This window comes from Phocoena sinus, chromosome 2 (assembly GCF_008692025.1).
Source record: "Phocoena sinus isolate mPhoSin1 chromosome 2, mPhoSin1.pri, whole genome shotgun sequence".
Taxonomy (NCBI): Eukaryota; Metazoa; Chordata; class Mammalia; order Artiodactyla; family Phocoenidae; genus Phocoena; species Phocoena sinus.
In genome coordinates this window covers 176,331,691-176,475,869 of record NC_045764.1, presented here as the reverse complement: position 1 = coordinate 176,475,869, position 144,179 = coordinate 176,331,691, and the positions used below count along the sequence as shown (strand labels likewise).

Here is a 144,179-nt window from a genome sequence, read left to right as displayed (position 1 = left end):
AGGGTCTGCACGTGGCCCCGCGCCACTGCCACAGCACTTCCGGCTCCGGCCTGGGGCGCGGCGCCCGCCGATGACGTCATGGCGTACCGCCCCTCGCGCGCGGGCTCCCGGGAACCACGGGCCGTCCATCTCGGCCACCGGAGCGCGCCTCGTGCTCGGACTCTCTGCTTTATATCTACTTGTGCAAAAAACAAACTGAAAGTCCCACTGTCCCGCCGCCGAGCTGCTGCAGTCCTTCCAGACTCTTCCTACGGGCGCTGTTGATAAAGGCTGGGAACAGGGCAGGGCCCCGTTCCGCAGGCTTTTGACAGCCCCGGAGTCCCCGGAAGGGCCGCCCAGGCGAGCTGCGCAGTCCCCTACGAGGACACTTTGCCATGGACATTTTGTCATTGCGAACCGCTCTGGGAACACCTCTGACGGGCCCCAGGATAAATTCCAGAAAATGGAATCGCCGATGAGAGGGTCGACCCAGAAGGCTTTGGCTAGGGTCAACCAGAGGAGCAGGAGATGGTGGCCTGGAAGGGTCTGCAGAAGTGGCCTTAGCCCAGGCCTTGCCTCTTCTTGGCCTGCCTCCTCTTCAGGGGCACAGTCTCCGGAGTGCAGGAGCTGCTTCAAGGAGGGAGGGGGTCCTGTGTCCCCTCCGGGAACCCAAGGTGCAATGAGCATTGGGTGAACTGTGCTCCCTTTGGGGTCGGTCAGTGAGGACAGGGCCAGTGGCCTGAGCAGGGGACAGGGGGAGGGGCAGCTGGAGGACGGGGCCAGAAAAGGGAAGCAGCAGCTCTGCTCTGTCTCAGCAGAGCTGATTCAGAACCGGTTCCTCTGGAGAGTGTGGTGGGGGGAGGGGGACAGGGGACATGGACTATTTTCCTCCAGCACACAGGTCCCTGTGGGCCAGGGCTTATCCTGTTAGCCTGGGGGACTGGAGAGGGATAGAGACCCCAGCCCACCCAGCCACCCTGAGGCCTGAGCCCTAACCCAGGGCCAGCTAGCAATGACTCTAGGCCACGCTTACCAGGCCCAGGCTGCTCCATCCTGGGCAAATGGGAGTAGCCAGGCCCTTCAGAGCCAGTCCCTTCCCAGAGCCCTGCCAACCTGTGAGGCACTCTGAACTCTCCCTCCTCTGGGGCCAGGACTGGCGAGGGTGTCTGTGGACCACAGCGCCCATGATGGAGACCCAGGTGCCTAGCTTCAGCCCCTCCATGCCCCTGCCCTGACTGGGCCTGGGTCTTGGCGCCCCAGAGGAAGAAGGTGAGGGGCCTTTGGTGGCCTCCCATTCTCTGTGGGTTCTTGTCCCTGTGGGGCCAGTGCTCTGGCCACCAGCTGCCTGTGTGGCTGTATCACTGTCCCCTTGCCTCTTGCTCTCGACACTGAGACAACCCAGCTCCATCCACGGCTCACCAACCTTTGTTCCAGGTGACTTTGCACCAGCCTGAATCACCCCCTAATTGCTCTCCTGGTAGATCTCAACTTTCCACTTCTCATGGGGGTTCCTTTTCCCCAGGCTTGCAGCTGCTCAGCGGCTGGGTGCCTACTAAGAGCCTAAATTAGGACTCCCGACTTCCCACTCGCCTCTCTGTGACTGGCTGGCCAGCTCCTCCATTGCCCCCTCCTCCAAGCAGCCTTCCCAGGGCTGTCCATCTGAGCATGCCCCACCAGCCTAAGTCCTCAAGCACCAACTGATTAGCCAGGTCAGGTGGGTACTTTGCCCAGGGCAGAGTTTATATATTATATATTGGGGCTCCCCCTAAAAAGAACTGATACTGTATGAGCCCAGCTAAGTGCCATCACATTGCGTCTTCCCCACAATCCTGTGAGAGAGGGACCACCACTTTACAGATGGGGAAACTGAGCCTCAGGGAGGTCAAGTAACTTGCGTAAGATCACACAGCCAACGTGGCCAAAGTGGGATTGGGATTTAAAGCCAGTAAACTTGGCTTCAGAGAACTAGTGGCAGATTTGAAGAAAGCTGGAAACTGGCAGGAAGTAGGCCCTGGAGGAAAGGGAGACCCTGAGGATGCCCACAGGGGGAGGCTGCTCTGCTCTCGTCTCAGGCAGGGATCAGGTGACCCAAGGTCTCCTCTTCCCTGAGCAGCTCAGTCTCCTGCACCAGCATGCTCTGTGACCACAAGGCAGCCCCCGCTCCTTTTCTGATCCTAACTAACTTCCCCTTTGGGTTTGGCGGAGCTCAGGGACAGGGCACCAGGAGGAAGCAATGCCCACCCTGGCCGCAGTCTGAGCACAGACTCTGAGGATGGCCTCGCGTCCCCTGCTTGGATCCCGGCCCTGCCCTCCTACCTGGCTCACCTCCACCTGCCCAGCTCTGTGCCTGCCCTGCTGAGCAGGGTCATGTTCTGTGGATGAAAGGCCAGGGACTCCTTTGAGGCTCCCCACCCCCTCCAGGGCCAGGTGGTTAATGTATAACCAGGTGTGATTTCCAAGAAACCTGGACCATAAATGGGCCTGGTGATGTCACCCAGCTTCTTGCCCAGACGCGGCCAAACCGGCTCCTGTGGGCCCTAAGGAAAGTGGAGGGTCCACAGACGAGGGCAAGTGTAGCTGGGGGCAGTGTTCTTCCTGCTGAGGTGGAGGCCGGTACCCTCCTGGCCCCCTTCCTGCTCCCCTGCTTGGGACCACCCAGGCTCCCAAGCAGCCCCTGCCTGGTGGGGGGCCTCGCCCTGACTTTTGGGTCCAAAGGCCTCAAAGGCCCTCTCCCCACTTCCCCCATCACAGCTGCTGACCATGTGTACTATCAGACTGAGTCCAGCCCAGGCTTGGCCAGCCGGGGGTCCTCAGGGTGGGCCCCAGTTCAGGTTAGCACAGGACCGCTGAGGGACTGCCAGACCTCCAACCCGGTCCCCCATCACGCACCTTCTGATCTTCCCTTTGCTCATCTCCAAAGGCCGAGGATTGCTGGAGCCCCAGGCGGGAGCATCCCTAGGGCCTGACCCTGCACAAGACCCCAAGCCTCTGGACTTCACCTCTCCAGTGTGGACCTTGCTTGTGGAGAGAAAGGGGAGCAGGGGTCCTTTCCTGCCCCCATTCTCCCAAGTTGGTCAGGCCCTTGGTGGCCTGAGGGTAGGGTAGGGGGGCCTTCTGGGAAGCTGCAGAGGCCACAGACAAAGAGGAAGCCCTGAGTACCACCCCTCCACCCGCTGGGGTCTGAAAGCCAAATAGGCCTCCAGGAGCAGCAGCTCTGTTTCTAGAAACAGAAACGTGAGCCCATCAGGCCTTTGCGGTGGAGACTTGGGAAAGGCAGCTGCAGATATTTCTAAAATTAGGGGAAGGGGCTGCAGGGGGCACAGAATGCAGGAATTTCAGGCTTAAGGGACACCTGCTGTCTGGCCAGTCCAGACCCATTTGCCTTTTTGCCTTGGCTTGTTTCATGGGTCTAAAAAATGCTGACTGCGAGCAGGTCAAAACACGCCAAGGTGAGCAAGAGAAGAGGCAGGAGTCTCTCTGCAGTAACATCGGGGGACAGAACACAGAGGCAGAGCAAAGGGACCTGCTCGCCCTTTGCTCCAGTGCCCATTCCTCAGAGGCACCAGACACGCTGGAATGCCCGCTCTGCCCCAGCCTCGGCAGAACCCATCTCCTCCCATCTCTGGATGATATTTTGTTCACTTCCTGCAGCAGCAGCAGTGTTCGCCTTGCTGCCCACAGAGCACACTGTGGAGTCCTGGAGGGATTTTGTTAAATATACACATAGATAAGGCTCTTCCCCCTTCCTTGCTTCATTCACAAAGCAACGTATGATGGACATCAACCACACAAGCTCCAATCCACGCTTTTTAATAGCTGTATAATATTCCACACTGGGGAGATTCCTTCCCTACCCTCGGCCAGTCCCCAAGTGATGGGCATCGAGTTACATCCGGGTTTGTTTGTGTTTCTTTCTCCTACTACACATCTCTTGGCCTATCTGCAAAGAGAAATGAGACTGTCTATAGGCTGGACTCCTAGAAGTGTGATTGCTGGGTCATGGAGTATGAACATTTTAAATTTTAATAGATACTGCCAAATTACTTTCCTAAAAAGATGTAGCAATTCACAGTTGCAGGCAGCGTGTGCATGCCTGTCTCCCCACATTCCAACCCACAGCCAACACTGGCTGGTATCAATCTTCTTTTTTTGCTAGTCTGGGTGTGCTGGGGCTAGTGGAAGGCATAGTCATTATTTTAACTTGCGTGATTCTGATTTTTAGTGTCTTTTCTTTTCTTTTTTTTTAAATCTCACATGTGCTTATTGTTTGTTAGCATTTCCTCCAGTCTTTGCCAAAAGTCTCTGAGGACTGCCTTTGGGGGTGGGGTGGGGAGGTGAACCTGTCCCCTGCAGAGAGGGCACAGGCCTGGGGTCTGGGGACTCTGAGACTGTGCACTCCCCAGCAGAGCCAGAGTATTTCCGCATCAACCAGGAGGGGCTGGGCTCGGGGGTCTCTGGCTCAGACGCCCCAAAGCCCGGGGACTTGCCCAAGGTCAAGGCACCAAGGGTGCCGCCGGGCTGGGCCGCAGCCAGGCTGCGCCTCCGGAGCGCCTTCGCTCTGCACCAAGACCGCCCGGGAGATGCCTGCGGGCACCTTGGAGAAGGTCGGCGGCTCGGGGCCAGCTCGGACGGGGCAGGAGAAGGAGGGGCGGCGCGGGTTTGGCAGTACCTGCTGTGGAAGCCCTGGACGCCCTCGCCTGGCCCCTCGCCGCGACCACCGCGGGGACTGGCAAGACGAGGGAGGGCAGGAGCCATGGTGCAGACAAGCCCAAGCGTCCTCAAGTGCCTGGTGGCCCTCCTGCCTCGGTTTCCCGCTAGGAGGCAGGCGGGGTGGGGGTGGAGGTGGGGATCCAGAATGTCCAAGGGCCTGAGGTTCCGGCTTCGGGATCCTGGGCGGGCGTGGGGTGGGGTGGGCGGGCTGCGCGGGGTCCCGGCGAGGGGATAGTCGGGGTGGGCTGCCTGGGGTGGGGGGGCTCTGGGGGGCTGCGGGCGGCGGACAAAGCGACGGCACCACCCCGTAGCGCGGCCCAATGGAATGAATGGGCTATAAATACCGGCCAATGGGAGGCCCGCGTCGTGCCCCTTAAGAGCCGCGGGAGCGCGGAGCGGCCGCTGTTCGCCTGCGCCGCGCCCTGAGCTGCCGACCGACCGAGAACCCCCGCCCCCGCCCGGCTGCTCAGTGAGTGGGCCCGAGGGCGGGGGTGTGGGGGTGGGTCGCGGGGCACCGGGGCAGGGGCGCTGCGCATGGAGAGGGCTCGGGGGCCGCGGCGTCGCGCGCTCCCGGCACGCCGGGGCCCGCCGCCTGGAGCGGGCGCGCCAGCCAGGCCGGGGGTCCTGGGCGATGTGGTAGCCCCCTGCGCGCAGTGCCGACCCCGCTGACCTTGGCCGCGTCCCGGGCGACCGGTGCCCGGGTCCCTGGGTGGTTAGCAGGTCCCCAGGAGGCCCGGAGCCTCGGGTGCCCGCTGACCCCCGCGTCTCCCCGCAGCCCGCCGCCGCCATGCCCTTCTCCAACAGCCACAACACGCTGAAGCTGCGCTTCCCGGCCGAGGACGAGTACCCCGACCTCAGTGGCCACAACAATCACATGGCCAAGGTACTGACCCCCGAGCTGTACGCCGAGCTGCGCGCTAAGAGCACGCCGAGCGGCTTCACGCTGGACGACGTCATCCAGACTGGCGTGGACAACCCAGGTACGCGCACACCAGTCCCGGGGTCAGGGTGCCAGCGCCGTATCCGCGGGACAACCCGCGGCTAGGGCCCGGAGCCCGCCCCCCCATGCCAGTCCCCCTCGGGCCCAAGTCCGGGCGCCCTCTTCCCGCGCACAGCCGCGGGGTCCTCGGCGGCTCGCTGAGGCCTGGCAGTGACGTCACTGTCCCCACTCCGCGGCCCCCCCACAGGCCACCCCTATATCATGACCGTGGGCTGCGTGGCTGGCGACGAGGAGTCGTACGACGTGTTCAAGGAGCTCTTTGACCCCATCATTGAGGATCGGCACGGCGGCTATAAGCCCACAGACGAGCACAAGACCGACCTCAACCCCGACAACCTGCAGGTGCCGGGCGGCCCGGGGCGGCGGGTCGGCCTGGGGAGGGGTCTCCCGGAGCTCACCTCTGCTTGGCCCCCAGGGCGGCGACGACCTGGACCCCAACTACGTGCTGAGCTCGCGGGTGCGCACGGGCCGCAGCATCCGCGGCTTCTGCCTCCCCCCGCACTGCAGCCGCGGGGAACGCCGCGCCATCGAGAAGCTTGCCATCGAAGGTAAGGGTCGGGCCGGCCGGCCGGGCCACGGTCCCGGTCCCGGTCCCGGCCCCTGCCGGCTTGTTTACTAGTCACCCGAGCCGCCGCCGACGCCGCGCTCTTATCTGCGCTCTGGCTCCGGTTTCCCGGAGGGACCGAGGCCCAGCCCCGCGCCTACAGCGTCCTGGGGCCCGGCGAGGGTCGGCTTGGGCCGGGTCACCGGCTCGGCCCGCCGCCCAGACCGAGAGGACTGGACTCCAGCCAAGCCGAGCGGGCACGGGGAGGTGGGGCGGATCCGTGTCGCTAGGGGTGGTGGCGGTGTGGGACAGGAGCCCACCCGCTTGTCCTCCTGAGCGCGCCCCTCCGCAGCCCTGTCGAGCCTGGACGGTGACCTGGCGGGGAGGTACTATGCGCTCAAAAGCATGACCGAGGCGGAACAGCAGCAGCTCATCGACGACCACTTCCTTTTCGATAAGCCCGTGTCGCCCCTGCTGCTGGCCTCAGGCATGGCCCGCGACTGGCCGGATGCCCGCGGCATCTGGTGCGTACTCCCCAACCCCCTCCCGCGGGTCCCCACTCCCCCACTTCGTCCTCTCCCTGGCGAGGCCGAGAAGGAAGAGGGAGGGGCCGCGCTCCTGGGATGGGTTTGGTGCCACCCAGGCCTCCTTGCAGGTGACCTCACCTCGCAGGTAAGTGAAGGACCCCGGCTAGTAGAGGCCTCAGCCTCTCAGGATCTTAGAGGTGGGGGGAGCAGTCGTGTTGGCTTTCCTCCTCCACCCCCCTCTGGGGAGCTGGAGCTGCTTGTTTTCTCTCCTTTCCCACCCGCTTCCCCGCGGGGAGTCAGTCAGGTGCTGGGTGACGCAGACACTTCCTGGAGTGGGCCGTGGGGGAGGAGGGCTTACAAGCTCCTGTTCACACAGTGCGTGTATCGTGGGGCTTCCGCGCCCAGCTACAGCGCATCCCCCTGTAGGGGGCTGTGCTGGCTGCCTCTGCCCCTTATCCCCTTGGTGGGCACCACACAGTACCTGATGGGCAAGCTGGGGAAGCAGCTCAGGCCTCTCTTTCTGTCCCTTCTCTGAGCTGTCCTGGCCTCCCTCCGTGCCCCCAGGCTGTTGACGGGGCTGGAGTCCGGGCAGCGGCCCCCGCTCCTGGGTACAGCTGGGATGAGCACACCAGGGACCTGGGAAGTGCCTCCGGCCTGGGGACCCCCTAGAGTTTGTTTTCTGGATGTGCCCTGAGACCACAGTCCAGGGAGGAGGCTTGACTGTGCCCCTCCCCCAGGCACAATGACAATAAGACCTTCCTGGTGTGGATCAACGAGGAGGACCACCTGCGGGTCATCTCCATGCAGAAGGGAGGCAACATGAAGGAGGTGTTCACCCGCTTCTGCAATGGCCTCACCCAGGTCAGGCCTGGCCCCCGCCACCGGGGCTGGCACGGTGGGGGCTGGGTGCCAGGGAGGGGGCAGGGCCAGGACCCCCCGGTTCAGGCAGAGATGTAGGTGCCCCATTAACCTCCTGGGGAGTCCAGGTCTCAGTTGCCTCAGGGTCCTGCCGGGGAGCTCCCTGGTCTCAGCCGGTTCCCTGGGGCATGTCTCAGCCAGGCCTCCCCTCTCACACCTCCACCTCCAGATTGAAACACTCTTCAAGTCTAAGAACTACGAATTCATGTGGAACCCTCACCTGGGCTACATCCTCACCTGCCCGTCTAACCTGGGCACAGGGCTGCGGGCAGGGGTGCACATCAAGTTGCCCCACCTGGGCAAGCACGAGAAGTTCCCGGAGGTGCTCAAGCGGCTGCGGCTTCAGAAGCGAGGCACAGGTGAGTGGGGTGGAGCGCCTGCGGACACCCCTCTCTGCCGGAGCAGCCCACCCCCCCCCCCCCCCCCCCCCCCCACCCAGGCCTGCTGACCTGGCTGTCTCTCCAGGCGGTGTGGACACGGCTGCCGTGGGCGGGATCTTTGACGTCTCCAACGCAGACCGCTTGGGCTTCTCGGAGGTGGAGCTGGTGCAGATGGTGGTGGACGGCGTGAAGCTGCTCATCGAGATGGAGCAGCGGCTGGAGCAGGGCCAGGCCATCGATGACCTCGTGCCTGCCCAGAAGTGAAGCCCTGGCCTGCATCTGCCGCCACCTCCAGCCCTGCTGCTTCCTAACTTATTGTCCGGGCAGTGCCCACCATGCACCCCTGAGGCTCGCCGTTTGGCGGCTGAGCCCTTAGCCTTGCTGTAGAGACTTCTGTCGCCCTTGGTAGAGTTTATTTTTGTGATGGCTGAGATGTTGCTGATGCTGAAATAAACTAGGGTTTTGGCCTGCCCTAAGTCTGAGTGGTGCCTCCCCTTTCCAGGGGCAGCCCGGCTCTGAGGCCTGAGTCTTGGGTCTGCCCTTTGCGCTTCAATGTAAGCTGGGACAGTAAGTAATCAGGAGGCAGGCACCCTGCTGTACCCACCTAGTCCTGTTCCATGAGCCTCTCCGCCATCCCGTCTACTTGGCTTCCCTGCAGGCCTGGGGTGGGCTGGTGGGGGAGGGACAAGAAGGGGGAGGAGCTCCAGGGTGGCAGAGCCCCAGCCTGAGCATCGAAAGGATTTGGGGGCCTGGCACTTTGCTTAGCCCCATCCTGTAGCCTGGGGGAGCTGTGGACGCTGGGGGGAGGGCAGGAGCCCAGAAACTTGATACCTTTTCCCCCCAAACCCTCTTCCTCTTCTTCTTGCAGGCAGCTGCTCCCTCTCCCACCTCAACACCTACTCCATCTCCTAAATAATGTCTCTCCTCCCCTTCCTTCCCTCCCAGCCTCCCATTAGGCTGAACTGTCCCCTCGCCCGCCCCTAGCCTAGCCCTCCAGCCCCTTCCAGGAAGCCCCAGGGCCCTGTCAGTCCCCCTCCTCCCTGCAGCCTCCTCTCCAGAACCCTCAGGTGCCCCAGTCCCTGGGCCCCCCATGGCAGGCCCCCACCAGAGGGTCCCCAAGCAGGAGGGAGGTTGGGGCTGTTCAGGACATGGCTTTCTGGTCTGTTTTCCGGCCACCTCCTGGCTGCTGCTGTCCCCATCTGGTCTCACTCGGGGGTCCCCACCATGGGTGGGCACCCTAGGTGGGACGGGTGAGCCAGCCGGGGTCCTGGGCCCGGCTTCCTTCGCCAGCTCCTCAGCTCTGCGGACGGTCTGTGCTGCCCCCTGCTGGCCAGGGCGGCCTCTGTCCTTCCGTTCCTCAACCCCATCGGGGTCTGCGATGCCCAGCTCCCCATGCATCAGCCACACCGTCCTCCTGAGGTTATCCTGCACCTGGGAGAAGCCAGGCATGGCCTCCACGCCCTGGACTGGGCAGTCTTGCCCACTGAGGATTGGGGGCTCTCACGTCCCAGGGGCAGCTTGTCAACCCGGACCCCGAGGCCCAGGACAAGCAGGTTGGTGGGGCGGCAGTGGAGGAGGAGGTGCGCCCTGGCATCTGCCTCGGTGGCCAGGCTTGGTCTGAGGGGCCCATCCAGGCAGTGTCCAGGCTGGGGAGGGCTCTCAGGAGCCTTTGCCAGGGAAGGGGGCATGGGCCCAGAGGCTGGGTGAGTGAACACCTGGATAGGCTGGGCATAAGAGGTGCAGAAGATTGGCAGGGAAGGGGTCTCTGCACCTACTCTTGGGGTCCCTGACTGGCCTGGGGGCCAGAGGCCAGTTCTGGGCTGGCCCTGTTGCCATGAAGTTCCAGGTCAGGGGCGCACATCAGGCAGGGGGCCCCTTTTCTCAGCTTCCTCCTCCAGCCACTGTCCCCCTCCCGCCAGTGTGGGCTGGGCCAGGCCATACAGTGCTTAGTAGAGTCTGGAGACTCAGGGTAAAAAGGGCTGTGACGGGCACAGGAGGTGTGCCCCTCCTCTGTGAAGGCGTCGCCCTGCAGAGAGGGGAGGCTGAGGGCAGCTCAGGAGAGAGCGGGAACAGTGGGAGGCCTCCCCCAGCTGGTCCAGGAGCTGCCCAGTCCGGCTGTGTCGCTACCATCCGAGGGGTCAGCAGGGTTCCTGGCCTGTCTGCCTGCGCCCACCCCGGGGCCCTTGCCTGTGCTCCCTCCAGCTGAAGGACCTCCTGCTTGCTCAGGCCCCCTCACCGCCGCCTGGACTGAGCCCGGGGGCGCAGGCTCAGGAATGACTGTCCCGAAGCCACCCTCCCGTGTGCATGGGCACCTGAGGTCCCTGGTCAGGCAGGCGTGTCAGGGCTTGGCGCAGGGGAAGCCAACTCCCTCTGAGTGGCCTAAGCCTCGCCCTCTTGCCCTCGCCTGCAGCTGGGGTGGGGCACACACAGCACCTGGGCTCTCGGAAACCTGGTCGAGCGAGCAGGGCGGGCACAGCTCCCTGGGACCCTGGGGGGAAGCGTCTTCCACAGGCTCAGAGCTATGCCATCTCAAACCCACTGCTGCTTCCCTAGGCCGCTCGTTTTCCTCTCCACCGTTTTCCCTTTGCCTCACTTTTACTTCTCGCTTTCTCGTTTATTTTACCTGGCTGTACTGAATGCACGCTTGTAAGCTGTAAGCTGCATTAATTCTCTTTTAGGACAAGACAGAGCTGACTGTACACTCAGCAAGGGCACCTCTGTTCAGCAGTCCATAGACCCTTCAGCCACGATCCCTACAACCTCTCCCCCTTTCCTCTGGATTCAAGAGACCTCTGAACAGGGTGGTTTTAATTTTCCTGAAACCAGTCAAACACGGAAGGTCTAAGAAATGCCCCACCACGTGATGACACACACTGGATTTGCTCCGATCAGCACCAGTGAGAGCATCACACCTGTGTCACAGCCAGGGCCCAGCCAAGAAACTTCTCCACCGACAGCCGGCTGGCGGGAGGATGGGGGGCGGTCCCCGGGTACTGCCGGGCGCTCAGCACTATCACCAGCCTCCAACCTCTAGATGCCAGCAGTATCACCCACCCCGATTGCCACAATGGAAAGAAAATGTCTCTAGGCATTGCCAAATGTCCCCGGTGGGGGGGGGGGGGGCGGCAAATTGGCCCTCAGCTGCTTCGAGAACCATTGCCCTACAGAGATAACGAAGAGATGCAGTCACTTAGGACAGGGAACAGCTGGTCAGGCCTCCAACAATAAAGCGTTGTTAAAAAACCAGGCCACCTCCCTCCCTCGATGTGGCGCCACGCGGGCCTCGACAGCAACGTGGAGAGCTCAGTGAGACGGTGACATGACTAAAAAAAGCAGAAGTGTAAAAGCAGGTTATAAAACAGCTTGTACTCTTGGGATCCCACACAGAACACGTATGGAAAAATCCTGAACAACAGTAGTCAGCTGTGGGTGGTGGGGTAACAGGTGATTTCCTTCTTTATACTTTATCTTCCAAATTTCCTACAGTGAACACATATTACTTATATAAATAGCTGAAACAAATTCTTTTTTTGAGTGGTTTAAAAAAAACCACTCTAATGCGTCCCAGTTGGTGGGAGACCACTGAGGCTGCAGGGCTTCACCGCCACCACCCCTGTTTGCTCTGGGTGAGCCTCTCCCCCCACCTGGGGTGGAAATGGTGAACTGGCTCAGGCGTCAGCACCAGTGAGCCCACCCAGTTCCACGTCCTGGGCTCTTTTCACTGCTCTGACTTTTCAGAATATCTTAGACCTCCAGTGTGCAGGACCCGCTGCTCTTATCGGTAGCTGAACTGGTGGCAGTTGCCTGGAAGGTCCTTCATCCCGCATTTCTACTTGGAGCTGCGTGGTGCCTACACCAAAGCCCCATAAAGTACCCTTGGGGGCACACATGTACTCACTTCACAGGTAACAAAGAAAACGATCTTTTCATTGGCAAGAAGTCATCTTGCTGCCTGTGAGGTTTCCAATGAACAGGGGACAGAATTTCAGCTTGGAGAAGCAAGGCTTTTTGACCCTGCTGAGGGTTGAGGCTTTTCACATGTGAACTGGATGACAAAAATCCCAGTTCCCAAGTCTGGCTAGAGGCTTTCTGCAGGGATCCATTCCCAGCATCTGGACTCTCTCTCCCTTTCTCCCCAAATCTGTGAAGATGTTCTGTTTGGTTTCAGAAGTTCTAACTTTCACACCTTTCCCAGAGTTGGGGTCTTGTCAAAATCTAAGGCTCAACCTAAATAATTAAGCTTAACACCCAGAAAAGTTAAGAGTACTCCTTCCAGCCCCTCCTGTTGCCAATAAATCTCTGTGCACGCTCCCCTTCTGCCTTCGCAGCAAAACCCTGGCTTTGAGCCTGGCATGCCACTGCCCAGCTAGAGGAGCCCATTTCCAAGACGCTCTTGCAGCATCCGTGGCTGCAGAGAAAATGCTTCAGAGGCCACCTCAGACAAGGGGCACCCAAGCCCGGCAGGTGGCACACCCTCAAGTGTCGAACCTGGTGCACACAGGTGACAGCCAGTATCACTCCTGGCCTGGCAGTGGGGACTGGGGCCGGGTCCTGCCTGGCCACACACTCACCCCACTGCAATGTCAGGCCTGGCTTGGCGCCTGCTGGTCCAGGAATTTAGCTGGAACTGGGACCAATGGCTCTAGAAACAGCCTGGCTTTGGGCCCCTCCCAGCCAGCATGCACTCAGTCAGGATGGGACACACGTGACCAGAGACTGACGGCAGTGGCACCAACACCCCCGGACTTGTTCCCATCTGCCATCTCGGTGCAACCCGGGGCTCCCTTCTGCACGCCTGCACTCTGCCTGCTCTGCACCTTGCTAGTCCCACTCAGTATTCTCCTTATTTCAACCCCCTCGTCGACTGATACCAAGCTGGGCGTCATGCTCCCTCTCAAGGGTCACATCTCGTGGGGAGCCCAGACACCCCTGAGCGGAAGTGTGGGAGAGCACTTCTCTCGTGGGGTTCACAGGCGGACTTCGTCAATCCCTGAGCAGAGGTAGCGGGCGAGCACAGCACGTTTCTCAGCGGGCTTACGAATCTCTCTTAGGAAGTGTCGTGGCCGCACACCTTCCCTCCTATCCTGGATTCCTCTTATATCCTCCTCTCCTGACTTCTTGGACTGTCTATTGGTCCTTGAGCCTCCTTGGAGGCCCCTGGCTCTATTTGTTTCTCTTTCTTTTGTTTCAGTGATAAAGTTAATGTTTAGTTGGCTCAGGGCCTAGGTCTCCTCCCTCCATCTCTGAAGGATTGAGGCCCTGGGACTCTTGTTCCTTTCCTTGACTAATCCAAGGGGCATTCTCAGGCTAACCAACCTGGCAGATTTCAGGTTGGCTGGTGGCTCTCAGGGACCCCACTGTTGACACTGGGAGAATGCCAGGACAAATGACTACCATCTGGCCAGGATCAATCAGACCCCCGTCATGTCAAGACATCCCAATAAGAAATGGGGGCGACTACAAGCATCCTGAAGGACTCTCTGCTAGGATGCATATTAGCTAATTGGGGAAAACTTAGGATGGTTTAAGAAAAAAAGAAATTAATTTTCTTTTGCAATACTGCATGGCCCCAGTACGAACTAGGGGACCAAGAGATCTGGCAAAAAAAATTGGGCCATTAAATTATAATCCATCTTGCAGCTGGACTTATTTTGCAAAAGGAAAGGGGCTTCCCTGGTGGCGCAGTGGTTAAGAATCTGCCTGCCAGTGCAGGGAACACAGGGAAGATTCCACATGCTGCGGAGCAACTAAGCCCGTGCGCCACAACTACTGAGCCTGAGCTCTAGAGCCTGCAAGCCGCAGGTACTGAAGCCCGTGCGCCTAGAGCCCGAGCTCCGCAACAAGACAAGCCACTGCAATGAGAAGCCCCGCGCACTGCAACGAAGAGTAGCACCCGCTCACCACAACTAGAGAAAAGCCCGCACGCAGCAACGAAGACCCAACGCAGCCAAAAATAATAAATAAAATAAAAATTTATTAAAAAAAAAAAGGTAACTGGAGGGGAAGTCCCATCCATCCAAATGTTCATGACCCTATTCCATAATCCAGGTCTAAAGAACTCCTGCCGGGTGTGCCTGGCTCACACCCCTTTCCAAGTGCCTTCTTCCCCCACGGGAGCCCGATGTTTTAGATGACCCTTTATGAGTCCACTTCCCTGGGGTCCACAACCAGGAACTCCTACCTCCTCCAATTCTGAGGGGCCACAGTCCTCCAGACCATTTACCCCTAATGCCCCGTCTGGGGAGCTGGAGATCCCAGACCCCCATAAATCAGCTCATGGATTTGGTGTTTGGAATATTTAACAATACAGATAGGGTTGAAGAGACAAAAAGGATTCAGGTATAACAGCAAAAAGCACAGTTACTGGCAGAGGCCCTAACCCCTGCACCATCTCAGGGTTTCCCACCCTTGCAAAGACCCATGGTGAGGACAGGATCCAGGAAGCCTAGATCAGAGCCACTGTCTCACTGAGAAAGGATCTGTTTTAAGTGTGGATAACAGGGCCACTGGAAGAACGAATGCTCCCTGTATGGGAAAAGTCCACCAGGACCCTGCACAATAGATCAAGAGGGCCACTGGAAGTGGACTGCCCCCAGTCCCGAAGGGGACTCGGGGCTCTCAAACCAATGATGGCTGAGAGGACCAAAGACTGACAGGGCCGGGGACCCAGGACCCTCCCCAACTCCCCAGTGACACATGGTCACTTCCCTGGAGGAGCTTTGGGTAACCCTTGACGTGGCAGGTAGGAAAGGTATTTTCTTATTAGATATGGAGACTGCCTACTCTGTGCTGATTTCCCTGGACCCCTGTCCTCCTAATCCTCTAAGGTAACGGGGATTGATGGAAAGCCCCAAACCAAGTGCTGCCCATGCCTGAGTGCCCCATTCCCTTGTTGGGAAATGGACTTGCTCACTAAATTCCAGGCATCAACCAAGAAAAACAATTACTCTTGGCCAGGGGAGCATGCTTCAGTCCCAAGTGAGAGGAGGTCTCCATTCAACCCCATCTAAGTTTTAAAACTATGGGCTGTTAAACTGGTTCACAGTGCTAGAACTAAAGGTTGCTTTCTTCTGCATTCCCCAGCTCCCAGACTCCCAATATCACTTTTCCTTTGAGTGGGCAAATCCGGACACTCTAACGCCATGAATGCCTCCACTGTGTGTGCTTATAAAATTCAAGCCGAGGGTGCCTACAGAATAGGAATGGAATGACTGAAAAAATTGGGCTAAAAATTGTCCAGCTATCTGTAAAAATGGGATCACATGAGGTTATAGGAAAGCCTCCTCAAAGGCCGGACTGAGGGCCATAATTTAAAAATTTCTTAAACCCAGGGAGGATCGCCCAAATTGTGTGTAAATAGATTACCAAAATGTGAGGCCACTGGTCTGACTAAACTAATCATACCTGATAGGAATTTTGGGCGAGGGCTTCTCCCCTAAGCTAAATAAGGAAAAGTAAAACATTCCAACATAGGTGAATGGGTATATCAGTCCTTCAGTATCACTGAGGTAGCCACCCAATTCTTTAAAAGAGCAAGCAAAAAACTGTCCTTGTCTTACAAATCAAGTCTTTACAGGAACAGAGGTGTGGCTCCAAAAATAATCCAAAGCCCATCAATCCTTTTACCACTCCCCAAACCTTCCCTATTTATCTTAAGAGTTTTGTAAGTATTAAACAAAGGGGAAACCTAGGAGGAACTTGCCTATGCCTGTGAGATGCAAATGTCCTACCAGCAACTCTTGTCTCTGCCATCTTTTTTTTTTAAGGAGTTTTTTTTGTTTGTTCGTTCTTTTTGCGGTACGCGGGCCTCTCACTGTTGTGGCCTCTCCCGTTGCGGAGCACAGGCTCCGGACGCGCAGGCTCAGCGGCCATGGCTCACGGGCCCAGCCGCTCCGCGGCATGTGGGATCTTCCCGGACCGGGGCGCGAACCCGTGTGCCCTGCATCGGCAGGCGGACTCTCGACCACTGCGCCACCAGGGAAGCCCCAAGGAGTTTTTGATGTGGACCATTTTTAAAGTCTTTATTGAATTTGTTACAATATCGCTTCTGTTTCTTCTGTTTTCATGTTTTGGCCGCAAGGCATATGGGATCCTAGCTCCCCGACCAGGGATCGAACCTGCACCCCCTGCGTTGGAAGGCAAAGTCATAACCACTGGACCGCCAGGGAAGTCCCTCTGCCATCTTTTTAAAATGCAAATTTTGAAAAGGGGCATAATTTGGAACTTGCCAAGGACAAATAAAAATCTTAGACACCTTCCATAAATATTAGTAGAAAGGGTTTAGCCATCTAGATAAGTGAGCTTGATTTGTTCCATCTGCCAGAAACCCAATTTTAATCCAACCTCTTCTGTAGACCGATGGATTTTACATTGCTGTACCTGACTCATGGCTCAAATTCTGGAATGGGAACTACGAGGCCTCTGAGTTTGTTTGTGTGTTCATTTGTATCTATATGTGTGTTGTAGATGTATAGTATTGCCAAAAATTAATTCGTAAAAGAGCTCTATTGAATTGACTTAAAGGAAATTAAGCATATATATAAATGCTCAGAAAACAGAAAATAATCTGGCCAGAATGAATTCCAGGTTCATGTCATCTGGTATTGAAGGTGGCTTAAGCTTGTTGGTTTAATATAGACATGTCTTTAGTGTCATCAACGTTAAGTATAATACTTCCGTTGAACCTCGGTTTACTAGACCTTATATCTATTGCAAATTTGTCAGCAAGAAAAATAACTCAATGTGGAAAAAACAAAAGTTAAGATACGTGTTTTCAGTAAAAGGTGTGAGGAATGAAAAAAAATACTGAAAAGAGTTATATGCACGATCAGGGTTTTCTAAGATTGGATTGAATTTAGTTGCGTAAATGGATTTTGTTGGGAGTAAGCTAAGACTTGGATTTGGTTTTTCTTTCTGTTAAGAGAACAAAGTTTTCTTGGAATGTTGTTTTTGGTAACAGATTGTCTTTAAGTGATCTGTATTTGTTTTTGAGATCTCTTGTAACTTTGGTTAAGAAATTAGTATTGTCTCACAGAGACCGATGATCTTACCTGATCAAGTGTTTTAATTAAAACTTTTTGACAAACTTCCCAAGTTCAAATTTTAATCAAAGTTCTTTTGACTTTCAGCTAACTTTGGGATGCTTTAGAGGGCTCCTGAGGCATCGCAGAGAGAAATATTTAACTAGGATTATTTATTTTACTTTCAAAAAAATATTGATTGATTTGGCTGCGTCGGGTCTTAGTTGAGGTACGTGGGATCTTTCGTTGTAGCGCAGGCTTCTTTCTAGTTGTGTTGGGTGGGCTCCAGGGTGCACAGGCCCAGTAGGTGCAATGCGCAGGCTTAGTTGCCCCGCGGCATGTGGGATCTTAGTTCCCGACCAGGGATCGAGCCCATGTCCCTTGCGTTGGAAGGCAGAGTCTTAACCTCTGGATTACCAGGGAAGTCCCAAACTAGTACTAGTTAGTATGCTGAATTACATAGAAAGCATTATCACACGAGCCATAAAGCTACTTAAAAATATACTGTATGGATGAATGTTATTAATATAGACATTCTAAAAATTGTATAAAGTTTCTAAAATGTTGGTATGTCCTGGTATAAGGCTATAGAGTTCTAGTTGTTACCTTAAAATGTTATGTCACAACAATAACCAAGCCTCTTTATCAATTACACTGTAACCAGATGTTTATGCCTTTTAAGTCTTTTGTTGTTGCTGTTGTTAATATTTATTTATTTATTTGGTTGAGCCGGGTCTTTGTTGTGTCAGGTGGGCTCCTTAGTTGCGGCATGTGTGTGGGATGTAGTTCCCTGACCAGGGATCGAACGTGGGCCCCCTGCACTGGGAGCACGGAGTCTTAACCACTGTGTCACCAGGGAAGTCCCGCCTTTTAAGTCTTTTGTCGTTTACAGACAGTTACTATACCTTGATGCTGTTACAAAAGTGCTTCAGCTTCAAGAAGATTCATAGAAAGGCTGGGGAAGCAGTTACAACAGTTCCACATCAAGATGATGGCTATGCGAGGATTCCAGCCCATACCAACTCAAAGCAAGAAGCTTCCCCCTGTCCCCCCACCCCTGGGACCCCCTAGATCAGGCATCTAGAGATTTTTACTCCCTGACAGGCAGGGTCAATGACCCTACTCAGCCCTGAAGCAGCTACAGAAGGCAGACCATCGCCCATCTGCTTCCCATAAGATTATGGGAGTAAAATCTCTGAGGGGGGAATGAGACAGGAAGGGGGCCAGACACAACCTTTAAAAGAATGACGCAGCCCGAGGACACGACATAAACCGATTAGAACCAAACTGGCCCAAGATGGCGGAAGAGTCAATTTCCACTAGACCCTGAGCTTCCGTATACAACTCATTGAAACACATCAGGAAGGTAAATGACACACCTACAGGTGCCATGACAGTTCCATAGAGGTAAAAAAGTGGGCAGTGGCCCAATTCCTGGAAATCCCCACCCCCTCCTAAAATAGCTGGAATACTCCTCCCACTCGTTGACCTGTGAAATCACCCACCACTATAAAAACTGATGGCCCGGTACCCTGGTGCCTCTTTCACCTTTCGAGATGGCCCACACTCTGTCTGTGGAGTACTTATCTCCCTGAATAAACCTCTCCTCTCTTTTAAGCAAACAAGCACAGCCAGGAAGGACCTCAGCCCTCACCCGTCCTTCTCCTTCTCCTTGTCCCCTTCGTGCAATTGTTTCACTGTGAATCTCCAGGGAACACTGGCTGTGGGGTCAGACTTTGGGTTTTTCCCCATTCATCCCACCTCACCCAAACTGGGCTGCTCCTGTTTCTGGTACGTGTGGTCTGTGTTAATATCGATACATGCCCAGGTTACTACAGGAGTACACCATTTAGCAAATAAACAAAACTATCAAATTTTCACTGGAGTGAAAAGTCTAGTTTTGTCAATACTTTTGAACCACCAACTGCCCAACACATTAAGTAGCGTTACAATTTCAAAAAAAAATAAAGGTGCTCCATATTCATCCATACTTGAAATCGTCGACTCTGCTTGACAGGGGCCACCTGGGCTGCGCACCAGCAGTCACGGTACCAGTGCCTGTCTCGGAGAGGAGATGCTGTGAGCAGAGGTCGGGGCCAGAGGTCCCGCCTCCTCCTCCTTCCTCGAGAACAGAAAGGAGGGTCCAGATGCTGATGGCTTTCCTCTATTCCCCAGCATCAAAGACATAGGATAACATGCCTTTGCTTTTCCAGTCCCGTTCCAGTGTTTTGGTTCAATTCATTAATGCTGTGATACTGGGAAACTCAACCCAGCAAAAAGTGCCCTGCACACCGAGTGAGGTCAAGACAAGAGGATGTCCTGCACAGCCTTTCAGGGTAACAGGAACTCCCACCCTCTACCCACAGGCTAAGTCGGTATGTGACAAGCCATGAGACAAGCCCATGCCAAGCCTCCAGAGCTCAAAGAAGGAGGGGAGAGGACCAGAAACACAAAGAGAAGCCAGGTGGGCTGAGGGTGAGAACACTGAAGACTGGGGGCAGCAGGTGACAGCTGAGCTGGGTGCTGAAGGACAAGCAGAGACTGGCCTGGGGACCCGAGCCAAGGAGGGACCAGCAGAGCAGCCCCCAGGCTGCACAGTGCATTCAGGGAAGGGGGTGGTCTGGGGCTGGAGGAGCAGCCCACAGCTCTGGTGTTGGGACACGGCTCTCAGGGGCACCCTCTACCAAAGGACTCCTGCTGCCACGCTAAGGAACACGACCGCATATGCTCCTACCTCCCAGCTTATCTCCACGCAGAACACGCTCGCCTTGAGAAAGGATTCGCACCTCCCCACGCCTGCTGGCAGCTCCCTCCTGAGAGGAAGGGCAAATCAGTGCAGACGTCGCTCTGGAAAGAGCTGGTGAGCCAGGTGTCCCACACTAGGATGCTTCCTCTCTGGTCCCCGGGACCCGGCTTCCCAGGGCAGCAGGGTCTCATTTGGTCTGGCAGAACTCTCCCCCGAAGCCTGCCACGTCACTGCCTAAGGAAGTGTTGGCCCTAAGTCCCCTTAACAGAACAGAGGTGCATTGTCTGAGACGTGCTTTATTGGGATGGAGACAAGAAAGCCTGTCCAGCGGCACGCCGGGCCCACCGCTGCCCTTACACATGTCCCGAGCAGGAGATGGGATGGGCCCTCCGTGCCTGCCTTTGTACACGCTACGCCCTCCCCTTCCCTGAGCAGACTTGGGGGGCTTCAGGCCATACCTGTCATCTCTACATGCCTCCTCCACCCAGACTGGGCTTCCTGCTCGGCCCCGAGCCCTGGTGTTCCTTCAGGCAGCACTGGCCATACCAGGTTTCAAGGCTGTGTCTGTGTACCTCTTCCTGTGAGAACGTGCTTCTAGGGGACACAGGTTTTGCCTTATTTTTGGATCCCCAGAGCTCAGCACAGGGCCCTCCAGAGTAGCTGTCCCACCTTAAACCCCCCCAAGTATGAATGTCAATGAAGGAATATATGAACATAAAAACAATGATAGAAAGTCTTCACATCTTGTCCTGAAACATCTGAAAAGAACTGGGGCAGTTTAACTTAGAGAAGCAAAATTCAGGGAGGGAATACAGTTTTTATCTTCAAATACTTGAGCCTTGACTAGTTAAAGGCTAGTCAAGGAGAGTAGGAGAGACTCCCAGAGTGGTGCAGGAAGCTGCTGTGCATCCGGAATATGCAGAACCAGCCCGAACTCCTCGCAGCCCTCTGGCACTGGCGGCGCCCAGCAGAAGCCAGAGAAGTTCCCGATGAGCAACTGCAGACTTCCCTTCTGCGTGAGGGACGATTCTGGCTTAAAATAACACTCAGAGATGGCTTAAGTGGGTGGGATGTAGAGGGAGCAGGAACATGCAAATGGCACAGGGGAAGAGCCGCGGTATGACCGGTCGTCTCTTTTCTTGGTGACACCCCCAGGAAGGCCTCTACTTATCACCATAACTAGAAACCACAAGAATGAATATCCAGGGAGGTGGGAGAGGATGTGAGAACCTCAGAATGTGCAAGCACTCAGCCCCATCACACAAACCACCACAAAAAACAAAATAAATCAGCAAGGCGACCAAACCAACGCCGATGGCACCAGAAGTGCCCGACACTGCCCCCAGTCTCCCCTGCCCCCACACCAAGAGATCCAGGTCGTCTTGGCAAGCGTGGTCTGGCCTCCACCCCAAGGTGACCCTGCTCTGTGGGAGGCTCCTGCTCATGACAAAGCAGTCAGAGCGGGGGCCACTGTTAACACGCAAGCGAATCTGACGGAGCGCCTGACTGAACACAGCTCACGTGCACTGCCGACCCTCAGGTCGCTACTCTTTCAGCAGTCTGAAATCCAAACGCTCCACTGACCGAGCGCGTCTCTGTGGCGTGGGACAGAGTACGGCGCTAAGCCAAGCATTTCAACTTGCAGTCTCACGTCTGATGGCAGATGTCAGGCGATGCGGGGCCTCCTCCTCTACGTCCCCAGGAACGTGCACGGTCTGAGCCCCACTTGAGCTGAATGACACCACACGGGCATCGGTTATCCAGGCATCTGGGTGAGGAGAATACTCCACCGGTCACCTGGACTGTGGGCTCCATCCTCATCCCACCTCTGGGTCTCGTCTGTAAAACAGGAAAGGCTCGGAGAGCTGCTGGACACCAAGTAGGATGGGCCTTGTACAGACCAAACATGGCTTCCCACAGCTGCTGCCCGTTTCAGCCTGGGCCGTGGGGGAGAGGCAGCTACAGGGGAGACTCACGAACAGCCGCCTCGCGCTTTCCAGATCTCTCCTGCGTGCGCTCCATCATCACCCTGATCGTCATGGCTCAATGAATACTTATTTTGTGCTGTGTACCAGGCACTACTCTAGGTACTTGGGTTACATGAAAAAAAGGGCTTACATTCTAATAAGGGCAGGAGATGAGAGACAGAATAAATCTGTAAATGACGCTGAGGGTCAGGGCGGCGGGAGCAGCAGACTGTGAGAAGACAGGGTTGGGCAAGCAGGCCTGGAGAGGCCAGGGCAGGCCTCGGTGGAGGCGGCGCCATCGGCTTCCTGTCTGCACGCTCACACCAGGCCTGCTGCTTCTCCCTGTCCTCTGGGGACACTGGCAAAGGCTTGGGGCCAGGAAGGTGGTGGCACAGGCCTGTCAAGTTTCCTAAAAGCGGGTTCTGAGCCCAGAACTCTACACTTTAGACACTGGGGGAATGTTCTTATGAAGTCTATGCTGGCAGGGCAGTGTCCCCTCAGAGCCAGAGTGTGCTGTTCAAGGACTTCTGCGCCTTGGGCAAGCCGGGAAGAAAGAATAGAGGACTGGCTGGTGTTCTTCTTTAAAAAGACTTGTGCTTGTGTGCGCTGCTGTCTTCCAGACACCTGCCAGGCGCCCTGCTCTGTACTGGCCGTCTGGTGGACCCTGCCAACAACCCAGAGTGAGATACTCTTACGACATGCTGACTTTCTGAGGAGGAAACCTGAGGTTCAGAAGCTGGAATCTGGACACCAGGCTGCCCAGGTCAAGGGCGTACATCTCTAGGCCACGCTGCCCAATTCACTTTTAAACAGGGCTCTGAGTCTGTCTGGAGGGAATCCCGAGGTCCTGCTTCGGAATCCGCCATGCCCCGGCCTTCCTGGCCGCGCAGGCCCTGCTGCAGCAACTACCAGGGACAGGCTCAGCGCCCCCGCTGTGGCCAGGAGCTCCCCTACTGGCAGAGGACTTTCTTATTTTGAGTTCACAAAGGCCTCCTCGCAATGCCCACCCTGCTATCTGTTCTGGGCCCTAAAGCCACCCCTGAGAGTCTGGCCCAAACACAAAGAAAGGTCTCAGACTCTCCCACCACAACCCATTTTCCACACACATCTCCTCCTCACCAGGTGAGCTCCCTTCCCTGGGGACATAAGTCTGGCCCAGATGTCCTGCTTGTGTTTTTTGTTTTTTTTCCCTGCCGTTGCCACACAGCTTGGGAGATCTTGGTTCCCCAACCAGGGACTGAACCCGGGTCCTCGGCAGTGAGAGTGTGGAGTCCTAACCACTGGACCGCCGGGGAAGCCCCACTTTCTGACTTCTGAGGGTTGCGATGCTGCTCTGTCACATATCCCCCAATCTCACCAGTGGCCCGGCAGCCACACTGGGATGCCACCGCACCACGCGGCGAGCACTGCCTGTGAGGAAGCGTCACCTCCGGCTGGGTTCTGGTCTCTCCACGCGGCAAACCAAGACCAACTCACGAAGCTGTTGGATTCTGGCCTCCTCGATGACTGGCAAGGACACCCGGGGTCTGCGCTCGGGAACAGTCACACCTGGACTCACCCTGTGCACTGTCAGGACACCTGCAAGGCATGTCACCCTCTTTACATCCCTCCCTTCAAAAGCAACCATTTCCCTCCCCATTCAAAAGTGGCTGCTGAGCCGTCTAAAGGATCCTATGGCAAATTAGTAATAAAAAACAAAAAACAGCCCAACAACAAAAACCAAAAAAAGCAAAGTTTGGACCCTCTGATCCAAGCCCTCCCTCATTTCTGCTGCCGCTCTTGCCTGGGCCAGACCCGAAGACACAGCACTTCACAGACACGCCTCCCACGTCCCTGTGATTCCCTGCTGCTGCTCACGGAAGCCGCAATCGCTCCATGGATCCCACGGTCACCAAGCATCACTCACTGAGCAAGAACTGCCGGGAGAGGGTATTCTAGGGACAGTTTCCATGGCAACGGTAACTCGTTCATACCGCACACGGAGGGAGATTTTTCTTTTAAACATCATCGTTCTCTAGACTTTTGGAGAAACATATGCTGTGGAAGTGATCACAGTTGTGCTTCTGAAAGCTAGTCATGTTTCTTAACAGTTTTCTGCATGGGTCTTCACTTTTAGAAACGGAAGGACAGCCTGAGAACAAGGCACGTCATTAAGAAACATTGTCTTGGTTCCTCTGATCTGCATGATCTAGATGAAAGTCGAGCTAACTTGAAGATAAGCCTTATTTTCAAGAGTAAGACAACACTCTGATTGTCAGGTAAATAAAACCAGTAGTACTGCCTCGCCAGGTACCTTACCTCACTTCTGAGGGATTCCAGGGAAGTAAATGAGGAAAAAAGTGTGGCTTTGTCTCAAGTAATCAAAGTACTCTAGAATATTCCCTTTCAAAATTCACCATACGGGACTTCCCTGGTGGTCCAGTGGTTAAGAATCTGCCTTCCAATGCAGGGAACGTGGGTTCGATCCCTGGTTGAGGAACTAAGATCCCACATGCCGTGGGGCAACTAAGCCCACGTGCCACAACTACTGAGCCCATGTGCCTCAAGGAGAGAGCCCACGTGCTCTGGAGCCTGCACGCCACAACTACTGAGCCCGTGAGCTCTGAATCCCGCGGGCCACACTAGACAGCCCATGCTCTGGAGCACGTGTGCAGCTAGAGAGCCCATGTGCCACAACTACTGAGCCTGTGTGGTTTGAAGCCCGTGTGCCACAACTACTGAGCCTGTGTGGTTTGAAGCCCACGTGCCACAAGTGGAGAGAAGCCCACGTGCTGCAAAGAGCCTGTGTGCTGCAACAAAAGATCCCGCGTGCTGCAGCTAAGACCCAACGCAGCCAAATAAATAAAGTAAAAAAAATTCACTGTATGAAGAATAAAAATGCCATATCCTGAGGACGTAGTATCTCAAGGAAGGATGTGGGCCCTCAGTAATGGATGAGATCTCAAGTTTTAACCTCAGTAAAGGTAACGCTACCTATGCTGCCACTAAACTCAAACCTTCATCAATAGTCTTTTACATACAACCAGCTCAGATGACTTCTGCAGGTGAATATTGGTACTACACACACACACAATTTCTCATTGGATCCGTAACATATTAAGATGCAGATATGGCTTATGACAAATAAGCAATCAAAAATAATATGAACATTTGTGTCTGTATAAAGAGTGGCCATTTCATTAGGGCACGTGGTAAACTAATTTCTCCTAAAGGAGTTTAACTTCTAGTATTCCATTTGTCCTTGAAAACAATTTAAAACATGTCCAAGGCAACAGGATCAGAAGAAACTCGGCTGCAGCCACACCTTTGCCGGGCAGAGCTCCGCTTCACCCCCGCAGCTCCTGCAGGGCCATCTTGCACAGGAAGCCCTGCACACTGTGCTCTCGGAGAAGTGCTGAAAGGGGATGGGTCTGGAGGAGAAAGGAGAATGCCTCAAGTGAAAAAATGAGGGGACTTGTTTTTTTCCCCCATAATCACAAAGGTTTGAAAGTACCAGTACGGTGAAAATGACCAGCTCTATTGTTAGGTCAAAGGGTACTGACCCCTCCAGCCTTCCCTGACCCTGGCTGGGGACCACAGGCCTGGCGCTCCTCCCACCGCAAGGCTCTCCCGCCAGGCCCACCTCTTCTCCCCGGCCTCCCCAGGCACTGTCTCTGGGGCTCAGCACTGGTCCTCTCCTCGGCTCTGATGAGCTTCTCTCACTTGCCGAGGGTTCCTGGGGTCTCTCCCCAGTCTCCACCTGTGTGTAAAGGTACCTCAAACTCGATGTGTCCAAACCTGTTCTCCCACCCCCGAACTTTCCCACAACCCGTCCTGTTTCATGGGCAGAAACCCTCTCCTTTCTGCTGCTCTGGCCAAAAACTAGACAGTCATCCTTGGCTTCTTCTCACTTACCCTTTTCTAATCCAGGAGTAAACGCAGTTGACTCTTATTTCAAAACATACCCAGAATCCAACCAGTCTCACCAGGGCAGCATCACCTCTTACCTAATTACGGCCGACAGCCTCCAAATGGCGTTTCTGGCTTCTCCTCATGCCCTGGGATGAATTCACAACACAGCTGCCAGAACACGGGTTTGAAAGCCTGAGGCCACTCTCCATCTTCTGTTTGAACCCCCCAGCTGCTCCCATCTCAGAGTAAAAACACATCTGCATCACCTCTGTGGCCCAGTTGGCACCCTGACCAAATGCCCTCCACTCTGCTCCAGCTCGCTGCTGCGCTCTGGCCTCGGCCAGATACTCTTCCAGGAGACGTGCGTGGATGCCTCCCTCGCAGCCACGCCGCTGCTCAAGCACCCCATCCCCACCCGAGCCCCAGGACCTCTGGAACGCCTGACCCTGCCCTGTGACGTTTTTCATGCCACTTACCGCTTTGTTCCATACTAGATACTGTACTATTGTTTACTGACTGCTCTCCTATTAGGACATATGCTTTAAGAGGCTAAGGATGTATCCCAAATACCCAAAACAGTGCTCTGCCCGTGGTAGACAGGAAGTATTTGTGACTGAGTAACCAGACTTTCATACTTGGACCACCGCCGACAAACCCAGAACCCAAACAGCACACCAATTAATGTGATAATATCCCCGTGAGATTAAAGCATCAAACTGACTGATGAGTTCATTACCCTCTTTATGTAACCATGTAGGTGTTGGGAAACGGCTGTGAGTCTAATTCATGTACTGAATCACAAAGAACAAGAGAGGAAAATTACATACTTCATGGAGAACAAACCCAGAACTGCCAAGGCCTGGCGTTTCTCCACACGGGGGCGCGCCGGGGCTCCCGAGGCTGAGGCTGACGGCCACTCCCAACTCCCATCCTGCTCAGGTCAGCAGGGGGGCCATCTTCTCCCTTTATTGCCTTTGGGGAAAAAAGATGCTAGAAATCACAAAATGTTGGGATCCACGCTAAGGAAAAAGTGGCCCGGCCTTTGCACACTTTCCATTTGCTTTTGTTCAACTTGGTGGTGGAGGCAAAAACACATACTTTTAAGTTACTGCCTTAATCTGAATCTTAAATACAGTATTAGGAGACAATGCAAGATTTTACTCAGAAAAAGTGAATTTTTAATTATCTTGTGAATCTACTTAGAAAAACACACACAAGCAATGTTCACAACTATAAATTTAAACCTTTTGCACTAAAAAAAAACACGAAACAACAAACACAAAACCACAGGCATGAACTGTAAACCTGCATTAATTACCAACTAGTCTTAAAGTTAATTCTTAGTAGTAATTCAGTATTTTCCTCCTTGGCAATTTTAATGTTTTAGCACCAAATAATCTCCCACAGAGGTACTCGTAACAACTCTGGTTGCCAGTGTAAGGAGATGCTTCCGTAGCACTACTTCACACACACACCGTCCACTCTCACACCCGCACAGACAGGAGGCACGTGGAGATGGATGTCACACGCTGACTTTCAGGGCAATGGAAATAAGACAGAGGGCACACGTGTCACACGTCTTTAATGTAGTGCATTCGTAGAAAAAAGGCCAGCTTTCGCTCCCAGGCGTGCTCTCGTCCTTATATTTTAATATCATGATTTAGAAGATGCAGACGTTATTGCCTAAATATTATTCTATACATTTCCATCAGTGTTCAGGAAAACACTTTAAACTGCTACTTAATTTACACCATAATTACTGGGTTACAGCTTTAGCTCATTGGCAATTTTGGAAGCGATATTTTTGAAAGCTATGGACGTCCCTGATATCCGCTTAAACCGGACCCCGTTCAGAGACAGTCTTGGCAGCTTGCACACTTCCATCTCCCACTGCACGAGGCTCTCCGCGTGCCCGTCGCCGTGGACACAGAAGAGTAAGAAGCGCTCTCTCTGCTCGTAGTCACAGTTATTGGCGTCCAGCACTTTGCGGATTTCCCGCATCATGTCATTGGGATCCATGGAACTAGTGGTTTTCATGCTCCAGGTAAAGCGCAGGGAACGAGGTTTTGCTTCTTTGTTTTCCTCCTTTTGCTCAGCAGATACGTTGCGACTGAAAGGCACAGTGCAGGTTTACTCTTAATTGCACAAGAAAACTCACCTTTTCTACTCTACCCAGCTCATGACCACCGTCTTCAATACAGCATAATAAATGACTTCCACGTTTTTCCCGCATAGGCTCATGGTTGGTAGTCTGTTCCTTTGCTAAGAAGTACTCACCTATTTCTCCACAACCCCCTTCCCGTCCCAATCATAAGCCACAGATGTAAAAAATCTACCTGGCCGAAAAATCTCCACCAGTCATCCGGTGAAAATTAAGATAGTAATTTGTTAAACAGAACCCTTGGGAGGAGGCAAAGTGGAGAGCGAACTGAGCACATCTCCAGAGCCCAGCCCTTGCCATCCAGGCTGGCTGCCGGCGGCAAGGTGCCGGCAGGGCCCTTCACAGGCCAGCTCACGGAGGTGGCGGCAGCAGCCCAGCCACCAGGTCTGCTCGGCCTGGCTGCTTCTCCTACCACAATTGTTAAAGATTCAATTCATCATAACCTCCACTGTAACTGTTACTCAGGATAACCAGTGACTCAACACAGTTGAAAATCGCTTTCCCGGCAAACGGCCCCAGATGCTAAGCACAGCTAGGTAAGAGAGTGGGCCATTCTCTCAGTCCCCTACCACCACCTTAGCATTTTTCCTTCTACTGTGCTAATTTAAACTTCCAATTTCACAGTTAAAAAGAATTCTTAGATGACACTACCTTACTACTGAAATAGGAAAATGAAATGTTGAGGCTTACTCGCTGCTGAGCACTGAAATGACCAATTTGAATGCAAACTGTACAGACTCACAAGGTGCAGGCTGTGGTCCCAGGCACGGCTCTCTCAGGAACTCCAACAGGCACCTACCATCTCACCGCTCTGCGGTATTTAATCATTACTGCCACAAGCCGTTACCGACATTCTCGATTAGGAGGGTGAACACCTAACACGCTTGTGCATCAAAAACTCACAGTGTATGTATGTTCAATACACTCAATCCTATGGCAAATTCACCAGAGCTGAGAGTGGACCGTAGGGTTTACTGTGTATGTAACTCTCCCTGTCAGCCACCTGCTAACAGAATATTCAGTTTGGTTCACACCTACCAAAACTGTTTGAAAGCTTCCTAAGTATAAAATGCCACTAAATAGGTTACAAAAAAAAGCAAAAGCTCTCTAAGCTGGGGTCAGGGGGGGAAAGACTAAAACACAAGGAAACAGCAATAGCACAGGTAAGTCACGGGCCGTCAGCTAGAGTCCCAGAGAGGTGGAGCCCGCCTGACGGGAGGACCGAGGACCGCAAGAGAAGGGAGGAGTGGAGCAGAGGGAAAGGCTGGGGGGGGGGGGGGGGGGGGGGGAGGGAGGGGGAGGGGGGGCGGCGGACGACGCGGGGCGGGGCTGGCAATGGCATCTGAGAAGAGCTACAAAGGCACCATGGGATTTCAACATGATGGAGGCGGGAGAAAGTCTGTGTCTAGGGCAGAGGAAATCTCTTAAGTGAAGGCAAGGAGGTATGGAAAGCACAGAATGTGTTGAGGGCAAAATCGAAGGTACCCACGGACTGGAGCTGAGGGCACAGTGTCACCCCCCACAGACAGCCGCTGGCATTTACTGAGCCCTTGATCCTCAGCACACCAAGAGGTGGGTTCTGTTAGTCCCTCCCAACTATGGCTGGGGAGACAAACTCAGGGCAGCTAGACTTGCTCAAGGGCAGGCGGGGGGATGCTGCCTGACTCTCACCCTGAACTTCTGCCTCAACTGAGGGATTTGTGCCTGGGGGAAACTGGGGCTGCTGAGGCCACACAGGGCCTCATATGGACATGGTCGGCCAGGCGATGGGGCCACTGCAGGTTTTCATTCAGGGTAGTCATGATCAGAGCTGTGTTTTAGAAAGACCAGGAAGAGAGGAAATGGGCTAACAAGGACCTGAAACAGCATGGTGGCGACTGGCATAAAAAAGGGCACAAGTGGAAGAAATCTCGAGTCCTGAGCCCATCTGGTGACTCCCCCTGCCGCCAGATCCATGCAATGACAGGTACAGAAAATTTAAAAGCAAAACACTCAACTACATAATCATTCTTTTTTTTTGGCCGCACTGCACGGCTTGTGGGATCTTAGTTCCCCGATCAGGGGCTGAACCTGGGACCTAGTGAAAGTACAGAGTCCTAACCACTTAATTCCCTACATAATCATTCTTAAAAAAAAAAAAAAAAAGACATCTAATTTGAAATATGAAAATTCTCCTAGGGAATTTCCTAGAGGTCCAGTGCTTAGGACTCGGAGCTTTCACTGCCAGGGCAGGGGTACAATCCCTGGTCTGGGAACTAAGATCCCACAAGCCACATGGCGTGGCCAAAAAAGAAAAAAAAAATTCTCCTAAATATTCTGCTTTCATTCCTTGAGACTAGAACTATGCCAGGAGTTCTCACCAGGTCGACAATGCTCCAGACTCCCAGACCTCAACCTCAGGTCAGGAGAGCTCGGGCAGGAGGAATGCGTTTTTTTTTTTTAATTACAAAAGGAAATTTATTTCAAAAGCATAAGGGAACACTTACATTTGAACAAGGGGATATACAGGTGTCTCGCAAAAGAAAACTAATCCATGGCATGAAGTTTTTCGTTCAAATTTTTGAAACAGAAATAACCTAGGTAGTGCACTATTGCCTTAGGAAAGGGAAGGGGAACAATGAGGTGGTAAAGGAAGGAACACAGTCAACTTAATATCAAACCTTAGAAAGTAAAGTCACTTCTGCTCAGCTTTGAGTTTACAAACATTAAAAAGAAAAAGAGGAAAAATTACACTTAATGTTCAAATTTATATAACTGTAGTTCCAAAACAGCATCTATACTTGAAATGGCTTTAGGCCACTGGCTGATCTGCCGCTGAGGTCCAGGCTACCTGGTCACAGTTTTCAAATGGCAATTCCACGTTCCTATGCCTAGGAATGCGTATTTTAACACCCAAACACCAGTGAGAACCCAGGTGGGGCTGGGACCCGAGGCTCCCACCAGCAGGTGGTTGCAGCACTCCAGCGCCCTCACGTGGCTGCCAGGTGCCGGCGGCAGCAGCAATGCTTCCTGACCACATACTGCTGGTGGCACTAAGCAATTCCACTTGGAGCAGGGACAGATGCAGAACGTTCAGAAAAGGGGTGTTGCCTCTGCCGCAGAAATGAGGTAAATACCTATAAAATATTTTAAGTAAAAATCGTTTCCCTCACCTTGAGCCCTCATATCTCCCGTTCCTCTCATATTCAGTTGGAAGCCTCAATGAATAGAATGTAGAAGCACAGAGAAGTGGGAAAGAGAAAAGATATCTTACACACCAGTACACGAGCAACCCAAATATAAACACAGACATTATAAAATGAACAAATCCAAAGCACTTTTTGGTCACCAGCTGAGCTTATTAAAACTCCTACTCTTGTAGGTGTGACTCTGCCAGAGGCCATCCCCATGTGTTCATGAAGGCCGTGCAGGAGGCTGGCTACACACCTGCTTCACATACACAACAGGTATTCCTGCCCAGCTCTGGAATCTGCGCACATTCACGGCCTTCAACTGGAGGTATTCTTTTTAATCACTACCCAAAGTATAGTGGGTTTCCAATTAAATAATCATGGAGTGGAGTTTCCCACAGGAAGAAAGCACTCTTCCCACGGTTTCTGATAAAGAGCTCACGTGAACAAAGACTCTCCATGACCCACTGGTGGCCTCCACATAAAAACCCATAACCTGGCCCGCTGGTGAGCTGAGAGGAGCAGGCACGATGTGGCTGCAGTGGCAGCTTTTCCCTCAAGGGTGTGTGCATCCCGAGACAGTGAGCAACGCTTCTGGTCTTTTGAGTGTCATCATCAAAAAACTATCTACCTAGTTAAGAATAACATTTACTACAGTGCTTTAAGTAAAAATGAGACATACTTTCTTCAGAGGGTGGTGGAAAGTGCCTTTTAGATACAATACTATTCACTCTTCAACTCTTGGAAAATATTAAAATATTTCTGCTATACAGTTGCCCACGTCTTAATTTCTGAAAAACCCCAACAAATGAGGTTGTAGGTGTGAGTTTTACATTTATTTCCAGTATCAGGATATTAGCTGATTTATCTGTCATTTTAAAGCCTTTTGCTAATGCAATCCTTCATGAAATAAAAAACGACAGCTAGCACAATTACCACTTACCGTTTGCACGCTTGGGGCTAATCACGAATGGCACATTGTTACTGAACATCTCACTCTTCAAACAGAAGCATGCTAAGTGTTATTAGTATGAAGACAGAATTATTTGGATGCTAAATAATTCTACCAAAGGAAGAAAATGTACAGAGCATGCGTAGGCCTCTTGTTACATGGGTGCCACAGTCCCTTTAAAAATGCCTGACAGAGTTAATCTCTTTCTTTCCAGCTTCCTTTCAAAGAAGTATTTAGTTCTCAGCAGAAAGTTTAGTGTTTAAGGAAAAAAAACAAGGCTAGAAAGCCAAACCTGATGTTAATTGCAGGAGCCATTTCAGGGTGAGGATTGAAAAAAAAATGTGTATATATAAATCCTACCTTTTGATAAACCTGAATGACATGTTTCTAAAAGAAATTAAGCCAAAAAAAAAAAAAAAATTAACAAAAATGAGTCGCACAAGTTAAATAGTCAATTACAGCTAGAACAAAAAACAGCAAGTAAAACAGGGCTCCTCTCCTGTCCAATGAACAATGAAACAGCGACATTTGATGAAAAAGTAAAACTATCACAAATAATTGAGTATGTGATCTTTTAAACAGAAATATAAAAAATCTGTACTTGTAAGAAAAAACTTAGCAGTAAATATTGACATTAACTATAACTAAATGTTTTAAGGTTCTTCAGATGGGTATACCTTAAGATAATAAAATTCAACATTTTGTGTTAAAGTCATTTGCAATGTACTAGAAATAAAATAACATTCCTCAACTTTCTTCAGAATATCTGATGAACAAAAATACCACCTTATACAGAAACCTTAAAAATTTCATTATAAAAATATTTATCCATGAAGAGAATCGTTACTTACTTCAGGAAGATGATTTAGACATTAACAGAATGTCTGTTACAGTGGTTTCGTATAAATCACTTTTTAAGGAAAAAAGTCGTTGGAGGTGAGGTTTTTCCCTTCCAGTTCTGATATAACTGACATACAGCACTGTAATAAGTTACTGGGAGTTTAAAATGAAGCAGACCTTTTAGAGCTTTAGATATCAAAATGAATGAAAATTAAATGACAAGACAACAGTGGGGGGTTCATTTTTATGTTTTACGTAATAAACGGAAAGAGCTGTATTTAAAAGAAGTGACTCTGCTCATTAAAAAGAAATTTAAGGAGATGCTTGGGCTGTGCTGAACAGAATTTGACAAAAGAAATTTCAAACTGGCTCAGGCTTGTATGACCATGCAATAAGCATTCCTGGGTGAGTGTGAGCTGGGCTTGTCAAGCTATTTCTAAATCTCAGTTCTGAGACAGAGCACAGGAGGCACTCAAATGTATCTGAGGACTGACTGAATTAATAACTTCCTTCGTTGTTTTTTTTCCTAATTTGGGATGACTTTTGCATTGCTTCAGATACCTACCAATTTTAAAAGTATCTAACTACTGGAGATAACCGCCCACCACTCCATAATCAGATCAAAAGTAGTATACAGCAGGATTACACACAGCAAGGAAAGATCATGCATGTGAAAACTGATTAAAAGGCCTTTAAAACGTATTTTCATTTCCGAATTTTCTACCTGAGAAAAGTCAAGGGGACTGCTCAGGTACCATAGGACTGATTTTCTTAACTTTTCCTCCCTTAAATCCCTTGAGGTATAAAGAGGAGGAAGCTGCAGGACTAAGGCTCTCACACTCCGCCCGGGACCACGTGGATGGCTCCCAGGAGCACAGAGGCACCTGCGCTTGTGCCCGGGCTGTCCTGCCTGCAGAGTATGGGTGACTCTGAGTGCCCTGAGCCCACAGCTCTCTAAAGCACCCACAACATCCAGGCCACAGCCAGGAGCAGAGGGCGAGTTTTCTGATGCCAGTCCCACCACGTCACAGCAGGTCTCCTTGCGGCATCTACATGCCAACACGTGAGCCTTTCCTGCACTAGAACTTTAACCCTCACAATTACTGTTAGGAGAGGGTAAGAAGCTGATGCTGCGGCAGCAAGGACTCTGTTTTTAAGAATGAACTGACTACAACTGAAGTACAGCACCAAGGGAGGCTACAGGTCTCAGTCTGCAAACTAACAGAAGACTTTCTGTAAAAATTTTGGGGTGGAAATTATATAATCAGATGACCCCCTCTAGAATATTTTTAACAAGAAGCCTCAGCCTTCAATTTCAATTCAAATACATGAAATAAATTTAATTCTAAAATGTGGGAAAAGGACTCACGTCTGTAACCGTGCTTTACCGTTTTCTGCCAGGGACACTACATAGTGGGTTCAAGGCTCTTCTGGAGCCACGGATCTGACTCAGCACTCTTCTGCTGTAGGATCTTGAACATGTGCCTTAATCTCTCTGAACCTTGCCTCCAGTTTCTTCTATGAAACTGGGACAATGTCTATTCCATGGGGTAGATTATGGAGATCAAATGAGTATGTGAGAGAGAACGCATGTGTGTGCATACACACATACTTATTTATGTATATAAAACGAGTATTCCTGGGCTTCCCAGGTGGCGCAGTGGTTGAGAGTCCGCCTGCCGATGCAGGGGACACGGGATCGTGCCCCGGTCCAGGAAGATCCCACATGCCGCGGAGCGGCTAGGCCCGTGGGCTATGGCCGCTGAGCCTGCGTGTCCGGAGCCTGTGCTCCGCGGCAGGAGAGGCCACAGCAGTAAGAGGCCCGCGTACCACCAAAAAAAAAAAGAGTATTCCTATATCTATAAATCTACAGACATCTCTTTAGCTTAGCACGTAGGAAGCATTCAGTATACTGTGGCTGATGTTATTTTTATCAATGATAGTATTAAGATGACCCCCAAAAACCCACGAAGGAGGCAAACAAATAAATTCAAGGATTTTAATGATGTGCAAGGCCTTATTTAAAGAGCCCATTACTGACCAATGTGTAAGGACACAAAGCTGACTGTCCTGTGACTGGAGCTTAGACAGACCTGACTGCCACACATCCCTTCTGTGCTCGGGGACCAGAGGGCAAAGTATCAGTTGACATTAAGCAGCCTAGGCTCCGAGGAAGGAGCTAAGGCACAGACAGGGAGGCTGGGGACAGCACCTGGGATGACCCTGAAAGGAAGCAATGCGTTATTTTGGGGGTCATCAGACTCTTCTTGAGTTGAACTCATTGTCTCTTGCTGGCCACAAATGGGTGCCCCAAATCTGGCAAGGCCCTTCAGACCATTCTGCTCTTCTGCCCAGCCCGGAATGGGATGTCTCAGCAAAGGGGCTCAGAGAATAATAGGGTAGACCAGAAACTCTGGACTCCTCTGACCTCTAGTCAATGCTATCTAGTGGATATCAGAAGTTCTCCCTAATCTGGTACTTGACATCCTGACAATGAACAGATCATCTGGGGAAAGACAGTTTAATGTGACTTGTCTAAGTTTTAGATGACTGATTTAAAATAAAATTACTAGGGGAGACTGAAAAGTGGTATTTAGCTTACAGGTTAAATCAAGAAGACGGCACGGAACAGATCAGTAGGCTAACGGGCCACAGGGAGTCAGAGAAGAGAGGAGGAGGGCGTGTATCATTTTAGACTCTGGGAAGAGCCCACTGTTGTTCTGTGAAGAAGACACAAGAGATGAACCAGAGGGTCTGTAACAGGCAAAACCTGCAGGACACCTCGGACAGACTAATCCACAGAGAGGCTTAGGTTCAAAGAATTTCCTCTGGGTGTCCTGGAACCGCAGGGGCTCTCAGGTTTCCTGGGTGTGGTCCTGGCTAAAGGTGCCTTTGCTTATAATGCAGAGTGGTATCTTTTCTTTTTCCTCTTACAGTGGCCAATGTTTCTAGGCTTTGCAACCTCTAGATGAAGATTCTGGAAATAAAGTTAAAAGTACCTCAAGGGACCTTTAGAGATTTCCCAAGGCCCCAACTGACAGTCTACTGGACATACAAAAGATTTTATACATGACCAGATACTAGCTTCTTCCTAAGAACAAGGCAAGGATTTTATCTCCAAAACTATTCAATAAAGAATGTTACCTTGTTCTCATTATAACTCAGGCCAACAGAGAGAACAATTTCAAGATTGAAGCTCTAAGAAACTTAGTGCTCCTCAACGACACTGGAATGCAACGAGAGAAGAGGAAATGTCTCTCTCCTCCGTGTCTAGGGACGCTTACACCATACACGTCTTCCTCGGTGGCTACTGATGGGGCGCCAGCCCCCGGACTACACTGGATCTGGGCTTTCGCTAAACTGAAGTGCACATGCCATGTAGAGGGATGTGAGAGTAAAAGGCAAGTAATTAAACAACACCACCTCCCAAGCGCTAGATAATTTTTGGTGTTGTGAAAGGACTCTGAGCTCTATAACTCCTCTTCTGAAAGGTTTTGAAAGTACAGCGTTAGAAAAATGTGAGCTAAAGACAAACTGAAAAGCATCTGGGCAGTGGCTTCACACGAGGGAGACGGCACTTCTCCCTTTGCCCTTGTGTTTGCTCCAACCAACAGCACCACCTAGGCACTTACCTCCTCGTGAGTTTGGAAGTTAATTTACTAAAAAGATTAGTGGAGCCTCGGCTTCGAGTCTGCGACAATGGTGTGGCTTCATGGGACAGGCTGGGTGAAGCAGGCGGGCCGTTATACGTGGCAGTGCGCCGCTCCCGGGGCTGGCCGTGGAAAGTGCTACGACTGGCAGTGCCTCTTGGGAAGCGGGTTCGATCTGGGGTGGTGGCGCTGCTAATACTGTGTGTTGAAGCAACTGGAGCCCTCTGGTCAGGAATAGTGCTTTGAGATCAGAAAATGACAGATTCTTAGATCTCTGTTCACAAAACCCTGGCTTTGTAGCAAACATGGCACACAAACATTTACGATCACAATATACCTTTGATATAGAGTGGAGGAAACCAGTTATATAAATCCAGATCCAAGGGGTATTTTATAGGACTTAGGAGCAAAAGGTAAGTTAAATGGCAAAGGGTACCACAGGAATAGTACATAATCAAACAAAACCTCATGGAGTTTAAGGGAACAGTACACACATATTTTCAAGGACAAGATTAATGCAGGGAAATTCCAGAACAAAGAACAGCTAACTCAAGCTTTTTTTTCCTTTGCTTCCCTCTCAAATTGCTTACATGCAGAGAAACTTGCCAATACAAAAGAAATAAAGGCTATGCAGGTGAAACTGAAGAATAGGCAACTAAAAAGTTTTGGAAGCACAAAAATGGCATAAGTACTGTAAAATTCCACATGCTGAAAGCAGCTTGGAAGAAGGGGGCGTTTCTTACACCCTCTGTAGTATGCAAAGGCATGAAGACACAAAGATGACCAGGGACACCATGAGACAGGATGTGCTTAACTAAAACCACACACAGGAAGGACACTTTGTAGACAACTGGAACAAAATCTTGGACTATAAAATCCACAGCACAAAATTAAGAAGCAGTGGGTACACATTAGTTTCACAAGGAATGTGCATTTTTCTTACATAGCCTTGAAGTTATCTCCTTCACTGTCTATTGGAGGTAACATCATCTTGGGGCGCCCAGAGCCTGACATGGACATCGACTTGTGATGTCGCAGCCGACAGGTGGAAGATGTCTTACAAACAGAGGCAGGGCTAGCTGCGTAAGCGAACATTTCCATCAGGCTGGGAGGGGGTTTGGGTTCAGGCAGAGGCAGAAACAACAGTATGATGGACTAGTGACAAAAAGAGCAACTCTTGTTCAAAGCATATAACCTTCCTCCCCAAACCATCTCATCTTTGTCAAGGAACAAAAATCTCTTAAACCTGTTTTGGGGATTCTGGAGCAACTGCTAATCTGTATCTGCTTTTTTTAAAACAGCAATTTAAAAAGTTTATTAGCTTTAAAGAAAATAAAATAACACCATACATGTTTGAATATTTACGTGAGAGGGACGATCTCTTCCGAGCTATGTATAAAATTAAGCCTACCCTAAAAGAGATGCCTCCATTCATATCAAAGTGAATCTATAATATGAGCCCACTATGCTCTTGACCTGTTCCCAAAGCACACTGTCATATTTTAAATGGACTAGTAAAATCACAGGTATAGCAGTAACTAGTTCTATTTATCAAAGTATCCTATGTTGTTTAAATATCCTATGTTGTTTGTATTTATCAAAGTATCCTATGTTGGGCTTCCCTAGTGGCGCTAGTGGTTAGGAATCTGCCTGCCAATGCAGAGGACACGGGTTCGAGCCCTGGTCCGGGAAGATCCCACATGCCGCGGAGCAACTAAGCCCGTGCGTCACAACTACTGAGCCTGCGCTCTAGAGCCCGCGAGCCACAACTACTGAGCCCCTGCGCCACAAACTACTGAAGCTCAAGCGCCCAGAGCCCGTGCTCTGCAACAAGAGAAGGCACCACAGTGAGAAGCCCACGCACTGCACAAACAAAGAGTAGCCCCTGCTCGCTGCAACTAGAGAAAGCCCGTGCGCAGCAATGAAGACCCAATGCAGCCAAAAATAAAATAAATAAATTTATTTAAAAAAAGTATCCTGTTAAAACCTTCCTACTCAAAGGACTTTCACTTCTTTATAAACAACACTCAGAATTCCTAAGGGGTCAACAGAGCCCCATTTTTCAAGGTGGGAAAACTAATAAGAGCGAATTAACTGTTTATAGACAGAAAAAGAGTAACAGAAGTGGCTACATGTCTGCAGTTTCACCTGGCACAGACAGCTATGGGACAAAACTACCTAAGGGAGTTTCCCCATCCTTAATTCCAGCTCAGTCATCATGTCCTTGGAATTTCAAAGGGGCAGTTTCTTTCCTTCAAAAGATAATCAGGGATTTAGAATTCTGACCATACTCTTTCCGTGACTTTCTACAGAAATCCTTTCAAAGCCTGAAACCTAGAAACATCAGGTTCTTTCCCTCATGCCCCACATCCAGAGCAACTGGGACATCTTGTTGGTGCCAACTTCCTGACAGCACCTCAACGAGCCGGGCCTCCCCACCTCTACTCTGAGGGTCTTCGTGCAGCGCTTCACCTCTCCCTCAGGCCCAATCCTAAGTCATCTGTCTTTACCGGTCTCCAATTTCACACTTTCCAATCTGTCCACCGTACAGCTGTGAACTTTCTAAAGCGCAAGCCTGATGCTGTCACTCATCTGCTTTTAACCATGCAAAAGCACACCGCGTCTTCAGGATGAAGTCCAAACTCCGCTGGCATCCAAGTAGCACCCTCAGGTGCCACAGCTCGGCCCTGCCACCTCGCCAGGCTTGGCCTTTCACTGCTGCCTCCTGGGACTAGACTTCCGGGCCCACCTGATGATGTGCGGTCGCTTGGTCGTGCACCAGGTCAAAGAACTCTTGCGGGAGCTATTCTCCGTGTCTGGAGAGCTGGCATCTTTCTATTTTCATCAAAATTCAACCCAGAGGTCATCCCCTCCGCGAAGGCTCCACCGGTGCCCTCTCCCATCAGGAGTGACTCATTCGCTCTATGTACTCAGTGCAGGCACCTGCTACCGCACACCACACTGTACCGCAGTGACTCCTGTCTGCTCATGCGCCCTGGAAGCACGGCCTGCAATCTCATCGTGTCCCCGGGGTCTCCTAACTGAAAAGGTACATTAATGAAATGAGCCACTGGAATTCTAACAGTCCCAATATGAAGGAGACAGGTCTTTGTAATAAACTGCTCAAGAAGATCTGCTTGTCCCTGCGTTTCTGTTTGACAATCCTGCCCTCTCACTTGGGGGAGTGGCTTATAAAGATTAAACATAGATTCACTTTTGTGTTTTTCACAGTCCTTTCCTTTGGCAAAAACACCTGAATTCTGTTTTGGTAGAAATAGGTTTTTGGTCTCTCGATGTCGTTGACTCCACCCCAGACTTTCCCAGCTACCCTGGCCGGTGACCGATTAAGAGATGGGCACATGGCCAGAGCCAGACCAACAGGGCCCCAGAAGACAGCCCCAGGGCTTCTGCTTGAGCAGAGCTGAGTGTGGGAAGATGTCAGGGCGGATGCTGCTGAGCCCACCAAGGAAATCCTGCAGAAGAAGCAGAACTATGAGATGAACCCTGACTCTATCCCTGGACTTTTTTAAGTTATAGGAATTCATAGATGCCCTTTTTTTTTTTTTTAAAAATTTATTTATTTTATTTATTTATTTTTGGCTGCATTGGATCTCCACTGCTGCATTTGGGCCCCCTCCAGGTGCGACGAGCGCGGGCCCCTCACTGTAGCGGCCCCTCCCATTGCGGAGCACGGGCTGCAGCCGTGCAGGCTTCAGTAGTTGTGGCACGCCAGCTCAGTAGTTGTGGCTCGCGGGCGCTAGAGCACAGGCTCAGTAGTTGTGGCACATGGGCTTAGCTGCTCCGTGGCATATGGGATCTTCCCATACCAGGGCTTGAACCCGTGTCCCCTGCATTGGCAGGCGGATTCTTAACCACTGTGCCACCAGGGAAGTCCCCATAGATGCCCTTTTTAATTTAAACTTGTTTGGACTGGGTTTCTGTCACCTGCAACACAGAGAGTCCTAAGTGATTCAACTATCTGAAGAAATGCTTTGTTGTTTCCAATATGCACGTACAGACATACATACACATAGACACATATAATTTTACTTTAATAAGTTACAGATAAATACAACTGTCTTTTGTGCTCTATTACCTGTTCCGAGCAGGTCAAGAGTCGTCAAACACACTTTATGCCCCTGCCCAGCTGCTGATGTTCTCTTGCCCAAATTAGGAGCTAAGATCAATAGATGCATTAAAAAAAAAAGCAGGGGAAGAAGAGGAGGCAGGGGTTATTTGGCATCTTCCCTGGAGAATATAAATGGTCCCAAAGACTCTGGATAAGGAAATGGCTTTCCTTATCCAGAGCAGGGAGATGCTCAGTCCATCCCCCGTGAGGCCATTGCTCCCTGGCTGGACAGTGAAGGCAAGACTGTGTGGACAGACACTTTACAACAAAAAACTGACCCTCCTTAGAGTCAGAGACCTTCTTAAAAAGGAAGTGTAAATTGATATATTCATTACAAATTATTAAATTTTTACAAAATCTTAAAGGCAATTAAATGAATTATTTCTTTAGAAATTTAATCATGTCACATTACGAGTTCCACAAAGCAAGCAACAAAACAGATGTGGTTTTTTTGACTTCTAAAGTAGGCCTAGCACCTCAATTTAGGAAACTGTAAACTCAATAAATGTTTGCCGAATGTCAAGTCTGTACAAACTCACAAAAATTCTATTTACAACATACAATCCCAACATCACAATGGGCTGCATCAAACTGGACAAAATTTCTCCCCCAGAAAAGTGGCACAAATGATGGTTATAGTTCATAGACCACCCCACAAGAATCTACATAAACAAAACAGTAACTGCGTTATATTTTTAGTAGTTCTGGGTACAAGGAAAAATCATTTTTTAAACCTTAACTTACAGAAATAGTATGATTTCTTAAAATTCAAATCGTGTGACGTTCCTGTTAATCTTCTGGTTTTATATCTATGCCTGATAATTTTTTAAAATTCTAATCCACTTACTGTTATTAAAGGAAAGGTATTGTCAATTTGTTTGATATGACATCTATCCTATATCAGAACATTCTGATATGAAATTGGTTGCTGACTCAAAGCATACTCAGTGATTGGGCAAAAGCAAAATTACAAATATAACCCAAAGATACATGTGTTAAATGTGATAAAACCTTCTTTGCTCATTTAGTTTTCATCAGCCACAATCATTCTCTTGTTGGAATTCTGTAAAAACACTCACATGTATAAGAAAAAAGTCCAACATATTGAAGGCTAAAATGGGAATTAATGTCCTTCTTTCAGAAGTTAACATAGATCCAGGCATCCGGTACCTTACTAGTATTGTAGTCAAGGAATAAGATATATATGGGAGAGGAAAAAGCAACGATCTGCTAAAGAAGTCATCTGCACACAGAGAAGGCTCAGTGCATAATTTATGACTCAAGCATCTATTTTAAGGGTGAGAAAGTTGTCACATTTAATGCCTTCCTTAACTGGAAGTAAAAAATATGACCACCAGTTTGGCACTCAAACCTCCAATATTTTCCCACAATTTTTCAATTCATTTGTAAGACAGAAAAAGAAAATCCAGATATTATGAAAATCATGGGCCCCAGCTTGTGTGGTTGGAGGCTCTGTCTGACTGAATATAAAGACAACACTTTCAGAAGCAAAGCATTTAAAGAGCTGATGCTAACAGATGCCATATGGCCCAGGTTGGTATAAGGAGGAGGCAGCCCCACTGAGGAAGGCGTCTGCAGGTAGAACACAGACAGGTAATGACTCCAAAGAAATCAGAGTATTCCTAAAACTATTTCCAAAGAGTCAACTGAATAACTGTAGGGAAGGAGAATTAGAGGAGTAGATGCACACACAGAAACACAAATCAAGGGAGCAGCAGACCTAGATCTTGGTCTTAACAGCCTTTTAAATAAAAGTCTGACTCTGTACCTCAGAGAATTGTATATTCTAAAGTTCAAAAGGAATCTGATAGAATAATTCAACAATTTAGAAGAATCTGTAAAAATAAAGGTCATGAAACAGCATTTTTCTAGTTCTATAGACTAATATCCATAACATATTAGAAACTTTTGGGAACTCCCTGGCGGTCCAGTGGTTCGGACTCAGCACTTTCACTGTGGGGAACCCAGGTTCAATCCCTGGTCAGGGAACTAAGATCCCATGAGGCCAAAAAAAAAAAAGAAGAAAGAAACTTCTAAGTCTTCTACTGATATCTCCTATTCAATCACTTCAAACTAGAAGAAATTCGATAGATTTGACAAAGTAACGGTAAGAAAAGAAAACTTACCAAAGAATAGACCACTGTTAAAAAATAAATATACCAATCACTAATTTATAAGCTATCTAGCCCAGCTGCTCTACTCAAATTATTAATAGTTCTTAATCATAGGAAAAAGACAATGTTAAAACAAGCACACACATAGGAATCAGAATATCAGGATGTAAATATTTCTAAAAATTCACTGAAAAATGAATGTAATCTCACATAGTAAGCTTTGACCTTCATGTCAATTCAAACATAAGTGGTCTGTGGAAGAGGGGAATGATAAAATAGTCTGGTTTTAAGGATTAAAGAGGATAGAATTTTTGCTTAGGTTGTTACAGAAGTTACTGATCAAACATTTCATTTGACTGATGAGATCTAAAGGAAACAGAAATCTTATAATGCAATTTCAGAAAGTAAATGTCAGAAAAAGAGGAAAAACAATTTTGATGCTACACATGAGAATGTGATATGACCAAGCAATGTTCAGAGAGGCCAGGGGACGACGAAAGATGATGTGAATTTATTTTATGGATTTCTACTCCAGAACTTTATCTGCTCACTTTGGCCATATCTCACCATTTTGAAGTTAGTTTTATACTACTTTTCCAAAAAGAAAGAAGGAAAATCATGCCCATTTGGGAAATTTGTTCTATATACAATATATTTCACTACTCTACCAATCCAACTCCTCCCACCCACTTTTCCCTCTGCCCAAACTTAGCTCTACTCCATGGTTTCTGGATGTACTTAATCCCACTTTTCTGGCTCTATTTCTTATTTTGAAACCCCAAGAAAATTGTTTGCATGACCTAACTCCTTACTGATATATTACTTTGTTAGTATTTTAAATCACGCTTATCCAGTGTATGACTGCCTCTCGACCAGATTAAAATCATTCAGAAGACTGCACTCTGCATTCCTCTGGGATACTCAGTGTGTCTCCTTTAAGGGGAAGACTGTGTTACTGCTTGTCCGCCATGCTCCTCTGACACACTGCTGACCTATGACTGAAGGCTCACCCGCCCCATCAGGTGCTGCACATCTTCCTGAGGCGTGGCTCCCCGTCTCAGGTCCTCACCCTTCCCCCTTCCAGCCCTGGTTCAAGTTATTCATGTGCACAAAATAATCTCCATTTCCCTGTTCATAATTCTACAATTAAACCATAGCTTACCATCTATTTCCTCTGGGAAAGCTCCCTGCTTTAACTCAACCCTTCCAATCATCATACACAGCTGGCCAGGAGGATAAGCTCTGGACAATGAGAGGAATTTGGAATTCTAGGATCTCACTAAAACTCTGCGTTCGAATTTAACTTACCATTAGCGAATACTTACCACTAGTATTTGAATTTTGATTATAAAAACTGAGAAGCAAATATCATTCTTCCATTTCTCTTGGGAAAAACAAATTTTCTTGCAAACAGGTAAAATTTCATACCTGTTTTCTTTGCCATTATGAATTACTGAATGTCTATCAGCTGTAGTTCTTTCACTGCAAACATAAGTATTCCGCCGCGTCATTCCACCAGATGCTGTATTACTCTATTAAAAAAAAGGGCATTTTGGTCTTAAACTATTTAGTAAGTATAGTACAATAGGAAAAAACCCCCACCTAATTTAAATAAACGTGAATACTCTTTAAATAAACCTACACTAAAATATCAACAGTACTGGCCACTAGATCAGAGAAGAGGATGAAGGCAGCAGCCTCCACCCTCCTTCCTAGCCTCCAATGTCTCTGCAATAATGAAAAATGGCTATGGTAAAGTGACTCTGAAAAGCTGGCTATAATAATCTACAGAGTAATAACTCATGGATTATTTAAAACAAAGCAGACAGAGAGATCCACTATTTTTAAAAGGTAATACTTTCAAAGTAAAAAATTAAAAAGCAAGGATTATAAATATAAGGTAAATATACAAATAAAATAAAAATTAGGGTTAAAACTGTAAAACTATTAGAAAAAAACGGGTAAATCTACATGACCTTGGATTTGACGAGAGATTCAGATAAGACACACACACAAAAATATGAGTAACAAAAAGAAAAAAATAAACTGGACTTTATCAAAATTAGAAACTTTTGTGCATCAAAGAACACGATCAAGGATGTGAAAAGAGAACCTACAGAATAGGAGAAAATATTTGCAAATCCTGTATTTGGTAAAGGTTTAATATCCAGAATATATAACGAACCCTTACAACTCAACCACAAGATGACAAACAACCCAATTTAAAAATGGGCAAAGGACTTGAATAGACATTTTTCCAAAGAAGGCATACAAATGGCCAATAAACACATGAAAAGATGCTGAATATCACTGGTCATTTAGGAAACGCAAATCAAAACCACAATGAGGAACCACTTCACACACACCAGGATAGCTATAATTAAAAAAAAACAGAAAATAACAAGTATTGGCAAGGATGTGGAGAAACAGAGACTCAAATACGGCAGGTGCGGTACACAAACTTGTACACAAATGCTTACAGCAACATTATTTATAATAACCAAAAGATAGGAGCAATCTAAATGTCCATGAACGAATAAGAAGGTAAACTGTGGCATATAAAAAGGAGTGAGTTCACCCAACAACTTGGATGAACCATGAAAATATTACGGTGAGTGAAACAAGGCAGACACAAGAGGCTTGTATAAGTCCATTTACATGAAATCTCCAGAATAGGCAAACCTACTGGGAGAGAAAGCAGATTACTGGTTGCCGGGGGCTGGGGAAGAGAGCACTGGAGAGAGTGACTGCTTAACGAGCACAGGGTGTTCTGAACTAGAGACAGGCAGAGGCTGCACAACACTGGGAATGTGCCACACGTGCCACTGAACAGTGCGCTTCAAATGGCTAATTACATGTCATGTGAATTTCACATCAATTTGTAAAAAGCTAATACTTTCAAAATTAAAAAGCAAGGAACAGAAGTCACAAGTAAAAACTTTTATCAGGTAACAATTTTAAAACAAAGATAAAAGCAGCCACCTTTAATACAACATGAGCAGATCATGTATAGGGAAGCAGAAGACAAGTGGGAGAAAATTATAACAACACACTTCTTTCCTTTATAAATAATCATATATGAGTGGCTAATAATGCTTGGGATATACTTTCAAAAGGGGGGTGTGCAGATGAATAGAGTGAAGGAATGGAAGTTATGAAGGCAGGGAACAAAGTCTTTTTCTTCTTCTGGTAACTGTCAACAAAAATTAGAGGCTGCATTTAAATTGCAGGGCTATGGAATGACGATCCAATTTTACTGCATTAGGAAGCCAAATAAAAAACCTTTCCACACAGCGTTTACTCTGATAAAGCACAATGTCAAAGGATGGAACACACAAAACCTTCTGGGTTCCTTTACAAGCCCCTCCCCAAGAAATGGCCAAAGGGAGCAGCACAGATTCCATGTGGGATCCTCAGTTTCGGGTTTCTTTAGGGTAGAGGAAAGGCTTTGTCACCGCTAACTTTTAGGGGAAAATGTGGTTACAGAATATCCTTAAAATTGTTCATTCTCTGAAAATTCTTTTTAAAATTACTTTTTGAGTCTTCCAGTTATAAAATAACTAAGTCCTGGGGATGCAATGTGCAGCATGGTGACTCTAGTGAACAATACTGTAGTGCATATTTGGAAGTTGCCAAGAGGGTAAATCTAAGAAGTTCACATCACAAGAAAAAAATTCTGTAACTGTGTATGGTGACGGATGTTAATTAGAGACCATTTCACAATAAATACAAACATCAAATCATTAAAAAAATTACTTTTGGAGTGCTAAGAATAATAATCACTATGTTAGGTCAGAGAGAACACATTTCAATTCACAAAGAAGTTGTTGAAACTGAATAGATTCAATTTAACAAATACTACCTACTTCCTAGGGAGATTTTGTTCAGGGCAGGGATTAAGAGACGGATTCGGTTTAGCAGTATAATTTTAGACAATTACCTAACTTTTCTTCAATTTCTTCACCTTAACATTTAGCTCATGCATGAAAAAGCATTCAGCATGGTCCCTGGCACATGGTAAGGACTCAGTCAACACTCTGTATCAGTAGAGCCCTTTGAGATGCAGGGCAAACACCAAATCCCTGGCAGTCAGAGCTCACAGTGCCCTGTACAGACTCCATCAGGTTGCTGTTCGCCATCACCTGTCTGCACTGGCCCCATTTGGTCTTATTCATTTCCTCTGTTAGATTATGACGTCTTTCCATATCTCAGCACCTGATACAGTCTGAAGTTTAGCAGATGTTTATGGAATAACTAAAAACAGCCCTTGACCTAAAGGATCTGATCACTCATCCAGTGGGATACGGCTCAACAAGAAACACGCGCAACAGAGCAAGTGCTCCTTACAGGCTGAGACTGTGCCCGGCGGCCCAGTGGGTAGGGCTTTGTAGGCAGATGAACACCCAGGAGCAAAGTGTCTTATCATCTCAGTCCTACAACCCTAGCCTGCCCTAGTCCGACAATACTTACACCAGGGACGGTGGAGCTCTTCTTGCGTTCAGGAATATCTGCCTTGTTGGGATTACTTGCACTCCCAAGCATGGGACTGGCTGGAGCAACTCCCTTTCCTCCAGCAGCACTGCCGCCTGGTTTCCGGGAGGGAACTCCATCTTCTCTGAGGTCGCCGTCTGCAGTGCTGGTCTGACTCCTTTTCGGATACGCCACAACTGAAGGAATAGCTGGTCCAGCTAAAATACAGAGTTCACTTTTTAAAAGTCAGAATATAGTTTTATGTTTTATCCCGTGAAAATGAACACTTTATAAGATGACCCAAGATTTCTATTCATCTAAGAGAATACAAGACAGTAAAAATCTTCTAAGATGCTTCCCATTCATGTATAATGTCTTCCCTATGCAATGAATTCAATTTTATTTTATTTTTTTAAATTACCTAACCACTTTTTAAAAAAAAAAAAAAATTTATTTATTTTTGGCTGTGTTGACTCGTCATTGCTGCACGTGGGCTTTCTCTAGTTGTGGCGAGCGGGGGCTGCTCTTCGTTGCGGTGTGTGGGCTTCTCATTGCGGTGGCTTGTCTTGCTGTGCAGTACGGCCTCTAGGTGCACGGACTTCAGTAGTTGTGGCTCACGAGCTCTGGAGCGCAGGCTCAGTACTTGTGCCGCATGGGCTTAGTTGCTCTGTGGCATGTGGGATCTTCCCAAACCCGTGTCCCCTGCATTGGCAGGCAGATTCTTTTTTGTTGTTGTTGTTGTTTTTGATTCCTTTTTGCAGGCAGATTCTTAACTACTGTACCACCAGGGAAGTCCTGAATTCAATATTAAAATTTCACTTATTAGTCCCTAACATTCTACTTTTTTAAAGTTTTTTTTTTTTTTTTTAACTAATAAGCTTATATAGTTGTCTTTCTGAAACATGTTTATGGGGTGTTACTGGACAGATAAATAATCAAACTAACTTGATGCCTACACATCATGCAAAATGAACTGGTTCACCTGGTATCTATACATCTGAGTGAATTTCATCCTTTTTGTATAAGAGATGCCGTCACCTTTTGGAAAAGAACAGTACAGATTTACAGGCTCTTTCTTTTGAAGTTTTACCTTGCATCTTTTTTAAAGCACTCATAATCTTCTAGGTAAACAGGAATTTGAGTAGACAAGGAGAGGCAGTATAAGCAAAAGAAAGCATGTTTCAAAAAAAAAAAAAAAAAAAAAAAAAAAAGAAAGCATGTTTCTCATGGAAGTGACAGGGAGGACATGGGTGGATGTTCCCGGTCAGACCCCCTCCCAGAAGGAGGATGCCTAGGGACACCCCAGGTGGGCAATTAACTGATGTCCTGCAGTAAATCACCTAGAGACTCTGATGACACAGGACATTCAGAGTTCAAAGAATTATGGAAATGAACGAGATAACTAGTATATTCATTATATATGACGTCCAGTGGTAATCTTAAGGAACAGCACCAAATGCTAATCATTTATGGTAGAAAAGCCTTTATATTTTAGGTCTATTAAAAGATGGATGGGAGGAGGAAGAGGGAAGGGGAGGGAGGGACTGGGAGCTTGGGGTTAGTAGATGCAAACTATTACATATAGAATGGATAAACAACCAGGTCTCACTGTATAGTACAGGGAATTATATTCAATATCCTGAGATAAACCATAATGGAAAAGAATATGAAAAAGAATGTATATATGTGTATAACTGAGTCACTCTGCTGTACAACAGAAATTAAGACAACACTGTAAATCAACTATACTTCAACAGAAAAATAAATTATTAAAAAAAAATGGATGGGGTGGGGTACAGAAAAGCTACTTCTAGGACAAAAATCCAAATGGTAAATCTAGGGAATTCCCTGGTGGTCCAGTCGTTAGGACCCTGTGCTTTCACTGCTGAGGGCCCAGGTTCGATCCCTGGTTGGGGAGCTAAGATCCCACAAGCTGCGTGGTGTGGTAAATAAATAAATAATGGTAATTCTATTTGGAACGGAATTAAAAGTAAACAAAGATTTGATTTATGGGAGAACAATCAAGTTCTCAGTTTGGCAATTTTAACATATAAAACAAAGAATCAACCAAGCATAGCGTGATACTACCCTTAATACTTCTCCTTCCTCTCAATATCATGATACATCTAATGACATTCTGAATCTTTAGGGTTACTACCAATTTGTTCTGAAACATTTATTATTGTTATTTAGAAAATTAAAAGATTTTTTTTCATTTTAGGATTTGAGACTGTGCATGGAACAGCTATTGATACAACCCGCTGACCTCATTCATTCAGACTTCTCCTGTTTTACTTGCACTGTGTGTTATGTGCATGTGTATTCAGCTCTACACACTTTTATCACATGTGCAGATTCATGGGATCACCACCAGTCAAGACGAAGAACAGTTCTATCTCAAGGACCTTGTGGGCGACCCTAACACAGCCACAGCCACCTATCTTCCACCTCAAGTCCCTTCCCTAAATCCTGGCAACCGCCAGTCTGTTCTCATCTCTGTAATTCTGTCATTTCAAGAATGTTATGTGAATGGAGTCAATGTAACCTTTTGAGATTGTCTCCCCCCACTCAGCATAATTCCCTTGAGATCCATCCAAATTGTTGTATTTATCAATAATTTGTTCCTTTTTTTTTTTTTTTTTTTGTGGTACGTGGGCCTCTCACTGCCACGACCTCTCCCGCTGTGGAGCACAGGCTCTGGACGCGCAGGCCCAGCGGCCATGGCCCACGGGCCCAGCCGCTCTGCGGCACACGGCACCCTCCCGGACCGGGGCACGAACCCGCGTCCCCTGTATCGGCAGGCGGACTCTCAACCACTGCGCCACCAGGGAAGCCCAATTTGTTCCTTTTTATTGCTGAGTAGTGCTCCGTAGTGTGGATATATCACGCAAAAATGTGATTCTTCTTCTTCTTTTTTTACTTTTGGGCCATACCGCACAGCTTGCAGGATCTTAGTTCCCTGACCAGGGAGTGAACCCAGGCCACGACAGTGAAAGTGCCTAGAGTCCTAATTAACCACTGGACTGCCGGGGAATTCCCCAAAATATGATTTTTTAAAAAATAATTTTTATTTAATTAATTAATATATTTTGTATTTTATTTTAGGCTGCATTGGGTCTTAGTTGTGGCTCGTGGGATCTTCGTTACAGCATGCAGGATCTTTTGTTGCGGCGTGCGGGCTGCAGAGCACGTTGGCGCGCAGGCACAAGCGCACTCTAGTTGAGGCACGTGGGCTCAGTTGTTGTAGCATGCGGGCTTAGTTGCCCTGCAGCGTGTGGGATCTTAGTTCCCAGACCAGGGATCAAACCCGAGTCCCCTGCACTGGAAGGCAGATTCTTTACTGCTGGACCACCAGGGAAGTCCCAGTTTCTTTTTTTTATATTTACACCTTTATTCCAATTGGAATCCAACCTTGTATAAGATGTGAGAAATGGATGCAAATTTATTTTTTTTTCCTGATCACTACCAACCTCCCCAATACAGAACAGTGATTCTTCACTCTCTTTTCTTTTTCTTTTTTTAAATAAAAGAACCCCTTGAAAATCTGATGAAGATCACCCTTCCTAGAAAAAAATGTACATACATACAGGGGGGTTCATACATGGGACCGAAATTAAGAAACACAAATAAAAATTAAGTTATGATTTTACAGAAGCAGGCAGATAAAAATCATTGGCATCCAGAGGTAGGGAACAAGAGGAGAGATGAGATGGGGTGGGAGGGCAAGCTAAAAGTTCGTTTGTCTACAGGCTTGTCTGCCTTCACTTGGTACCAAGTGGATGTGCTTTACTAGATTTCATTATTTGGAACCTATCTCATTTTCAGCACTTAAATGAGCAGTGCCAGAGGCATAATCAAATCTTTTTTTTTTTGCTGACCACTATCTTCATCCTCAAAGAATGTGGAATTGGGTCAGTGATTTTCTATATACAGAATTTCTGGAAATATTCTTTTGTGAACTTCTTTTTAATATCAGAGGCTCCAAGAAAGAAAGATGATTATTATTATAAAAGCACTACTATAAGAGGTAATGGGCGGGTTAGTGGACACAGCCATAGGACCAGGGGCCAGGAATCCTGGGTCTGTCTCAGGCGTTCCCACTTCTATTTAACCTCAGAAGACCTGGTGAGCTCTCTTGCCCTATTTCCTTATTGCTAATATGGGGGTTTGGTGACCTCTTTTTATCTCTAAAATTTTCTGAGCTGGGGAAAGGGACATGAGAAAACTCCACCACCAGGTTTCTTCCAGGATCTAGGAACAATTCCCTTTAAACTGGCTGATTTAGAGCAACATGTAGGCATTTTGCTAATTGCTCTGCAGTACACGGAAAACCCCTCCTTGTAAGCAACTAATATGAACACGAGAGACAGAGACCCAGATCAACACTTGGTTTACAAATGCCACCTGCACAAATCCTGGCATCAGACAGGTTCTGAGCTCTCAGTTACACCGTAGAAAATAGCAGACATATAGACAGTTTACTGACAGTGTCAGTCCAATGTGCTGCTTTGGCCCAAACTACAGAGAGAGGCAGCAGCAGCAGGGAGAGAAATGGAAACCCAAGTGTCATCACTTTCGGTACAAAACCAAAGCTACAGACACCTGGAATACTCTGCAATTCTAAGTGCCACATCTCAAGGTGAAAGAATGGAGGTGGACAAAGTCCAGAGAAGGGAAATGAACTGAACAAAGAGATGAACGGGTGTTCCATGTGAGGATGTATTTTTAAAAGTTAGGACCAGGCCAACATAAATTCGGTTCCTGCACGCTGGAATTAAAGGAAATAATAATATGTGAATAAGCACACACCTACTAGAGTCTCTGGATTCCAACAAACGGGGCTGGCTTGAAGGTAGAGTAACTGTCAGGTGTGGTAAGCATGTCCTTTAGGGTCTTAAGTCTCATGAATACTCACTCTATGGTGAAAGCTTTAAGAGTGAGGGTGGTTAGACACAACAACAGCTAGAGCGTGGCTGAGAAAGACACAGGTCAAAAATTTAAACCAATTAAGGCAAAACTGGGATACTATACATTTTCCAGAGCTGTGCTGTCCAATGTGGTAGCCACTGGCTGCACAGGGCTTTATAAATTTAACTGAGACAAAACTGAAAATCATTTCCACAGTTCAAGTGCTCAACGGTCACATGTGGCTCAGGCTTCTACCCAGCCAGGCCTTACCCAATAAAAGCCTACTGAGGGGCTTCCCCGGTGGCGCAGTGGTTAAGAGTCCACCTGCCAATGCAGCGGACATGGTTTCTGGAAAGATCCCACATGCTGCGGAGCAACTAAACCCGTGCGCCGTAAGTACTGAGCCTGTGCCCTACAGCCTGCGAGCCACAACTACAGAAGCTCGTGCTCCTAGAGCCCGTGCTCCGCAACAAAGAGAAGCCCCCACTCGATGCAACTAGACAAAGCCCGCGTGCAACAACAAAGACCCAATGCAGCCATAAATAAATTAATTAATTAAAAAAACGAACAACAACAAAAAAAACACAGCTTACTGAGTGTACCAAGGAGATCAGAGCCTTGGGATAAATATGCCAGAACCTGCAGGACTGCTTTGAAAGAAATGTCAAGAAGGGAAATCAAGCAAATCCAACCCCAGTAGTCCATAAGCAAAAGGATGCTTCCCAGTGTTAGGAGGCCTCTTGGTTAATGGGAGACTCTGAGAGAACACACTGGAATGGTCTCAAACTTACCATGGTCGCTGTACCGCCTCTGCTTCTGGCTTGAAGAAACACTTCTCTGGACTTTGTGGTGAGGAGACTGGCCAGTACTGTTGTTGAGGTCACTGCTTGGCCTAACCTTAGCAAGTGAAAGATTGCTGCTAGAACTGGAATCACTAGCATCCAGCTAAGAGAAAATGAGAAAAACAGAGCAAACCACAACACGAGCCCAAATGGTTTATTATGAAACTAAACTTACAATACACAAACCTCTCATAAGTAGTTCACTGAGAGAGAAGAATCAGTGTACCAAGATGACAACCCTAAACTCAGGCAAAAGTATTTTTCTGACTGCTGGAAAAACTCACACGAGGATAAATATTTATGTTCTTCTTTCCAGGCTTTTTCAAAAAACTTAAAACGGTCTATTTATTTCATCTGATACTTTACATTATTTAAAAACTACTAATGACTATAGGTTAACCTAATGGAAGCCAAATTATTAAAGGTTATCTTAAAGTTAAAATAGCATCTCATAATAGTCATAGGACTTAGATAAGTTATTTGAAGGTAAATTAAAAAATATTATCAAATGTTATACACACTAAAAAAAAACTAAGTTTACATGAGCTAATAATTCACAAAAAGGATATTGTAGGTTTTTATCTGATTATTCTTACCTCTGAAGATTTTCTCCCCAACAACAAGTAGGTAGCTGTGATTTCATCATATTTCATCTTACTAAGAGATTCTTGAATTTCGTCTTGTGAATATCCCATTCCCACCATAATATCTAAAAGAAGGGTATAATATAGTTTATGTGTTTCGTTTGGTTAAGAAATCATTATGTTACAGGGTAAAATAATTTCCTTTATTTGACCCAAAAGATCACACATTTTCTAACATAAACGGGCAGTTGGCTTATTTCTGAGTTACTGAGTGCTATTACAGGAAACTGCAGATAAGTTCTAAATATGACAAAACATATAAGCTGATTCATGTAACTTATACTTAACTTCCCATTATCCCCATTTTAGGCATACACATATGAATCAAAACAGAAATATGTTACTTGTACACACACCAACATGCAGGCACAGAATAATTACCTATTCTTTTCTGGTCTGAGATGTCCAGTTCTGGTTCAACAAATGGTTTTAGTTCATCTTCCTCATGCCCTGCATTGATCCACCTGTCCTTCATGATTTGCTGAAAGGTGAACTGTTCATTAGCAGCATAAAATGAAACATTCTGATAATCACAATACTTAGGAAAGTTTATTTTCAACATTTCATCGATTATGGCTCAAAGGATAACTTTTAAAAAATGTCTCAATGTTACTTAAAAAACCCCAGGATAGTATTCAATACGTCATACAAACCAAGCAAAGTTCTAAAAATACTTTAAAGACGCTCCAAAGTTGTTCCTTATTTCCACTTATAAGATTACCTCTAGAGTGCCTCGTTTTATTGGATTTAGCACCAGGAAACGTTTGAGAAGGTTTTCACAGTCTGTGGACATGTAGAAAGGGATTCTGTATTTCCCTCTTAATACTCTCTCTCTCAGTTCCTTTGGGGAGGTAGAGAGGAAAGAAAACTAGTGAGTCAACTTTTAGGTTAAAAAAGAACTCAAAGAACCCCACTGAAACAACAGTAACACATTAACTCTTATCATTTTATAAAATCCTTTTAGCTTTCTGAAGAACGTGGATGCAACCACTTCTTATACCTTTAGGTTCTGTCCATCAAAGGGGAGTGACCCGCTGACTAGAGTGTAAAGAATGACGCCGAGGCTCCACACGTCCACTTCCGGCCCATCGTATTTCTTGCCCTGGAAGAGCTCTGGGGCTGCATACGGAGGACTGCCACAAAACGTATCCAGTTTACTGCCAACAGTAAATTCATTGCTAAAACCAAAGTCAGCTATTTTAATGTTCATATCAGCATCTAACAATAGATTTTCAGCCTAGAGGGAAAACACCAAGACAAAAATGAAATTTAACCAAAATAGAATCAGAACTGTGATAGAATCAGGCATTTCACAAAAGCTTTTTGTAATGATGTAAAGTTAATATATCCTAATGAATAAGAGAACATTCTTTCTAGAGAAAAAAAAATAGGAGCTAAATCAGAATTCCTCATTTTTCAGCATTAATAACCGGTAACAGATATGAGGTGTAGTCATCCCTCAGTCTTCTTAGGGGACTGGTTCTAGGACCCCCTGTGGATACCATAATCCATCATCATACAAAACAGTATAGTACAGCCAGCCCTCCTTAGCCACAGATGCAGAACCCGGGATATGGAGGCCCGACTGTAAAGACTGATTCTAGCACTAATTATATAGCAAATGTCCACGATCAATAAAATCTTTAAAGAGCTTTTTAAGAATAAGGGGCTTTTAAAAAATAGATACTTGCTTTAGGTGGAGAGCCACATTTCATAAACACTGCTAAGTAAGCTGCATAATGGCTATCATTGAGGAGGGAGCATCCTAAACTTCATTCAAGATAGAGATCACAGTCTTTTCCACTTGTTTCAACAAACATTTACCATGTGGCAATTACACACCAGGTGTTGTATTAGTGTCTGGATATATAGACAGACAGGGTCCTGCCCTCAAAAAGCTGACAATTTAGAAAAATAAGCAGCTACACTCTTGGTCCTAACTGCTGTGACAGAGAAGTGGGGAGTCATGGGCCCAGCACTGAAAGGTATGGTACGGCTTCCTAGAGGGGGTGAAACTAAAACCGCTGCCTGGAAGATTAGTTGATAGTAGTGGGCGTGTTAACCGGAGGTATTTCAAGCAGAATAAACAGTGTGAAAACCCTGCTGAGACAGAACACGTTTTCCTCAAGAAACTGAAAGGCAGTGTGTGGTAGAGAGATGCAGAGAGACACAGCTGGGGATGTGGCCATGTCTGAATTACAAAGGGCCAGCCAAGTGACTTGTAGTCAAGAAGTTTGGGTTTGTAACCTAAGGGCAACAGGAAGCCACTGAAAAAGTCATTCAAGCGGGAAATGACAATCCGCGGGCCTCTCACTGTTGTGGCCTCTCCCATTGTGGAGCACAGCCTCCGGACGCGCAGGCTCAGCGGCCTTGGCTCACAGGCCCAGCCGCTCCGCGGCATGTGGGATCTTCCTGGACCGGGGCACGAACCCGTGTGCCCTGCATCGGCAGGCGTACTCTCAACCACTGAGCCACCAGGGAAGCCCGGGAAACGACAATCTTATTTGTGTTTTTAAAGGACCATTCTGGTTACAATGTAGGAAACAGACATGGAAGAAAGAGGCAAAATTGGAAGCAGGGAAGACCAGGCAAGAGGCTAGTGCAGTAATCAGGTACGAGATATGCTGGTGGTCTGGACTAGGAGAGTGTGAGTGGGGACAGAAAAGAGTGAACTCAAGTGATACTCAGGAAACAGCAGCAAAAAGACCTGGGGTCTGAGTGGACGGCAGAGTAACGGAGAGAGAGGCACCTGAAGGACAGTCACCACAATGAGAAATAAAAATTCAAGTTTAGGAAGGAGGAGTTTAGGTGTTGAACTTGCTGAACCCAAGCTACCTGAGGGATGCTGATGTGAAGGTGTCCTTTTGTCAGCTGGACACTAAATCCTAGAAGAGAGCTCTGGCTGCAGGAATGGATCTGGGGGTCATCAGCATATAGGTGGCCACTGCAGCTACTGGAGTGGATGTGAATGCAGCAAGGGTGGGTGAACAGAGAACAAGCAAACTGATAACAGTTATGTGAGGAGAGAGAATAAGTGAATATCAAGTTAAGAGAGAATCTAAACAATGTTTAGAGAAATACAGCTGTGAAGGTGAAGAGGAAAAAAAGGGTGTACCAGGAAGGGGAATCGGGGTGGGGAGGTTTTTTGGTAAAAGAGGGTATAAACTTGAGCATGTTTTTATACATGCTGCTAGTGACACGCCAGCAGAGAGTGAGGGCAGATGAAGAAGGGAGAGATGGGAGGAAAGAGAGTGAAGCAGCCTCTGGAGGGACACAGGACCCAGAACACAGAGGGAGGGACAGCAGAGGCACCCCACTGTCCTGTAACAAGAGGGAAATCCTGAAGGGTTAAGGGTGGATGCAGGTGCAGCTGGGAAAGGAGTCTCTGCCTGGTGTTTCTATTTTCTCTGTGAAATAGGAAACCTTACCCTATGCCAGGAGTGTGGGCAGAGGTGGAGAACCGTGAAGTAGGTCTCATTTAAATAACGCTGCTGTTAACAGGAGAGAATGCTGACTAGAAAAACAGAAAAGGATGCCAGGCAGCACTGAGGACACTGTGCAGGTGAGAGCGTGCATTTCTGGAGGCCCCCATCTGTTTGGTGGTAGGATGATTCTTCTCCAGAGACCAACTATGAGCTGCCTTAACTGAAATGTAAAATATATCTTAGGATTTTTTTTAAAATTTAATAACACAGTCTAATCTATGCCTCCTTTGTGTCATGAGCACTGGGAGAACTGAGCACACACAAGGAAAGTGTACAATAGTAAGGGCACTATGACTCACCTTGAGGTCTCTGTGGACGATCCGCTTTTGGTGGCAGTACTGGACTGCAGACACTATCTGGACAGGAGAGATGCAAGGTTATTAGTCATCGCTGGTGCAGACTACTCAGTGAGCACTCACTTCAATGTCTGTGTGGATCTCTAAATATAATTTTCTCATGCTTTGAACTTTTCAATTTGGAGAGATTGAGAGTGAGTGCAAGAAGAGCTAAGTGAGGCTGTTCTTCTCTTCTTTCTAATTTTAACTAGGAAGTCTCTTCTTGAGCCCTGCCCCGAATCAGAAGGCTCTGGTGCAACTTCTGCATGCCCACGTTGTCAACTCAAAACCAAGCCGGCAGTTACGGACTATCCGTGCTGGGTGTTTATCCAGGTTGGTTCTCCCCAGCCAGTCCCTACGACACTCTCTTCCTTTTGGCTAATGCAGGTTCAAGAACAGCAAAAATGACTTCACTTCTCTGAGGACCAGTTTCCTCTTCCTTAAAATGGAAGGATGAATGTTGTAGTGTATGTGAACTACAAACTATGGAAACTATTATGTGCTTTATCAGTAAGAATCCCTCCTACTCTCAGCAAATGATATGCTTTCATTTAGTCAACTTTTGACTACTCCTGGGATTAGCGCTGTTATTATTATTATTTTTTTGGCTGTGCTGTGCAGCTTGTGGGATCTTAGTTCCCCAAGCAGGGATTGAATCTGGGCCCTCAGCAGTGAAAGTGCAGAGTCCCAAACTCAGGACTGCCAGGGAATTCCCTGATTGGCACTGTTAAATAACTGCTCTACTGAAATTTCACACTTACTAGCAATTTTTAAGTCTCCTTGTCTAATTATAAAACTTTTATATCCTTATTATAAAAACTTTAGGAAATACAGAAAAGTACATACAAGAATATGCTTTTAAAACCAGCAAATAGAGATGACATCTTCTGTTATTCTGGTGCATTTGTCTCTAGTCTCTACTTTGGTATTACATATGTGTATTTAAATATATATGATTACACATCTACAAAACTGGTGTTATAATGAAAATACTGCTTGTTTCTCCAAATCATCATCAACTTTGTTGTAAGCAACATGCATGTAACTGCACTGGACACAAAAACTCAGAGAGGGCTGTTCTATTGGTCGCCATTTTGGTTCAGAATAAGCAGCAAGGATAAGTTGGGCTGGGGTTAGGGTGGGAATGATGCCAAAATCAAGGCTTCACTAAGCAACTTCATACTTTATGAAGTGCATATGCAGAAGACCAGCCCACTCATAATCAACTAAAGGTACACAAATTCCAATGCCAAAGTATCAGTTTTAAGAGCATCTGTTAACAATTACGCCGTTCTATATTGTCAGCATGAAAACTGGGAAAGTGAAATAGCGATAGATTTGTTTCCCTCAAAGTAACAGGTTTATTGCCTAGGAAGGACATAGGTAAATTTTATCTTACTTCTGCCTGATCAAATTTTCCCTGTTCCCCGCAACCCAGCCCCCATATTGAGATTTCTCTCATAGGTTATTTTCAAATTCTGCTTCCGAACCAGATTTGACAATGTCCTACCCTTTCTCAAAGAGAATTTCTCTTCTTTTACCTCCAAACAGCTCAAAGCTAACCTGATGCCACAATAACCTGAAAGTACTCAACTTTCAATTATTGCTTTTTTGCTTTCTGCTTTTAAGGTAAAAGCAGTTATTTCCAAAGAAGGCTGACAACCCAGATGTTTCCCAGGTGAAATAAGAATGCACGCCTAATTCACTTCCAGCAACACATGAAAGAACAGAGGCAGCAAGACCAGTAACCCACCCAGAAAGAGCTGAGGAAAGAAGACGGAGCCAGGAATCGCTTCCCTCTCTTTGAAAAGAATGAGAGCTCAGCCAGCATAAATTAAAACAGCATAAACAGTAACAAGGATGAGAGTGGGGAAGGAAATGGGAAGAGGGAAAGCCATCTGCTGATGAATATGGAAAGAAGGGCCTATTTTTGACAGAAAACAGATCAAGCATAGTGTACACTCTTGTGTGTGGCATACCTTTCTCTCTGTAATAAATAGGAAAACGTTTTATTTCATCAGAGTAATAATGACATAAACTTTTGGAAGGCATGGCAATTAGAAACAGAGAAAAGTGGAAGCACCAGTATGCCTGATCCTTCCAGGCTTAGTAAGTGGACTTACGGAAATACTATGGCAGGAGAAAAGATTACATTAACTGTGAGCACTGTGAATCAAGCCAGCAATTGTACAAGTGCATAAACTCTCTCCTGGACCAACTAACAGGTCCCTCAAATAATGCTTCAGAACTTCTGCAGGAAATTAAGAAGATGTGTGATAAATGTCCAAGTATCCCTGACAAGTCAGACCCCACCTGGGGGATGGGCAGAGATGGAAGAAGAGAGGACAGGTCTAAGCACTGAACTGCTTCCCTGGAGAAAGTCCAGGCTCAAACCTGCTGCTGCCGGCTGGCAAGAGCCTTTTCCTCACAGTCAATAAATCATATTTGCATAAACATTTGCAAGTCAGATAGATTCATCCGAGTGGGAAGGAATTTCAGTTTTATGAGGCAAGAAAATCTTGACTTTTAGGTGGCCAATTTATAAAAATTAAGAGTACAGTTATGGAAAGGGCCAAACAGACTTGTTTTGTAATAAAGAGAAATTTGAGCTTCCTTCCGTAGACCACAGGATAAAATGATATCAGAACTGGAAAGGATTTCAGAATTAATCAAGTATAACTTCCTCTTTTTATAGCTAGAAAAACTGAGGATCAGAGAATTTAAATGATGGCCAAAGTCAATTTCAGCTTTGATATTTAACAGGCTTTAATTCAAAGTACCATTGGTACTTTTAAATCAAATTAAATTTAAGCAACAGCAAAAGTTAAGAAATTTATTTGTAAGTGGTTAACTGTAAACACTAGACTAAGCAAGTCAAAAGAGGCAACTGTTAGGAGAAATCTTGAAGATTGGTTAAACTTGCCTTTCTAAATACTGTGAAACCCTTAAAGACTCCTATCTATACTTCTACTTTAACAACCTTAAATGTAAATAAAACAAACATTTAAAGGTTCTGAGAGAAATGAGGCTATACCGCCATTTAAATACAGAACTTAAAACTATGGGAGGACAGCGTTAATTTAGAATAAAGTACCTGCTCCTTCCTTTATCTAAATCAGGGGTGGGTAAATTATGGTCTGTAGGCTCAATCTGGCCCACCATCTGTTTTTGCAAATAAAGTATCGTTGGGACACAATCATATGAGTGTATTTATTCACATATTGTCTAAGCTGCTTCTGTGCTACTACAGCAGAGTTAAATAGCTGCAACAGACTGTATGGCCTACAAAGCCTAAAATATTTACTATCTGGCACTTTACAGAAAGAGTTTGCTGATTCCTAATCTAAGTAAGACCACATCATAATGATTAAGAATTTTAGACCTGTCTCTGACTCAGTGGTAGGTTTCCTACTTGCCAGTCATCAAATTTTGGGCAAATTATTTAGTCTTCCTGTGCCTCAGTTTCCTTATCTTTAGCAAATGGGCATAATACTCTTTACTCACAAGGCTGCTCCAAGATTTACATTAATGTAGGCAAAACACTTATCCCAATATTTAGCAGGTAATGATCATTCAATAAATAGTAACTGTTATTAGAGTTAAGTCACCTTTATGCTTAAAACCTATTTATTAAAATGAGTGTCTCTTTAAGGCCATGGGGTAAAGCAAGCAAAAAGGTAAGCCATTAATTCACAGGTTAAGTTCTGTTTGTTTTTGGCTTATATAAGACAAAACTAATAATGAATTTTGGGATTGTGCCACTTCTTGCTAAAACTTGGGAATGGTTTTCTTTAATGCAATCTCAAGTGTTTGCAAGGCTCTTGTTTTTTAAGGCTCAACTGTCAAAAAACTAAGGTTAAGAGTGGGACTAAAAAAACCCACAAGAGTGGGACTAAAATTTCAATTACAAAGCTAGAACTAGAACCCATGGTTGCCTCTAGCACAGTGCCTTAGGCATGAAAGCACTTAATATATTTTTGTTGTGTTGAACTGAATGGCCAAACCCTGATCCATTCTATAGGCCTTCTGACATTTATAGAGACAAACGCTTGTTTGCTTTAGGGTTTAAGCAAGAAAACATATTAAATCAATAAATTAAAGGTGCAGCAATCCATACCTGTCTAAATTTAGCTCTTGCTTCTTTTTCCTTCATTCTTCCATGTGCAACCAAATAGTCAAACACTTCACCTATAATTGAGAGAAATAAAAGTAAGCAGAAGTCCTACTTCTGAGCATTAACTTTCCCATAAACTGAAAATGTTTCACTTTTAGCAATGCTCTAATTTTAATTTTTAAAATTTTATTTATTTATTCTGCGGTACGCGGGCCTCTCACTGTTGTGGCCTCTCCCGCTGCGGAGCACAGGCTCCGGACGCGCAGGCTCAGCGACCACAGCTCACGGGCCCAGCCGCTCCACGGCATGTGGGATCTTCCCGGACTGGGGCACGAACCCGGTCCCCTGCATCGGCAGGCTGACTCTCAACCACTGAGCCACCAGGGAAGCCCGCTCTAATTTTAATTTTTAAAATATAGGTATGAAAATAAACAGAAATATGTGGAATCTGAACTTAGCCTTAACAATAGGCAAAGTTTATAGATAAAATCTTTTAAGCTAAAGATAAACCTTAACATTAAATTCTCATGTTTAAATTATAAAACTTTTATTTTAAAGGTTATATTTCCAGTATGCTTTAATAAAAACTTGGCAATGAAAAGTGAAAGTTAAAATGGTTAAGTGATTTGTATTAAAAGAAGATGTCTTCACTATAGGACCATGACAAAAAAGCATTTCCTGAATATACTCATTCATTCAACAAATAATTATTGAGTGTCTAACTGCTGAGAACCGTTCTAGGCTCTGGGGAAACATAGCAGTGAACAAAGCAAAGTCCTTTTCCTCATGGAGTTTACATTCTAGGAGGGGGTAGACAGATAATAAACAAACAAATGAATATACAGTATATAAGATGATAAAAAGTACTGTGGAGAAAAGTCAGGGGAAAGAAACAGGAAGTGTGTTTGTGTGTGTAAGCATTGTGCTGACTACTGTGAGGGAGTGGACACTAGTTATCTGGGAGAAAGATTCTAGACAGAGACAAGAGCAAGGAGGCCACGAGGCTGGAGAAGCGTGAACAAGGGAAAAGGGAGGTAGTGAACGAGCACAGAGATGGTAGGAGAAGCGAGAACAAGAAGAGTCCTGTGGGTGCTGTTCTAAGTGAGAGGAGAAGCAGAGGAGAATATGAAATGACTGGCTTCTGGCTGCTAGAGGGAGAAGAGGGTTAGGGCTGAGGAAGGGACCGGGAAACCGACTGGGATGAGCGCAATATTCAGGACAAGAGAGAGGGTGGCCGGGCCTAGAGTGGGAAATGGCAGTGGTGCTGACAAGTGGGGAGATTCAGGACACAGTGTAAAGGAAAAGCCAACAGAACTCACTGGTGGACGTCTAGGTGGTAGTTTACACAGTATTAATTCCTCAGGGAAGAGAAGTGACATTTCAAGGAACCTATCAGTACTGCCAATTGCTTATCAATTTGGAGTAAAGAAACACCTCTGAAATCAACAAAGAGTACTAATTTAGCAAACTGGATATAAAATGTGTTTGGGAAAAAAATCACATTTACTTCATACAAATAAAGAATATTTCCATCAGCTTAGTGACAACAGTTAACTAAAATATTTTGATACTTAAAAAACGCTTAGTTTCAGGACTTAAATATTGTTGAGGAAAAGGTGATTCTGAACTGTACATTAATATCTCTGACTTAAACTTTTAGCCCTAACTTTGAATAAATTTTAAAATAATAAATGGGTATAAATATTTTCAAGTTATCACTGACTGCCTAATGATCTTTTAAAAGGAATTACCTATTGTTAATTTACATTATACAATTCATTTAACTATGATGAATTATAAAATTAAATGTCAGCTCAGTAAAATGTCAGTATTTTCTATGAGAATGACCTTTCTATTTGCAGAATAATATACTATGTCAAAACAAGTGGTTAAAAAGTGAAAACAAAGATGCGTGCATAACATATGGAACAGTTTTGACTTTTTAGAAAAACGTAATGGATTAAACCCAGTAGTTGTAGAGTCACACAGATAAAGTCCAAGTCTGTCAATATAATTTTAAGATATTTTAAAATTCAAATGCAATATAAATCTGTTAAGAGATTTTGGAACCATAAACTCACAGTCACTAAGTTATAAACCAGAAATACAACCCAGATTGCTTATTTTTCCCCTTATTAAAAATGCATTAACACTCAGATTAAGCAGCTGAATTGAAAACCTCTCAAGGCTATTATTTATTAGGAGAAAAAATTGCAAACAGTGGCCCTCCCTGCCCAGGTCACGGCCCATGTGGTTGATGAAAGGACACTGGACAGGACAGTTCAGAAAGCCCTTGGTTTTAGTTCAGGTCCTGCCACTATAACCAGTGATGAAACCACCGGCATAGAAAAACCATTCAGAGCTTTAGGTTCATCTGTAAAAATTAGGCAATTGCCCTGGATGACTTCTAAGATTCCTTCCAATTCTAAAATTCCATGATTGTACCAAATTGAAAAATACGAGGCTGGGGAGGAGTAGGTAACCATTTTTTTAAAAAATTTTATTTATTTATTTAGGCTACATGGGGTCTTAGTTGCAGCATGCGGGCTTCTTGGTCGTGGCATGCAGACTCTTAGTTGCGGCATGCGAACTCTCAGCTGCGGCATGCATGTGGGATCTAGTTCCCCGACCAGGGATGGAACCTGGGCCCCCTGCATTGGGAGCACGGAGTCTTACCCACTGGACCACCAGGGAAGTCCCTAGGTAGCCAATTTAATGAAATGTTTGTTGTTCAAAATGGCAAACGTATCACCAATAAAACAGCTGCCCTGGAGATGGTGCTTTGCTGAGCTGATTAAAACAAATGGCCCAAGCCAATAAACCATCACCACCACCAATCAGTGCTGTTATAATGCTGAGCAACGGCACTGAGCCCTCAAAGGAGGGCTGTGCTCCCGTGCCCAGTAAGAAGCTCAGAGACATGTAACTTATGAGGTCACATTGCCAATGACAGGCACTGGCTGGATCGACTCCATGTCTGTCTTTTCTGGAGTCCATCCTCCTCCTGGATGGACACTTCTCAGATTCTCAGATGTTTCTGACTCCTCCTACACAGAGCAATCTCTAGTACCTAAAATAGATGGGAACGGAAAGCCATGACTGACTGACCAATCAGTAGAGGCTATATGGTGTTGGAAGGCTGGGCTCCAGGCCTGGCAACATGACCACAGTGAGATTTCCCAGCCTCCAATTCCTCAAGGGTAAAAGCCCATCGCTCACTGCCTGGCCACATCACCGAGGCATTCGAAAGTCAAAGGAGACCAGGTAAGAGGAAAAAGCACTTGTACACTGCAGTGGCTACACAAATGAAAAGATTAGGAACCGTAGATGAGTAGACAGCACTCGAACTCCGTACAGCTTACGGTTCTACAGTTAACCTTCAGCTCTTCCTACTGCCCAACTGCGAAAATCCCAACTAGATTCTCAAAGCACACCTTTAAAAGATGGAGCACACAACTAATTAGGAATTAGGAGCATGAAAAAGTGGTGCCAGGGGTGTGCCTGCTCTGCCCACAACAGGTTTACAATCTTTTATTTAATGGTTAACTCACCACAGTGAGGCTGTGATTCAACTTTCTGTCTCCAGGTTCTGCATCCTGGATCAAAGTGCTAACAAAACAAAACTCTACTATAATCAAAACAATTTAATCTATACTGTAGAGTTAAATAGAGTATGTCTCCAGTAGTTTATAATTTCATTAATTCAGTTCAATTCTTATTTGCTGAGTATCTGCTATGTGCCAGGCACTACGCTAGAGACAGGGAACATACAAAGACAAACAAGAAAGCTTCTGCCTTTCACAAACAATGAAAACTCACACACAGTCCAAAAACTACAAGCATAGCCCAACAATAACCCTAAAATAAAAATCTTTGTAAAAGATAACAGCGATATACATTCATTTCATAAAAATGTCTACATGTATACAACCTTATAGGCAAATAATTACCAGTCCTTAATCTTTATTTTAGGGAAGTCTAACCATAAACATGGTGAACACCATTTCTGGCCTTGGGAAATGATGGACACCAATGACATAAAAATCTGATAAAGACATCCATCCAACATGCAGTACACATTTATTTCAAATAGGCTAATGCACTGATAGTTTTGAAAATTCAAGTACTGGAACAAACAAAATGTGCTATATATACACAATGGAATATTATTCAACCTTGATAAAGAAAGAAATTCTGACACAGGCTACTAAATGGATGAACCTTAAGGACATTACGCTAAGTGAAACAGGAAGTCACAAAAGGACAAATACTGTATGATCCCACTCATATGAGGTCCCTAGAGTAGTCAAATTCATACAGAAAGAAAGCAGAATGGTGGTTGCCAGGGGCTGGGTGGAGGGAGGATGGGGAGTTACTGTTTAATGGAGACAGAGTTTCATTTTGGGAAAATGAAAAAGTTCTGAAGATGGATGATGATAATGGTTAACAATGTGAATGTACTTAATGCCACAGAACTATACACTTGAAATGGTTAAAACAGTAAATTTTATGTTATACCATAATAAGAAAAATCCAAGTATTTGCATATTATCAATTAATGATGCTAATAATGAAACACTTAATAGCAACCCACAGAACTGCTAGGAATCAGCCTTCCTGATTCTCATTCTAGTGTATTATGATTCTGAATATTAAGTGAAACTTTAACCATTATCCGTGTGGGCTGTGTGGTTGTGTATTCTTCTAAAAGGGAAGAAAGAAAGAAAAACAATTTATAAGTTTCTTACCTCCACTGGCATACTCCATGATTAGGTAGAGTGTTTTGTCAGTTTCAATGACTTCGAATAACTTCACTAGGGGAGGGGAGAAGATACAGGAGAAAAAGAAACAAATGTCCATATACACAGTACTATGTACATATAAACTATAACTACAAAAAGTAACTTTTTCCTGTTAAAGATTTTAATAGCTGGCCCTCTAAAAAATTCTTTTAGGAAAATTTATAATATATTACAACAGCAGAAAATATTTTATAAAAACATGGAATTCCATAAAAATAAACATAGTTTCTGGGTGCTCAAACGGTGTAACTTCAGGGTGCACTCAGCAGTCTAGTGAAGTGTATCTGCTCTCATTTCATCCTCCTGTATTACGTCTATATCTGTTCTATTCCTAAAAGTGCAAGTCCATTCACTTGTCATTATGGCTTTAAGGATACATATAATTCCACTTGAGACTTCTGTTGCTTGGGAAACATCACAATTCTCAGAGAACAAGGTCCTTTTGTTTCTTTTCTTTTTCTTAAAGATGTATTTTATTTTATTTATTTATTTATTTTGGCTGTGCCATGCAGGATCTTAAGCTCCCCGACCAGGGATCCAACCTGAGCCCCTGTCAGTGAGAGTGTGGAGTCCTAACCACTGGACTGCCAGGGAATTCCTAAGGAGGTTCTTTTGTTTCTATTCTAAAGCCAGAGTTGGCAAAGTAGAAGGGATTATACTATACATAATTGAAAAGAACTTTTCAAAAAGAATTATTTTCAATGGGTCAGTGTGACTACTATAGCAGTCTCTTGTTACAGATACAAATAATATTTCTATTACTGCTAATTCATAAAACCATAACAAATCAATCAGAAATATAAAAATTTTAAATGAAACTGAAGTTACACTCTCAAGCTATCAAATCACTATCTCCTGTATCTACTTTGGTAATACATACTTTACAATTAAATTTAGCAAAAAAGGGAGCAGGGAGGGAGAATGCTAATCTCTTATATTGTGGGTTATTTTCTGATGCTTTAACACAGAGTATTAGATCAAATAAAGTACCTTACACAGTATTGGATGTGTTTGTCAAACTGGTGAATAAAAGTACCATATCATTTTTAAGATGATATATGTTCAGGCTGTTAAGAAAAATTATTTAAAGAAATTTGAGGCATATATGCTGGTAAACCATCAACATATAAATAACAGCTTTCTAAAATTCCAATGCAAGGGGAATTCCCTGGCAGTCCAGTGGTTAGGACTCCTAGCTTCCACTGCAGGGGGCTGGGGTTCGAGCCCTGGTCAGGGAACTAAGATCCTACAAACCACGTGGCCCGGCCAAAAAATAAATAAATAAAATAAAATAAAATAAAATTCCAATGCAAATACTGGCTCTTCTGTGTAAACTATTTTAATCCAATGGGAATTTAAATTTTTAGAAATTTATATTTTCAAAGATGTCATTTAGTAGTAAGTATAGAGAACTCTAATCAGGGTACAACGTAAGTAATTAAAAAACAAAACAAAAAGGTTTAAGTTAGCTAGTTCTTGGCAGTATTTTTTTGGTGGGAAGTTGGAATTTGAAATCCAGAGTTGGCTAGCTAGTTCCCTATTGCTTTTAAAATATGATTCAATATACCAGTATTTTCTTAGGAACACAGCTAGAGCAGAAGGTTTTACACCTTTGAAAATCGTAACTCTAACTTACTATAATTCCCTCTTCTCTATCTATAAATTAAGTACAATTATGACATTTTCTAATATATTAAAAATTAGAAAATTATAATCTGATTACATATGTTTCTACTGAATTAAAGCTTTACATTAATCTTTTAACCTATCTTTAGTAATTTCAAAAAGTTAACAAAAATGATCAATATATATATATACGTATATATTCTAAAAGTGTACCTGGGCTGGGAGAAGGGAAGAAATCTCCTGTCACTCCTGGAATATATGTTTAGCTTTATGACATACTTTCAAGAATGCATTTAGACCCAAAAGTATTTAAGAAAGCAGAAAGTACCTATGTTTGGATGATTTAAAATCTTCATTATTCTTACTTCTCTGAAGAGCTAAAAAACAAACACACACACAATTCCCCCAATACAGGTTATTAAACATTATATTTAATGAAGATATATTTATATTCCATGGTTGCAATATAAATTTTCTCTTAGATAATTGATTCACTGATAATGTTTAGTAGTCCACATCTAAGAAATGGAAATCCAGGGTAATTATCAAGTAGTTTTGTTACCTAATACTAAATACTTTAATTTTATCTTACGAAAAAAGCAGAGGTCCCAGAAGAGGATGATATTTTGCTATTGTGAATTATACTCTGAATTATATTTTGCTATCTTGAACACAGAAATCAGATTTAAACAGGAATAGTTTGTGATTAGACTTAGTGTGATTCAGTAACTACCTAGGGGTTCTAATTCTGCAAATCAAAACTTGTATAGTCACAATGAACTGCATCATGATAATTCCAAGTAATTCTATAAGAAGATTTTGAATAAAACCACTTCAAGCTGACTACCCATCACACAGAATAAGGGGAAATAGTAAATTGTTGCACAAACACCTGCTGTGAGTTCAGAAGCAGGTCACAGCATTAGGGCCTGGGCTAATATGAGATTTCAGAAAATAACAGAATTTTACAGGTCATCTTATACAACCCTCCTGCAAACAAATGGAAACCAGAAAAAGAGAGGAAAAGATCTTCCAAGGTCCTACTATCTTTCCATGGGGAATATGGCCAGAACTAGTCTCCCAGCACCCAGTATACTATACAGCCTACAGGAGGCAAGGCTGGAACGTGGTTTGGGAAACGAGCAGCAGCTCGCTATGGGAAAAGGAAGTTGGGGCTCTCCCTGTGTTTGTCCTTGTCCATCAGGTCTGATCTAGAACTGAATCAGCAGCTAACAGCTGAAAGGCATGGTATCTGACCCACAGACAGCTCAGAGCTAAAAACATGTAATCAAGATGAAGAGCCTTCCTGTCTAGAATACTGGATCATCCCTAAAGGCAGGAGCACTTTTATCCCCAACATAAATACTTCCTATTGCTGTTGTGGTCATTCCCACATTTTCTGTTCTGAGATGAGAAGATAGCCTCCCTGACAACCTTTCAGGCTTGAGTTCTTTCTTAATTTCCCTCTGTCAAGCTAACACAGGAATCTCGTTTTTCCAATCCATCATAGTTGGACTTGTAGCTATAATTTGAACCCCCCAGTTATTTCTACAAATGCTAAATCAGAAGAGCGCCAAGTTGGATATCATACTAACACAGCTTAGGACACTGCATTTAGAATGAAACCCTGACCACGGCCATGGCAGCCTCTGCCTACCCTCCAACCTCAGCTCCAGCCACCCTGATTTCTCTCAGATATTAGAACATACTAAGCTCTTTCCTTCCTTAGAGTCTTTTTTCCTTTTCATCCTTCAAGACTCAGGCAGATTCTCTAAAAAGCTCATCTAAGTAGGTCTCCTTTGTTTTACATCATCGCAATCTTTACTTCCTTCCTAGACTGTCTTTCAAGTTGTGATAATACATTTCTGTTTACCAGTTCACTGTTGTGTCTGTCCTCATCCACAGTGAGCACGTCTGTCTCCCTTCACTACTGCATCCTTGAAACCAAGCCTGGCCCACAACAGGAACTCATTTGTTTGACAAATGCCTGCAGGAAAGTACTAACTACCAAGAAGTGTGGTCTGAGCCAGGCTCCTTAGCATTCTAATGACCACACTGCTTTGAAATCCTGAGCAGCAGAATGCCTATCACAGGGTTGTCGTAGTTCTGCTGGCAAGAGAGGTCAAATGAAAGCGATTGTTTTTTAAATCCCTACTAGCAGTGCAGCACTAAAACATCAGAGCTAAAGTGATTAGAACCAAAGAGCAGGAAAAAAAAATGTAATACTATCGGGATTCAAGGGAGGGAGAGCTCACTTATGTCTGGGGTAGTGGGCACCATGGAGGTAACTGGATTTATGCAGTTGAAAATGGGCTGGCTATGTGTGCTCCATATATGTGAGCAAAGACAGGGAGGTGCAACCAATTAAGACTATTTAAAGAAGACCAACCCATCACTAGATCTGAAATAGGCCTTGAGAATCTCACCTTTCAACCACCACCCCAGGTGTGGTGGTTTTCAAACAGGTCCACAAATCCTTTGACAATCCTCCCCTCAAAAGGCAGAACTTAATACCCCTCCCTTTGTGTGTGGGCTGCACTGAGTGACTTGCTTCTAATGAACAGAGTAAGGCAGAGGCAATGGTGAGGGGACTTCAGAGACTGACTAGGTCGTAAAAGGCACTGGGACTCCCTCCTTGCTCTCACAGATCACTTCCTTGCATGTCGTGAGTACACTGAGCACCTCAATGGACAGGCCCAGATGGCAAGGAAATGAGGACTCATACCCACAGCTGGTGAGGAACTGCAGGCCCTAGACAAAAGCCAAGGGAGAGGGCCTTTTGGAAGGGGATACACCAGCCCCAATCAAATCTTTGGATGCTGCATCTGTGGCTCTCACCCAAAATCTCTTGAGAGCACCTAAGCCAGAACCATCCAACTAAGTCACTCCCAAACACATGACTCACAGAAACTGTGAGATGACACATGGTTCTCAGTTGCTAAGTTCTGGAGTAATTTTTAGAGAGTAGTAGTACACTACCGGTAACACACTGAAGTTTGAAACCCCCTGAGTTACATACAGCAGAGGTCACACCAAGGGCTGCGTTGTGAAAACAGAGGAAAGGTGAGTGGCACCAGATAGAAGGATGAATAGTACAAGCTTACGCTGTAGAAAGAATAGCCAAAGGTTCCCTAGCAGGGTAGTGTCAGGGTATTACCAAAATAACTTTACATATCTGCCTCTATCAGAATTATACATCAGGTAGAAATGAGTTCATAAACTCTATACCAAGTTAATCAAAGGGGGTGGGGAGAGGAAGCAAAAAGCTAATAGTGATCAAGTGTCACCTCTGTCTGAAGCTCAGCACTAGATGCTTCACGTCTATGATCCTCTCTGACTTAATTTTCACAACTCTGTCAGGTGACTACGGTCATCTCCAATGTACAGGAGAGGAGGACTAAGAAAGTTAAGAAACTCGATCAGGTTCTCTCAGCTAACACGTGCCAGAGTCCAGAGTCTGAGGTGTCTGACTCCAGAGTCCACACTCATCTCAGGAGTCCAAGCAGCCACCTTTGAAATGTACAAGTAAAACAACTGACAGATTACAAGCTGGCAATACAGAGAATCCAGAGCAACAGGTGGGTATTGGCACAGAATTGTTTTAAAAGTTGACAATTTGCATATATGGTTAAAATGCCAGAGATTTCATTTATTTATCAACTGTGAACCTGATGGCCGAAGATAAATTTGGATATAAATAATTTATTGAAAAGAAAACATGAACTTTAAGCAAAGTCCCTACTAGGATTGTACAACATATTTTTAAGTTTTGCTACTATAAAAGGACATTTAAGTAAGACGTTCACCTATTTCTACTATCTTATTTCTCTACATTCCCTTTCAACCTTACGCAGATGCTAGTTGTAAAAAATAAAATGAAATAACACAGAAATGTGTAAAGTGAAAGAGTTCTCTCCTCATCGACTAATCTCCACCCTCTACACATCTTCCCATTTTTATGTCCTTTAGGAACTGGTAGACAGGAGGAGAACAAACATCTCTAAAGGCAAAGACGTGGACCCTGGTGACGAGACACTAAACACACGCACCTACAGTACCACAGAGTAAAGCAGTGTCCCCAAAGCCTGCAATGAGGGTGCACAGGAATTATCCTTGGGAAAAAACAATTTTACCAATTGATATAAAAATAAGATGAGCATATAAGAGACAGCATAGGGTAGGGTGAGATGTTACCATAGTCATCAAACTGTGATCTAAATCATCACGACCAAAGTGTTCAGACTTGCTTCTCCAGATATATAGGTATGAGACAGAATGAACAGGCCGAAGGTTGAGAGCCTGTGCTTTTCATGGCAGCTGAGTGACACGCTGGATGACAACTCGTGTATTAGAAATAATGGACAGGAATATAATCGCCAACCTTTTCTTTACTAGGAAAGAGGTGAACTGTAAATCAAGATTGTGAGTAATTATTAGCTGCCTTGGATGAAGAGAAGGAGATACAGGTAATAAGCATTCAGGGGGTAAGGGCGAGGGAGGCAGAGTTGAAGCTGACACCCAAGTTTGTGAATCTGGGTGCCACTCTGAGAGAGAGAAGACTCAAGCTGCAGCGAGGAAGGTGAGCCTGGCTTTGGACATGCCACGTGAGGGGCAGTTAAGTGAGGATACTGAAAGCATAGCATGGTAGTTGGTATTTGGGTCTGAAGCTCAGGAAAGAGATCTGGGCTAGAAATAAATTCTGTAGAATTATTAGCATAGGGATAGTAACCTTGGAATGAAATGACACCGCCTAACTGTAAAATGAAAAAAGCAGAATCATCAACAAGCAAGCGTTTCAGAGAGAAGAGAGCTGAGGCCCACAGCGGAGACTCGGAAGAGGCAGCCAGAGTGACAGAATGAAATCCAGACACTAGACTCTAACGCCTACCACAGACAAACCTCTGTTTGTAACCAGCTCCCCAGACCCTGGAACGTCTCTGGGGCACTTCATGAAGGAAAGAGAGAAGGATGGTGTACCTGCTTTTTCCTCATTATGTCTCACCCACCACACTGATCACAGCGCCTCTGCTGAACAAAACAAAGACCCTCTCAGACAAAACTGAGGGAGAGAGCCTGGCAAAAGCCCAAAGAGTTTGTGGAGAAGGAACTGTCAAAATGCTCTGATGTGAAAAAGAAAGAAAAAAAAAAATGTCTTTGCTTCTCTATAAACAGAATACCTCTAGAAGGACAAATAGAAACTGATGCCACTGGCGGTCCCAGGGCAGGGACCTGGATGGATGCAAGTCAAGGGGTAGATAAAGACTTTGCCTTCTATACTTTTATCTGTCCTTTGAACTCTGAATCACAACTGTAGTATCTATCTCCTCTCTTCCAATTAATTTGAATTTTAAGAAAAAGATGGAGAATGAACAAAGAAAAGTGTTTTTTGACAAAAGGGGAATTCCTGAAAAAGAAAACTGCTGTATTCTGAGGACTGTTAACAAGAAGAGTTTACTATTCCTCTTCATAGACTGGGCCAAGGCTGCTGATGGGTGAAAGGCAGACAAGTCTTCCAGGGAATATCTCTAAAGTCCAGCAAATATGACAGCCAGCACAGTAAGGCAAAACTTAAGGAGCTTAAAGAGAGTTTAGTTACTCTCAGAACCACCTTAACATTAAAATAAACAACAGAATAGGAAAGTTAACAAATAACAGAGAAGATAAGAGCACTATTAAAGACCATTTGTTTAACACTAGGCAAAGGCAGTGACCTATCTCCTACCCAGGAAGAGCTGTCTATAGATGGGGGGAGATATATATGTGTGGGTGTACTACAGTGTAATTAACCAGAATTTTACTGATATCATGTAGGTTATCCCTAACTTTTTGCTGTTGTAACATTACAATGAGCATCCTTGTATATATATATCCTCATACACTTATGCAAATATATTGGCAGAGTAGACTGGGGGGCCAAAGGGCATACATGCTTTTAAAATTTTGTTAGTGCTATATTACTCTCTAAATATATATTAATTTAAACTATGTCAGCAATAACAGAGCTCCTGATTCTCTACACTCTTGCCAACAATATGTATTATCAGTTTTTTGCAAATCTGGTGAAAAAATGTTATCTTTTCAGATGTTAAACATTTTTTACTTGAATATTGACCATCTGTCCTACTAATTGCCTGAGTGTATCTTTTGACTATTTTCTATTAGGTTATATACTCCTGTTTCTCCTAGATTTGCAAGACCTTTTATATAGTATGGAAATAAGACCTTTGTCTGCCAGAGCAGAAAATGCTGGGTCCTTACTCAAATTCACCCTCTTTCCTTTGCTGACTTTCATAAGCAATCCTTCCAACTTTTTAAGCTATTTCATCTATTGTTTACTGCATATTTCTAAAATGCCAGATTATATTGCTTCCTTGATTTTCCATTTTAGACACTGTCTTGTGACTCCCACTTTGGATTTAACTTTTGTAAACCCTTCCAAACACAGACTTATGCTTCCCCTCTCCATCCTCTTCATGAGGTTCTATTACAGTTTTGGCTAAATAAATATTATGTTTAATTTTTATTGCTAAAAGCAGTACATATAGTTTTAAAAGTTGAACTGTGTAATGTAATATATCTCTCCACCCTCAACCCTTGTTCATAATGTCAAGCACTTTCAACTCAGGTATTTGCTGCCTTTCTTTCTCTTTTTTTAATATATATATATTTTTTGACATGGACAATTTTAAAGTCTTTATTGAATTTGTTACAATATTGCTTCTGTTTCATGTTTTGGTTTATTGGCCACAAGGTATGTGGGATCTTAGCTCCCCGACCAGGGATCGAACACGCACCCCCTGCATTGCAAGGCAAAGTCTTAACCACTGGACCGCCAGGGAAGTCCCTGCTACCTTACTTCTGAATAGCATGCTTGTGCTGTTATTCTATGATTTCTTAGCCCCTCCCCCTGATATTAGCTATTTTCTTAGTATTGGCAGTGAAGATTTAGCTCTCTTACATCCTGTCCCCCACCCCACATCCCTTCCCACCTTCCTCCTGATCAGTTACCATAATATTTGGCTAAAGTATTCAGTTTACATTATATAAATATTCTTTATAGCCACACTTGGAATGCATTTCCATTCTTTTTATTTATCAAAAATGTTTCTGATTTCCTCTGAGCTAATGACTGTCTCGGTTATTTTGTTCACTTAGGTTTTCTATGTATCTCTCACTTTACTAATTCATCCTTAAACTTTGTAACAGAAGTGTATATCTCCTCTCAAATACTTGCAAATAGTCACGTTTTCTTTCTCCCCCCCCCCCCCCGGAAATATCCATATTCTGGAAGCCTCTGTCCTGCTCTCAAGGCCTGCTGTGTTGGATTTCCTGTTCTAGACCCTATGCTCTTCTCTTTTTTAGTACTGTCCCCCGTTGTGGTGAAATATCCCACCAATAGCTCCTGAGGAAGGATAAGTGTATGATTAAAACCTTGCAAGAATGTTCTGATTCTATCTTCACATTTGATTGACATTTTGGCTGGGTAAAGAATTCTAGGTCAGGACTTCCCTGTTGGCACAGTGGTTAAGAATCCACCTGCCAACACAGGGGACATGGGTTCGAGCCCTGGTCCGGGAAGATCCCACATGCCACGGAGCAACCAAGCCCGTGCGCCACAACTACTGGGCCTTTACTCTAGAGCTTGCAAGCCACAACTATTGAGCCCACGTGCCACAACTACTGAAGCCCACGCGCCTAGAGCCTGTGCTCTGCAACAAGAGAAACCACCACAATGAGAAGCCAGCGCACCGCAACGAAGAGTAGCCTCCGCTCACCGCAAGCAGAGAAAGCCTGCACACAGCAACAAAGACCCAAAAGCAGCCAAAAATAAACCAAAAAAAAAAAAAAAAAAAAAAAAAAAAGAATTCTAGGTCATAATTGTTTTCTCAGAAATGCGCCCCCCCGTTTTAAAGAGATATAATTGACATAGAATACTGTGTAAGTCTAAGGTTGTACAATGTGATGATTTGATACACATATATATTGTGAAATCTTTACCACAGTAAAGTTAGCTAACACATCCCTCACCTCACATAATTACCATTTTGTTGTTGTTTTCATTGTGGTGAGAACATTTAAGGTCCACTCTCACAGCAACTTTCAAGTACACAGTACTTGCTAACTATAGTCACCACGCTGTACAATAGATCCCTGGAACTTTCCATCTTGTAACTGGAAGTTTGTACCCTTTACCAACATCTCCCCATTCCCTCAACACCCCCATCCCCTGGCAACCACCATCTACTCTCTGTTTTTATAAGTTCAATTTTTTTTAAAGATTCCACATATAACTGATATCACAGAGTATTTATCTGATTTAACTTAGCATAATGCCCTCAAGGTCCATCCATGTTGTCACAAAGAGCAGGATTTCCATTTTTACAGCTGAATAATATTACTATAGGTTAGAATATATAATAATAATACTCCTCACACTTTCTTTACCCATTCATCTGTCAATGAACGCTAGGTTGTTTCCCTAGCTTGGCTATTAGAGTATACAATGCAACGAACATGGGATCTCAGATATCTCTCTGAGATAGTAACTGCATTTCCTGTGGATATATACCCAGAAGTGAAACTGCTGAATCATATGGTAGCTCTAATTTTAGTTTTTTGAGAAACTTCCATACTGTTTTCCAAAGTAGTTGTACCAATCTACATTCCTACCAACAGTACACAAGGTTTCCCATTTCTCTACACCTTTGTCAGCATTTATCTCTTGTCTTTTTGATAACCATTCTAACAGGTTGAGGTGATATCTCACTGCAGTTTCGATTTGCACTCCCTTGATGGTTAGTGATGTTGAACACCTTTTCATGTACTTGTTGGCTATTTGAATGTCTTCGCTGGAAAAATGTCTATTCAGATCCTTTGTTGCTTTTTAAATTGGATTATTTGGGGTTTTATTTGCTACTGGTTGTAGGGGTTCCTTTTCTCCAATTTTGTAGGCTGCCTTTTCATTTTGTTGACTGTTGTTTGTTTGTTTTTTTTGCTGTGAAGTTTTTTGTAGTCCCACTTTTTTGGCTTGTGATTTTGGTGTCATATTAAAAAAAAAAGTCATTGCTAAGAACAATGTCAAGGAGCTTTCCCCACTGTTTTCTTCCACGAGCTTTATGGTTTCATATCTTCCATTTAAATCCTTAATCCATGAGTTAGTTTTTGCGCATGGTATAAGACAGGGGTCCAGTTTCATTCTTGTACACATGAATATCCAGTTCTCTCAGAATTTTTAAGGCCTCGATCCATTTCCTTCCAGCTTACAGTGGTGTGGAATGGTATGATGACATTCTGCTACAATTCTTTGTGACCTATTTTTTCCTTTTCCTTCTCTTTAATTTTGATGTATTTAAATTTTAATATACCACAGATTCAGTCTCTGTGGTACATTAGCATTCAGTCCAGATATATTGTGGGTCTTTTGTCATTTACTGCATTGGGCACTGAGCCTTTCAATCTGGAAATTCAGGTCCTACAGTTCTGGGAAATTACCTTCTGTTAGTCTTTGATAATCTCCCCTCCTATCCCCAGTTCTTTTTACAACACCTCTTTACCAGAAACTAGACCTCCTAGATAGGTACCTCAATTTCACATGGTATCTTTCTTAATTTTCATCTCTATCAACTTCTGTAATACTTTCTGAGAGCTTTCCTTGACTTTATTTTCCAACCCCTTTATTGAATTTCTTTCCAATACCATAAATTACCCTCTCCCCAACAGTCCTTTCTCAATGCACCATGTTCTTTCATGAATATAATGGTCATTATTGCATTCTGTCTCCATCTTTTTTAAATCTTTGAAAACATAATTATAGTGTTGTTGTTTTTTAAAGTAGCTGAGTTTCCTTTCCAGTGTTCCTTTCTCTTTCTTATTCCTGTTTGTTTTAGTTTCAGGTTATCCTCAAATATCTGGAGATTCTTGGTTGTCCTCCCATATTAAGAGAGGCACCAAAATGCTGGACTAAACGTTATATATATAAAAGCTGGACCATAGGATGACCGGGCAAAGATTAAGTAGATTCACTGAAAGACAATAATGTCTCTATCTATATTTTCATTTAACTCAATTTTCCTGGAGAAGAATCCTCCAATCTCCTTTGCAGGCAACACATGAAGGGCTAGAGAGTTCTGGGAAGCAAGCAAGGAGGGGGAAGACAGAAAGAGTATCTCACCACTCAGTGGGCCCCTGTTTTTAGTATGGTGTCCCCAAGTCTAGATGCTCTTCAATTCCGCCTCTTCAGAAAATAAACTGCCCAATTTCTACTGGGGCAGAGAAGGGCGGGTTGCCTGAAGGTGATATGAGGCCCAGTTACACATTTTAAGCCAATCCTGTTTCCAGTTCTACATGTACCTCCACCCACAAAAGAAGCTAACAGAACTCATCCTTAAACTTTCTGAATTCTGTGGCATGACTCAGCATGATTTTTGCTGGCACCAGCCTACCTATTCCCACCCCGAAGTGCTCCCCTTACGGATTGGTTTCAGTTCACTATGATTTGCTAAGTCTATTACATGAAAATATATATATAATAGTGTACACACACACACACACACAACTATTCATCCATCTGCTTTCCATCTGGCAAACTAGGTTTAATTCTTTGTCTGCCAGTCTTCTCTATTTTTGACACTCCTTTTTAATTCCTTTACTACTATTTAGCAAGTGGGAGGAAGGAGCAAAGATAAATGTACTAATGTTTAACTGGAAGTCCTATATGCTAATACTTTAATTCCGAATTTTTGAATGGATGTTATAAGTGAGATTGAACTATAGTTTTCTTCCCTGTTTCTAATACATTTTGATAGCCATGTATGTGAATTACAGAGAAGAATTTGGAAGCTTCCCTTCAAGATCTATTCACTGAAGGTTTCAAAGAAGCCAATCATGAAATTCTGCATATGGCAATCTGAGGTGGCAGCTGGCCTTTTTACCATTATTCAATTTCTTCTGTAGTTACTGATGCATTTAGATTCTTTTGTAGAGTTAATTCTGATAAGTTATGTTTTCCTAGAAAGTTATCCATTTTTTAGGTGTTCTAGTTTATTTGCACAAAAGGTTCTCTCATAATAATTTTAATTCTTCTCTATCTGGTCTTTTCCCTGCCCCTCATTTCATACTCATACTTTGTGTTGTCTCTCCCTATCCCCTGGATTAAGTAACTAGTGGTTTATCTATTTTACTGCCTCCCTTATCATCCCCCTCTCAAAAAAAAAAAAAAAAAAAAAGCTCTAGATCATTTTGATTGTTTTTCCAATTCACTAATTTCTGCCCTTTATAAGTTCCTTATTCTTCGTTCCTGAGATTTATTTTGTTCCCTTCTCTAACTTATTAGTTGAATATTTAATGTATTGTCATTTTTTGTTTAATAATGTGTTTAAGGTTTCAAATTTACTTGAACACCAAAAGCAGTATTCTACAGGTTCGGATACACAGTGTTACTTTCTAGATGCACTGCAATTCTGGTTTGCATTTTCTCTTTTTTTTTTTTTTTTTTGCCCCGGATGCGCAGGCTCAGCAGCCATGGCTCACGGGCCCAGCCTCTCCACGGCATGTGGGATCCTTCCGGACTGGGGCACGAACCCGAGTCCCCTGCATTGCAGGCGGACTCTCAACCACTGAGCCACCAGGGAAGCCCTGCATTTTCTCTTTGACCCCATGAATTCAAAGAGTGTTTTCAAGTCCCACATGCTTGTACTTTTTGTTTGTTTCTATTTTTATTGGTTTCTATTTTTATTGCTTGTTCAGAAAATGTAGCCTGGAAAGATCTCTTAGTCAGGCTTATTAATCATATTAACTGTTTATAGCTGTGTAAAGTTATGCATTGCCCAACAGTGAGGAAATCATTTACGCTGCAATCATCATAGATTTGACTGGCACAGAGCTGTAATGTATCCCAAGAAAGGGATGCTTTTAAAAAAAAAATGCACAAATGTGTGGGATTTCCCTGGCAGTCCGGTGGTTAAGACTCCGCGCTTCCACTGCAGGGGGCACGGGTTTGGTCCCTGGTCAGGGAACTAAGATCCAGCATGCCACATGGTGTCGCCAAAAATAAAATAAATTAATTAAATTAAAAATGCGCAATTTGTAATATGGGCTAGTGGAGGGGCTCTATATTAAGATCTGTATCTTTTTTTCCTCTACTTAATGTGTCATACATAGCCTGAGAGAGGATAAATCTATTTTGTCACTCTTGTGCTTCTATAAATTTAGCTCAGATTTTTCCTGTCATATATTTTGGGATTCTGTTTATTATCTGCCATTCTACTATTTTAAAAATAAATTTATTTATTTCTGGCCGCGTTGGGTTTTTGTTGCCAGGCGCAGGCTTTCTCTAGTTGCGGCGAGCAGGGTCTACTCTTCATTGCAGTGTGCAGGTTATTCACCGCAGTGGCTTCTCCAGTTGCGGAGCACGGGCTCTAGGCGCACAGGCTTCAGTAGTTGTGGCTCGTGGGCTCTAGAGTGCAGGTTCAGTAGTTGTGGCTCACAGGCTTAGCTGCTCCGCGGCATGTGGGATCTTCCCGGACCAGGGCTCGAACTGGTGTTCCCTGTGTTGGCAGGCAGATTCTTAACCAATGCGCCACAAGGGAAGCCCTGCCATTCTACTACCGAAAATAAAAATTTTAAATGAAAATAAATGTAAAAAAACTGCCTTCAAAATAGCAATTGTGAAGTGAACCAGAATAACCACTTTGGAAGAACACAGTATGTGTGTGCAGAGGTAGGTACGGAAACTCTGTATTGCAGAAGAGTGGGGAAAGGAGAGATGAGGCAATAAGTTGTAACACGTATGAAAAAACATAATTGGATTGCTACTTCACAATATGCACAACTTCAAGGTGGATTAAAGATTATAAACCTTTGAGACAACAGAGAAAAATATCTTTATGGCCCCAGGCAGGGAAGAATTTCTTAAAGAACACAGAAAAGGGGCTTCCCTGGTGGCGCAGTGGTTGAGAGTCCGCCTGCCGATGCAGGGGACATGGGTTCGTGCCCCAGTCTGGGAAGATCCCACATGCTGCGGAGCAGCTGGGCCTGTGAGCCATGGCCGCTGAGACTGCGCGTCCAGGGCCTGTGCTCCGCAACGGGAGAGGCCACAACAGTGAGAGACCCGTGTACTGCAAAAAAAAAAAAAAAAAAAAAACACAGAAAATGTACAAACCATGTAAGAAAAGAATGACAATTCAGGTGTGTTAAAATTAAGAAATTCTGCTGTTCATCAAAAGACAACATCCAGAGAATGAAAAGATATACCATCAAACAGAAGAAGATATCTGCCACATATCAGTATCCAGAATACATAATCTCTAAAATGATATTACTTGAACTGTCTTATATGCTAGTGGGAATATAAATTAACACAACTGCTTTGGATGAATGAGGATGTACATACCCTGTGAACCAATAAGTCTACTACTGGACACATATCCTTAAGAAACATAAACAACTTCACCAGGACACATACGGAACAATCCATAGCAGTGTCTGTGATACAAATAGCTATAAGCAATCCAAATGTCTCTGAATCAGACAGAAAATAGATAAAATAAATCATGAAATATTCATATAATAGGATACTATATAACCATGAAAATAAGCATAGCAGTGAAAGTAAATTACATCTAAATACATCAACATGGAACACAATTTGGGCAAAATAAAGCAAATAGGAGGACACAAATAACATGATTCCATTTATATAATATTTAAAATCTTCACACTATACTGATGAGGGACCCTTATGTGGTAAAATTATAAAAATAATCAAGAAAATAGTAACACAGGGACTTCCCTGGTGGCACAGTGGTTAAGAATCCGCCTGCCAATGCAAGGGACACGGGTTTGATTCCTGGTCAGGGAAGATCCCATATGTCGTGGATCAACTAAGCCTGTGCGCCACAACTATTGAGCCTACGCTTTAGAGTGTGCGAGCCACAACTACTGAGCCCACGTGCTGCAACTACCGAAGCCCACATGCTTAAAGCCCGTGCTCCGTAGCAAGAGAAGCCACTGCAATGAGAATCCTGTGCACTACAATGAAGAGTAGCCCTCGCGTGCTGCAACCAGAAAAAGCCCGCATGCAGCAATGAAGACTCAATGCCGCCAAAATAAAGAAATAAATTAATATATAAAAATAAATTAATTTTAAAAAGAAAGAAAATAGTAACACAAAATTTTTGTTAGTGGTTACCTTGTAAGGTGGGAAACAAAGGAGGTCACGTTGGGGAAGGTTACAACATGACTGATTTAAAGTATTGTTGCTGATCCATTTCTTGAATCAAATACCCTAAACATATTTATATGGCAAATATGTAACATTCTTCTGTATGTAAAGCATTTCATTCATTCATTCATTCATTCATTCATTCATTTTGGGCTGCATTGGGTCTTCACTGCTGAGCGCAGGCTTTCTCTAGTTGCAGTGAGCGGGGGCTACTCTTCGTTGTGGTGTGTGGGCTTCTCTTGTCGCGGAGCACGGGCTCTAGGTGCATGGGCTTTAGTAGCTGTGGCACGTGGGCTCAGTAGTTGTGGCTCATGGGCTCTGGAGCAAGCACAGGCTCAGTAGTTGTGGCGCACGGGCTTAGTTGCTCCATGGCATGTGGGATCTTCCCGGACCAGGGCTTGAACCCATGTCCCCTGCATTGGCAGCCGGATTCTTAACCACTGCGCCACCAGGGAAACCCAATGTGCATTTTTATGATCAAGTATTTCAAAGACAAAGAAATTTTCCTACCACCTCAAAACCTAAGGTTCTGGTGGTCAAGATTCCTGGAATTAGGGCAATATGAGAAAAATATTAATTTAGTATTAAAATAAATTTGGTACTTATAAAATAATGAACAGATATTATTGGGTATCTACCACACGCAAGGTGAAGGAGCTTCAGTAAGCTCCATTGTATGCTTCCCATATGGAAGGTGCTGGGCCTGATTCCTTCCAAGGGGACATGTTGGGAAAAGGCTATGTGAAGTTAGGGCTTTAAGTTCTAATGTTAGTTCAGTCAGTGTGTCAGTTAGTGCACAGTCATTAAGAATTTGAACTCTGGAGCCCACTATCTGTCCCCACCTGGGGATCTACCACTGACTGACTGAATCTAGGTGGCTTGACCTCTCTGGGCCTCTGGTACCCCCAGGGATAAAGGAACTTGACATGTTGTTGAGATCTTGGAACAGTGCCTGGCACACAATAAGCAATATACGGCTGTGATTCTGGTTGTTGTTGCTAGGATTCTTTCCCAAAGGTCGAGTTTTTGCCCAACTTTCAATTTTCCACAAATGGGTCCATGCTAAGCTCTAAGTTTAACCCATTTAAAATACCTGGTTCTTGGGACTTCCCTGGTGGTCCAGGGGTTAAGAATCCACCTCCCAATGCAGGGGATGTGGGTTTGATCCTTGGTCAGGGAAATAAGATCCCACATGCCACGGGACAACTAAGCCCAAGCGCCACAACTACTGAGCTTGTGCGCTCTGGAGCCCGCACACCACAACTAGTGAGAGGCCCACGTGCTGCAACAAAGAGCCTGCACGCCACAACGAAAGATCCTGCATGCTGTGAGGAAGATCTGTGTGCCGCAACTGAGACCCGATACAGCAAAATAAAATAAAATAAAATAGTTGGTTCTTCAGTGGCTTTTCTAAAATAGCACAATGAACAATTGGTACAATTAAAAATAAATTCTAATATTCTCAATTCACAATCTGTACTCTAAATTTGCTGCCAAAGTGAAAATGTCTGGCAATAAATTAAAAATTTCCCCATAAAGCAGCAGTAACACTGAAGCTATATTTTCTTACACTCCTATTACTATTTTTGAAATGTAACAATATACATATATTTTTATTCTCAATATTTTAAACATGTAAAATGAAGAGGGTCTGACTTAGATTTCATTTACCATATCCTGTTTGTAAAAGTTTACCTAATTCATTACACTGATCTGAATGCAGATGCTGGATTGAAATTAATAGTCAGGACTCTAGGTATTTTTTAATATCCTCTTTGATTCCTTTAGTGATCCACTGGTCTAGTGATCCATATTGTTTAGCCTCCATGTGTTTGTGTTTTTCACAGCTTTTTTTCTTGTGGTTGATTTCTACTCTCACAGTGTTGTGGTCAGAAAAGACAATTGATATGACTTACAGCTTCTTAAGTTTGCCAAGGCTTGTTTTGTGGCCTAGCATGTGATCTATCCTGGAGAATGTTCCATGTATACTTGATGAAAATGTGTATTCTGCTGCTTTCAGATGGAGTGCACTAAAGAATCAATATTGTTAAAATGTCCATACTAACCAAGGCAATCTACAGATTCAATGCAATCTCTATTAAAATACCAATGGCATTTTTCACAGAACTAGAACAAATAATTTTAAAATTTGTATGGAAACACAAAAGACCCCATATAACCAAAACAATCTTGAGAAAGAAGAACACAGATGGAGGAATCATACTCCCTGACTTCAGACTAAACTACAAAGCTACAGTAGTCAACACAGTATGGTACTGGCACAAAAAGAGACACATAGATAAATGGAACAAGATACAGAGCCCAGAAACAAACCCACACACTTATGGTCAATTAATGTATGACAAGGGGGGCAAGAATATACAATGAAGCAAAGACAGTCCCTTCAGTAAGTGGTGTTGGGAAAACTGGACAGCTACATGTAAAAGAATGAAATTAGAACATTCTCTAACACTATATACAAAAATAAACTCAAAATGGATTAAAGACCTAAATGTAAGACTGGATACTATAAAACTCCTGGAGAAAAATATAGGCAGAACACTCTTTGACATAAATTGTAGCAATATTTTTTTGGATCCATCTCCTAAAGTAAAGGAAATAAAAGCAAAAATAAACAAATGGGACCTAATTAAACTTAAAAGCTTTTGCACAGCAAAGGCAACCACTGACAAAATGAAAAGGCAACCTACTGAATGGGAGAAAATATTTTCAAATGATATGACTGATAAGGAATTAGTATCCAACATATATGAAAGAAGCAGACTCCCAGATACAGAGAAGAAACCAGCGGTTACCAGTGGGGAGAGGGAAGTGGGGAGGGGCAATATAGGGTAGGGGAGTAAGAGATACAAACCATTAGGTAAAAAGCTGCAAGGATATACTGTACAACACAGGGAACATAACCAATATTTTATAATGACTATAAATGGAGTATAATCTTTAAAAATTGTGAATCACCACTATATTGTACACCTGTAACTTATATAATATTGTACAACAACTATACTTCAATTTAAAAAAATTTACAAAAAAGGATTCTAACAACTACTTTTGTTAATGGCCTGAGCTGTTTAGTCTCCTACAGGTCAATATGGAAAGAGGAAGGTATTAAGAAAGGAAAAGATCAACAGTGCTCATCAATGAAAAAGATCCCAACAATGATTTGTGCTTCACCAGATGGGTAAGGAGAAGGAAAGAAGTCCAGAAATTGGGTCAGGAAGAGTTTGAGAGACGGGGGAGATATTTGGCAGCTGTAGGGGCAGCAGTCTATAAGACTTAAAACACTGGAGGAGGGGGTCATCTTTAAAACAGGTTACCTTTAGAAAGAGAATAGAAATTAAGGGTTTTTTTCAAAACTACACAGATGATCCTACTGCACAACAAGGGTTAAAAAAGACTGCCCTGGGCTTCCCTGGTGGCGCAGTGGTTGAGAGTCCGCCTGTCGATGCAGGGGACGCGGGTTCGTGCCCCGGTCTGGGAGGATCCCACGTGCCGCGGAGCGGCTGGGCCCGTGAGCCATGGCCGCTGAGCCTGCGCGTCCGGAGCCTGTGCTCCGCAACGGGAGAGGCCACAACAGTGAGAGGCCCGCGTAACGCATAAAAAAAAAAAAAAAAAAAAAAAAAAAAAGACTGCCCTAAGGAGGCTGAAGCAAAAGTACCCCAAATAACTCAGTGGTGGTAACAGTAAGAGTACATTACATTGTAGACCATAAGAAAAGCATGAGCGGGTTCTCTCTGCTTCCAAATATACAGTTCCCTGGCTTGTCCCACAACTGAGATTCCCTGGGGTGCCAAAAAAAGGTCACTGCTATTACAGAGCTCTAACCATTAACAGTGGCTCCAAAATAAACACCAACTTTAAAAAGAAACCAGACTTGAGTGAGTGTAAGTAAAATTTCCCACAAAGACCCTGATAAAAGGAACCTATAGTCAATAATACTTCGATAATCATTCAGCAATCTGCTGTATATACTTTTTTTTTTTGGCCACAGTGCACGGCTATGTCGGATCTTAGTTCCCCGACCAGGGATCGAACCCGTGCCCCCTGGAGTGGAAGTGTGGAGTCCTAACCACTGGACCTCCAGGGAATTCCCATATTTTGCACATACTTGAATTTATGCACATACTTAAATTTAAAATCATTCTTTTTTTTTTCCTTAGTAATTTTGATTTTTTTTTTAACACAGGGATTTCTGTTTCTCTCTTACTAAAAGTCTGGATTTAAGAATGGCGCTTGAATATTACTCAAAAATTGCTTGACGAGTCAGCAGAACCAACTAAAGGGTGGATTCTCCAATGAGGTGCTTTGTCCCTACCTTGTCGGATATTTTAATTGGATGAAAACATCCTTGTCCAATGTATACAGCACCAAACTAGAAGTGATAGCTAATACAAAAGACTCATTTTTCAAAAATACACTAAACAGACTGGAATTATGGTAGGAAACCATCTAAATGGTCTTCAGCAAGAATGAAATAAATTCAGTTAAGAAAAAAATCAATTACAGATGTGGAATAAACTAGCCCTGTGTTGAGGGTAAGTCCTGTAGCTGGCCCAAGAGGCTGAGTATTTACTCTGGAGAAGGGACCAAGAAGACCCAAGATAGTTGGTTATGTTGGATTGGTAGGGGTTATATTTGTGGATTGGTAGATTTAACCTCCAAAGCTCCAAATGAAAGAACAGAGAACAGTATTGTACATGTTTCTAGAAGACAGATGCTAGCGTAAACTATGAAAGAAAAAAACCTGTTTAGGGACTTCCCTGGTGGCGCAGTAGTTAAGAACCCGCCTGCCAATGCAGGGGACACAGGTTCGATCCCTGGTCCGGGAGGATCCCACATGCTGCGGCAACTAAGCCCGTGCACCACAACTACTGAGCCTGCGCTCTAGAGCCGTGCTCCGCAACAAGAGAAGCCATTGCAGTGAGAAGCCCGTGCACCACAATGAAGAACAGTCCCTGCTCACCACAACTAGAGAAAGCCTGCGTGCGGCAATGAAGACCCAACACAACCATAAATAAATTAATTAAGAAAAAAAAAAACCTGTATAATAACTAGAGTCGTCCAACACTGGAACAAGATGGCATAGGAAGGAGTGTGCCTCCATCCCTATACATGTTTAAAGCTAGCAAACCAGCTATCATAAACACATATTTAAAAAAATCAATTATTTCACTACATTCACACATTTGTTTTTAACTAATGGTTCCAGTTTAAGAAAAAGAGATTACTGTTTAAATTGACTATGTCACAGTATGGTGACAATTAAAGTTTCTGCCACCGAGAAGACTGAATATTTCTAAGATAACAAAATCTTAGTCAGAAGAACCCAGGGGAAAGTTAGGGAATTACTGAAAAGTTTATTACACAGAGATGATTGTTCCTTAAAGAGCCGGGGCATTCAAGGCTCCCAGTTCGGCCTGATGTAACCGCCAGCTCAGGGCCTTGCACTGCCCTGCATACTCGCAGGCCTCGGCAGCCCACCGCTGCTGCAGTTGCTGCTCCTCAAGCTGTGTGTGCAATCCTCCCACGAACACTTAGTGAGGACCTCCATGTCAACGCTGCAAGAAGGACCGCAAAGGTCTTTCCATTCTTTATCACTTGGTAAAAAACATGTAGATCTTAAAGGCCTAAGTAAACTTTTACTGCAAACCAAATGGGTTCACCCAGAGTCTGTTGTACTTATCTGACTCTTCTTATCACAACGCTTGGCTCAGGAGAACAAGAATGTTTCTTAAACGAATTACTAAGAGGGCACCCCTACTTTTCACTTGAAATCTACACATTCCTCGCATACTATCTCCTCACCCTGTGTTTTTGTTTTTTTAATTTATTTATTTATTTTTGGCTGCATTGGGTCTTCGTTGTTGCACATGCGGGCTTTCTCTAGTTGCAGTGAGCGGGGGCTACTCTTCATTGCGGTGCATGCGCTTCTCACGGCAGTGGCTTCTCTTGTTGCAGAGCATGGGCTCTAGGCATGCAGGCTTCAGTAGTTGTGGCACGCAGGCTCAGTAGTTGTGGCTCACGGGCTCTAGAGCGCAGGCTCAGTAGTTGTGGCGCACAGGCTTAGTTGCTCCACAGCATGTGGGATCTTCCCAGACCAGGGCTTGAACCCATGGTCCCCTGCATTGACAGGCGGATTCTTAACCACTATGCCACCAGGGAAGTCCCCACCCTGTGTTTTAAAATGTAGGTTCTATTATTATTCAGGTATGGTGAGCCAAGAGATCAGGAGAAGAGTGCCATTAAAATGATGGTCTGTTACTTATAGTTCCCAAAAGAAGGGGGCACACAGTGCCATGCAGGGCCATGTGAGGAAGCACCAGGATGGGTTAGAAGGCCGATGGAGCAAGGGGAAAGCATGGGGAAGAGTTTTTATTCTGGTTTCCACAGGAAAGGTAAGTCCAGGCAGGGTAAGCAGGCTGAGGACTGGTTCATTGGGATAATTTCAGCAGGTTCTTGAGTATAAGTACGGTCTCTAGGCGTCCGATACCAGCTGTGCAATGATTAGGGCAGGGAAATATTGCCTCTTGGAGTTTAAGAGCCAGATGGGGAGGTGGTTCAGGGTATGGGCTCTGCTCTGGTTAGTCTGCATCTGAACAGTGTACTCACAGGGGAGCTGCTTACTTTCCAGAACTAGCTAGCCCTGGGGCGTAGTCTATCTCAGGTCAGCAAGGCCCCAGATGCCAGAGCATCAAGAATACAAAAAATAAGAAAATACAGTCAATACATCTTGCTTTATTTTTCTTCATGGCACTGACATGACATTATATATCTGTTTATTGCTGCTCTCCCACTATGATATCAATTCCATGAAAGTAGGAACTTCATTCATTTGGTTCAACGTTGTACCCTCAGTGCTCTGAACAGTGCCTGGCACACAGCAGGTATTTACTAGTAAGTGTTTGTTAAGTGAAGGAGTGAATCAACAAATTTGCATAAAAATATGACTTATGGGCTTCCCTGGTGGCGCAGTGGTTGAGAGTCCGCCTGCCGATGCAGGGGACACGGGTTCGTGCCCCAGTCCGGGAAGATCCCACATGCCGCGGAGCGGCTGGGCCCGTGAGCCATGGCCGCTGAGCCTGCGCGTCCGGAGCCTGTGCTCTGCAACGGGAGTGGCCACAACAGTGAGAGGCCCGAGTACCGCAAAAAAAAAAAAAAAAAAAAAAAAAATGACTTATGCAAAGTTTGGAAGGGGAGGTGGGGTACAAGGCCTACTTCTCTTTCGTACTTGAAATATTGGGTTCGCCAAAAGGTTTGCTTGGTTTTTTCTGTAAGATGGCTCTAGTAGCACTTAGTTGTCTTTAACTTCATTTGAAACAATTTTGTTAGATTGTGTGTGACAGCTGTCATATCAGAGTGCATTAAAAAAAAGGCTTAACAAAATTGGTGAATTTTTGTGTAGCCATTTTAATATTGAAGATGGAAGAAAAAAACATTTTCGGCATATTATGCTTTATTATTTCAAGAAAGGTAAAAACGCAATTGAAATGCAAAAACAGATTTGCTCAGTGTATGGAGAAGGTGCTGTGACTGAACATGTCAAAAGTGGTTTGTCGGGGCTTCCCTGGTGGCGCAGTGGCGGAGAGTCCACCTGCCGATGCAGGGGACACAGGTTCGTGCCCCGGTCCGGGAAGATGCCACATGCCGTGGAGCGGCTGGGCCCATGAGCCATGGCCGCTGAGCCTGCGTGTCCGGAGCCTGTACTCCGCGACGGGAGAGGCCCCAATAGTGAGAGGCCCGTGTACAGCAAAAAAAAAAAAAAAAAAAAAAAAAAAGTGGTTTGTGAAGTTTCATGCCGGAGATTTCTCGCTGGACAATGCTCCACGGTTGGATAGACCAGTTGAAGTTGATAGTGATCAAATTGAGACACTGAGAACAATCAACGTTATACCACGTGGGAGATGGCTGACATACTCAAAATATCCAAATCAAGCTATGAAAATCATTTGCACCAGCTTGGTTATGTTCATCACTTTGATGTATGGGTTCCACATAAGTAAAGCGAAAAAGGCGTTCTTGACCGTATTTCCTCATGCGATTCTCTACTGAAACATAATGAAAACGTTCCGTTTTTAAAACAAATCGTGACAGGCGATGAAAAGTGGATACTGTACAATAATGTGGAACAGAAGAGAGCGTGGGGCAAGCGAAATGAACCACCACCAACCACACCAAAGGCCGGTCTTCATCCTAAAAAGGTGATGTTCTGTATATGGTGGGATTGGAAGGGAGTCCTCTATTATGAGCTCCTTCTGGAAAACCAAATGATTAATTCCAACGAGTACTGCTCCCAATTAGACTAACTGAAGGCAGCACTTGACAAAAAGCGTTCAGAATTAGTCAACCGAGAACACATAATCTTCCATCAGGATACTGCAAGACCGCATGTTTCTTTGATGACCAGGCAAAAACTGTTACAGCTTGGCTGGGAAGTTCTGATTCATCCGCCGTATTCACCAGACATTGCAACTTCAGATTTCCATTTATTTCGGTCTTTACAAAATTCTCTTAATGGAAAAAATATCAATTCCCTGGGAGACTGTAAAAGGCACCTGGAACAGTTCTTTGCTCAAAAACAGAAAAAGTTTTGGGAAGATGGAACTATGAAGTTGCCTGAAAAATGGCAGAAGGTAGTGGAACAAAATGGTGAATACATTATTCAATAAAGTTCTTCATGAAAATGAAAAATGTGTCTTTTATTTTTACTTTAAAACTGAAGGCACTTTTTGGCCAACCCAATATTTCCTCAACCTTGAAACTATTTACTAACTTCTTCATAGCTACTACAAAGAAAGCCTCAGGTTAGTTCCCATCTCAGTTAGGGAAATTTAATTACAGGAGGGGGCCATAATGAAGTGGAAATAGTCCATGCTTTGGAGTCAGACTAAGATTTACATCTTTGTTCCATCACTTACGAACTGGAGAGTCTGACTATACCAACTTCTCAGACTCTGTCTCCTCAATGGAAAATCAAGATGGTAGTAATACTCATCTAACAGAGTATGAAGGTGAAAAGATATCTATCAGACTAGCTACTGTGAGAACACCTATATGTGTAAGAACATGGGAAGCACATGCTCTAGTATCTAATGACAATGAATTCCTATCCAACTAATATACCTGGGACATTGCTTACAGCAAATGCTCTATTGTCTAAACTGTGGTAAACGTTTTCATTCAGAGTTCATTAATGCTCGACTCAATGATGACTACACCTATCATAAAATGACTGCCCGAGCATCTATCACTTATTAGTTAGGGGACCTTGGGCAGATTACTTTATCTCCCTGGCCTCTCTTTCCTAATAACAGAACTTACTTCATGAAGTTGTCCCACAATGTGATATTTGGAGATGGGGCATTTGGGAATTAAGTTGGTTTAGATGAGGTCATGAGGGTGGGTCCTTATGATGGGATTAAGTACCCTTATAAGTAGAGACATCAAACAGCATGCTCATGTACCCTCCCCCTACTTTGCTATGAAGACACAGTGAGACGGCAGCCCTCTGTAAGCCAAAAAGAGAGCTCGCACCAGAACCCGACCATGCTGGCAACCCTGATTTTGGACTTCCCAGCCTCTACAACTGTGTGAAATAAATGTCTGTTGTTTAAGACACCCAGTCTACAGAATTTTGTTATAGTGGCTCGAGCAAACTAATACAGTACTCCATATATACTAAATGCGCAAATATTAGCCGTGATCAGAAGTAGTCTACTGCAAATAAGTCCTATGAGACCTAAAGCCAGAACCTACCATTCAATTCTTAAGCTTTACTTATTTCCTGAGAGGGTAAAATTTAAAAAGCAAACAAAAAATATCTCCTGGGAAAAGAATCTTAAAAAAAAAAAAGGAGTGGATATATGTATATGTATAACTGATTCACTCTGCTGTACACCTGAAACTAACACAACATTGTAAATCAACTATACGCCAATAAAAGTTAAAAAAAAAAAATCTCCCACTCTCCCTCAAAACCAATATTCAGCAGGACACACAGTAACAGCAAACACTCGGTCTTATCATGTGCTAGGAACTACACTCAGCTCTTCTAAGGGCTTTTATTTTATTTTTTAACATCTTTATTGGAGTGTAATTGCTTTACAATGGTGTGTTAGTTTCTGCTTTATAACAAAGGGAATCAGCTATACATAAACATATATCCCCATATCTTCTCCCTCTTGCGTCTCCCTCCCACCCTCCCTATCCCACCCTTCTAGGTGGTCACAAAGCACCAAGCTGATCTCCCTGTGCTAAGGGCTTTTAAATGTTAACTTATTTAATTCTCACCACAGCCCTAGAGGTACTGTTATTATTTCCATTTTACAAACAGGGAAACTAAGATCCAGGAAGGTGACTTGTCACACAGCTAGGCTGGGTTGAAGCTGAGATTTGAATCCATGTAGGCTGGCTTAACTGTGTTCCTAACCATTACTCTATAATCCCTCTTTACATTAACACACTACTCCAAGATGAGAAAAGAAAATAACTTTAGATGGGTTACACTTAGTGTACTTGCATGGGTTTTTTTTTTCTTTTATAAATTTATTTATTTTTGGCTGCGTTGGGTCTTCGTTGCTTCACATGGGCTTCTCACTGCGGTGGCTTCTCCTGTTGCAGAGCACAGGCTCTAGGCACGCGGGCTTCAGTAGTTGTGGCTCGCTGGCTTCAGTAGTTGTGACTCGCGGGCTCTAGAGTGCAGGCTCAGTAGTTGTGCCACACGGGCTTAGTTGCTCCGCAGCACGTGGGATCTTCCCGGACCACGGATCGAACCCATGTCCCCTGCACTGGCAGGCAGGTTCTTAACCACTGGGCAACCAGGGAAGCCCCTACTTGCATGTCTTAATAAATTCATAACTTACTTCTTAATGACAAACTTGAATTTAATAAAACAAGACTATCTGTAACCAAATCAAAGCTAAAAATGGGGCTTCCCTGGTGGCGCAGTGGTTTAGAGTCCGCCTGCCGATGCACGGGACACGGGTTCGTGCCCCGGTCCGGGAGGATCCCACATGCCACGGAGCGGTTGGGCCCGTGAGCCATGGCCGCTGAGCCTGCGCGTCTGGAGCCTGTGCTCCGCAACGGGAGACGCCACAACAGTGAGAGGCCCGTGTACCCCCCACCCAAAAAAAAAAAAAAAAAAAAAAGCTGAAAGTGACTTTGTAAAACCAGGAGGAAGACTAACATTTTTTTTCACTCCTGTTGTTTTCAAAATCATTAAAGGTACACAACATTACAGAGTTCTTTAACGGCTGACCTAAAAGACATTTATGGACAGAAAATGTCTCAGGGATAGTACTCAGAAATTGAGATGTACAAAAACAATGGAGAAAAATATATCTTACTAGAATCTAACATTTATTCACTCAGTGGCTGGAAAAATTAAAAGGAAAAGTGAAGAACCTGTCAGTGAAAATAACATCAGCTTACTAATATGCAATCAACTCAGGTTTGCTTAAATGCGTTTATCAGATGTACATGATTCAACGTGTAAGCCAGAATACTGTGAACATTTTGAAATGACACTGTGTTAAACGCCTGTGTTCAAACACTGCCTGAATGAGCCAGTCCACATTTTTTGGTAGTGGCAGTACAAAAGGATCGCATATTGTTGATGGCAGAATGTTGTTAGCTCCTAAGGCCACACACCAAGCTCCAGAGTTTAAAATCACAATGTACAGAGATCTGAGTGAGCAGGTGTGATACAACTGTGAGTGGTGCTGAGGAAGAAAACAAGCTGCAAGCACCACTATTACAAGGGCAAAAGATGCCAGGTATACACCACTCTGCTGCCACCTTTCCATGGAAAAGGAACTCAGCGAAAAAGAATGTGAAGGAAGTATTTATAGAATGCTTCTAATTTATAAGAACACAAACACATGATTTATGATTTAAAACAATGTCCTACAAACTGAAAACATTACACTTATCAAATTATTTAACTTGGACGGATCTGCCTTTAGTATAAATTTTTTGTGGATGGTTCATACTTGAGCTATACCAAACAAATCTTAAAGTCTTATTATTTATATGCCAAAATTAATGCTGATAAAAATCTGCATCACACCATCAAGCTAAACAGACAGCCTACCAGGTACTAAACTGATAATGATGTGACAAACAGTAATTTGGAATAATAACAAAAAAGAACAGTGGTAATTAAAAACTATGACCAAAAATAATGAAAAAAAGCAAGCAAGAAAAATCACAACCAACTCAAGACAATACTATGATAAAATTCTTCCTAGAAAACTGCTAGAATTCCAGTTATCTGCAAGTACACATGAAGAGGGGAAGATCTGCAACATCAGAATACGGAATTAGAATCCTTAGCAAACTTCTCTACATGCTACTTTTAGTTCTGAATACCAAGTTTTAGTAACCCCTAACTTATTAATTACTACCAAGTCCTTAGATACATGAAGAAATGAGTTTAAGGAAATGGATACAATTTCATGTTCAGAATAAAGGACTGGAAATTTTGGATCCTTCCAAGGCCACCCTGAGAACCCTTAAGGCCCACTATGCCCTGCAGAGCCACTTGTTTAAATAACATTTTCAGTGCAAGATAAAATCTGTCTCCCTCTCCACCTTAATCCCACACACACACGGACAGAGTCTCAAAATTATGATGATATAAATACAAAATAACCATCAGAACTAGAACTACATTAGAAATGTAGATAGGGCATGACTACCCTTAAAATGTCTTACGCACTGCTTTGCAGTTTACAAAACTCTTTGATATGTATTATTTCATTAATATAATCCATCATGAGAAGATTAAATCTCCATTTAATTAGTTATTTTTATTATTATTTTCAACTGAAGTATAGTTGACATACAATATTATGTTAGTTTCAGGTGTACAACACAGTGATGTGACAATCAAATACATTATGAAATCATCACCATGATAAGTCCAATAACCATCTGTCACCATACAAAATTATTACAGCATTATTGACTACATTCCTTATGCTGTATATTATATCCCCATGACTTGTTTACTTTATAACTAAAAGTTTACATCTGTTAATCCCCTTTACCTATTTCACTCAGCTCCCCTCTGGCAACCAACAGTTTCGCTCTCTGTAAGCCTGTTTCTGTTTTATTTTGTTTGTCTATTTGTTTTATTTTTTAGATTCCACATATAAATGAGATCATATGGTACCTGTCTTTCTGCCTGACTTATTTCACTTAGTGAAATTATCTTCATTTTTAAAGATGAGAAGCCCAACGTCCAGAAAGTTAAGTGACTTGCTCAAGGTCAAGTTACACATTCAGCTAAGTGGCAGAGGACTGCCTGTTCTTTTTTTTTTTTTTTTTTGCGGTACGCGGGCCTCTCACCGTTGTGGCCTCTCCCGTTGCGGAGCACAGGCTCTGGACGCGCAGGCCCAGCGGCCATGGCCCACGGGCGCAGCCGCTCTGTGGCAATGTGGGATCCTCCCGGACCGGGGCACGAACCCGCGTCCCCTGCATCGGCAGGCGGACTCCCAACCACTGCGCCACCAGGGAAGCCCGACTTCCTGTTCTTATTTCCAGGTCTCTGTATCCCCCAGCTACCATAGGCCAAGTCTAGAAATCAAATGAAGTATGTAAAAAGGCTCTGCAAAACCAAAAGGAACTAGAAGGATCTTATTATGAAGATCATTAATCATTCACTGATGCACCAGTGAAATACCTATGACCAGGCCCTACCTGGGCAATTAAATCTCCCTATGGGCCAGTCAACAGGATTTTGAAAAGCGGCCCAGGTGATTTTAACATGTACCAGGTTGAGAACTCCCGATCTACATTAGATAATAGAAATGGCAATAGCTCATTAACAAACATGTTTTCAACTATCAATTTAGTTTTACTTTTATATTTTCCTTTTATATCAATTAATCATCACTCCTTGCTTAGACATATTGTGGTAGTTTAAGAAAGCCAAAGTGCTGACTTTAGAGATCTCAGTATTAGCTGTAAGAAAGATGTGTAACTCTGCTTAAGACTAATTACATGAAACTATGTTGTTCTGTCTTTTTTATAACTCTATTCTAGTCAATATTTAGAATATTCAAAGTACAGCCTTCAGTTTGTGTTATTAAGAACATTTAAAAATCATTATCTTCAACTGAAGGAAAAAAATACAACAATATTACATTTAAACCATATTAAATTTAAGTTGCATTCATTTGAGGAAGAGGAAGCTTTACTGTGTACTAAATACAATAAATAAAAATAATAGTAGAGGTAATTAATGGACAAATTAGATGATAATTAGCACTGAAAATCATTAAAAAAAAAAGCTGGATACTGGACCAATCTTACCTTTTGTAGACTTGTTGGATTCAACTGAGTTTTGTCAATTATTTTTATTGCGACCTAGAAAAAAATTAATATTTATGGATTTTAAGAATTTGGTCATTATAGACTAATTAGTAATAGTTTTGTAAATGCCCAGACATGTAGCATTGTTAAATAGCAAGCAAGTAAGCAAACCTCAGAAACCTAAAACTCAACCAGTTACAATTATATTTTACACTATAAATATTTTATAATTGACAAGAGGGGCTTCATGCAAATAAGGGTATTTTATAACATTTTACATTTAAGTTACCTATAGACACAGGGAAAAAAAGTCTCCCAGAAACCACCTCCTAACCCCTCCCAAAAGGGGAGAGAGATTATACAATGAAAACAATTCTAAAAATATGGCAATGTAGCAAATCTATTCATTACTTTCTGACACTTTAATTTTATCTGACTCTGGGATACAAGGGCAGGAACTATAGCTTTTATAGGTTTATACAGCCCAAAATGCTTTCTAGAGTGTCCGGCACAAAGTGGGAGCTGGTTAATTGAGTAAATATACGAACAAATAAGTTGGTGTTGAATCTGAAAACTTTAAAAACATCTTATTTCAATAAAAAAAGCTCTTTAGAGAAGAGGAAGAGGCACTAGCTCTTCGAGAAGGAAAAGCACTCTCAGAGAAGGAAAAGGCCCTAGCTTCAGATCAATCAACAAGCTAACCAAATGAGTAGGTACAGAGGCAACAAATGGGTCCCCTAGTAGTCTTTGTTCAAAAAGGGGTGAGGCAGTCTAAAAATAAGCCACTAAGATGTAGGAAGAAAGAGCTACAGCTTCTAATTATATGCACTTACCTTAAAAAAAATAAAAAAAATTAAGTTGTACTAACCCTGCACCGACATCCTCACCTAGTCAGTCTGTCTTTTCTTGCTTAAAAATGAACTACGTGCACTGTGGTAACCTAAATGGGAGGGGAGTCCAAAAGGAAGGGGATATCTGTATGTGTATGGCTGATTCATTTTGTTGTGCAGTGGAGGCTAACACAACATTGTAAAGCAACCATACTCCAATAAAAATTAATTAAAAGAAAAAAAGTGAACTACGGCTAACCAGAACTAGGAACTATGGATACCGAGAAGGGGGGATGGGGTGATGACAGGGGACGGAAGGAAACGTACGTGAAGACAGAGGCTTTGCCATGAATTAGGGAACATAATTAACCCAGCTTTGCACCTGAGGTCCAGAACAACAAATGATCTCACCCCATGTCAATGAGGCTGTGTTCCTACTATGTGTCCCTCAGAACACAGATCCAATAAGAAGCACCACTGAAGAAAGGGACTATAGTCAAAGTCTGGGGAAAGTGTTCAAAGATTCTTTGTCAACGGTTCTAGAACTTTTTGGTCCCCTTTATATTCTTAAAGATTATGCTGGACTTCCCTGGTGGCGCAGTGGTTAAGAATCCACCTGCCAATGCAGGGGACGTGGGTTCGACACTGGTCTGGGAAGATCCCACATGACACAGAGCAACTAAGCCCGTGAGCCACAACTACTGGGCCTGTGCTCTAGAGCCCACAAGCCACAACTACTGAGCCCACGTGTCACAACTACTGAAGCCCGTGTGCCTAGAGCCCGTGCTCCGTAACAAGAGAAGCCACCGCAGTGAGAAGCCCCCGCTCGCCACAACTAGAGAAAGCCCGTGCGCAGCAATGAAGACCCAATGTAGCCAAAAATAAATAAATAAAATAATTTAAAAAAAAATTTTTTTAAGAAAAATAAATTAAAAATAAGTGCTGGGGCTTCCCTGGTGGTGCAGTGGCTGAGAGTCCACCTGCCGATGCAGGGGACACGGGTTCGTGCCCCGGTCCGGGAAGATCCCACATGCCGTGGAGCAACTAAGTCGGTGAGCCACAACTACTGAGCCTGCGCTCTAGAGCCTGTGAGCCACAACTACTGAAGCCCACGCGCCTAGAGCCCGTGCTCCGCGACAAAAGAAGCCACTGCAGTGAGAAGCCTGTGCACTGCAACAAACAGTAGTCACTGCTCGCCACAACTAGAGAAAGCCCACACACAGCAACAAAGACCCAACGCAGCCAAAAATAATAAATAAAATTTAAAAATTAAAAAAAAGACGGTGCTGGGGAAATGATATCCACATGCAAAAGAATGAAGTTATCAGACTCTTAACCTAACATCAAATACAAAAATTAGCTCAGTGTGGATCAAAGACCTAAATCTACGACCTATAAAACTATCAAATTCTTAGAAGAAAACATAGGGCAAAGCTTCATGACATTTCAAATTTTATGCATCAAAAGACGTTATCAACAGAGTAAAAAGGCAACCCACAGAATGGGAAATAATATTTGCAAATTACATATGTGATAAGGGATTAATATCCAGAATATACAGAGAACTCTGAAAACTCGACAAACACCTGATTTAAAAATGGGCAAAGGGGCTTCCCTGGTGGCACAGTGGTTGAGAGTCTGCCTGCCGATGCAGGGGACACGGGTTTGTGCCCCGGTCTGGGAAGATCCCACATGCTGCGGAGCAGCTGGGCCTGTGAGCCATGGCTGCTGAGCCTGCATCTGGAGCCTGTGCTCCTCAACGGGAGAGGCCACAACAGTGAGAAGCCTGCGTACAGCCAAAAAAAAAAAAAGGCAAAGGACTTGAGATGTTTCTCCAAAGAAGATATACAAATGGTCAATGAGCACATAAAAAAGACGCTCAACATCCGTCATCATTAGAAAAATGCAAATCAAAACTAGGAAACACCACTCCACACCCATCAGGATGGCTTACTGCCAAAAACCCCCAGAAAATAATAAGCCTTTGTGAGGATGTGGAGAAACTGGAACCCTTGTGCACTGTTGGTAGGATTGTATAAAATGGTACAGCCACTGTTTAAAAAAAAAAAAAAAATAGTACAGAGTTCCTCAAAAAATTAAAAACAGAATTACCAGATGATCCAGCAGTTCCACTTCCGGTATGTACCCAGAACTGAAAGCAAGGATGGACGGACGGATAGATTGATTGACTGACTGATTTTTGGCTGTGTTGGGTCTTCGTTGCTGCGCCGCAGGCCTTCTCTAGTTGTGGTGACTGGGGGCTACTCTTCGTTGCGGTGCGTGGGCTTCTTTCTCACAGCGGTGGCTTCTCTTGTGGTGGAGCACAGGCTCTAGGCGTGCAGGCTTCAGTAGTTGTGGCACGCGGGCTCAGTAGTTGTGGCTCGCAGGCTCTAGAGCACAGGCTCAGTAGTTGTGGCCCATGGGCTTAGTTGCTCCGCGGCATGTGGGATCTTCCCCTACCAGGGCTCAAACCCGTGTCCCCCCCTGCACTGGCAGGTGGATTCTTAACCACTGCGCCACCAGGTAAGCCCGAAAGCAAGGATTTAAAAAGCTATTTGTGCACCCATGTTCATAGCAGCATTATGCATAGTAGCTAAGATGTGGAAGCAACTCAAGAGATCATCAAGGGGGACTTCCCTGGAGGTCCAGTGGCTAGGACTCCACACTTCCACTGCAGGGAGCACAGGTTCAATTTCTGGTCAGGGAACTAATATCCCACAAGCCACGTAGCATGGCCAAATAAAAAAGTTCATCAAGGGATTAATGGAAAAGCTTAACGAGGCACATCCATAAGATGGAATATTATTCAGTCTTACAAAGGAAGGAAATTCTGGCACCTGCTACAACATGGATGAACCTTGAGGACACTATGCTAAGTGAAATAAAACAGTCACAAAAATACAAATACTGCATGCTTCCACTCTTATGAAGTCCCTAGAGTATTCAAAAGCATAGCGACAGAAAGGAGAATGGTGGTTGCCAGGGGCTGGGGGGAGGGGGGAGGGGGGATTTAATGGGCGTAGAGTTTCAGTTTTATAAGATGCAGAGTTCTAGAGATGAATGGTGGTGGTGGCTGCACAGCATTATGGATGTATTTAATACCACTGGAATATACACTTTAAAACAGTTAAGATAATACATTTTATATGTATTTTATCACAATAAAAAAATTGGGAAAAAAAGTCTATTAGTGTTAATATAAATAACATTTTAATGAAATTCTCAAATGTCCTCCTGTAGTCAATCTGTTATGATATCACACGTCACATACTTCTGGAAAATTCTACTGTACGCTCGTGAGAAAGAATGGAAGAAGCAAATAATGTCTTAAATAGTATTACCAAAACAGTTTTGATTTTGCAGACCCCCTAAAATGGTCTCAGAAAACTTCCAGAGGTCCACATCCCTACTTCAAGAACTGCTGCACTAGTCACATTAAAGCTTTTTTTTTTTTTTAACTGATTAACTTGGTTTAAAGCCTCCATCTGCCCATGCCATTTGATTACTTCCTATGAACCTATTAACCTCCTAAGGAGCTAAAGAAAGGGAAAGACTGCAGCAAGGCATCCAGTGAGTCTGACCCTGAAGTACAAGGAACCCACCACCCCTTCACCCCTGACTGGGGAAGGCAAAAAATCAGAATTGGTGGAGGAGGGAGAGTTAATGAGTGTGTGTGCTTGCAAAAAGCAAAGTCAAAATTCTGATTCTATATTTTGAAAATATAAGTCTTGATGGAAACTACAGTAAACAAATCTAAAGGAAATACTGGCTGCTGGAATATGCAAACAATGACCACCTTGTGCATAACTCAATGGGGAGAAGACATCCTGTTATAGCCCTAGAGCACTACCTGTACACAAGAAGCATTCAATAAACGCTTACTGCGGTGATCTGAGGCCTTCAATACTCGCATTAGTAACCACACATACATCAGAGATGGAGATAGAACAGTGAAGAAACAGGGTTTCTGGTGCTTTAACAAATACCAATGTGTGCTCTTCTGGTTTTTTTTGCGGTACGCGGGCCTCTCACTGTTGTGGCCTCTCCCGTTGCAGAGCACAGGCTCTGGACGTGCAGGCTCAGCGGCCATGGCTCATGGGCCCAGCCGCTCCACGGCATGTGGGATCTTCCCGGACCAGGGCACGAACCCATGTCCCCTGCATCGGCAGGCGGACTCTCAACCACTGCGCCACCTGGGAAGCCCACCAATGTGGTTTTAAAATTCCATTATTTTAAAGCTGAGGGAACTCCCTGGCAGTCCAGTGGTTAGGACTCTGCATTTCCACTGAACGGTGCACAGGTTCGATTCCTGGTCAGGGAACTAAGATCCTGCAAGCTGTGTGTCGTGGCCAAAAAAGAAAAAAATAATTTAAAGTTGAATGAATGAATTTTCTTCAAACTTTACTTTCATATGTAATTTTATGTGGTATACTTGGATCTCCAAAAGATCCAAGGGATTTCCATCTCCCAAAGGGATTTCCGAAGAAACCCCTTCAATAACACTGTTCTGGCCACAATTCTGTTTTCTTCCTCATTCTCATGGCCAAATCCATCAAAAATGCTGCCTTTCCAGTTCCTCTTTCCTCTGATCTTCTGAGACTTTGTTTCTATTCTCGTGACAGGCCCCTTGATCACTAGTTTCTTCCGGTTCTGCTCAATATCCACCTTCTAAAGATTCTATTCTGATTTTGTTACTATACATTTTCATTTTCAAGTACTGCTGTTCAAAAAGTATCTAAAGTAAAAACAGAAAAAAAATGTGTTGCATTCAGCTATATCAAACTGTAGAAGAGAGTCATTTTATCAAAAGCAAGTGTCCTCAGAGTGAAACATTATCATTTAACATGATGTGTGTATGTGTCAACGAAAACTGAGGGGGAAGCTCCTAATCCCCTCTTCCTTCCAGTTCCCTTGCTGGGATGACTCACTACCAAAATAACCTTGGCCCAGAGCTGGAGCCTGGAGAAGAGCTCAGACCTCGAGGTCACCAAAAGAGGAGGCAACTGTGGGGCATCACTTAGGTGCCTCAGAAAGATGCAGACTGGAGAGAAGACCACTGACTCATTCCCAAGGTTGTGGAGGGGGTGTGTGTGTGTGCGCGTGCACGTATGTGTGTGTGCGCGTGCATGCACGCACAGCAAAAGCCAAGGGAATTCACTAGGCAAGGAAACAGGAGTGTCCCTGGCACTTGTGTAAAGTTCTGGGAAATTCCATTTATTCACTCTGACGCCTAAAGCAAAGTGGAAAATTACAAAATAGGGATAAAGAGAGCTCACACATGAGAAGGGCTTCCCCCCCCCCCAACCCCGCCACCCAACATTCCTCAAATCAAGAGTCCAACAAACCGGCAGCAAATACTCACTGGAGGAAAAATCCGTATCTTCCACTTCCTGTCAATTAACCACTGGTCAAAAGATCCTTACACCCTGCTCCTGACTGGTGTTAAAGCATCTACAACCACCAGCATCTACAAGAGCAGGCAGAAAAAAGATCCCAAGTCCTTTAAGAGGACAAAATAATCCAGAAGAATGGTATATTAGCTCAGGCTGTCAAAACAAAAAATACCACAGACTGGGCAGCTTAAAGAGCAGAAATTTATTTTCTCACAGTTGGAAGCTGGAAGTCAGAGATCGGGGTGCCAGCATGGGCAGTTCCTCTTGGCTTGCAGATGACCACCTTCTCACTGTGTCCTTACAAGTGGAAGAAAGCAAGCAAGCTCTCTGGTGTCTCTTTTTATAAGGACACTAATCCTATCAGATCAGGGGCCTACCCTTATGACCTAATTTAACCTAATTATTTCCACAAAGGCCCTACCTCCAAACAGGCTTTAACATCTAAATTCTGGGGGACACAATTCAGTCTACAGCAACGGAGAACAAGCCTATCAACTATAACAGCTCCCTACAAAATAAAACTTCAAATCAAAACCTAACAATACAAACAAAATGGGTGAATGGCACAAGCACAGGGTGGAGTAAAAGAGGCAGACACAAAATAATAAATACTGTATGACTCCATTAGTAAAATTTTAAGAGAAAAAAACAGAATATGGTGTTTTAGAAGTCAGGATAGTGGTTATCTTGGGAGGGAAGGACAGTGAAATGATTAGAAGGAGGTACAAAGGAGGACTTCTGGGGTTCAGGTCATGGTATATTTTTGCCCTGGGTCATGGGTGGTTAAGCAAATGTTTACACTTTTTCTGGATGTGTGCTATATACCAATAAGGAGTTAATTTTTAAAAGTCAGTGATGACTTTAAAAGATTATAGTGAAGTCAATAGATAATGATGCCTAAAACTGAAAAAATAATTAAGAATAAAACATGCTATTAAAATATATGAAAGTAAAACATAAAGAATCAGTTTGAAAGACTGAAAGTGGCCATCTTAGGAGATTAGGAAATTGTGGGAGGGGGCAGGGAACACATTAAAAAAAAAAACCTTGACTCTTTAAACTGTATAATATATAATTAACTTGAATAAAAATAACAATGAAAAGCTCCTTCATACCCATAATGAGGACATTCAGTTAAAGATGGCATACTAATCACATGCATTCTCTCTTCTTCCACCTGACCGTCCGATTAAACAATAAAGACAAAATGACAAAGAATGGCAAAGAGAATGGGAGAGGTGGCATCAGCAGACAAGTGACTTTAAATAATTTCTGGAGGACAAAAATCAGAGGCACCCAGAGCAGGGCACATACAAGCCTAGAGTATGCTCTAAGAAGGGTGCAATCCAGGAAAAACTTAGTAATGACCAGAGAAAATAACTCAGTGCCTTGAATACGGAAGGTCCCAGCGAAAGGCCAACTTTCCTCCCAGCCACCGTGAAGCCAAGCCAGGCACCTGAGCAGCACCTTCCACACACCTCATGTACAGAGCTCTCAATGTGCTTCTTATTTCTCCGCTCTTAAAAACGTTTTCAGGGCTTCCCTGGTGGCACAGTGGTTGAGAGTCCGCCTGCCGATGCAGGGGACACGGGTTCGAGCCCTGGTCTGGGAAGATCCCACATGCCGCGGAGCAACTGGGCCCGTGAGCCACAACTACTGAGCCTGCGCGTCTGGAGCCTGTGCTCCACAACAAGAGAGGCCATGATAGTGAGAGGCCCGCGCACCGCGATGAAGAGGGGCCCCCGCTTGCCGCAACTAGAGAAAGCCCTCGCACAGAAATGAGGACCCAACACAGCCAAAAATAAATAAAGAATTATTTAAAAAAAAAAAAAAAAAAAAAGTGAAGAAGAAATCAGGGTTTAAAAAAAAAAAAAAAAACGTTTTCAAAAGTCAGACATCTGAGGAAAGCCCATACCCTTTTCTAATACCCCTTCCCATATATCTGTTGTTAGGGGAAAATACCAGTAACAATTAACCCTCCTCCTTCAGAAAAAAAAGGACAGTTGATTCACGTTATTCACGGTAATTACATTCTATGAAGTCACTCTGAACACTGAACTAGTGAATACTGAACCACTGTTCCTAAGGGGAAAGAGTTAAGACTCCTGTGAGCCCCTGGTCATAACATTTTCATCAACTGATCAATACATAATCTTGTTTTATGTGTGTTTCTGCTTAAGGATACCTCATTTACTATACATTATTGATTCATTAACACTGAACAGCACTATCTAACTCATGCCTGAATGAAGCTTACCTAACAAATGTATTTTCTCTGTAAGGCACGTCAAAGCCTTGCACTTAGGAACACTGGCTAATACCTCAGCCCTACAGTTGGGGGCCATTTTAAACAATAAAATCACCAACAAAATGCACAAAGATGTGGAAAATGTGTACTAAATAACCACAAAAAGGGCATCTGTTTATAGTATGAAGGCTGAAAGGCAGAGTGTCACCTTGCTGGGCCTCGGCTGGGGAAACGCACATTAAGCAATTGAAACTTTGCTGCTCTGTGCGTGTCTGCAAAAGACTGCAAAAGCACAGCAAGTACTGATTCTGGGATTACAAATAAGTTGTAGTATGTGAATTTGCAAGTATGGAATTTGTGAATAAGGGGATTGACTGTATCCGTTCCCAAGATGGATAGTGATGGTTGCAGACACTGCAAATGTACTTAATGCCATTGAGCTGCACTTAAAAACGGCTACAATGGTAAATGTTATACATATTTTACCACAATAAAAAAAAAGTGTCACAACTATGTAATTAAGTGATTTTTAATTTGTGGGAACTGGGTTTATGTGAATACTCCACAATGAACCATGATGATCATCTTTACCATTTTCAGCTGTATCTGTTATCAGACTTACACTAAGGCTATCTTTACCGTCCTGCTTGCTCACTTCCAAAACAAATAGTTATTGAGTATTTAGAGGCCAAGGATAAATGAGGTTCAAGACTGAATCTTTTTCCCTCTGGCCTCTCTCTGGTTTCTCCTTTAGTGTAGGAGAGAGGACACAGATTGACAATAAAAGCATACAGCCACAAGAGCACAATAACAAGCTGAGAAGACAACAGTGGGAAAGCTATTTCAATAACTTTCTGAAAGAGAGAGAAGAGACAACAGAGGAAAGGACACTATAACCAGAAACAGTGTGATTTCCCCAGCATGACTTGGAAAGGGCTCCAGACTTGGAGGTCCCAGGGGACCAAAGGCGACAGGGGAGCTGCTAGGCTAATTCCAAAGTCAAAAGTCTGTATAAAGAATGCTGCTGCTCCCCAACCAAACGAATGACCACCGGTTCTTAAGGGACTGTAAACTTATTCTGCGGAGAAGACAACGAGGCTCTGGACTCAAGGTCAACAGGCCCAGGAGAGGGCAGGAGTGAGGCATGGAGATGAAAAGGGGCGGGGGGGGGGGGCGGGGGGGGGCGGAGATTAAGTGTCAGACTGCTGCTGAGGGGTGGGACCATGGCTCCTCTCGGGCAGAACAGAAGATTCTTAACCTAGAGAACAGAATGGTCCCAGAGAAGAGATCTAAAGACAAAGATATCTGGGTACTCCAATAAAAGCACTGGATGACTCCCAAAGGAAAGTTCTGTGGTCAAACATATCCTATACATGCAAACCAGCTTCTGATCAGCTTCTTAGGGTTCCACCTTAAACAGACACAGACAACCAGGGCTTACCAGATTCCAAAGAAAGTCTCTGTATGAAAGACAGACACCAAGAAAGAATCCCAGAGAAAAGAGAAACAATGTAGGGAGCAAAAAATCTACTTAAAAAAAAAAAAAAAAAAAAAAAAGAAGAAAGCTTTTACTATCCTCAGAGAGTTAACAGAAGAAACAGTATTGATACCAGAACTGGATAATACAAAGACAAATAAAGAAAAGGAAAGAGCTAGGAGGAGGACACATGCAGGGACTCAAACAAATTTAACAGAAAGATTGGAAGATAAAGTTAAAGACATCACTCAGAAAGTAAAATAGAAACAGAGACAGAAAACCAAGACAGATAGATAGATAGATAAATAAGTAAATAGGTAAATAAAATAAATAATCAAGGCTCTTGGGAATTCCCTGGCAGTCCAGTGGTTAGGACTCGGCACTTTCACTGCTAGGGCCCAGGTTCAATCCCTAGTCAGGAACTAGGATGCTGTAAACCACATGACACAGCCAAAAAAAAAAAGGAATTCTAGAATGACGATTTTTAAATAATAAAATGAGACAATTCTCCAGAACTGAAAGACAAGAATGTTTACATTGAAAGGGTTCAATGAGCACCAGGAACAAAGAATGAAGACCAACTCCTTGGCACTTCACTGTGAAATTTCTCAACAGCATGGATAAATGAGAATCTCGAGTCTAAAAAGCTGCTAGAAAGGTGGGGGGAAAAGCCATTTACACTGTTTTACTCTAGACTTTGTAACTACCAATATCGGAAAACCCACTACGATCTTAATCTTGAGTTTCCCACTCTCTAACCACCTCCTCCTAACTTTCCCACCCACCCACTCTGGAATCCCAATAACTATCTGAACTCACCTGGATCCACAGCCATTGATCCCACCATCTTCTTATGGTCTGCCTTCTCCCTCAAGTACTTACTTCCTACTTAAATCTATTGTCTTTAATTGAAATCACTCCCTTGGGTATTCCAAATCAATGCCCTTGCTCTGTTTCCATTTCACTACTTACTATAATAAAATCCCAACCATGTACAAATGCTATGCCTGTGTCTGGTTAACTGAATGTTGCTGGACAGTAAATTACATCCAGGCTGTCTATTCCCGATTTAAATCCATGATCAGTAACCTCAGGGAAGTGTTAAGGCTGCTATATTTCAGTCCATTCACTCTCCTACTAACCTGTTAATTACTATAACTTCCTCAGATCTCTAATATCGCCTATCTCCTTGACAGTCACATTCTTAGTTGGTAATCTTGCTTTCTATTTTACTGAAAAAAGAACTGCAATGAGAAGAAAACTTCTCAAGCTCCCACCCTCATATAGAACCACTCACCTGCAGAATATTGGCATAGTACCCTCTACTTTCCTCCTACTTCTAAGGACTGTCCACGTTATCCAAAGACAATACCTCTACCACCCCCTCTCACCCATTCCAGCACGTCTCCTCAAAGCACCATTTTTACCCTTTCCCTTAAATTATTCCCATTAGCAGACAAACGTGTTGGTATTTTGCCCCCCCTCCCTTTTTTTTTTTTTTTTTTGCGGTACATGGGCCTCTCACCGTTGTGGCCTCTCCCGTTGCGGAGCACAGGCTCCGGACGCGCAGGCTCAGCGGCCACGGCTCACGGGCCCAGCCACTCCGCGGCACGTGGGATCTTCCCGAACCGGGGCACGAACCCGTGTCCCCTGCATCGGCAGGCGGACTCTCAACCACTGCTCCACCAGGGAAGCCCTTGCCCATCTTTTAAAAAATATCTTGGCCTGACATCTCCCTGTAGCCACTACCCCATTCATCTGTGCCTTGAAAGCGCTATCTTGCTGTTTTTAACCTCTACCCACCTATTCTCTCTTGAACTAATATGTTACATCATATGCATCGGTACTGCAAGGTATTTGAAAGATATGTTGGATCAATTTGCAGAAAATACATAGAACCATGAGAAAGTTGAAAAAAACCCCACAAAACTTGAGGCAACTATTAATTCTAGACAAAATAAAAAATTATATAAGAAAATAAATTATTGTGGTCCAACACTGAACAACATTTACGTAGCTTAAGTTAAAAAAATCTAACTTTAACCAAATATATCATTGCAATAGAATGGCTGAGGAAAGGAAAGTAGATGTGGAAGTGAATCATAAGAAAGCTATATCCATCTTCCATAAGGAGAAAAGTCAGTGATGTCTACAATTATAAATCAGGAGATAACCAAAAGACTATCAGAAAAAAGAGCCTAGAAAATTGAAAGCAGGAGCCTTCGGTTAATGGTACTGAATGATAAAGAGGAGGCAAAGAAAGTCTGATTTTAGTTAGAAGCTTTTTAGTATTATTTGACTTTTTAAGCTATAGGCATGTATTACTTTGGAAAATAATTTTTTAAGGCAGTAGAAAAACAGTCTCAATTAAGTACCAAATGACAGATACAAGTGAGTTCTTCTGCAGTTCATGTTAGGGGAGAGATCCCTAGGGGCCTATGAAAATAACTATGGGGAAAAATGAACTTGAAAGAAAAACTTGACTTGAAAGAAAACTGTAATATTAAAACAAACAATTATTTCAAAAACCAAAATAATCTTCAGCTGTGAAAAGCTAGCCAAAACCAAGACAGAAGATGGAACTAACATCCCCAAATCCCAAATATGGGATAGCTGCTTCTATGACAATAGGTAGCATTTTCATCAAAGAGTTAAATCAGATGAATTTTATGACTGGTGCCTGTATTTTTAAATATATATAAAATAAGGATTTTGGTGTTTTTCTGGTCTAAAAATTAAGAACCATCCTAGAGAGACAGGTCTCATCTACAGTGGACTTCTACCACAATCATTCTATTTAAAGACTTGATTAGAAACTGTTCACTAGATGTAAGACATTCTCTTGGTCATAATTCATTAATCTAATTTGTCTGTTCACAGGAGTTCCCTGGCGGTCCAGTGGTTAGGATGCGGCGCTCTCACTGCCAAGGGCCTGGATTCAATCCCTGGATCGGGAACTAAGATCCCAAAAAGTCATGCGGTGCGCACCCCACCCCCCACAAAACAGACAAATAAAACAGAAAAAAAACACAAAAACTAATTTGTCTATTCAGTAAAAATGCCATTCTTCCATCACATAAATTTTCTTGAGTATCTTTTATGTTCACAATGTCCTTGTGACGTAAGTGCATGATATAGATTATCCCCACTCTCTTCTTTCAGGGAATTCTTTCCACTACATAATTCTACTACATTGCTAGTCTTATCCCAATGACAGCAATTAAAACTGTCTCTTTAACATATAGTAACTCCTTATCTCCTACTGACTCAGAATGAATTAAGTCTCTGAATCACCAACACCACTTTCTGGTGCACTCCGGGTTTCCATTAGTGCTCTTACTACCTCAATAGGAAAGATACATCCCATTCCCATAAAAGGGCAAGAGAATGCTGATGGAAAAGCTTTAGTTTCTAGTGGGCTGAGAACAGTACCAAGTGATAAAAATAATAACTAGACTAGAGTTTTAAGTTTCTTTAGGAATATTATACTATAATAAACCTGTAATAAAACCAACTTTCTAGAAAAGCTTCAGTTTTTTACCATATGACCCAGCAATCCCACTCCTGGGTTATCTTAGAGAAATAAAAATTTATGTTCACACAGAAACCTGTACAGGAATGTTTATAGCAGTTCTATTCATAATTGCCAAACGTGAAAACAACTCAAATGTCCTTTAGTGTAGGAGTGGATACGAACTGTGGTCCAGTCATACAATGGAATACTACTCAGCAATAAAAAAGAACACACTGGGCTTCCCTGGTGGCGCAGTGGTTGAGAGTCCGCCTGCCAATGCAGGGGACGCGGGTTCGTGCTCCGGTCCGGGAAGATCCCACGTGCCGCGGAGCGGCTGGGCCCGTGGGCCATGGCCGCTGGGCCTGCGCTCCGCAGTAGGAGAGGCCACGACAGTGAGAGGCCCGCGTACCGCAAAAAAAAAAAAAGAACAAACTAAGAATACTATATGCAACAACCTGGATCAATCTCAAAGGCATTAGAGAAGATATACTGTATGATCTCATTTACTTGACAGACTTGAAACAAACAAAATTATGAGGATGAAGAATAGACAGGTGGTTGCAGGAGGTTATGATGGGGGAGGGAGCAACCATAAAGGGACCACGAGGGAATTTTCTGAGGTAATGGGACTGTTCTGTATCTTGATTACGGTACTGGTAACATCAATCTATAAATGTGTTAAAATTCATAGAACTGTACATCAAAATAAAAAATGATGTATAATTTAAAAAATAACATCAACTTGCTTAATTCTGATATCCAAAATAAGAGCAAGTTCAAAAGGTGCTCAGACACAAGATGTTATGCAAATTTGGTAGCCTTCCCATATATGCACAAACCCCATTCACAACAGCAACAAAAATTATAAAACACTTTGGAATGAACATAACAAGAACTATGCAAAATCCAGATGAAGAAAATTATGAACCTTAAAAACAAAATCGAGACACACTTCATAAGCCTGGATAGAAACACTTGGTATCATTAAAATAGCAAATTGCCTCCCAAATCAGTTTATAAATTCAATTAACTTCATCAAAATTAATCCAATCAAAATTCCAGTAAGGCTGTTTTTAGAACATGGCAACCTATTTCTAAAATTAATCTGACCGGGTGTTCCCTGGAGGTCCAGTGGTTACCACTCAGCACTGTCACTGCCATGGCCTGGGTTCAATCCCTGGTCGGTGAAGTATGATCCCACAAGCTGTATGGTGCCACCAAAATAATGAAATGGAATGAAATGAAATGAAATAAAATTCATCTGACAGAGTAAATTGCAAAAAAGAGCAATGAAATTTTCTAAAAATAAGAATAATCAGCAGGGGACTTAACCTACTCCAAAAAAATCAAAACGTACAATCAAAAGGTGCAGTAATAAAAACACCATGATATGGGTACAAAACTAAATAAATGAAATCAGAGAAACAAAAGGGGATTTAATAAACGGGGGGAGAGAACAGATGATCTGGGACAAGCAGTAATGCACATAGGGGAAAAAAAATTAGAGCCCTACACCTCATACTAATCCCCCAAAATACATACCAAATGAATTAAACATTCAGTTGCCAGCCACAGGAGTATTTGAAGAAAAAACAGAATCAATTTAAAAAATCCTGGAAGTAAACCTTTCTCACCAAGACATGAAACCCAGACAGATCAGACTGATCAGACTGACGTCTGAAACACATAAAATGTTTAAATCGCTAAGATTTAAAAGAGAAAAAGAAAAATGGATAAAAAAGGATATACAACAGGAAACATTTTAAAAAGAAAATGACACAAATATACGAAAATATCATCAATCTAAGTAGTTATCAGGAAAAAGCAATCTTTTTTTAAAACTAGATTTATTGCTCATCTGATAGACAAAAATTATCTACAATGTTAGTAACGGTGTAGAAAAATGGCCACTCTCATTCATTCCAGTAGGGCTAATAAAATAGTAAAACGTTCTCTCAAAACCAATTTAGCAGTACCTATTACAGTATCAAATATTCATCCCCTCTGACCCAGGACCTCCACACTTCTAGGAATTTATCCTACAGAAACACTCTTAACGAGAGCACAGAAAGTTATGTTAAAGAACGTTCACTGCAGATATTTGTGATAGCAAAAAAATCAGAAACTACCCAATGCCCACCAACGGGGGTGAACTACGGTGCCAGCACACACTGGAAGATGACGTTCCATTAAACATAATGTCAGATCTATGAGCACTAAGATCCAGATGTGATCAAGTATGTTGCTAAGAAAAATTACCGTTAAGTCCCATGAGTCCCTTTCTGTTAAAATAAACAAAAAGTTACTGTGTATATAAAAAAACTGTGGTAATCTACACCAAACTGCTGAAAATGATCCTCTTTGAGGAGAGAAAGTTTAAGGAATTTTACTTTCTACATAACGAATTCCTATAATGTTTACATTTTATATGATTCTGGTTAAGACCTACAATAGGGGAAAAAAAAGAATAAAATTGTTTATTTCAAATTTTAAAAAAAGTGTTTTAATTTACGCACTATCTAGTCAGATTCAAGCCATTTCTGGAGAGAGAACCTACTAGATATAAACATGGTAAGCCACACTCCAGCACACATGTTATGTAAAGGGGAGAGGGTCTGTCTGTCCCACTCCTTTTTTTTTTTTTTTTTTTTTTTCCGGTACGCGGGCCTCTCACTGTTGTGGCCTCTCCCGTTGCGGAGCACAGGCTCCGGACGCGCAGGCCCAGCGGCCATGGCTCACGGGCTCAGCCGCTCCACGGCACGTGGGATCTTCCCAGACCGGGGCACGAACCCATGTCCCCTGCATCGGCAGGCGGACTCTCAACCACTGCGCCACCAGGGAAGCCCCTGTCCCACTCCTCTTTTAACCCACCATCTCTACCTATGTAAGGAAACTGGCCAAGCAACCACTCGAGATTGGTGGGGGAAATAAACTCAGAGGTTTTGTTCCTTATTTCAAAAATTTTTGATCAAGGGCAGCAAAGAAACCTGCACCCATTCATGCTATTTACTGATTCCAAAAGCAGTCCAGGCATCTCTACAACCAGGAGTCTTAACCAGGGAACTGTCACTAAAATTGAGATGAAATGTGAAGAGGCAAATTTTTAGTTACAGTCTTTACTTAAGACTCCAGTTAGCATAGACCAATGCTCCCCAACCTTCTTCAGGTCCCAGCACACACAGAAAATCAGAATATTTGTAGGGCAATTTGTAGCAAACCCAGGGTGGGTCCTGCTCCAGCAGCCCTCAGCATGGTGGGCTGCAGGCATCAGTACCATGGCACATCTGTAATACCACCTTGGCACACATATCAGGAGGCTTTGGTACATGGGCAGCATTTCTTTATAAAGCTTCCTTCAAAAGTAACATGAGATTCATTCAATAAATATTTATAAGTACCTAATATGTGCCAAGCATGATAAAGTACTGATGTCTACCCTATAGACTAGAGGGGGAAGACAGGTTAATAAGCAATTCCAACATAATTGTAATTGTAATAGTAAAACATAATTGTTTATGTAATTTTAATAGTAAAACATGCTATCTAAGGAAAGTATCAGAATTTTTAACATGAATCCCATGCCTGGGGAAAGGGAGTCTGTCAATGACTACTTTCCAGAAGAAGTGACTCCTGTACAAAAGGGTGAAGTATATTTTAGGCAAAGGAATTGCAGGTACAAAGATCCAAATGCAATAAACTATGTCAAAAATAAAGAAAAAGGCAGAACAGTTCTCTACTGCATAAGTAGAATGTGAGGAGGGAGTTAGTTTAGTAGCAGTTTCGTAAAAAAATATTTATTTATTAATTATTATTATTTTTGGCTGCGTTGGGTCTTAGTTGCTGCACTAAGACCTTTCCCTAGTTGCGGCAAGCAGAGGCTACTCTTCGTTGCAGTGAGTGGGCTTCTCATTGTGGTGGCTTCTCTTGTTGCAGAGCACAGGCTCTAGGCGCCCAGGCTTCAGTGGTTGTGGCACGTGGGCTCAGCAGTTGTGGCTCGCGGGCTCTAGAGCACAGGCTCAGTAGCTGTGGAGCATGGGCTTAGTTGCTCCGTGGCATGTGGGGTCTTCCCGGACCTGGGATCAAACCCGTGTCCCCTTGCATTGGCAGGCGGATTCTTAACCACTGCACCACCAGGGAAGTCCCGATTAATTATTTTATTATCTATTTATTTTGGCTGTGCCAGGTCTTAGGTGAAGCAGGCAGGATCTTCACTGCAGCATGTGGGATCCTTTAGTTGCATCATGCAGACTCTTAATGCGGCATGCATGCAGTATCTAGTTCCCCGACCAGGGACTGAACCCAGGCCCCCTGCACTGGGAGAGCGGAGCCTTACCCACTGGACCACCAGGGAAGTCCCTAGTAGCAGTTTTTTGTTTTTAATTAACTTATTTTTAAATTTTTGGCTGCGTTGGGTCTTCGTTGCTGTGCGCGGGCTTTATCTAGTTGCAGTGAGCGGGGGCTACTCTTCATTGTGGTGTGCAGGCCTCTGATTGCGGTGGCTTCTCATTTTTGCGGTGGCTTCTCTTGCTGCTGAGCACCGGCTCTAGGCACATGGGCTTCAGTACTTGTGGCCCGTGGGCTCCACAGAGCAGGCTCAGTAGTTGTGGCCCACAGGCTTAGTTGCTCCGCAGCATGTGGTATCTTCCTGAACCAGGAATCGAACCCGTTTCCCCTGCATTGGCAGGCATATTCTCAACCACTGGACCAGCAGGAAAGTCCCCCTAGTAGCAGTTTTAATGGAAGTGTTTTTAATAAATACAGCATGTGGTTGAGTAGAAAGCCAATATCACAAAAATTAGGAAAGCATGTGCCTTCCTGCGAAATAACCTATCAGACATAAGCTATGAGAAAAATATTTGGGGAGATGAAGAAACTTCTTGAGTATAAGTCTATAAAAACAGACAACACTATTGATTTTTTCAAGCACCATGAGCTTATAATGAAGTTAAAAATTTTTACTGTGGTGGTATACATTTACCACTGAAAAAGAACACTACCTCTTTTTAAATGCAGAAGATTATTCAAACTCAATATAATCTTTATAACATTTAAAGAAATGAGAAAAGCAAAAGAACTCCCACATAATTAATACATAAGCTTCTTGTTCTTAAAAAAATGTTTAATTAGCCCAAATATATACATTCTTTTTCTTTCTCTCACATGGAACTAAACAGAGCAAGTGTATAAACAGAAATCAAGCATAATTTGCATTTACCTCTCTGCCTGTAAGGATGTGTCTTGCCAATTTCACTTTTGCAAAATTCCCCTTGCCGATTGTTTTCAACAGTCTGTAGTTTCCAATGTGAGGCTGTTCATCTGCACAGGAAGCTACAGAGTTTCTACATCGTGCTCCGGAGCGCCCAGTGCGAGAGGTAACTTCTTGCCGCCCGTCTCCATGTGACGTGTGCTACAATAAAACATACAACAAACATTAGGAAATGAGAGACCCACGGTACTTGACAAGTTTTAAGAGCCTCTAGATGAAGAAACAAAACATCACTGCTTTAATTTTAATCCCAATACATGTGGCACTTCAAAGGGATTTGCCCACCTGATATAAAGTGAGGAAAACAAGAAAATGCTAAGAGAAATACCAAGTGTTGAAATTCAACTGGGTGTTCAGAAAGAAAGGAGGTATTTTCTATATGTGGCTGTAACATAAAATAAGATAAACAGGACTGCCTTACAGTCGTAAAGAGCTTAATGTTTCCATTGTAAAACAACTATACTCCAATAAAAATTTTTTAAAAAAGAACCTGACTTTTTCATATGCTATTAAATGTATCAGCATATATTATCTTTAACACACCCTGTGATGCAGGCAGAACAGCTAATATCACCATTCACCAGATGAGGATACCCTGAGATGTATTCACTGCCACATCACTAGTGAGAAATTCAAAGAGAACCTAGATTCCCAACTTCTTTCTAAACTATGCTGCTAACAATAATTTAAAACAATGTGTTTAAAGACACAGCCAGACTCTGTAGTCCCTGACAAATATTTGTTGAAGAGATGAATACAGTACTCAATATACTCCATAAAGGTAAAACAAATCACATATGCCTCTGACCATATTAAATATAAAGGTACAAGAGATACAAATGCCTGATGTGTACAATTCTGTACGTAGAAGCAGCCAGCTGCCTAGTGCTTCCTCTTCCCCCTAGTGCCCAAAGGATGCCATGCCCCACTGCCTACTCTTCATGGCTGCTAACTCCTTCCTGCTCAAGGAAGGCCTCTCACTCTCACGACACTCTACAAAGACACTTTCAACCTCTTTCATTCTTTTCTCTTTTCCAACTTTTTGTCCAGGAAAATGTCCCTTGTTTATCGTGCTCTCTCTCGCTCTACCTATAGCTCAAAACAAGCCTGATTCTAGGTGATAAACCTAAGAAACTACACTTTGTAACACACTCATATCAAGGAAAACAGAAAAACAAGTATTTTACAGTAAAAGCTTAAGAATTTGTGCCATCAACTTAAGTCCTCAAAAGATGTCCTTTTCAGAATGTCCACGTTAATTTCTATCTACTTTTTCATATTCCTCTAAGTAAATCTCTGTCCCTCATGTACCAGGTTTTGGGATAGGTTCTCTTCTGTTTTATTGAATTATCACATAATACTGCATTGCAAACAACAATTTCTATGTTTTTTTACTGTAAATGTATATTTTAGGTTAAACAGACTTTTACGAACTGGTTACAAATCTAAACAACTCTGTTCCTATAACAAAAAGATTCTAATTTCCAAATTATAAAACAGCCTATTATAGGGTCTCCCCTGGTGGTTCAATGGTTACAAATCCGCCTGCCAATGTGGGGGACACGGGTTCGAGCCCTGGTCCAGGAAGATCCCACATGCCGCGGAGCAACTATGCCCGTGTGCCACAACTACTGAGCCTGCGCTCTAGACCCCGCGAGCCACAACTACTGAGCCTGCGTGCCACAACTACTGAAGGCCATGCGCCTAGAGCCTGTGCTCCACAACAAGAGAAGCCACCACAACGAGAAGCCTGCATGCCACAACAAAGAACAGCCTCCACTCGCTGCAACTAGAGAAAGCCCGTGCACAGCAACAAAGACCCAATGCAGTCAAAAATAATTTTAAAAAATTATTTAAAAAATAGCCTATTATAAATGAGGACTTGATTAAAGAAAAAACTAAAATAACAACTAAGTTATTACACTAAGGCTTTACGCAAAATAGGTATATTGTAATGCAAATTTTCATAGATCAGCTGGAGTACAGTTTTTAAAAAATTTTGATAACCATTATGTTTATTTCCAAACTAGATGTAAGTTTCATAAAAACAGGGACAGTAATTTATTGTTCCTTAGATCTTAGCAGTTGGCATATAACAGGTACTTAATAAATATTGGAATGACTAAATAAATGATATCAAAATACTGATCACTGTAACATTCACATGGTTAAATTACGGGAAATTTTTAACCTCCCAAATTTCTTTCTTCTATTCATTCATTCAAATATTTATCAAATGATAATGTATAATAGATTTTTAAAAATAAATTTATTTATTTTATTTATTTTTATTTTTGGCTTATTGGGTCTTTGTTGCTGCACGTGGGCTTTTCTCTGGTTGCAGCGAGTGGCGGCTACTCTTTGTTGTGCTGCGCAGGCTTCTCAATGCAGTGGCTTCTCTTGTTGCAGAGCACAGGCTTTAGGTGCGTGGGCTTCAGTAGTTGTGGCACACGGACTCAGTAGTTGTGGCACACAGGCTTAGTCGCTCCGCAGCATATGGGATCTTCCCAGACCAGGGCTCGAACCCATGTCCCCTGCACTGGCAGGCAGATTCTTAACCACTGCACCAGGGAAGCCCTGTATAATAGATGTTATATAAATATGAGCTGGGCACTGTTTTGAGTGTTAGAAACAGCAGTGCATAAAACAAAGTCCCTGTTCCCATGAGGTATATGTCAAGTGGTTTTACTATTTACGCAATGAAAATATAGTTTTAAAAATTACACTGCTATCCAAAATTTTGGTCAACAAAGCTCTTTAAATGCAAACATACACTTTCTAATTTATATGTTTTATAAATTCAGCCCTCCATGTATTAAGTTTTATAGAGTAAGGTACAGTTAAACAGACAAAATATTAGCTTTTATGCAAATCAACTGTCTTCTGCATGTAAAATAGAAATATCAGAAACTTAAAATTCATAGGCATCTAGTTTATACCTTTGCATACTCTCCGATGTACTTATAATAAAAACTAACTCCTTAGCACTACATCCACTAGCATGTAACCTGCAGGATAACACAGAGATCTTTGCCTGTTTTGCTCCTTATCAGATATTCCCAGAAATTGGAACAGTGCCTGGCACATAGTAGCTGTGCAATACATTGTTGCTGAATGAATGCTAAATGAATTCAAGGCCCTCTGTGATGTAATCCATGCCTCCTAAGGCCCTCTGTGATGTAATCCATGCCTCCTCTCCCGCTACATCATCCACTATTCTTTAGCATGATCCTCCCTCAGTTTGAGTGCCCTTTCTTCTCTTCAAACCTAAGAAAATCCTACTCATTCCCTTATGTTTGAGTCATTTGTCACCATCTTTATGAAGCCTTCCATGACTCTCCCTGCATCCCATCAGAATTTCTTTTCCTTTGGGCTCTGGATGTACTCTGCTTGTATCTATCTCTATTTGGCTACTTTGTGGTAGACAATTATCCACCACAATACACTGACTTCCCAGAGAAACTCACACCCCTCACTTGAGGTTCCCAATAGCCATGTGCCTAAGATTGGCCAATGAGATATGAGTGAAAGTGACATGTCATTTCCATGCTGAAGCATTTATTGCCAGGGCTTGACTCCAGCCCTGTGGTCTTCTCTCCTGAACCCAGAGCACTGTCCAAAGATGGAGGGTCACAGGACCAAATGGCCTGGAAATGGAGATCACTCTTCATGGAGTCAATGAAGTTGACAGTTTTTTTAAACTGTGTTAAGACACTAAGATTTTGGTCATGTATGTTACCTCAGCATAACCTAGCCTAACCTAATACACCCTTATGAAAATAAATAATCATAATACAAACCCAAAAGAAACCCGTACTTCCTCTTAAGAGTGTAAACTCATATAACAGATTGAAATATCTGATGTTTGTTAAATTCCAATAGTTATTGAACTCAGTATATTTAGTTTGATACATAAAGTCCTGAAATTTTAAAATCTAACGTGTTTAACTAAAGAATTCTCTCAGGGCTTCCCTGGTGGTACAGTGGTTGGGAGTCCGCCTGCCGATGCGGGAGATGCGGGTTTGTGCCCCGGTCCGGGAGGATCCCACGTGCCGCGAAGCGGCTACACCCGTGGGCCATGGCCGCTGAGCCTGCGCGTCCGGAGCCTATGCTCCGCAGCAGGAGGGGCCGCAGCAGTGAGAGGCCTGTGTACTGCCAAAAAAAAAAAAAAAAAAAAAAAAATCTCTCAAACAGAAGCAAATTAAATTGCCTTTTCTTGGCCTTCATTTTATTTTTCCCATGCATCCATCAGTGGCCCTAAAGAAGAAAAAATTTCCTAGCACTTTAACAAATAATTTTGAATTCTTGTACTATTAGCCAATTACTTCATGCTTGAATTTTTTTCTCCCTAAGGTGACAATAAACGGAAGGCCAAAAAAAAAAAAAGTTACATAATAGTAGCCACTTTTTGTGGCAGCACTAAACACACAACAGGCACTCAGAGCTGTTTAATCTCAAAGATTAAAGGAGTCCAGGGACTTCCCTGGTGGTGCAGTGGTTAAAAATCCACCTGACAATGCAGGGGACACAGGTGTGAGCCCTGGTGCAGGAATATCCCACATGCCGCGGAGCAACTAAGCCCGCATGCCACAACTACTGAAGCCGCGCGCCTAGAGTCCGTGCTCCGTAATAAGAGAAGCCACCGCAATGAGAAGGCTGTGCACTGCAACCAAGAGCAGCCCCTGCTCGCCGCAACTAGACTAACCCTGCGCACAACAACAAAGACCCAAGGCAGCCACAAAACAAAAAAAGATTAAAGGAGTCCTGATCCTTCTCCTTCTCAAGGAATTGACCTGGACCACTTTATCCACCATGAAAACTAGAATATGGGCAGTGCTACTAAAAATTAGGCAGAATCAAGTCAAAGAGAGAACACTGTTAACAAATCCATAAAGTGTTCATTTTCAAACTAAAACTTCCGTTTAATGCAATACATTTAAGTTGCCAGGTAATATTAAGGAATGGAGCAAATACTGTAGGTATCTACTCAATATCCATTCCTCCCTTCTTCATTTCTAAGAGAAGCCAGATGTGTATTTCGGGAGGCAATATGGCCAGTGAAATTCCTGTTTTCCCAAATTTCCCTGGTAGCTGGAGGTAGCATATGGCTTAGTTCTGGTCAGTTCTCATTAGGGAAAGTCTACTGGGGGGTCCTTGGAAAACTTTTTGTTTCTCATAAAGGGATACAGGTACACTAGCACAGCCCCTTCCCCCCTTCTCCTGCCTTGAATGCAACGGTAACAACTAGAGCTATATAAGTTACCCTGTAGCCGTTAAGGTCTCAAATGTGAGAGAAAAGACAAAAGTATTTTTAAAAACCACCAGCTCCACTATTACTGAACTGCTGAACCAAAGCTAGAAGCTGTCCAGACTTCTTTTGTGAGAAAAATAAACCCTTATTTGGTTAAGCCATCGTATAAGGTTTAGTTACTTTCAGCCAAAGCACTACTAAACTGTTACAGGGGCCATATCAATACTAATGTAAGAGGCAGTAAGAAAAGTGAATGGGGAATGCACTCCATTTTATGTTATACATATTAGTTCTTCTTTAAAAATGTGTCTATATATATTTGTGTGTGTGTGTATATATATATATAAATAAATATATATATATATATATATATATATATATAAAGCAGAAACTAACACACCACTGTAAAGCAATTATATTCCAATAAAGATGTTAAAAAAAAAAGTGTGTATATAAGAAAGAGCCATAGAACTACAAAAAGGCATCACCTCACACCGGTCAGAATGGGCATCACCAAAAAATCTACAAACAATAAATGCTGGAGAGGGTGTGGAGAAAGGGAACCCTCTTGCACTGTTGGTGGGAATGTAAACTGGTACAGCCACTATGGAGAACAGTATGGAGGTTCCCTAGAAAACTAAAAACAGAGCTACTATATGATCCAGCAATCCTAATCCTGGGCGTATATCTGGAGAAAACCACAATTCGGAAAGATTCCTGTACCCCAATGTTCATTGCAGAGCTGTTTACAATAGCCAGAACATGGAAGCAACCTAAATCGACGGAGGAATGGATAAAGAAGATGTGGTATATATATACCACATAGGACTTCCCTGGTGGTGCAGTGGTCAAGAATCCGCCTGCCAATGCAAGGGACATGGGTTCTACCCCTGGTCCAGGAAGATCCCACATGCCACGGAGCAGTGAAGTCCATGCGCCACAACTACTGAGCCTGTGCTCTAGAGCCCACAAGCCACAACTACTGAGCCCATGCACCGCAACTATTGAAGGCTGTGCGCCTAGAACCTGTGCTCTGCAACAAGAGAAGCCACTGCAGTAAGAAGCCCGCGCACCGCAACAAAGAGTAGCCCTCGCTTGCCACAACTAGAGAAAGCCCGCGCACAGCAATGAAGACCCAATGCAGCCAAAAATAAAATAGATAAATTAAAAAAAAAAAAACCAAAAAACTCGGAGAGAAAAAAGTGTCATTATCTGTAGATGATATGATCTAACTGCAAACCAAAAGAATTGGAAATACCACTAGAACTCAAGAGAGAGCTTGGCAAGGTGCAAGATCAACCTATAACTACAGTTCCTTACACCAGTAGTAACCTACCACAAAATTTAACTAAAAATAAGTATTCATCATAGCAATAAAAACTAAAAAGTAGGTAGAAAGTAACTTATTTAAGAATACATAAGAACTCTCTGGAGAAAGCTTTAAATTTTTAATAAAAGGTCCTCTGAATAAAGGGGAATTCCATACTCTTAGATAGATATTATACAATCTACCCAAATTAATCAATAAGTTCAATGCAATATGAATTAAAATTTCCAGCCAGTAATTTATGAGTAATCTTAAACTTACTCTGAAGTGTACATGGACGAATATTTCATGGCTGCCAGGTCAGCCTTGAAAAAAAAGTTAAAAAAAAAAAAGTTCAGAAATGAAAAGTGATCAAGGTTAAAACCAGTAACAAGATGTATCTCTTTCACTGCACCCTCTAAAAGCATGCACTGAGAGGGACATAACATCTTTTCTGTGGCATTCTTGCCAAAAATATATAACCTTAATCTAATTTTGAGAAAACATTAGACAAATTTAAATTGTGGGATCTTTGATTGGAACTTAGAACAGAAAAAGAACGCTGGAGAAAAACTGGTGACAATTCAAATTAGTTCTGCAGTCATCATTAACGGTATCAGACCAATGTTAACTTGCTGGTTTTCGTAACTGCACCATGGTTATCTAAGTGTTAACATCAGGGGAACCTGAGTGAAAAGTATACATGAACTCTGTACTAATCTTGCAATTTTAAGTCTAAAATTATTTTAAAATAAAAAGTTCAATAGACAGATACATATAAAGGTACGTAGATTGCATATATTACAAAGCCACGGTAATTTTTTAAAGAAAAGAAAACCTGTAGGGTATCGGCACAACAGAAAAACAGACCAATGCAACAAAATACAAAGCTAAAAAACATGAATGTATGGGAACACAAGATACAATGAAAGCAGTCCTATAAACCAGTGGGGAAAGGATGGACCACTGAGTGGACAGCAGTGGGAAAACTGGTTCACGGTATCAGTCTACAGAGAAAAATAAAACTAGATCCCTACCTAAGTCCATACACAAAAGGCAGGCTCCCTTTTAATCTAGAGGGATTAAAAAATCTACGTGTGAAAAGTAAAATGATAAAGGGTTAATGTGAAATGTGAGAGAATATATCTTTGTGAGCCAGGCATTTAAGCAAAACTTCAAAAGCACAAACATAAGGCAAACGTTGGTTACACCAAAATTAAGAATTTCTGTCCAATAAGGGTCTTATAGAAAGATGACAGAAGATACATGCAATGTCTAAAACCTACATCAGATTAATATCTTGAAAATCAAGGAACACCTAAGAATCTACAAGAAATAAACAACAACCAAACAGAAAAAGGGACAAAGGAAAAGCAGCAATTTACAGAAGGCCCCCAGAGCCAAGGAATATATAGACATACTAAAAACCATAGAGAAACGCAAGTTAATAATGAAGCAGCACATTAAACTACTTTAGTAGGCTGGCAAAAAAAATTAGAAAGCTGGATAATTCTAAATGTTGGAGGAACCAAGGAGACAAAAACCCCTATGCACTACTGGCGGGAGGGTGGGCTGACAGAGCCATCCAGAAGAGCAACCTGGCACTATCTGACATTTCCTGTGACCCAGGAGGTCCACTCCTAGCTACACATCCCCAAGAAATTCTTACACAGCTCCACAAGGGGACATGTATGAAGATATTCATTGTTGCATCGTATGGGGGGAAGGGGGAGGCGGCAGGTAGTCTACCCCAGAAAGTAGGTAAAATGTGGTAGGACTCATACCACAGAGTGCTACGCAGCAGTTAGAAGCAACAGATTCGATGCATAGATGAGACTATGCAATATTTACACAAAGTACAAAACATACACTTCTAAGAACACATACATGTAAACGCATGACAATATATTAAAATGTTAGAACAGTAACCTGTTGGAAGGATAAGGAAAATGACATATAGGGATTAACAGGAACAAATAAGCAAGAGAACAGCCTCACACTGTTCAGATCAAAGATACGACTTTTGCAGCTGAGTTTATGAAAACGTTTCCAAAAATATGAATAATAGGGAAGGGGAACTATTCTTGTTCATATGCTTAAATTCAAATTGGTCTCACTTGTAATAAAACACTTATTACTGGCATAGCAAGTGAACTATCATAATAATGAAATAAACTGAAAACTAATTTACTTGACCAATCCTCAGAAGAATAAGGCACAAATAAATTGTGCCTAAAGAAAACTTTGACTTGGTAGCTTTTGACCAGTTAATTATATGCTAAGCACTTACTAAGTAGCAGGCACTATAACGGGATAAAAGAAATAGAAAAGTATGGTGTCAAACTTTTAACACTCATAATCTAGCTGGGGAGCTAACGCGGGGAACAGTAACTGAAACAAGGGGCAATCTCCGCCCCATGAGAAAATCAGAGAGTCAATACTCCAAGCTCCATGCAACAGATTTGTGAGCTATGCATGAAATTTGCAATTTTCTAGTAGCAACATTAAAAAAACATAAAAAGGGCTTCCCTGGTGGTGCACTGGTTAAGAATCCGCCTGCCAGGCTTCCCTGGTGGCGCAGTGGTTGAGAGTCCGCCTGCCAGTGCAGGGGACACGGGTTTGTGCCCCGGTCCGGGAAGATCCCACGTGCCACGGAGCGGCTGGGCCCGTGAGCCATGGTCACTGAGCCTGCGCGTCCGGAGCCTGTGCTCCGCAACGGGAGAGGCACAACAGTGAGAGGCTCGTATACCGCAAAAAAAAAAAAAGAATCCGCCTGCCAATGCAGGGGACACGGGTTCGAGCCCTGGTCCGGGAAGATCCCACATGCTGCAGAGCAACTAAGCCTGTGTGCCACAACTACTGAGCCTGCACTCTAGAGCCCACGAGCCACAACTACTGAAGCCCATGCGCCTAGAGCCCATGCTCTGCAACGAGAAGCCACCGCAATGAGAAGCCCGCACCCCGCAACGAAGAGTAGCCCCTGCTCGCCACAACTAGAGGAAAGCCCGCACGCAGCAATGAAGACCCAACGCAGCCAAAAATAAAATTAAAAATAACATAAATTTTAAAAAAAACACGAAAATAGGTTAATTTTGATAATAGTTTATTTAACCCAATATATTCCCAAATGTTTCAACACATAATATAAAAAGAGTAAGATTTACATCCCTTTTTTCATACTGTCTTTGAAATCTAGTATATATTTTATACTCACAAGACATCTTAATTCAGACTAGCCACATTTCAAGTGCTCAGTAGCCACGTGTGCTGGACAATGCAGCTCTAAGCACTCAGAGGGTATGATCACATTTGGGCGAGATGAAGGAAAAAAAGGGATGGAGACTTTGATGGACAAGTAGTAGAGTTCTAATGAAAGATGAAGGCCATTTCAAGCCAGGCACCAGCACAAGGAAAGCTTAAAAAGCTTGGGGGATGGGGGGGGCGGGGAACCTCCCTTAACCTTCAAGTCTAGTCAGTTTCATCTCTCACAACTCTTTCATATGCCACTAACACTGAAAAACAAAATGGCTTTAGCTCCTTGACATCATGATTGCTGGCAATTTCTTACCTTTATGTTCTTGACTAGGCTGGTACTTCTCTGTCTTGCATCCCCTTGCTTAGCTTAGTTAATTCCTACACTAAAGTACTTGACAATGAGCTCCTTGAGGGTAAGAATTATCTAATCTCTGTATTCTTAGTACACAGGACCTGGCAACCAGCAGCTGTGAAACTGCTAGATGAAAAGACAGCCAAGGAGAATTGTTTGGCTGTAGTGTTAAGTTTATATAGGTGAACAGTCAAAAAAAAAAAAAAAGCTAGAGAAGTGGGTCAAGAACTTTTAATACTAAACCAAAGAGTTTAGATTATCCAGTTTTCTAGAATAACACTACAAAAGCTATCTCAAGAGGGAATTAACATTTGAAGAACCCCCATTATATGGAGTAGACTGGGCCAAGCTCTTTATACGTGTTAGTTTCTTCAATCACAACAACCCTGAATAGATGGTGTTATTCTCTTTTGTTAAATAAAAAATATGTAATATACAGCATGGTGACCATAGTTAGTAATACTGTATTATATATTTGAAAGTTGCTAAGAGAGATTTTTAAATTCTCATGAACAGAAAAAAAAAAGCCTGTAATTATATGTGGAGATGGATGTTAACTGTTAACTAGACTTATTGTGGTGATCATTTCACAAAATATACAAATATCAAATCATTATGTTGCACACCTGAAACTAATACAATGTTATATGTTGATTATATCAATTAAAGTTTTTAATTATTAAAATATTTTAAATGAAGCACAGACAAGTAATTAACTTGCCCATAGTTAAGTGACTTGTATTTGAAGACCGGTTTCAAACGCAAACCTGTAACTCCAAATCCCAATTTCTCTCATGTTTCGTTGCTCCTACTTTTTGGATCCTCACCTGGTCCACTATTCCTCAGAAGTGTCTTCAGAATCTCTCCCTCAACCACAGTCCTAGGCTCCCACTTTATCTCTCACTTCTAAGCCCAGACTCTTTCCATCCAGCCTCCCTTTAAGAAAGCTGTCTGAGGTTTTAAGAAAGGAGAAAGAAGATGAATTCATTGGAACTACTGAGGGAAGAGGCTGAAGATACAGGACACTAGAAATGAGAGAAATGACAACATAGAGATGAGAGATGAAAAGACCAGTAAACAAACCACTAATGATGGCTAACATTTAGCTATTACTTATTATGAATCAGGCACCATTCTAAATGCTTTACACATATTGTCTCATTTAATCACTAATTCGACCAATATTTATTTACTCTTCACCTGTAATAAATGACCATCATGTTCTAGGTATTTGAAATAGTATTAATAAAACAAATACTCCTGCTCTCAGGGAGCTTTCAGTATACCAGAGGAAACTGACAAAATACAATAAACATAAGAAATATGCAAATTATATAATATGTTAAAGGTAACAATGCAATGGAAAAAAAAAAACAACAGATCAGGATTAGGGAGGTTGGGAGGGCCACAGATGGTCAGAGTAAGACTCACTGAGCTGATGTTTGAAAAGAGGAGAAGGTGAGACAGTTAGCCATGTGGATATCTGGAAAAAAAGTGTTCAAAGAGAAGAGCCAATGTCAAGGCACTGAGGTTGGAGTGTCCCTGGTGTGTTCAAAGAACAGCAAGAAGACACCTGGGTCTATGAATGTAGTGGGTGCGGAGAGGTAGGAGATGAGGACAAAGAGGTAAGGGAGGCCACAGCATGGAAGACCTTATTCTTATAACAGCCCTATGAGGTCATTACTACTACCAATCCCACTTTATAGATGAGGTTAACTGGGGCATGAAGAAGTTAAATAACTTGTCCAAGGTCACACAAAAAATGCTAGGTCAGATTATAAACCCAAAGAGTTACTATTATAGTGGTTGGAAAACATGAGCCCAAAGCCTTTGACATACCTCCCATTACAGGGAAAGGTCTATGTCCCTTCCACTTGAATCTGGGTGCCCATGACTGCTCTAATGTTTTAAGAATAAATGGCAGAAGTGATACTACGTGACTTCTGAGGCAAGGTCATAAAAGGCAAGCAGCTTCTGTCTTGTCTGCTGAAACACCGAGCCACCTCATGTGTCCGATCACACTGGCGTCTCCATGCTGGAGAGGCCCATGTAGCCACTCTGGCCAAGTCCCAGCTGAGCCCAGCCTTTTAACAATACCTGCCAAGGTGCCAGATATGTGAGTGAAGAAGCGGTCTTAGGATGTGGATCTTCCAGCCCAGCTACTCAAATCCCCCAGCCTTTCGTTATTCCCCCAAACTGAAGTCCCAGCCATAAACCATTCCCGTCTGAATTCCTCACACAAAATCTGTGAGCATAATGAAACACTTGTTGTCTTACACTACTAAGTTGTGGACTGGCTAGTTCCACAGCAGTAATAAGTAGGACAACTATACAATAAGCAGGATATAAATGTTAAGCCCCTGGCCTAAATTAACAGAAATGGAAAAAGCAACTAGAATACATTACCATGGTATGTAGAAGGTTCTTTATCATTGAATATCCTTAATGTCTAGAAGGCAACCTTCTTTTAAGAAAAGAAAATATAGGTTCCTTTAATCCATTCCACTAGTAAAGCTAACGCGTGCCTATGAATACCAAGGCAGGCCTAGGGTAGGCAAGGGCTACACAAGGGAAGGAAGACAAGGAAAGAGGTGGAGACAGTACATGAACAGAATGCCATCAAAAACACCTCAAGTACCTTGAACAACAAAAGCTGCTTGCCCAGCTTAAATTATTCTTCTGGACAAAGAATGGCAAGGCTAAGGGCAAAAGGCTGTGCTAGGAAATGGTTCTAGGTCTGCTCCTCTCCAGGACCCTCATTCTAGTCTGCTACTGTACTCAATGAAGTCATAAGGGACTGACTACAGAAAGAATGGAGTTATATAAAATTCTGGAATAAAACCTTTGGTTCAGCTTACTTGAACTTCATGTTTAGTTCTTCCAATACAGATTTTCATGTAAAATGTCCATAATACAAACCCCACAATATTTCAACTCCACCTCCAAGCAACACCTAACTATTAGCAAGAAATACAAACAAAACATCTCAAGCTTTATTCAAGCTTCAACTCTGAACACCAAGATCCCAGGTAACCCACAGAAACAATGCCTTATCTAGTCTGCATAAGACTGTATAAGACGAACCACAGCCAAGCAGCTCAGGTGACTAAAGTGCAGTGCTAAAGAACTCTAGCTTGAAGAAAAAGTTGGACTCCCCCCAAAAACGTCATTTTCTTGCAGTGCCAACTTCTGCCCTCTCAGTTACTGTTCAGGCAGGTGCATGTGGGTCAGCACAAACCCCTTATTACTACTTGCAGACCAACTCCAAGCACATTCTTTAAATTCCTACATAAGACAACATTAAAGCTGGGAGATTGCCAGGGAAGAGATTTGTTTTCTCCTTGTTTATTTTGAAAGTTTAAAATGGATGTGAGACAAGTGAATTTCTGCTTCAGTCCTCCCAATGGTGATCAGAAGCGGCTGTACTCCCTGACTCTTACTTCCAGCTTGGAAACAAATTCCAGGGATAAAATTTGGCTATGGGGACTTCCCCGGTGGTCCAGTGGCTAAGACTCTGTGCTCCCAACGCAGGGGGCTCGGGTTCAATCCCTGGTCAGGGAACTAGATCCCACATGTCGCAACTAAAAGATCCCGCATGCCGCAACTAAGACCCGGCACAGACGGGAAAAAAAAAAATTGGCTACATTTTAGAATCCAGAACAATCCTCTCTGAAATTAAAGATAACAGGGAGTATCAGGACTTCCCTGGTGGGTCAGTGGTTAAGAATCCACCTGCCAACACAGGGGACACGGGTTGAAGCCCTGGTCGAGGAAGATCCCACATGCTGCAGAGCAACTAAGCCCGTGCACCACAACTACTGAGCCTGCGCTCTAGAGCCCGTGAGCCACAACTACTGAGCCCACGAGCCCCAGCTACTGAAGCCCGCACGCCTAGAGCCCATGATCCACGACAAGAGAAGCCACAGCAATGAGAAGACCGCGCACCACAACCGAGAGTAGCCCCAGCTCACGGCAACTAGAGAAAGCCCACGCACAGCAACAAAGACCCAACGCAGGCAAAAAAAGAAAGAAAGAAAAAAAGATAACAGGGACTATTAATTTATATTAAACTGTTTATGAGTCGTTTATAAGTAATTACAATATACTCATGCACTACACAATCAAAACGACCAATATTCTACTCATGGAAAATTTCCATAAAAAAGAAATGAAAACAACTCTGTAATTGAATAAGACCTTTTCCCAAACACTTTGACCCAATAAAAAATATTCTTCAGAGATCAACTTTTTTTTTAAAAACGCCCAAACACCTTGATTTAATAGATAGTTGTGCTTGGAAGTTAGGAAGATTAAATGAAATCATATTACTTATTTTTTTTTTTAAGATTTTTTTGATGTGGACCATTTTTAAAGTCTTTACTGAATTTATTACAATATTGTTTCTGTTTTATGTTTTGGTTTTTTGGCACGAGGCATGTGGGATCTTAGCTCCCCGACCAGGGATCGAACCCACACCCCCACCTGCATTGGAAGGCGAAGTCTTAACTGCTGGACCGCCAGGGAAGTCCCCATATTACATATTTTAAATGAAATATTATATAAAGTACTTAGTATTGTTGCCTGATATTATAGTTAGTGATCAAAAATGGTAACTATTTTTATTCTCCATAACCACACTTCCCTACAAAGAACCAACTTTAAAAACTCAAGGAGGGCTTCCCTGGTGGCACAGTGGTTAAGAATCCGCCTGCCAATGCAGGGGACACAGGTTCGAACCCTGGTCCGGGAAGACCCCACATACTGCGGAGCAACTAAGCCCATGCACCACAACTACTGAGCCTGCGCTCTAGAGCCCGTGAGCCACAACTACTGAGCCCTCACGCTACAACTACTGAAGCCTGTGTGCCTAGACCCCATGCTCCGCAACAAGAGAAGCCACCGCAACGAGAAGCCCGCGCACCGCAACAAAGAGTAGTCCCTGCTTGCCGCAACTAGAGAAAGCCTGCGCGCAGCAAGACCCAATGCAGTCACACACACAAAAAAAAACTCAAACTGAAAATGTTATTGAAACCATTGAAATCTCTTTTCTTTAGTCATAATACAATCTAAAGGAACACTGTTTAGTCAGCAAGTCTTCACTGAATACTAAGATAGCAATTCTTTAAAGTGTGGTTCCTGGACCTGCAGCATCAACATCACCTGGTAACTTGTTAGAAATGTAAACTCTAGGGCCCGGAAGGTAGAATCAAGGTCTGGGGGTGAGGCCCAGCAACCAGTGCTTTCACAAGCCCTCCAGGTGACTGTGGTGTTTGTTCCAGTTTACAGACTAGTTTCACAGAGCTCAGGGTGCTTTGTTCTGCAGGGACTAGGAAGTCCTAAGGCAGGGGAGTGATATGGTTCCTAGGTATATCCTCTACGGCGCCTAGCACAGTGTCATACACATGGCAGGCAGTCAGATCTTAACAGGTTAATAGTCTCATACAACCAACAGCTGGCTAGACAATAACACCATCAGTTTATTTATTTCACAGAGATAAGGAATTCTGATGACTGTCTGCATTAACTAATAATAAGTACATGGTGTGCACACACACCAGGAGCTGCTACATTGGCAAAGCCCTCCAGGACCTCTGGTACCTTTGGCAAATAACCCAGGCTTACTTACAAAATGTCATACGCTTTGAAATGTAAGTGAAAAATACATTTCTAATTCTGCCAGTACACAAACAGGATTTGTCCATGACCTCTATACAAGTCAACTGTGGAACATAAACTAAAATGCAAACTTTTTTGTTGCCTTTAAAAAAAAAGCATCTTGGGGGACTTCCCTGATGGTCCAGTGGTAGATAATCCACCTTGCAATGCAGGGAATGCAAGTCGGGAAACTAGGATCCCACATGCGGTGGGGCAGCTGGGCCCCGCACCACAAGTACTGAGTTCGCGCGCCTCAACAAGAGAGCCCGTGTGCGGCAAACTACAGAGCCCAAGCGCCCTGGAGCCCGAGCACCAAAACTGGAGAAGAGAAAACCCGCACACCACAACTACAAAGAAGCCTGCCCACCACAACGAAGAGCCCACGCACCACAAGGAAAGATCTCGCATGCAGCAACTAAGACCCAACTCAGCCAAAAAAAAAAAAAAAAAAAAAAAAAGCATCTTGGGGACTTCCCTGGTGGTCCACTGGCTAAGGCTCCGCACTTCCAATGCCCGGGTTCAATCCCTGGTCAGGGAACTAGATCCCACATGCATGCCGCAACTAAGACCCGGTGCAACTAAATATATGTTTTACTTAAAAAAAGACTCATCTGTGAAGGATTTAAAAAATAAATTTAAAAAAGCATCTTGTTTCACATATTAGCCATCTATAATATATGGAAGCAAGATTTATTCTAATTTGAACAAAGTGTTTTTTAAAAAAAGACAACTGAGGAAACAAGCACTGATTGGATATTTGATATTAAAAAATTACGATAAAGGGATTAAGGTTACATTTTTTAAAGAAGGTTTATCTCTTCTAAAAGCTTTGGAGATGAAATGATATGATGTATTGAGCTTGCTTCTTGGGGAGAGAACAAATAAAAGAAGTCTGGTCATTAAACTGTTGAGTACATGGGGGGGCTAACTAGATACCAGGGTTTCCCAACCCTGGCACTCTTGACATTTTGGGCCAAATATTTCTTTGTTGAGGGGCCAGGGGGCACTGTCCTATGTACTGTAAAATGTTTAACTGCATTTCTGGTCAGTAGCAACGCTCTTCAGTTGTGACAACCAACAATGTCTCCAGACATTGTCAAATGTCCACTGGGGGGGGGGGGGGGGGGGGCGGGGCGTGGCAAAATTGTCCCCAGTTGAGAACCATTGATAAATACTTATTAAATTCTCTTTACTTGTTTGAAATTTTCCATAGCAAAACATTTAAAAAAGTCTAATTATACTCTGTGTATTGGTACAACTATATCTCCCTAGTTGAATAATTAGTACATAGCTTTTGAGAAACAGCCTGCTACACAAAAAAGCAGAGAGGATTGAGATGGAGACCTGAGGTCTAGTACAGGCTCTGCTGCTGAACAGTGAGTAGTCACAAGCAGCTCCTGTCATCTCTCCGAGCCTCAACATCCTCATTAGGTCTGACTGTTTGACTAGTCCTTCTGAGTTTTAAAATGATTTGATAACAGTTTTATCTTTTTTTTTTTTTTTTCCGGTACGCGGGCCTCTCACTGTTGTGGCCTCTCCCGTTGCGGAGCACAGGCTCCAGACGCGCAGGCTCAGCGGCCATGGCTCACGGGCCCAACCACTCCGCGGCATGCGGGATCTTCCCGGACCGGGGCACGAACCCGTGTCCCCTGCATCGGCAGGCGTACTCTCAACCACTGCGCCACCAGGGAAGCCCCAGTTTATCTTTTTATATACCTATCAGCTAAAGGTGAATACTCACATCTGGAAATCAAACAAATGAAAATAGAGTAGTGTACTAGCATGAAGATAATATTCTTCTTGCAAATTATTTGCCTTTTATTATTCCTGATCTATAAGCAAAATTCTTACTACAATTATATTTACTTAAAATTTAAATAAGATTCCTAGGGTAAGCAAAATGGAGTCTTTTTACAAAATATAAAGACAAAGCTATTTGTCATATCAGCCAAAATGTCCATCAACTGGTGAATGGATTTTAAAAAACCGGTACATCCAAACAATGAGTTCATTACTACTCAGCAATAACAAGGAGTGAACTACTGATACACACACAAACATGAATAAATCTCAAAAGCATTACGCCAAGTGAAAGATGCTACACACAAGATTACACGCTCTCTGACTCCATTTAAATAACGTTCTAGAAAAGGTAAAACTATAGAGACAGATAACCGATCAGTAGTTGCCAGGGGCTGGGGGAAGGGAGGGGGGATTGACTGTAAAGAGACACAAGGGACCTTCTTAGGCAATGGAAACGTCCTCTAACTTGGCCGTGATAGTGATTACGTGATTATACATTTGTCAAAACTCATCAAACTGTACACTTAAAAAGAGTGAATGTTCTACCTCAATACACCCAACTTTAACAAAAGAGATGCCCAACAGACTGAGAACTCCCATTCATTCTTGAACCCTCATCACTCGACTGGCAGGAAGTCTAACACTTAGCAGTTCAGTAGTGGTAGGTAAAGAATATGGTATATGCCAGATGTGTAACACTGGCACAAGGGCACCACACTGTAAAAGATACACAACTGCTTCCAGAACATGTCAATGCCGGAGTTAAAAACAGGGCATGGTGAATTAATGCAATGATGTGCTACAAACCTCTATTTTAGCACTGTCAAAAGTTCAATTTTAAATACGTTCCATGAGAATAAAGGCATACTCCATACCCTACATTGTTTTTAAAGTTAGTAATTCCTAACGACACTAAAAGACTACACCATAATTCAACAGAGAACAAGGTAAAGACCCATTTGGTGTAAATCCTTCATTATAACAAACCTGCTATGATTGTTTCTGGCTTCAGTTTATTCAGTAAGTATGGAGCTCCTGCTCTGGTTCAAGGTAAGATTTTGCAATGGAAGTCAATGATCAAAGCTAATCAACTCACTGCTTTGCTTGCTCCGCCCTACAGGGTAGTCAAAGAACAACAAAATGATGAAGAATTAGGTTCTTCAAAGGGTCTATGAGAAAATGAGTTCACTGACTCACCTAGTCTAGATTTTCTACTACTTTTTATGTAACTTTCTAATCCATCTCAGGTAAAGGAACATACACCACTGTACTACTTATTTACCAGGTTAAAGAGCATTAAACACCACACCTTAAAATACTGAAGGGATGCCTTAGACCAAGGTTTACATAAACAGATTAAATCACCTGACAGCTATCCAGCAAACAAGTGGCATTCTGAAGATTAAAATGAAGGCATTTGATACCACTAGGCCACAAGGTCTCAGGACGTAATTGAAAGCATGAAAACAGAGCCAGGAAGCTTTTCCTAAGTGATAGCATTTTCTTGCCAGGAATTACCTCATAACACTTAAAATAAAAGGCCAGTGAAGTTTCTTTACGAGTTATTTTTTAGATATTTTTGTTTTTAACAGAAGACACCTCACAGGTAGCTTGGAACAGTCCTGAAGCCAGTGCTAGAGAAGAGTTCAGAATGCACTTGGACAGAGTCAACACTTCTCCAGTGGAATTTCTACTACAAGTTGTCAGGCCCTAAAACTGCTTGCTGTTCCTGGCCTTTTGAAAAGGTTTACGTGAACAAAATCAAAGGTTCCTTGTACAGAATCACAGAATGTGAGTGCCAGAATGGACCTAAGAGCTCATCTAAGCCACCTTCTTTTGGGGAAGGAGGAAAGTTAAGCCCAGACTGGGTGGCCCTCCGCTAGGCAGTGGGTGGCAGGGCTGCTTGACTACACATCCTCCTCTGAAATGTGCTTAACCAGCTCCTTCAACAGATTCGCAAGGAAACGGGGCTACTCCTCGACAAAGTCTTAGCTCTCTCCAAGAACTTCTGAACAGCTTCGGAGTTGCATCGAAGGCGGCCGAGAAGATTCCTCAGTGCGCACCTAGTTTTAGTGACTGTCACTAAATTTAGTTCGAGACAACTTAAAGAACGAGGCATGACGGACAGTCCACTCGATCCAATCAATTGCGTTTAATCAACACCACAAACGTGTTTTTAACCCGACAGCCTCTCATGAGCTGCCTACCTAATTTAAAAGGTGAATTTAGTGGAAATAAGCCCTGTACACTGCGGGGACCCGACACACGCTCGGAGAGACCACCGCGCGGCCACCGGCCGGCCACGCTGCAGCCCTCAGGGCTCGCTACGAAGCGAGCCCCCGGCGTAATCGCGGATGCACTTCCCCGGCCCGCGCGCTCGGGAAACGGGCCGCCGAGGCCGCCTCCCGGGGCCCATGGCTGTCCACCGGGCCCAGAGCGCCGCGGCCTGGGGGCCCGCCGGCGGCGAGGCGAGGGCTGCGGCCGCGCTCCCGGGGACGGCGCGCGCAGACCTGGCCCGGGGCAGTCGCCTAGGTTACTCACGTTCTCAGTGTCCCGTTCATTCACCGTCGGCAGCGGGGTCCTAGTGGACATTTTACTTCACTTCACTTCTGCACAACGCGAGGGTGAAACAAAACAGCGCGGTCCCGGGGGCCGGAGAAGCGGCGTCGAGGGCCCGGCGGTTCCGGAGCGGCGCCGCGGCAGGGCGGCTCCCCTCCCCCACGGCCGTCTAGATCCCGGGTCGGGCCCGGGCCGTCCCCCGGCGGGTCGCGGGGCTCATGCTCCCCCGGCCCCGGCGGCCGCGCCGAGGAGCCCCGCGGGCGGCGGTGGCGAGGCCGGGCCGGCGGCGGCGGGCTGCGGGTCGGCCCACTGGCGTCCCCGCGCCTCCGGGCGCCCCGCGGGCCCGGACCCCCTCGCCTCCTCCTCCGCCCCCGCCCGTCGCGCCGCGGATTTCAGCGCCGGAGCCTCCACACAGCGCCGCCGGCGGCCCCTGAAGAAGAGGAGGATGTGGAGGAGGTGGAGTGCAAGACAGGTCCCCGCGGGCTGCGGGCGCCGACCATGGATGGGGCTGCGGAGGCGGCGCCTACACCCGGCTGTTCTTCTCCCTCCGGCTCGCTTTCCGCCTCAGCCTCCGCCCAGTGGCCACCAACACCGCCGCCCCCAGCACCTCCGAGCCTCACGGACCCAAGATGGCCGCCCCTCGGCTTCCTTTGCTGCCTCCGGATGCCGGAAGTGACGGCACCGCCGCCTCCCGGAGTCCAGCCAATTAGCGCGGCCCGAGGAAGCTGGCCCGGCTGCTGTTGCTAGGGGCGACTCGGCCTGGTCTAGAGCCGAGGGGGCGGCGCCCAAGGCTGGGCAGGGCTGGCGGGTCCCGGCGGGCAGCGGGGGCGGCGGGTTCCCAGCGTCCAGAGCACGCGGCACCCGTGAAAGAGCCGGCAAACGGCCCTGGGCGGCGGCCTGAGCTTGACTGCCGGATTGATACTTATAGTGTTGATCGAGGTCCTGCTGTATGCAAAAGCTGAGGTAGCGTCCCTCAAAAGCTGGGACCGCGCTGCCCCAAATCGAGATATAACAGCAATTATAGGGCCGGGGCTGTGGGGAGGAGCCGAGTTCCTGCATCGTTAACGGTGACCCGGGAGCCGAGGACACAAATCACCCTTCCTGCCTCCGGCTCTGAGCAGCCGGGGCTGGGCTCAGCATCCCGAAGGCGGCAGACGCGTCCTGCCCTCAAGGAGCTCGCGGTCAGGAGGGAGATGGACCCGGACCCAGCTAAAAGCCTTTCGTAAGGAAGAGTGCTAGAAGGTGGCGGGGAGCCCTAGAAGCCTCCTGGGACCACCGCCTAAATGCTTGTAGGGGATTTATAACCAGACTTCATCCCCGGGTCGGATGCTCAGATGCTCAGTGGACGGATGCTCCACCTTGGGGTGGAGCTCGGTGGACGCTTGCAGACTGGGACGTTGGAAATGGAACCTCCCCTAGAAGCCTTCCTTGCTCTGGAGCCTCTGAATGTCTCCCGAGGACCTGCCTAGAGCCGAGCCAGCGTTGGATGGAATGCTTTGGTGCAGGGTTCTGAGGAGGAAGAGCGGAATGGGCTGGAGTAACATGAACTGTTACTGAGAGTCTACCTTGTGGGTGCATTACATTTGTTACCTCATTTAAGCCTCAGAGTAACCCTGTAAGATGGACAGACACACCTTGTGATCCCAAGTCTAAACAGGTTACAGTGACTTGACCAAAGTACCCAAGTTGGTTAGCCGCAAAGCTGGGATTTGAACCCATATCCTAAAACTTCCATAACAGATAAGCCCTTGTAGTGGGTATGTCTTGCTTTTCTTTTTCTATTTTTAATGTTTTCTCTTTTGGTCCCCCAGGATGTGACTCCTCTTGGCTATGTCTGGGACATTTCCTGCTCTGTGAGACATATACGTCTTTAAACACCAGAATCATTCCCATGTGAGGACTAGGATGCAGTCAGGGCTTGCATCTCTCCCTCTCAGGAAAGTGTTCACTGGGCCAAGGACAGCCCAGTTTAAAATGTCCTTCTCTTTCTCCCTCTTTGGCCAAGCAGAGGTGATTGAATTCTTGTTAGTTAAATGTGTGTTTCACACAGTTCAAGTGAAATGTGGGTGAGCACAAGATTGTGGGAGTCCCTGTAGGGACACTTAGCCCAACTTGGGGAGTTGGGTCAAGGAAGCTTCCTGGAAGAGTGGTGGTTATGCTGAGTCTAGAAGCATGAGTCGAGTTAGCTAGGTGAGGATGGGTGGAAAGGGATGCCAAGCAGGATGGCCTGTACAGATGAGGAACAGCATGGTGGGTTTAGGTCAATGTCAAGAGGTGAGAGGTGAGACTGGAGGGGTAGGCAGGGGCCAGGCCAGGTTTAGACACAGCATGGCACTCCTGATGACAGGAATGTCAACTAGGTCAGCTGGGAAAACACGCAGAGGACCCACAAAAGGGTTTCAGCCTTGGGCAGGAGCTGAGAGAAAGGGTTTGGATGATTCAGAACATTCCACATTGGCCAGAGAAGTGGTTGGGGGTGAGGTTTCCACCTTGATGCTTTTTTCACTGAAGCCACACATTAAATAATGAGTCAGTGAATGCCAAGAGGTAGGAAGTGATACTGACAGTACTTAACTCAAGATGCTTCTGGTTTTCATAAAGGCTAGAATTAAAGAAACACTTTGAACTTTTCATAGCACTTATGTCAAATGATATCATGGTACCATAAGGAGCTGGAATGGGAGACAAGGCGTACATGTTATGTGAAAACTGGAGAGGAGAAGGAGGAGAAAAAAGAAAAAAGAAAAAACAACACATTATTCTGTCTGAAGGACCCTCTGTAGCCTGAAATATGTACTTCTGTGGATCTATGGTCTGGAAGGAATGGAAGCACAGGATCTGGAAGTTTTCCTGGAATCCCTTCTTCTGTCCTTTTTCATATTCTTATTTCCTATCATCATATTAAAATAGTTTCTATTTCAGCCTCCTTAAACTGAAAAGAAATAACTAAATATACCAAGTTGTGTATGTGCTTAGGTAGTGCCTACTTTCATGTCAAGGAGGATGGTCATCCTGAGAGGTAAGAAACTGAAGATAATCTAGTCCTACCCTTGCTGCTTTAGGACAAAGGAGAAACTGAGCCTCAAAGAGGTGAAGTGACTTGTCTGAAGTTGACAGCTGGTTAGCAGCAGAGCCAGAATGGGGCCCAGATTTCAGAAGCCCCAGACCTATGTCCTCGCTCCACAGCTACTATGGGCATGTGGTGGGGAGATCTGTTTAGCACCCACCCCAACCCAGCACCAGAAAGAACGAGTAACTGCACTAGTCCTGAAATTGCTCTCCTCTGGACTTCTTATGCAAGAAAAATAAGTCCCCATTTGTTTAAGCCATGAGAGTTTAGGCTGTCTGTTACTTGCAGCCCAGTGCATTCCTAACCAAGACTATCATGTCAAGTGGTCAGATCTCCTGACCCCTGGGCCTGTGTTCTCTGCACCACACCTAGTTTGGACAGAGGTGGAGAGGCCTGCTTCTGCCTGGCCATCACACCACAGCACTCACAAGCACAACTCCCCTTTGAGAAGGTGTGGGAACTGCTGGGATCCAGGATCCATTCCTCAGCATGTGTGTGCATGTGTGTGTTGTTGTTGTGTAATTGATAGGGAGCAGAGAGCTGAGCGCTGAGAATAAATAAAGCCAAGAAGAGAAGGAGTGTGATAATTGTGGGACATCTGGGGTCATCATGCCTGGAGGCAGGGACAGGTGTGCCCCCAAACAGGCCACAGATGCTTAGAGGCCGCCACCCAGGGAAATATAAAGTCCATTCCAGACTCCACCCTCCCCAGGTTCCCCAAGCTGCTCCCCAACATATCGGGGGTCAGAGCAGACGTGCTGCTATTCTTTTAATTCACTGCTCTGGTCTCCTTCACCCCATTGGGGCCATTGTGTTCCTCTGTGAGGGCCAGCAGGCAGTTTAGGAATTCTCACATCCAAGACTTGTCCCTGCTGTTCTGCCTGGAATGGCTTCTGGTCTAGTTGAATCTTCCCTATTGTTACAAGGCCCTGTCATCTTACTTCTTCTATGGGACCTTCTCAGACTAGCTCCCAGTGAACATTCCCCCACTCCCAGAATCCCTGATTTTTGCTGCCTGAGGTCGTAGTACGTTTGCTGAGTTCCATTTTGAGTACATTTACTGTGCTCCAGCTCTATTGGCAATGCACCAAGCACCTATGGTAAGACCACTAACTGCACCAGCCCGGTGAGGGAGGTGTCAGCCAGTGCTCAGACAGAGGCTGTAACTTGTCCCACGTCGCCACAGTTCACAGAACAGCCATGATCGGACTCCAAAGCTGTGCTCTTCCCTCCAGTTGTCTAGTGGTGATTGGTTCCTTTTGTTCTGGGTAAGTGGAGGGCATTCTAGTCTGTTTGCTTAGCTCTGAGGAGGGCCCAGTTTGAAACCCAGCATAGATCTGTCAGGGATTCTCCACCCTTCTCTCTTCCACAGTACTGTATCTTTTCAGGATAATTGTGGATGGACTGTTTCTGAGATGGATCACAGACTTCCCAGCCTTCCTAAACCCACTATTCTGAAATTTTCAGCTTTTATGAAGGACTCATAGTCCTTTTATCAGTTCCCATGATGCACTGCAATATTGGGATGGCCTTGGGGGATATGGGGATAGAAAGGGCTATCTGCCCGGGCACTTAGCAGCCCCAGGCTATTGAAATGTTCTATTCTCTCATTTGTTGGAGATTATAGATCCAGATCTAGGTACAGAAGGACACGTATATGACCTTCTGTTGGGTATCATTCCTATATCCTGACAGTGGAGCTCTCTGTGCAGGCCCTTTCCTCCGTCCACTTGGCTCTGAGCTGGGAAAACCCACTGTTTAGAACTGTATCCAAAGGTCTATGGAGACAACAGAGGTGGTAGGAAAGCAAGGGCTCTGGAGTTTCAACCCTGGCTATGACCCTGAATGCTAGGTGACCTTGGCAAATCACTTCGTGTGTTTGAGGCTCAATTGCTTTTTTTGAAATAATTAATTAATTTGGCTGCGCTGGGTCTTAGTTGCAGCATGTGGGATCTTCCTTGCGGCATGCAGAATCTAGTTCCCTGAGCGGGGATTGAACCCTGGCCCCCTGCATTGGGAGCACAGAGTCTTAGCCACTGGACCACCAGGGAAGTCCTAAGGCTCAATTTCTTAATCAGTCAAATGGGAATATTAGAACCTTCCACCCATGGTTGCTGTGGGGATCCATGGAGATAATGCCCAGAGAATAGCCAGCATGTATGTGCAGATTTCACCCTCCCACCGCAGAGAGGACCCTCCTTCCTGGGCAGCTGCACTTCTCCGTTCTCCCCCGGATGAGCACAGGACTTGGAATCTGTAGACATAGGTCAAGGCTTACCAGGCCACACGTGGCTGCGCGTCAGTGTCACTCCTCCTCCCATCCAGTTTCACCTAGTTTACTGGGCACTGAGCTCGTTATAGGAGGTAATGGGTACAGACGAGCTTGGTAAGGGGTGCTGCCATACAAAAGGTGCTGGTGTTTGTATTATTGCCTCTATTTTGCAGACAGGAACATGGAAACTCAGGAAGGGCAGGAGGCGTGCTCAAGCTGCCCAGGGCAGAAAGCAATGCCCTCAGATTCCACTCTGGTGGCTCTGACACCATGCTGGCGGCAAACACAGATAAGCAACAAAAGAATGAAGGAGAAAAAGGATGAGTGGGTAAATAAAACCTGCTCTCTCCTGGAGCGTCATATCTGCCCCTTCCTTTAGGGTTGTCCTAGTAAAGTAAACATCCCCCCAAAATACAAATCTCCCAAATACAAATCATAACTTTTAAGTCTAAGCTCTGTCAGAGGAAAGAATATTTCTTCCATTATATAGGTTCCTGCCCAACCCTTGGAGCCACGGGACCCCCACAAAAAGCCGTGTTAGCCCTTAAGGGTGGCCCTCTATCCTTCCCCACTCTTTCTTCTGTTCCTTTCTTCCACAGTGTTAGGTGAGCACCTGCCTTATGCAAAGCAGTGGTTGAAGCACTGGGGATATAGCTGTGAACAGAAAAAGTTAAGCGTCACTTACAGGATACATGTAAAAGAACTCAAAAATAATATAATTTCAAGACAATAACTAATAAAAAATTTAATCAGGGTAAAGTGATAGAAACTAGCTCTTTGTTTAAGTATTTATTTATTTATTTTTGGCTGTGTCGGGTCTTAGTTGCAGCACACGGGCTCTTTTGTTGCGTTGTGTGGGCTCTGTAGTTGCGGCACTCAGGCTCTCTAGTTGTGGCATGCGGGCTTAGTTGCCCCATGGCATGTGGGATCTTAGTTTCCCGACCAGGGATCGAAGCTGCACCCCCTGCAGTGGAAGCATGGAGTCCTAACCGCTGGAACACCAGGGCGTTCCCTAGCTCTTTTGTTTTAATTCAAATTTTATTCAATTTTTTTCTTTTGGTAATAGATGCACATGGTGCAAAATTTAAAAGTTGCAGAGGAACATACAGTTACAAAAAAGCTCCCCTCCACCCTATAACAATTTCTGTTTCTCAAAATATCAAGAAGATGAAAATACAAACCTCAAATCGAGAGAAGATGTAACTGATAAAGGATTCATATCCATACTCCGTAAAGAATGTCTACAATTGGGACTTCCCTGGTGGCGCAGTGGTTAAGAATCCGCCTGCCGATGCAGGGGACACGGCTTCGAGCCCTGGTCTGGGGAGATCGCCCATGCCGTGGAGCAACTAAGCCCGTGTGCCACAACTACTGAGCCCGCGCTCTAGAGCCCACAAGCCACAACTACTGAGCCCTCGTGCCACAACTACTGAAGCCCGTGTGCCTAGAGCCCATGCTCCGCAACAAGAGAAGCCACTGCAATGAGAAGCCCGCTAACTGCAACGAAGAGTAACCCCTGCTCGCCACAAGTAGAGAAAGCCCGCGCACAGCAACGAAGACCCAATGCAGCCAAAAATAAATAAATAAAGACTTAAAAAAAAAAAAAGAATGTCTACAGTTTAGTAAGATAAATAACATAATATGAATATGGAAGAGACATAAAGGCAGGGGAAAGGCATAAAAGCAGGCACTTCACAGTGGTCAGTAAATGTAAGAACAAATGCTGAAACTGATTTGTTAATGCAAACGCAAACCAAGACCATAATGAGTTACCATGCAACAGCCACCAGAAACAGTCAGACAAAAGCAAGTGTTGCTGAGTATGTGGAGCAAAAGGCACTCTAAGACGCTGCTGGGAGGAGTGGAAATTGATAAAAAAGGCCAGAGCAGAAAATTATGAGTGCAACACATACACCACACAGAGGACCAACAAAGCCAAAAATTGGTTCCTTGGCAAAAATGAATACAATCGACATCTTGGGAAACAATCTGGCATCAGTGAGTATGCTTGAAGTTGTGTATCCCCTGCAACCCAGTGATACCATCCACAGTATTTACCCTAAAGAACCTTCTGACCATGTGCACAGGGGACATGCATAAAAATATTACCACATTGCCATTTGTAATAGGAAAACACTAGAAACAACCTAGTTGTCCACTATCTGTGTGAATAAAGAATACAGCATGTTCACACCAAGAAACAGTATACAGCAGAGAGAACTTTATTGCAACTATGCAGAGTGACGTGAATGAATCACAGTTCTTGAGTACAGAAACAGTTCATATAGACTATATAAAGCATGATGCCATTTACGCAAACTGCAGAAACAAAAACATGTAAAACCAACATATTGTTTAAGGATGCAAACATAGCGGGTAAAACAATTGAAGAAAACGTTAAGGGGGTGATAAACCTCCCAAATCAGGGTACCGGTACAGTGCTTACCTTTAGGGGAGGAAGAGGGACACGAGAAGCAAGTACAGGAGCGTTTGCGTATCACAGCTCCTGACCAATACTTGAGATGTACCTGTCAATGAAAAAAAATAACTTATTGATGTGAAATTCACAGAACATAAAATTAACAATTTTCAAGTGAACAATTCAGGGGCATTTAGTACATGGGCAAGGCTGTGCAGGCACCATGTCTGTCTAGTTCCAAAACATCTCCATCACCCCAAAATAACACCCACACCCTGTTAAGCAGTTTCTCTCACCCCCTCCCCCCAACCCCTGACAGCCACCAATCTGTGTTCTGTCTCTGGATTTGCCTGTTCTGGATATTTCAGATATCAATGGAACCAGACATAATTTGATCCTCTGTGTCTTGCCTCTTTCATTAAGGATAATGTTTTCAAGGTTCATCCACATTGTGGTATGTATCAGTACTTCCTTCTTTTTCGTGGCTGAATGGTAGTCCGTTGTACAGATAGACCACATTGTGTTTATCCGTTCATCCATTCATAGCCATTTGGCTACTTTTTGGCTACTGTGAATAGGGCTGCAATGGCCATGTGTACCCACGTAGCCGTGTGAGTACCCGTTTTCAATTCTTTTAGGTATACATCTAGGAGGGGAATTGCAGTTCTATTCAGTTTTTGTTAAAAAATAAAAATCATGAACAAATGTTGGCCAAAAAGAAAATAAAATGACCCTCCGGCGGGTGTGGAGGGGCTGAGAGGGAAGCTGCAGGCCTGGTGAGGAAACTGCTGCACAGCCAGGAGTGAAGAGGGAGCTGGGGCCGGGGCGGTCGTGCCAGGTCAGATTTGGGAGAGCTTATCCCTGTCAGGACTGCAGGACTTGCTGATGGACTAGATGCTTGGGGAGACAGAAAAAGAGGGACTGAGGCTGGCTCCCAGTAGCATTTCCTGAGATGGGGGAGACGTGGTTGAGGGAGGGGCGCTGGGGGATGGCAACAGAAATAAATCTG

The 144,179-nt window shown here is 44.3% G+C and overlaps 3 protein-coding genes across 12 annotated transcripts in view; 1 reads left to right on the top strand and 2 right to left on the bottom strand.

Moving 5' to 3' along the window:
* Nucleotides 1–89, bottom strand: part of TRMT61A (tRNA methyltransferase 61A) — a 7,115-nt gene extending 7,026 nt beyond the window's left edge. The window contains exon 1 of one of the 2 annotated variants that reach the window (XM_032623869.1): nt 1–89. This exon is cut by the window's left edge and continues 30 nt beyond it. The gene's annotated coding sequence lies outside the window, so the exon portion shown is untranslated. The other variant, XM_032623870.1, reaches the window with a different exon arrangement.
* A 4,976-nt stretch (nt 90–5,065) lies between these two features.
* CKB (creatine kinase B) lies at nt 5,066–8,531 on the top strand. The gene is made up of 8 exons (XM_032623868.1): nt 5,066–5,158; nt 5,465–5,669; nt 5,877–6,031; nt 6,105–6,237; nt 6,586–6,757; nt 7,498–7,621; nt 7,848–8,037; nt 8,144–8,531. Exons 2-8 carry the CDS (start codon nt 5,477–5,479, stop codon nt 8,320–8,322), a joined length of 1,146 nt encoding a protein of 381 aa, XP_032479759.1. The 5' UTR covers nt 5,066–5,158; nt 5,465–5,476; the 3' UTR covers nt 8,323–8,531.
* An 18,306-nt stretch (nt 8,532–26,837) lies between these two features.
* Nucleotides 26,838–136,081, bottom strand: MARK3 (microtubule affinity regulating kinase 3). 9 transcript variants are annotated; one of them, XM_032620503.1, is made up of 18 exons: nt 135,392–136,030; nt 115,178–115,369; nt 96,501–96,554; nt 68,274–68,322; nt 66,266–66,331; nt 61,521–61,591; nt 57,368–57,424; nt 54,584–54,820; nt 54,305–54,424; nt 53,965–54,064; nt 53,536–53,648; nt 52,889–53,042; nt 47,190–47,407; nt 44,148–44,251; nt 36,438–36,695; nt 32,326–32,352; nt 30,996–31,040; nt 26,838–27,792 (listed from the first exon to the last, which is right to left on the bottom strand). In XM_032620503.1, the coding sequence occupies exons 1-18, from the start codon at nt 135,440–135,442 to the stop codon at nt 27,447–27,449; spliced, it is 2,262 nt and encodes a 753-aa protein (XP_032476394.1). In that variant the 5' UTR covers nt 135,443–136,030; the 3' UTR covers nt 26,838–27,446. The 9 variants fall into 9 exon arrangements, with proteins under 9 accessions (XP_032476394.1, XP_032476415.1, XP_032476402.1 ...); XM_032620524.1 differs by having other exon boundaries at nt 52,889–52,994; XM_032620511.1 differs by lacking the exon at nt 32,326–32,352 and having other exon boundaries at nt 135,392–136,081.
* Between the last annotated feature and the right edge of the window lie 8,098 nt (nt 136,082–144,179).

What these genes read in the sequence shown, in the direction of transcription:
- CKB (XM_032623868.1), top strand. Translation starts at nt 5,477, where the DNA reads ATGCCCTTCTCCAACAGCCACAACACGCTGAAGCTGCGCTTCCCGGCC. An exon ending in CGAGAAGCTTGCCATCGAAG is followed by an intron (nt 6,238 to 6,585) that starts GTAAGGGTCGGG and finishes GCCCCTCCGCAG; the next exon opens with CCCTGTCGAGCCTGGACGGT. An exon ending in CCGGATGCCCGCGGCATCTG is followed by an intron (nt 6,758 to 7,497) that starts GTGCGTACTCCC and finishes CCCCTCCCCCAG; the next exon opens with GCACAATGACAATAAGACCT.
- MARK3 (XM_032620503.1), bottom strand. Translation starts at nt 135,442, where the DNA reads ATGTCCACTAGGACCCCGCTGCCGACGGTGAATGAACGGGACACTGAG. An exon ending in CAAGAGCTAAATTTAGACAG is followed by an intron (nt 57,425 to 61,520) that starts GTATGGATTGCT and finishes TCTCCTGTCCAG; the next exon opens with ATAGTGTCTGCAGTCCAGTA. An exon ending in TCATTCAGGTTTATCAAAAG is followed by an intron (nt 31,041 to 32,325) that starts GTAGGATTTATA and finishes CTATTCATTGAG; the next exon opens with GCTTCCAACTGAATATGAGA.